Source organism: Struthio camelus, chromosome 13 (assembly GCF_040807025.1).
Source record: "Struthio camelus isolate bStrCam1 chromosome 13, bStrCam1.hap1, whole genome shotgun sequence".
Taxonomy (NCBI): domain Eukaryota; kingdom Metazoa; phylum Chordata; class Aves; order Struthioniformes; family Struthionidae; genus Struthio; species Struthio camelus.
In genome coordinates, this window is record NC_090954.1 from 13,358,703 (window position 1) to 13,482,935 (window position 124,233).

Here is a 124,233-nt window from a genome sequence, read left to right on the forward strand (position 1 = left end):
GCAGAAGAGAACACTGCATCGACTAACCATGTCCTGGGATGTCTAGGCTGCAGGTGGGTGTCAGCCCCCAAAGAAGCTCACCGCTCTTGTCAGGTACCTGTGCCACCACCACCCAAACTAGTGAAACTACAGCAGACCATTTTTCAGGCCTTGCAGTTCATGCTTCATGACTCTACAGTCATGAATGACAAGGGCAAATGCACCTTGTCAGGTACAAAGTTGAGTTTGCTGGCAAGGCACTTGGGAGCTGGAATTGGTCTCTGTAAAACAGAAACACTTAGGTCTTCAATGTTTATTCCAGCATCAGCTGGCTCCAGCCTTGGTACTGACCATCAGACATCTCGGTGGAAGGTCTCCAAGGACTATCTGCAATTCTGCTGTGACATCATCTGTCTGGCTTCACCAGTGGAGCCAGCTCTTCCCTACTCTCCTATTGAGAAGCATCCTCCTGTTCTGGGTCCAGAGACAGCCAAAAATGGCATGTTTGCGATGGAAACGTGGGATGGACAATGACAACATTTCCCCACAAGATGCAACAGGTTCCTTGGGGAGAAGCATGAAGCATTTGTGAACCTGGTTGAGTTGCTCAGAAATCAGGCGACAAAAATGATGTAACCAGCCTTTCTAGTAGTCTATAAGTGAATCACCAGCCTCGATGACGGCCCCCTTCCTCCCAGCCTCCGCTGACTAATAACCTGACACTGTTCAGCTGCCCCCTTTGTGTGGAAAGAATGGCAAAGGAGAGCCCTTTAAATGGTGCCTGGCTCCCTATCAAAACCACGCAGAGGCTGTCTGGGGCCTCCATCATGGGGAATTCCCCTTCTCCATGCCTAAAAGTAAACTCAGCTGGGCCAGCCTTCCTGCATTTGGGGATTGCAGCTGGAGAGTGCCTGGACCAAAGGGCTCTCCCTCCTCGAGCCCCTCCATGCCCCAATCAGGTGAGTAGCACAGTGCTTTTCTTGGTGTGAATGTGTCTGAGATGGAGCTGAGGGGAAGGGAGGCAGCTTTTAGGTTGTCAGTGTGGAACGCTGGAAATAAGAGCTGTATCACCGCCTCTTGTCTCCTTACAGAAATAGAGTGGAGTTTGTCTATTTTTTGCAGGCTGAGACACTGCCTTATAAAGAAGATGCTTTCTGGTTCTGTGGGACTACGTTTAGCTTTGAAGTCAGGTTTTCTGAGCATTTACAAGCCATTTGGGGAACAAAAGCAAAGGTTTTCTCTGTTCACGGGTGCATATGGATTGCAATCAGGGCCCTGCGCTCAGCTCCAGAGCGCAGCCACACTTCCCTCTCTCATCCTCATTTAAGATCTTGGACATGAGAACAGCCAAACAGCCCATCAGGGTCTCAGCACCCACTGAGCTCTACAACCCAGCCAGGCTTCAAGGGCAACGTTCTGGTTGCAGCTAAGAATAGTCAGGGGAAGGATTTTATTTTTTTATTCTTTATTACCCAGATAGTGCCCCAAAACCTCTAATTGCCAAGAAGTAACAGAGCTGTCTGAACACAGCTGAGCAGGAAGCCAGGGTTGGGGCAGCTGGAAACCAGCACAATATCCAGCAAAGGACACCTTTGAGAGAACCCAGTAGCAGCCAGCTAGAGGCAGGAGGAAAAGCCAACGGTATAGGCAGAGCAAGTAGCATGTTTGCTTATAATGGGGTTTCTCTGTTTCTGCTTTTCTGTATATATTGTGTAACACCTTTCTTGTGGGAAAACAAACACAGGAAAGAAAGTCAGGTAGCTAGCGGGCAAGTCCCAAACACCTATGTGAAACCAGAAGGCATTCCTCACGGTCCTTGCTCCTCTAGCTTGTTTGCACGTTCATGAACATGCAATTATCAGAGCAGCAGCACTAAGGAGAAGAATCACTAACAATAAACACTCCAGCTGGAGGGTGGTAATTGTTTTCACATAACTTAAGGCAGACGGACAAACTCCTCTTGCCTCAGAGGGGAATTCTCTCTGCCTCAGCTGCTAATGAGGAAATAGCTGGTAGCCCTGGGATGGCCTGTGAGCAGGAAGGAGAGCACAGGCTGCCTTCGGGGCATGCAGCGCTCCTCTGCCGGGGCAGCACAGCCAAGGAGGGAGCATGGCACCGCTGCAAGCCCCAGTAGCCACCTCTGCAGCATCAGATGCCCACCACTATCCAGCTAGGGCTATGCAGCAGAGCGCTCCAAAGCTTCCTCGGTTGCCTTTTTCTACTATTTTTACCCAACACCCCGGAGGCAGAAGACCCTCCCCTGAGGTGGTGGAGGTGCCACAGCTCAGCTCTCCCCACTGCCTCCCTGGGGAGCTGGGCTCCTCCATGACCCCTGCCCTCACCCTGACCACAGCATAGCTTGGCCTAGCACTCTGGGGCCTCGAGGGCCGAGAGGAAAAAGCCCCCGGGACACCAGGCTGCCTTCGCGGAGCAAGGACCCCGCGCCGCGGTGGAGGGACGGCCGCGAAGGCCTGCACCGAGCACCAACACGCAGCCAAACCCCACCCGCCGCAGCGGCCTCCCGCCCGGCCTCTTTATATACCCGCCGCCCCGCGCTGATTGGCTGCGGGGCTTGTCCGTCAGGCTGGGAATTTCCCGGGGGCGGGTCCTGCCGCCCCTCACCGCTTCCTCCTGTGCAGGCAGGGGCGGCCGTGGGGGCACCGGCACCGGCACCGGGCAGGTGGGTCCGCGCCGGGGGGGGGGGGGGGCTGCGCCCTGGCGGGTCCTGCTTGGGCACTGGGTACTGAGCGCGGGGGGGGGTCCTGCCTCCCCCGTCCCGGGTCAGCGTGTGTTTTGGGGAGGGGGTCCAGCCCCCCCCCGGTTCCCGTCGCGGGGAGGGTGTGCTTTGGGGAGGGGGTCCGGACCCACCCCCCCCCCCAGGTTCCCGTCGCGGGGAAGGTGTGCTTTGGGGAGGGGGTCCGGCCCCCTCCCCCCCCCGGTTCCCGTCGCGGGGAGGGTGTGCTTTGGGGAGGGGGTCCGGCCCCCTCCCCCCCGGTTCCCGTCGCGGGGAGGGTGTGTTTTGGGGAGGGGGTCCGGCCCCCTCCCCCCCGGCTCCCGTCGCGGGGAGGGTGTGTTTTGGGGAGGAGGTCCGGACCTACCCCCCCCCGGTTCCCGTCGCGGGGAGGGTGTGTTTTGGGGAGGGGGTCCGGACCCACCCCCCCCCCCGGTTCCCGTCGCGGGGAGGGTGTGCTTTGGGGAGGGGGTCCGGACCCACCCCCCCCCCCCGGTTCCCGTCGCGGGGAGGGTGTGCTTTGGGGAGGGGGTCCGGACCCACCCCCCCCCCGGTTCCCGTCGTGGGGAGGGTGTGCTTTGGGGAGGGGGTCCGGACCCACCCCCCCCCCGGTTCCCGTCGCGGGCCGGGGAGGGTGTGCTTTGGGGAGGGTTCCGGCCCCCGTCCCGGTACCCTCCGGCCCCTGCCCGCACACGGGGTGCTCGTCGGGGCTGGCGGTGTTTCCCCATGGGGGCCCTGCTGCCTGGCGAGCCGAGGTCCCGCGGGGGTCCCCGGCCCGGGGGGCGCTGGTGTCCCTGGGGAGGCTCCCCATGCACAGGGAGGTCCCGCTCACCAGGGGAGCCAGCGACCAAAATGGCATCTCCCTGCCGGCAGTAACTCGGGCGTCCCCGAGTCGTGCGTGCCGGCGGGTCCAGGGGCCCGGGGAGCCCTCGGCAGCCCCCCGCCACCACGGCTGCCGCCAAAGCGCTCGTTCTTGCCCTGTTGTGCTGCGTGTTTATCTGGCTCTGAGGTGCCCGGACAGCCAGCCCCGAGGGCCTGCCCGTGGTGGAGCCGGCTGGCGCCTGCCTCACGCGCCCTATAAAAAAGGGCTAAAAATATCCCCGGATTTCCCCACGGTTTGTGGAAGCAGGTGCTGCAGCCTTGGGGAGGCCACCTGCTCCCGGAGAGGTGGCCAGGGCGCTGGGAGATGCCCTTGCCCGCGGGACGTGCCGGTCCCTGGCGCACCCTCGCCCTCCGGCGCTGCGCCCGTCCCTGTGGCAGAGCTGGGCGCTCTTCGTGGGGGCACCGCCAGCTTTTATACCTGTTGGGATGTATTTAACCACTTTCCCCTCCCTGGGCAGAGGGTGAGTCTCCATCTACGTGAGCTAACTCACAGTGAAATCCCAGTGAGGACCAGGAAATTGCTGGCTGCGCTGAGGTTTGCCTTGGGACGAGCCCTGACGTCTTGGGCTCGTTGCGTGCTTCGGTTTCCCATCCCCAAAACGGGGAGTAATAGCTGCTGGGGCCGAGTGGCTCACGTTTCCAGGTTCCTGGAGTGTTGGTAGCTCTCACTCATTTACTGTCAGCCCTGCGGAGCTCGGTGGTGTCCGCTAATGCTCCAACTCCTTGTGTGCAGTAGCATGAGAATTTGTCTTTTCTTTCAAGTCTCTAGCGCTTGCGGTTGCAGAGGAAAGCTTGAAATCGCTAAGTGTGGCAATACTAGATGGGGGGGGGAATGCCTCTAAAACATATTCATTGAGAATTTCTCTGTTTTTACAGTTTTAGGGACTTGACTCATGGGTTTTTGGCCCCTTGGGCTTGACAGCCCTGTTCTACACCACTTTATTACTCCATCACGGAGAAATTCAGGGTTCGCTCCACCCCTTGCTTTTGGTTATGCAATCCCAGTGTTTCTCAAGACCCATCAATTTACTTTCAGACTATTTCTGGGCTTAAGATTTCCACTTGGGGAGGGAATATGCATAGATGTCAGACTGATCTTCCAGGCTTACCAGCTGGGAGTCGTACAAGATTATTTACTCGCATTGTCCCTGTGCCTGGAAACGCCCCTCACAAGCCAGCGCCCCAAGGTGCTGGAGCCTTAGCTCAATGGACAAGACTCTCGCGTGCCTCCAGTCAGTGCTGTTTTCCTCTGTCTGTGAGTTTTGCCTGGTGAGTCCCAGCTTGGCATTCCAGGTGTTGTGAACTTATCTGGTCTGGCTGCGTGTCTCCATCTGTGCAGCGTGGTGCAAATTCACGTTTTGGAGTAATAGAGGTGAGGATGGGAGCGCCTGTGTTGCCTGTGCTTTCCCGCTGCCCTTGGAGGGCTTTTTGGTTGCAAGCTGGGCATACGGTTTCCTACAGCCTACAGAGCAGTGTTCTATATATAGGTGCTGACAATGTCTTTGGGGAAATTACTCGCTTTACTCATCTGGCTGGGATCGCACCAGAAGAGCGGGTGCTGGTGCAGCAGTAGCATACGGTGCTGTAAGGCAGGATTACTCAGCAGACGTGTGGAGCAGGTGATGCTTGGCGGTGCGGCCCTACCGATGCAAAGGCATATGGATCTGCTGGGAGGTTTTGTGCTGGCATAAGCAGGGCTGATCTGGGGAGGGAGGGAAGGGTGTTGCTTCTGTGTTTCCAGCAGATATGGAAGGCAGAGTGTGCTATAGTCAGAGGTCAGCAGCATTGCAAAGGTGGGGTGTGACTTGCATTCCCATCTCCCCTCCCTTAATTTAAAGTTAAGGCCACTGGTAAGGGCGGGAGAGAAAAGATGCTGCTTGTCAGCTCCTCTTTGTGGGAGAATAAAACTGCGGGTGGGATTGAGAGTTTGGTGGGAATCAGCACCTGGGAGTTGTTGCCTCTCGCAGGCTTTGCTGTCCTGTTCCTCTGTGCCCTGGTTGCCATCCTGTATTGTAAGTGGTGTGGGAGGAAATGCAGCCTTTCCCTTTAGCTTATTATTTCTGTGTATTTAAGCAAGTAAGAGGTGTTCTGCTGCCACAAGCTCTTCTGAAGAGCAAATTTCACTTGCAGCCTCTGGCAAAGACAGAACGTGCTAGAACGGGGACAATGGACTTTGAGCACTGGAGCGAATGCTGGAGACAAGAACGCTCCAGCAAGGTATGTCCTTGAGAACTGTCTATGTGGCAAGGCAAAGAAAGCAATAAGAAAGATTTTTAAGCCTTTGGCATCATTTCTGGCTCTGCAAGAAGTCTTACAATGCCCTTTCAGCCTGACCTACATGAAACAGAAGACCTATTTAGCATGGGGCTGTGGATCATTGCTTGCCAGCAGCTGATACAAAACACTCATGGGTGGAGGAAGCTACACCATCTCCTCTTGTAAGAGTGCAGATTTCATTTCAAAATAACAGTTCTCACACTTTGGGTCTCAAAGATAACCTCGATGCCAGTGTCTTTTGCTGCTCAGGTCCTTCTGTGGCTGAAGCACTCCAAATTGAATAGGAGCAGCTTGGCTTGTCCTGGTGCTCTATAGAGCTACAAGAGCCACAAGGAAAATAGTATCTGTGTCTTGCTCTGTTCTTGAATGTGGTGACTAGTAGCAGTGGTAGCTACTGGAGCTCTGCAGGGAAAAGAAATAGAGTGGATATCAGTCGAGGCGTCCAGCAGAAAACGGGGTCGCAGCACCATGGGGTAAGACAGCATCATGCTGTGGGGGCTGGACGTCCCATGGGAGCACCACCGCTGAATCTTGGTGGCTCTCGTTCGTGTTGCTGCCTAATTAGAAGGCCGTGTCCTGTGGCAAGTAACTCTGCAGTTACATATCATTGTATACGTTCATAAACCCGAGCCTGAATGCTGGATTTATAAAGAGATGCAACTGAAGCAAATAGTCTTCCTTGCAAGAAACGTCATTGTGGAGCCTTTGCAGGAGGAAAATTTCTCAGGTCAGGATGGGATTTCTGAACTGAGTGCTGTCGCTGTGGCTGAGAGGGAGCAGGCAGGACCTGCCCAGCTGAGCGAGAAGAGCTACCCAGCCCTGCCCGCTGCGGAGCAGAGCTTGACCTTTCTGCCTAGGCCTCCTGTCTGGCGTCTTCCTGGCAGCGGGAATTTCTTGCAGCACTCCGAAAGGCCTTACTTTTGTACCCTGGGAAGTAGAAACACATTTGCAAACTTTGGAAACTTTCCCACGTGGAAGAGCTGGTTTGCAGCCAGGCTGGCCAGAGCAGTGTCTGCGGGCCGGTCGGCAGGCTTGCCTGGGCTACGGCCTGAGCGCAGCAGCGCTGTGGGAGTTGTGTTCGCTCCATCGGCTCCCTCGTTCCTGGGGATTCCCCTTTTCCCTGACCTCTCCCAACACATCTGTAACTTCTGTTGTGTTTTGGATATGGCTCTTGCCTTTCCCACATGCTCTCTGCAGCCAGCCCTTGATCTGGGCTGGGAAGAAAAGATGCTCCAGGCAAAGGTTCAGACCTTTCCCTTTTAAAACATGAATGTTGGAGTCACGTAAGGTCTACTTTAATGCTTTTTTTTCATCCCCATCGCAGTGGCTTGCAGTGCCCAGAAACCCTCCTTACTGCTTGTTCCTAAATCGAGCTTTGCCTTTGTATCCCTGCAAATGAGGCCCGCGTGGTAGTCCAGGAATTTTTGTCCCTGCTCTGGGATAGAGCTGCAGGAGCTCTATGGAGGAAAAGAGGGCTGTGACGTTTTACTGTTTTCCAGTAAAACGAACAAAAACCAAACTCTGACCGGCTTTTGCTTTCCATCTTCGGGAGACTGGCCGCCTCGTCATGGGAGAACAATGCTGTCGGCGTGCAGAGGATCACTTTCGCCCTGCGCATTCCTGGCAGGGAGGAGACTTCCCCGGAACGGGCGCTCCTCGGGATAAGGAAAACCCCATTCTGCGTAAGGGCCGGGCCGCCCACCCCAGACGGCGCCTCATGCTCGCGGGACGGGGGAGCGCCGGGCTGCTCAGCCTGCCGAGCCCACGGCTTGCCCTGGGCCCGGCGGCAGGACTGCCGTGCGCGGTCCGAGGGCCGGGCCGTCCCTCGGGAGAGGGGCTGCGCAGGGGACGGCGCGATCGATCGCGAGCAGCGAGCTCTGGCTGTGGCTGGGACCTCCCTCCTGCTCGGGCTCTTCAGGGCTTCCTTTACAACCCCAAAGCACCGATGTGTGCGGGGAGGGAGGAAGGTGTTTCTTCCTCCTCACTTGGCTCTAATCCAAGTCTAAGGAAGAACACAAAGGGCTTCAGGAAGTCCCCTCAACAAGCTCCCTTTACTTGACCCGTCCCTGCCCGATGGTGATTTCTCCTTTCGTACTGCACCTTGCTACCTTCAACCTCAGATGCCTGAAGGAAAGCTCCCACGACTGTGTCAGTCACCCCCGGGCGCCAGCCCGCCTGCTGCGCGGGGTTGGCATCCTCTGCCTGTGTGTCTGTGGCGGTTTGGTGTTTTAGAGCAGGGGCTATTCTCGTTGCTGCTCCTGCCTTGCTGGCCGCGGAGTGGCTGGGGCTGCAGCACTAATCCTCGCTGCTCTGGCAGTGATGCAGGTATTTCCTAATGACCGGGGAGACAAGTCTGAAAATGGCTATATCTAAGGCGAAGCGCACACTAAATGCGGTGAATTCTGGAGGAAAGTGGAAAAACTCCTGGCCTGCGTTGGCCTTAGAGCTGCTGAAACTGGGAGAGCAGCTCGCCTCTGAGCATTGGGGTCCCTGAGAGGCAAGTGAAGTATGTTTGCCGCTGATGCGCAAATACCCCACAATTTCCCAGAGCGGGATTTAGAGGGGGACAGAAGAGAAAGCCAGTGCCTGGCTGGATGCAGAGAGCTTTGTGCACTCGGGCCCTGCAGAGAGCGCCTTGCTGTTTTCTGCATGGGCCTTTGGCCAAGGAGCCATCCCTGCCCATGGGTCTCGGGGCTGTGCATCTTTAGCTGGCTTTTAGTGGCATGTCCACGCTGGTTCAGACCCACGTGGCTCCCCCCGGCAGCCTCACTGGGAGTCGGAGGCTCTTCCTGCAGCCTGGGCAGGGCAGCCCTCAGTCCCCATATCTGTCGGCCTTCTCTGGAGGAGGGAGATGAGCCTCCCTTCTGCCCTACGTGAGCCCCTGCCTTGTTTTCCCTGTAGGCAGTGACAGAGCCACAATGCAGCTATTTAAATACTAACCACTTTCATCTTTGCCCTGGAGTGTCCCCTGCCCACTCACTTTGTCATTCTCTCCTTTTGCTGAGTTATCATAAAAATTTACTATCTAAAGGTCTCGGTGCCACACTTGCAACCTGGTGCCCACCCACGGGCAGCTGAAACTCAAACCGCTGGTGAGCAACCGCGGCGTCTCGCAGCCTCTCCCTTTGGGTCTGCTGCAGGGTTTTCTGCCTCCATCCTCAGAGAGAGTCCTGTGACCGGAGGGGAGTTGCTAGGAGGACCTGGGTGGTTGTTTAAAAAAAAAAAAAAAAAAAACCCCGACCAACCCACCCGAAAGCCAGCATGCTTTGCTTCGCTTTGCCGTAGGGCTGAGGAGCTCCGGTGCTCGTGGGCTCCTCTGCTGCTAGCTAGAAAGAGCAGGAGGGCAGCATTGCTGCACCAAGGCTATGCTCCTGGCAACGCTGTAACTGCAATTAGTCTGATGCTGCATCTGGGTTAATTAGCCCTGGCTCTGAGCTGATTAGTGCCTGGGCACAGAGCCACGGTGATACGCCTGCACGGCTTCTGGACGGCCAGCGGTCCCTGGCTGGCCCACTCACAGGGCAATCTGGGCTAGTCTGTGTTCGTCATTGTGCATGAGCACCCACGACTCTGAGATCAGCTTAAAAATTATAGATTCACCAAGAGAGAAGTGTTTTATGGTGGTGGTAGTTGTTTGGGTTTTTGGAGCCTGTGCGTGATCATGCTTTCTTTACGTTTCTAACTATAGTTGGAAACTTGTCTATCTTCTTCTCTTTCATCCCCCCCCGTTGTTTTCAATGAAACATGAAATTTTCATTTCAAATCTTGAATTTCAACAGTCAGGACTTTAAAAAGAAAACGTAGACAACCAGGGCTGGAAGGGACCTCACAGTGACCTGGCCCGTGCTCCTGCCCCAAGTGTGGCAGCTCTGTCCTAGCAATCCCTTACAGAAATTGAGCTGTTTCTCAACCCCACCAGTAGTGAGGGCTCCACCGTCTCCCTGGGCAAACCCTCGCAGTGCCCAGCTGGCTCTGCTGCCAGGCTCAGAGAATTGCGGAAACCCTTCCTTCTTGCCATATCGTGTTGGCTGGTTATTTCATGTCTTATCTGGCCTTGTGTCAGCTGGGGATAATTCAGTTCCTCTTTGCAGCTGCTGTTTATGTATTTGAAAACTGCTCCCGTGTCCCCATCCCTGTCATCTCTCCTTCAGGCTAAGCCACCGCTCAGTGAGCCTTCCTGTCATCTTACTCTGACTGTCCCCCCTGTTCTCCCTCCCGCCGATGCACACCCTTCTGCAGGGTTGGTGCCTAAAACTGGATGTGTCATCTTGGCAGAGACCATACCACACTTTGGGATGGCCCTTGGGTAGAGAGATCCATGATAAAACCATGCGAACTGAGACTACTCCAGGCCAGAGGCTTTTGGTGGCTTCCTCCAGCTGAAAAAAACATCAGGCCTTAGTAAGTGAGCTCTGCAGACAGGTAACGCAGTTAGTGCAGATCATTCTGGTTCAGGTTGAGCTGTTTCATGCTGCCGTCGCCTTGCAGGCTCTGATGTGCCGGGGACTGATGTGCTGGGGGGGCAGGAGGGCAGCGCGGCTGGCAGGAGACGGACACTGTCCCCGCTCTCCAGCAGGCTCGACAGGTAGCATGTTTGGTCCTCTCCTTCCCTGCAGTGGGTGTGCTGTAGAGTCCCCAGGCGCTGTGCACCGTCACACCGGCGCCCCGTGGTGTCCTCGTTCCTGCCCGCAGGCTGGCCTCCTGCTTAGTGAGTTTTCTTCACCTGCATGCATCTCCCTGGCGGGGAGAGAAGGGGGATTTCACGACACCCGTGGCAATACTTCCCACTGCCGTGTGATGCCTCGCTCACTGCGAGAGGTCAGCGGCACAGAAACCGCCTCGGTTCTTCTTCAGCTTCCTGTCAGCTGCTTGTACGCTCCAGAAATAGCCTTTACTCAGCCCACCCCTGGCACCAGCTGAGAGCCAGCAGCTCTCAGTGCTTTCACCACCTTCATCGCTTCAAACAAGGTTTCAGTCTCCCTGTATGGGGCTGTGGCGGCTTCTCCGCTGCAGATGATGGTGTGAGAGGTCTCCATGCAGAGATGGTGTTTGGCAGCATCCAAAGAGCAGCAGGAAGGTGAGACCTGACACACGGTGCAGATAGGTGGGATCGAGCTTGTTAGCAGAGGAATAGAGGGATCGCGCTGCGGCATCTGGTCCTTGCATCTCCCAAAGTGCCGCCTTTCAGCCCTCCGCCTCTGGCGAGCCGCTCCGCAAGCGGCAGTCGGACGTGCTTGGTGCCCAGCGCAGCCTGCCCGCCGTGCTGCGGGGCGAAGCGTGCCCACGAGGCGCCTCGTCCCCAAAGGGACGCGGTGGTGAGTGGCACGCCTCCCGAGCCGCTCCCGGCGAGCAGGCTGGCTGCGGCTCCCGAGGACGTGTCCCCGGTGAGCTCATGTGTAATTATCTGGTTGCGGATCCTGCCAGGTGGCGGTTGTCATCTGGAAAGTCCCCGGTTCTCCCTGGCAGACAGGTTATGTAACCTGGTCTCGGGGATCAGCCCCGTGTCTCGGGCCGGGCCGGCCCGAATCGCTCGTGATGTGAACATTGGTGTGAGGTCGAGATGGTTTCGGGTATGAGCGTCCCACCTTCCCCTTTCAGAATGACCCCGCTCAACCCCCTCCCGTTCGCGAGTTCACAACATCCGGAGGCAGCAACAGCCTTATACGGGGAGGAAAAGCAGTTGAGGAAGCGCCCACGGGAGTTTTGGCCCCGCTCTGCGGCTGTGCTCCCCGGCAGCCGGCATCGCAGGGAGAGCCGCGTCCTGCCCTGCCCCGGCTCCAGCTGCCCCAGACCCCGCATCGCCCCCGCGGGGACACCTCAGCTGCAGAGCGGCCACGGTTTATAGGCTCTGGTATTGACACAAATGGCATCAGAGTTGTGTTTTGTTTTGGTTTTTCAATAAGTCAGGCTGTAATTCACAGCAGCTACTTTATCACCCCCAAGAAAAGGGCAGGACAGACAGCTGGGGCAGAAAACCTGCTCAGCAGGAGGGAGGACTTGGAGACCCACAAGTGCAAGGAGTTTGAAAAAAGCACATATTCTGCACCATATGTGGGTATTTCCTTCCTCGTTCCTTGCTCCCTGACAAGCATTCACCTAGATATTTCTAGGAGTCTCATTTCAATAAGCTCTTGGAAGCCATTCTGCAGGCAAATGGTTTCTCTGATTAATTCGGCCTGGCCTGGCCTGGCCACTGGTGGGCTCGTCCCATGGACCTGCTGGTGAAGCTGCTCCTGCGCTGGGCCAGTGCAAGGAGCTCCTGGTGGGATGCAGTGCTCTCATCAGCTCACCTGGCCTTTTTGTTCCCCACACACTGCAGTCCCAGTTTCTCACTTCAAGTCCAACATAGCTCTGTCTTGTGGCACGTGCTGGACACTCGAGAACAGAGTAAAAGGATTTGGTTTATTTTAATTTTCACCCTCTGACTCTTTTTTTCCTCTGGTGACAAGTACTTGTGGAAATCTATTTTTAATGGAGGAGCTTTTTGGTAAGATTTGGGCAGGTTGGATATGTTGGTCTGATTTGGAGTTTGTTTGCCCTGACATATGGCAAGAAATTATAAAACATGGAAGTAATGTTCTTTCATTTCAATTGCTTTCAGCTTTATAAGGAAAAAAGCCTATGTGAGAAAACAAAAGCCCAAACACCCCAGATCTGTTTCCCAGAACCTCTTGCTATAACTCCCAAAACTTAAAAGGAACCAGTTGCCTTTTGATCATCCTGCCAAACGTAGAAGAAACCCATGGTTCATAGGGGTCTAAGCTGAGCAACCAGTCGCCCGTAGCAAAATATCCTGCCCAAATCGCCCTGCAGATACCGCTGCTGCTATGGTTTCCCAGGCTGCTCTTTGCCCATGCGGGTTAAGGCTTTTGCAGCTGTAGAAAGTGTCTTTCTCGTTACAGCCCTTCACAAATGTTTGTGCCCCCTCAAGATGTCTTGCAGTGGGTAGAGCTGCCCCCAGTGATGGTGTATGGATATGCATTAACACAGGCAGACACCCCTGGGTCAGTGGGCCCTGTCCCCATGGGGATGTGGGAGCAGAGCAGCTGCTGGGGCAGCTCCTTTTTGGGGATTCCTGTGCCTCGTGGAGGCGGGAGTCATCCCTGATCGGGGTTTGCTGGTGATGCTGCCTCGCGTGACATTTCTCATGGGTGTGAGTCACTCTGGCACGTTCACCCAAAGCGAGGCAGGCTTGAGTGGAGACCAGAGGGAAGTGCCTTCACCTGACGCAGCTCTCTGCTCCAGCCAGTGAGCAGCGCTACCTCTGCCAGCACAGGAGCTGCAGCATTAGTACCCGTGGGAGTCACAGTGTCAGCACCTGCGAGACCCGGGCCCCGCGACGCCCTGCGTGGTCGTACTGAGGGGACTGCGACGTTGGCCGGGACCAGGAAAGGTGATGTTATGTTTTGTTGCCTTGCAGGGATGTCTGGTTGGGAGGTAGGCAATTAAACAGCAGACATGGAAGGGAGAGGACCCTACCGCATCTACGATCCTGGTGGGGGGATGGAGGAAAAAGGATCCGTGACCTTTGAGCAGCTGGTGGAAGAGAACACCCGGCTGAAGGAGAAGATGCAGGGGATAAAGTCCATAGGTAATTGCTGCTGGGTGGAGGATGAGGTTTGCCTTCTGGGGAGCCTGTTGCCTTCTTCCAACAGCCTCTGCCTGGCAGCCTAGCCTGCGTCCAAGGAGCACAACGGTTTTCTTGCTCCATCCACTAAGAAGGGCACTAAGAAGCCAGGGATCTTAGTAGTATGGCAGTAGCAAAGCAAAGCCCTCACCCTCTCAGTGAGTCAAGCAGGATTTCTGGGCTTTTTCATGGTGGGGTGCAGAGAGACATTGCACGTTCGTAGATGGGCCCAAAGTCTTTGCTAAACTCCTGGGCTGCATTGCAGTGTGACAAACGGCTGAGAAAAGGGGGAAGCGGTGGAAGTAAGGTTAGCTCCCCTGGAGCCCTGAAGTGGCAGATCATAGAAAACCAGCATATGTCCAGCTTTCAACTAAAGCCCTTGCTTCCTGCAACCCCCATCTGATCAGGCGCTTTTCCTGGGTGCTGCTCAGAGACTGAATTGTGCTTGCAGGACCCTGATGCTGGGAGATCCCTGCACAACATAGACACGAGTATTGCTGTCTGCAAGCATCGGCAGCAGAAATCCGCAGCAGCAGGGATGTGCCAGTGCTGAGATGCCCTAGACGAATAGTGCCATCCCCTTTCTCCTTCCTGGCCGCCTTCCTCCACCCGCCTCTGTTTTTGCTTTTGGTCTGGTGACCCAGCTTCCGGTTTCAAGTCCTACTTCTGCAATTGAATTTCCATTTGCTTTGTGATTCCCGTTGTGTGTTCCATGCCCCTACCTGTGACTGAAACCTGCTAGCTTGGGCGTAGCTGCCTGGGATGGGGAGAGGGTTGGATTGTTTGTGCCGGATCCCACAGCTTGAGGGCTGGACCCCATATCATCCAGGCTTAAAACAGGCTCTCCTGGAAAGAGGAGAAGACTTTTGAGAGAAGCAGTGCCGCAGTTCCGTCTCCTGTGACCTGTCCTCCTTGTGTCAGCTTGGGGCACTCTGCAGCCCGTGAGCCATAGATGTAGCTCTGCTGTAAGAATTGACCAGGAAGAGCTGGTTTTAGATGAAAAAAGACTGTGCTGGGCTTTTCCTCTCCTCCTGTCCCTGAGCAGAGAGGATTGGTGCTGACTGATGCAGCTGCTCCAGGGCAGGCACTTGGAAGGGAGGGTGCGCACAGGGGAACATGAGACTCTTTTTGTTGCCCGCAACAGGAGAGCTGCTGGAAGAGTCCCAGATGGAGGCATCCAAGCTGCGGCAGAAGGTGGAGGACCTCGTGAAGGACAAAGAAATGCTGATGGCGTCATCTTCCTTGGAGAAACTGGTTGCAGAAACAGGAGGTAGGAGGTGGGAGGCCCACCGAGGAGGGATAACCCGATGGCTGAGGATCCTGAGCTCAGGGGAAGGGAGAGGATGCAGCGCAGGGTCTGGAAGATGTCCATGAGGGTCTCTTCAGGGGTGCTCGCCTCTCTGTTAAGTGGCCAGACTTGGCTTCCTTTGCACTTACTGCATCAACGTTGCTCTCTCGCTTGCTTTGCCCGTGCACGAGTCTCCCTCGTTGCCAGAAACGCACATAAGAGGTAGGCTGACTGCTTTCCCACAGGTGGGACGTGTTCCTGGGAAAGTCACGGAGGAGGGGCACGGAGGGGGGGTGTGAGCAGTGTGTGACAAGTGCCCTCCCATCTGGCTGCCGACTGCCCAGGATTTCCTGCCACCTCTGGAGCAGCTGCGTAGATGTCCATGCTCCTCTGGCCATGTGTCCCCATGCTCCCCTGGCCTGGGAAAGGCCAGATACAGCTTTACTGGCAGGCGGTGGTTCCTAAACCACCAGTTCATGGCTGGTGGAAACAGGAAGGCAAAGCCACGCTGGTGTAATGGGAAGAAGAGATCATCCTACCATAACACAGAGTTTCCTTGAATCTTCTCCAGCTGCTTAGCAATGAGCTCAGTCTCACAGGGGCATGGGCCAGGGCAGTAGTTGTCTTTAGTAAGGAAAGCAGAGGTGGCTCCAAGTTGAGTGTTTCTCTCCACCAAGGTCAGTGTTGCGTGTTTGGGTGTGTTTCAAGGCAGCCTGCAGCCTTCTCTGCTCTCAGGAGTGTGTTTAGTAAGGCCGAGTTTAACAAGGCCAGCTTAAGGGCTGGCCAGGGATGTCGTCTTCTGGAGCTGATGGGAGCCCTGACATAAGCAGGGCTCCTGCAGCCAAATCAGTTTCTGTCAACGTTTATTTAAGGCTGCCTAAGGCAAAGCAGTTTTGCAGAGTGGTAATGGTGACAGAGCCTTACCTTCCCATGGGTTTAATTTGCTGGGGGTGAAAACCACTGGGAAAGTCTCTGCATCTCTGCAGCTTTGTTTGACATCAGCAGAGCCGCATGAGTGAGGAATTGCCTGTGGGGCGTGAGCTGGTGCCCTCAGGGACAGAGGGCTGCCCCTTTGAAGGGGAAGTTGTGCTGCCTTGCCCGTTGCGCTGCCAGCTGTTGGCTGGGTTTAAGCTGGGGCAAGCGCGGAGCGGGGCTAGTTGGTCTGGCAGGCAGGGCTCTGCCAAGGCACCTACTCCTGGCACCCGTTGGCCTGGGCGGAGAGGAGCAAGGTACAGCCCCGTGCTCTCTTCTTTGTCCTTGAACCACTTTGCTCCGAGCATGCTAGTCTGCAGGTGGTTAGATGAAGAAGAATCCAGCCTTCACTGTGTCCACTGCTGCCAGTGGAGCTGTGTTTAGTTGTACCCATGATAAGCTTAGAGAGGGCAGGCACAAGCCATCAGCTGCAGCCAGTGAAAGATACTGCTGCCGCAGTCGCGCTCAGTCAAATCAGCACTGTCATCCCTTCTCCTGGAGGGAGGCAGGCTGGGAGGTTTCTGTCCCATCGCCATAGCCGGAGAGGAAACAGTGTGTGTGTCCTCCCTCACAGCGTGTGTGTCCTGGTCTCTGCATCCCTGTGCAGGAGAGGAGAGACCCTGCTCTGCAAAACGCTTATGGCTCCATGTTCTCTCCCTTCCACAGCTGGTGGCCCTGATCCCAGCTCCTCCCTAGCCACTCCGGGCAATACCCAGAAGCAGCCGAATGCAGAAGCACGGAAGTCTCCTCTGAGTGTGAGTCTGGAGAAAGCAAGAGCTTGCTCTGAGATGTCCCAGAGGGAGAGACTGGCGGGCTGGTTAGAAGAAGAGGCGGCAGTCTTTGTTCCCTAGGAACAGGAACAAATCTGCAGGAGTCGGCTTCTCTGCTGTTCCCCCCTCCTGTGCTCCCAGGACAGCAGGGGCCAATACTGCTGCAGAGCTGGTGACCAAAGGCAGGACCTGCTGCAGTTACTGAGGGCCCTGGGCACCCCTGGGCCACCCATGCAGCTGGCCAACCCCAGGGATAGCAGCCTGGGAAACCTCTTTCCTAGGAGCCTCTGGGTTTTCACTGCCCATATATGTGGCATTATCTTTGTAATAAGTCAGAGATGCTCAAAGCCATGTTGACTTATAGGAGTGCAGAGGGGTGAGGTAGCTTGGGACTGGGCCATGCTCCTGTCCTGGCTGTCCCTAGGTCTCTCCCTCCATGCAGGTTTGCCTTTCCCTCGCTGGGGGGGACCTGACCTTGTGCCTCCTGTTGCAGGGTTCCTCGTCAGAGTTTGAGATTGTTCCTGCTGAAGTACAGGGGTTTTTGCAGGCGAGCGGGAGAACGGTGAGTGGCCCTGGTGCCTTGGGGAAGCTTGCTCAGGCTGCAGGTGGAGAATCGGCTCCGGGTGCGTCGGAGGGCGTGTGTGGGAGCGAAGGGGCTGGGTCGAGCCCCAGGAGCGTAGCTGTTGGCAGGCTGCGTGGCGCGTGCACGCAGGGCTGGGAGGCCTGGGTCGAAGTGGGCGCTCGGGCTGTTCTCTGCGCTGGCCTTCACCAGGGGCGAGTTGCCGTGGTCGTGCGGGCAAGGGAGCAGTGATGCACGGTCACAGCTCCAGCATTCCCGATGCTGAGAGCAGGTGCTGTTGCGTTCAACACTGCTCTCAAGCCAACTGACATTGAGCTTGGAGAAACTCCTACCAGTGCCCTCACCAAGAAGGGAAGGAGAAGAAATAAAGGCAGGGACATGGCTGATGATGCTGCAGGCTCTTCTACTAAGTAATGGTGGGGCAGGAAGTGTTGGCAGCCTCCTTCCTCCTAACAGACCTCCTCTAGGCATCTGCAGAGGAACTGCGCACGCAGAGCCAGGCATGCCTGCAGCTCCTGGGACTGCGCGGCACCATGGTAGCCACATGGTGTCCAGCAGAGCCTCCCTCGCTGATGACAGTGAAGGGGGCTTGGCCAGTCCACAGGCAGGAGGGGAAGTGTACAGCCCCGTGGCTGATCCTCCCCACATCTCTCTCTGTCTCGCTGTGGTGCAGAGGGCTCGCAAAGACTGGCACGTGCACCCCTGCGTACAACTTCTCTCGCCTGGCCCAGGCAGGGAGATGAGAGAAGGGGGAAGTCATGAAGCTGCTTTCGAAGGGCTTCTCGCTCCTGTATGCGAATAGCCTGGCTGCCGGTTGCCCTGGCACCGTGAGCACCAGCAAGCGACACCAGCCAGCCGGGGACACTGGTGCCTCCAAGCACCATGGGACAGGGATGGGAAGGGCTGCGATGAGCTGAGGAGCTGTTGGTGATGCTCGGATGCTCGCCTCCCCATTCCCACACGGGATGGGGAGACTGGGTTTATTCTCTCTGCCTCCACTGTTGCTGACAGGGTCTGCCCCAGCCCAGGTGTGTTTGCCAGCTCTGTTTGCTGCAATCTGAATGTCCTCTCAGCTGGGGTACCATGTCCTGTCCCCTCCCTGGGTCCCAGGTTGCTTCATGAAGGCCCTTGTGTGTGCTGCAAGCGGTGTGAGCAGGGGCAGGGGAGTCCAGCCCCGCAGCCCCTAGCTGGCCTAGCCACTCCAGCGCTCGAATGGGATGAAAATCAACACGTGCCACACCGCGGCGGTGCGTGGGGCAGGAAGAGGAAGCGCTCTCGTTACACATGCCAGTTTGCGTTTGCCACCACTGTCACCTCTGAAAAGCGAGGCAGTGTCGGGGTCTGTGCTGGGTCACGTCAGATCTGCGGGAAGAGGCACTGGGACGCAGCTGGGGAACACCAGACCCTCTGGGTGGCTCAGCGCTGTGCTCATGTCCCGCTCCAGGCCCCACGTGGGTCTTGCGGCAGCTCTGCCTGCTCGGCTCTCCTGGCCGAGCTTGGGTCCTGGCGGCCTCCTCTCGCCAGCCGGCGTTGGTGGAAGGAGCTGGCTGTCCCGGGCCCCCTAACGCACCCTCTCCACGGGCTCCCCGATGGCAGTATCGGGGCCGTAAACCCCAGGGCCGGGCAGCTGGGGACGCTCTCGGCCTCTCGCCCCACAGGAGTTTCCGAGGACGGTGGGGTGCGTGCAGGGTGACTCAGCGGGGCTGGGAGCGGTGCGGGCGGAGGTGTGCCAGCCCTTCCCCACCTCCTGCCTGGCGCGGGAGGCCACCGGCGCTGTGCCGCAGCGCGGGCTGCCGCACCAGGGCCCGGCCGTGTTGTGCACACAGTGCTGCAGGTCTCCAAGGCAATGCAGGAGTTAATCACCCACAACAATGGAGGGCAGCCGGTTACGGCACGGCGGCCGGGGCGCTGGCGCTGGCGTGTGCTGTGCGTAGGTGGGTGTGCGCGGTGACGCTGGCAGGCGTGCCGTGACCTGGGCTCTCACCGGCCACGGCTTAAATCCAGCACGTTTTTGCTCTTGACTGCTGTGCGCCCAAGAGCCTGGATTGCCCGGCGCCTGCCGTGTCACGGTGGACAGGGGAGCTGCAGAGCGATGCCAGAAGAGGAGAGGAAGGAGGTACAGGCTGGGATAAGACCGTCCCTGAGCTGAGGGCGGAGGGGAAACAGAGACCTTTGCAGACCCAAAGGAGAGGGGAGGGAGCGCGGGGCAGGGAGGAGGGAGCGCAGGGCAGGGAGGAGGCAGCCCAGACCCACTCGGAGTAGGCTGGAGGCGCTCAGGGGCTCCGTTCTTACACAGGGTCAGACGACACCTCATTTCTGCTGGGGAGGGAGAACCGGCATGTCCCGGTGCCCCCGGCGAGGAGTCCCTACGTGTTCGTGCTGGTGGTTTAGCGAGCCTGTGCTGGGCACTGCAGGGTCAGGCCTCTCCTGCTTTAACCTCAGCTCGCTCGGGGCCTGGGGGCAGCAGAGCGGTTTCCCTGCTTTCCTGGTTGCTGTTTGGGTTAGCTGCAGATGGGCCTCGGCGGCGCTGAGCCGTCGGGGGGGAGGTTTGGGAGCAGCGCCGCTGGGTTGCTGTGGGGAGAGGCAGCCTGAGCCTGGGGCTGGCTGCGGCGCCTGCCGAGTGGCCCCCCAGCTCAGAGGGCCCCTCCGTCCCGGGTCGCAGACCTGTCCGCAGCGCACGTGTGCCGTGGCAGTGTAGCGAGCCTGCGGCGAGTGGAGTGCTGTCTGCAGGCAGCCGCCAGCATGCCTTGCGCTGCGCGGTTGGGTGGGTGCAATTAATCAAATCCTTACGGATGTGGCACACGGCTGACATCTGGTACAGCAAGCACGGTGCGCAGGTTGCCGTATGGGGTAAGAAACACAGGGACCCTCTCCTGGAGGGACAGGGAGCCTGCAGACAAACCGCAGCTCCCAGAGCGAGCCAGGGCCCAAAAGGGCCGCGATGACCGGAGCTGTGGGGAAAGGACAGTCTCAAGTCACAGTGGAGAGATTTCTGTCTGATCTAGTATTGCTGCTCCACTGCTCTAGAAGGGTGTTTTAGGGTACTGGTGTGGGCGAGTTCAGGAAAGAGAAGGGGGTAGGAAATGGAGTTACTTTCTTTACTATAAAAGAGTTAGAAACTTGGTCTGCATAGGTTTTCAAGGGGAATGAGGTATGGATGGGCTGGGGAAGCTGTTTTGGTACTGCCACCTGCCACCCAGGCACTTGGCCTATCCAGGTCCAATGGCTGGGAATCAAACCTTTATAAAGCAGATATGGTTTGTATCTGCTTTATACCCAGAGTTACTGTAGAGTCTTCATTGTTGACAGTTTCAAATGTAGCAGATTGGAGAGCAGGAAAGCTGCGTGTTGCTACAGAGGACGTCAGAGCAGGTGATTGTGACGATCCCCTCTGTGTCTTGTTTCCTGCACGGGGCAGATGGGTGGCAAAGAAGCAGGAGGAGGTCAGCAGAGCACGACTTGTGGGTTTTGAGAAGGTGCTTTTGGGGTGCAGTGAGGGCAGAGTAGCCTGCAGGCCCAGATGCCACTAGAGGGAGATGTGCAAGTGAGCTGCAAGGAGAGGGCTGAAATGCAGCTAAGAGCAGGGCGGAAATGCAGCCCGGTGCTCAGTGCTGGGCCGGTTCCCTGCCATGGCCCAGAGAGGGGCAACGCAGACCTGCCACAAGAGGGAACCTGGCAGCGCTCCCTGAACTGAGCTGACCATGCTTCATCCCCTTCCATCCGTAGGACTTAGAGCAGCTGCCAAATGAGGACACCAACCTGCTGCCCCAGCTGCAGCGCCTGGAGAGCACGCTGAGTGTCTGCACCGAGGAGGCCAGCAAGAACCAGGTCTTCATGCGCCTGGGCCACATGGCCTCTGAGTTCAACCGCCTGGCCTCCAAGGTGCACAAGAATGAGCAGAGGACATCACTCCTACAGGTGAGTGAGGGCTCACTGGGGTCTTCCCCGGGTTTTTCCTTTTTTCTACCAAGCCTTCCTTGTCCTTGTGCTGCCCTGCTCCATCCTGCCCCTGTCTGCTGTGGGCCCCTTCCCTGAGCCCCCTTGCTGCTGCCAGCCAAGGAGCTGGTTCCTGGGGATGGTACTCTCCCGGCAGCCACACTCTGGGTCTGGTAGCAGAGCTGGGGCTCGGCGGAAGCTAGGTGGCCAGGGAGGCTCTTGGGGCCATCAGCCTTGTTAAAGGGAGGGCATTCGCCTGTGTTGGTGCCTCAAGGAGCCTCACACTGCCAGCATTTGCCCCGCAGACACTGTGTGAGCAGCTGCGCAATGAGAACGAGGAGCTGCGAGCCAAGCTGGAGAGGGACCTGGAGCAGAGAAACCAGGCCCTGGAGAAGCTCAGGTGAGGGTGGCTGATGGGATAGGGGATGGAGCTGCTCTCCTGGCTGCCCCGGATGTTTCTCCCCACTTGACCGAGGCTGTCTCTGCCCTGCAGATGTGAGAACCAGGAGCTCCGGAGGATGGTGACGCTGAGCAGCAAGGAAAATGCAAAGAGGGAAGGTGCCGAGCAGCAGCAGGTAATGGGACAGCCCCTCTGCTACCCCAGCAGCGCTGCCCTTGGAGAGAGCTGGGAAGGAAGCGGGGAAGCCTACAAATCACACTGGCAAATATCTGCATGGGCTGATTTTAAACAGGAACCCTGTCCTTCAGTTTGTCCCAGCGTGACTGGTGCAACTGTTTAGGAACTTGGGGGTTGGGGTTGGAGGCAGTGGCATGCAAAGTTGTTTATGTTTAGCTGATTTCTCTGCCTGGCCTCTGCAAAAGTCCTGAGGGTGCCTGTGTGTGTGCTTCCACCAGAGTGGGACCATGGTGGAGAAGGTGCCAGGCAGAGGAGGGCTGGAGGCCAAGGAGAAGAAAGTGAAGATCCTGGAGCACCAGCGCAACGAGGTGAGGCTCGATGCCAGGGTGAGCTGCCAGGCTGCCTGAGGGAGGCACCAACAAGGAGGGGGGAGTGGGGTTGGATTGAACTGTGGCGCATGCAGCTGAGGTTGCGCTGGTGAGACTGGTGGTGGTGCGGAGGCCAGAGGAAGGGCTGTGGAGCAGCAGGAAAGTGCTGCCTGGAGCAGGGATCTCCACTCAGCTCATTCCTAAGGTGTTTTTGCAGTGGGTTTGTGGAGAGTAACAGGAGGCTGTTCAGGGCTAATGCAGGGCTGCGCCTTACTTGGGGCTGGGCCTGGGCTCGCGTTCACCCAGCCCTTCCTCCCTGCAGCTGCTGGAGGTCAATAAGCAGTGGGATCAGCACTTCCGATCCATGAAGCAGCAGTACGAGCAGAAGGTGAGTAAGGCCCAGCGCTCAAGGCTGTTTGCACGTCTAGCCACGTGTGGGGTGGGGAGACTCAGAAGAGACTGAGTGTCAGGGAAGATGTTGGGGTGCTGTCCGTGCCCTGCTCTGCTCGTTCTACCTCTAGTACAGGCCCGTCTGCTCCCGCCACTGGAGCTCAAGAGACCAATGTCCCCTTCCCTCCTGGCAGATAACAGATCTGCGCCAGAAGCTGGCTGAGGCGCAGAGAGCGCTGACTGAGCTGGAGTCAGAGCGGGAGCAGAAGCAACGGGATTTTGACCGCAAGCTGCTCCTGGCCAAATCCAGGATTGAAACGGAGGAGGCGAGTCCCTTGGGAAAGGCTGTGGGGAGCTGCCAGCCCTGTCGCCCTCCCCTGGCTGATTTCCCTCCCGGCTCTTCCAGGCGGAGAAGGACAGGCTGGCCACAGAGGTGAGGGACCTGCAGCAGAGGATGCGGTTCCTGCAGGAGCAGCTGGCTCCTGTCACCAAGCAGAGAGAGTACCAGGAGAAAGAGATCCAGAGGCTGAACAAGGTGAGGCCTGTGACACAGCTGGTCCTTGCAAAGTGTCTTTTATGCTCTCCAGCCTCTTCTGCTCTCTCGACTCCCAAACTGACCCTGTTCCACCCTTTCCTGCCTCTGCCCAGCACTGAGCCCAGGAGGTACCAGTGCTGTGGAGCTCAGCCTTCTAAGCCTCCTCAGATGCCCCCACCTGTAGCTCCTTGCCTAGGAGGCCTGGAAGGAGGTGCCTGCACCATGGCAAAGAGCCTCGTCTGGGTGGCAGCCAACTGTGGCTCCTTTGGGACCATGCCTAGTAGCATCTGCTGCTCCACGCTCACCACCTCTCCGGGGGGAGGCAACAGAGGGAGCCTGTGTGGGACAGAGCTGACCGCATCCCTCTAGGCTCTCTGGGAAAGGATGCTCAGCTTCCTGAGCGTCCTTCCTCCCAATGAGGGGATTGCTCAGCTTGTTTATACCCGCTTCCAGCGCTGGGCACTATGGCCCTCTGGAGATGTTGCCTGCACAGCGCTTTGCTCTGACTGCTCTCCCTGCTCCTCCTCTCCCTCCTCAGGCACTAGAGGAGGCCCTGAATGTCCAGGCCTCTCCACCACCCACCTTTGCCACTGCTGCGGAGCCAGTTGGGAAGATGCCACGGCAGGAGCTGCTGACCCAGAATGAGCTCCTCAAGCAGCAGGTAGGGCAGGGCAGAGCAGCCCCTGCTCCCACAGAACTGACAGAGGCTGAGAGGTAGCAAAGAGCCCTGGCTCCCCCCGGCACAGAGCCCGGCATGGCTTGGAGCAGCCCGGGAGCCCTAGCAGATGTCTGTGCTGGGGGTGGGGGTGGGAGTCAGCTGCTGAGCACAGGATCCTCCAGGCCTTAGCTGGAGGCACTGCAGCCGTGGGCTGTAATGCTAATGTACCTGCCTGGAGCTTGGCTTAGCCTGTGGGGACAAGGACAATAACACAGCAATGGTGTGTGCTTGGAGAGAGGAATCTGCCCTCAGCTGGGTGCACCCATATCCCTTCCCTCTGCCAGGTGAAAATCTTTGAGGAGGACTTCCAGCGGGAAAGGAGTGACAGGGAGAGGATGAACGAGGAGAAGGAAGAGCTGAAGCAGCAGCTGGAGAAGCTGCAGAAGCAACTGGCAGTCTCCAACAACCAGGTGAGCAGCGCTGTGCACCACTGGCAGCTCCCAGGAGCCCCAGGGTCCCTTGCAGGGCGAATTAGAGATGCTCATCCCCAGTGTTACAGCCCCCGACAGCACTGGGGTCGCCGTTTCTACCTTGGAGGAGGGAGTGAGGAGGAAGCAGAAAGGCCAGAGCAGTTGTTTCCCTTCCTCTTGTCTCTGCTGGAGCCAGCTGGGGAGGGCCTGGGAGGGCTGAGGTTGGTTTGGACCTGTAGTGTATGAGTGGTGCGAAGCTCCCATCTGGCCTGGCAGAGAAAGGCCTCCTTTTGTGAGGCAGGTGTCACCAGTGAGTGGGAGCTGGCTGTGCCCCCAGGAAGGGATTTGAGGCCATCTCCCTGCACTTTCTTCTTCCTCTTGCTAGTCATCTGTGGGGCTGACTTGGGGAACCTATAAGCACAGGAGAGGGGCAGCCCATGGCTGTCACTGTGCCAAAAAACAGCCTGTCTCCTGTCCTCTCCCTCTCCAGAGGGAAGGCTGGGAGAGCCTTGGCTATAACCACAGCTCCCCACTGTTGGCCTGGGGTTTTATTCCCTGGTGTGGGCAGGTCTGCAGGGCCTTGCAGCATCCCCTGCCCCATGGACATGGGATGGGGCTGGTAGGGTAGGCTCCACGCTAACCTCCCCCCTCACTCCCAGCTGCGTGTCTCCAAGGACGACTGCCAGCGGGAGAAGGAGGAGAAGGAGAAGCTGAAGAAGCTGCTGAAACAGCACAAGCAGGTAGGGAGGATGGAAAGCCTTCCTGGCCCTGACCAGAGGGGCTGGTGTGGGAGAGGGGCTGCGGAGCTGCGGGCTGGCCAGCAAGTCCTGGCAGTAGCCCCTCGTTTGCTGTCGGGCTGCGTGGGTTTGGGGCACGCCTCGGAGAGGTAGATCTGGGTCCTGGTGGTGGTTTGTATCAGTGGCTGCCCCCAGTGCTCTTCAGCATCTCTCCCGGCTCTTCACAGGCTTCTGGTGAGAGACTGCACCCCGAGCCGCTGCCGGGGCCACTGGCCCCTGCTTGCCCCATGTATCAGTACCAGTACAGTCCCCCTGTGGCTCACCCCATGTACCACGGCTTTGACGACTGGCAGCAGATCCGATACCCACCAGCAATGCCAGGCGAGCACGCGCCGGGACAAAACTTCCACCACTTCGCTCCAGTGAGTATCTCCTTTGCCCCTGCATCCCCAGTCTCCTCTTTCTGCAGTTTTGGGAGGTGTTTGGGCAGCCAGTGCCTGCCCTGCTGGGCTGTCCCATGCGAACAGGACTGGGCTCATTGCAGAGTGAGCAGCTCCTCCGAGGTTGCGTGGGGAGAGAGTCACCAAGCAGGGAACTGAGCGTGCATGTCCTGTTGGCATGCAAATGCTCAGCCCTCTTTCCCCCTCATCCTCCTCTTCCTGTGTCGCAGCAATTCAATACAGAAAGAACAGGCTTGTTGATTTACATGTGTGGTAATTCGATGTTTCCCTGTCCCCTGTTCCAGCCAGAGTACCCCTGGCGCCCACCCTGCGCGATGTCTCGGAGCCAGAACGCCCAGGCAGTGGCTGGGATGAAACCGGTCCCCAAGGACTTGGGTAAGGCACGGAGGGTTGGATCGGGAGGGATGGGAGAGGAGAGTGAAGTCGAGTGAAGGCTCAAAGGGGGCACAGAGTTTTTCAGGCAATAGCTCTTTCCCTCCAAACTCCATCTCTGATCAGAGGAGTGAGGCAGTGATTCTGCTGTGCCCAGTGCCCATCCCTTCCACGAGGGTAGTTTCTGCTCTGTTCCCCTTCCCTGTCCCGTCCTCTGGCAGCAGCAGAACAGCCCCATCTTGCGAATGCAAGTTAGCCAAGCCAACGCACCGAGAGGCCAGCAAGGATTCTGCCTCCGCACATGATAATCCAGGCAACGCTTGGAGACAGAAACGGGCCTGAGCCGAAGCAGCCCATAGGTTTACAGCGTGCCTGCTTAGTGCCAGGGCTCGAAGGGGAGGGTGGTAATAGCCAGCTGGGCCCAGAGCTGGCGTACGGCCAGCCCAAAGATGGCATCCTGCCCACAGGGCTCTTGGCAAGGTGCCTCAGCCTCCCGCCCCATTTGTCATGCAGCTTTGAGCAGTTTGAGAGCGAAGACGGTTAAAGTGCAGTATTCACACAATGCCATTGTCTTTTGTATCTCAGAACAGGCGGGTCCCGGATTACCATAACGCGCAGGGCTGTTTTAACTGTGTTGTGATACAGGCTAAAGGCAGAAGAAAAGTAGGATGTGTGTGTGTGCCTGTGTATATATATCTAGGACCTTCCTCCGGCTATTTGCCCCTGTGCATATACACATGGTGTATATGGCACGTGCTCGTGGCCTGGAACGGCTCCAGCAGGAGTTCGCGGGGAGGAATGTGCACGGAGGCAAAGGAGGGACTGGAGATGCTCTTGCAGCAGAGTCTCCTGCAGAGAGCACAGACAGCTCCGCGTGGCCATCTCCTTCCTGGCAACGTATTGGGCTTGAATTTGATGCCCAGCTTTCTATAGCTGAACGAGGAAGACAAGGTTTTCGGGGAAGGAGAGCAGGCGTTTGCCAGGACTGCACGCCAGGAGCTTCTCATGTTCCAGGAGATTCATCGCAGAACATGATACAGTTCTTCCCCTTGATGAACGTTTCTGCAAGCTGATGGCACGGACCTCTCCTGGTCAGCGGGTGATCCCAAGGTTGCAAGTTCATACCCTGTGTGGACACAGACTGGGCTGAGGGTGCTTGGTGTATTTGTGTTTATTTAAGGATTGAAGCTAAGCTGAGTCTGTTTTCATCCTGAAAGCATGCTTTCCCGGGAGAAGTTTTTGTAGGACTCGACGTGGGAGTTGTGCTTAAACTGTTATTTCAGATGTGTTCAGAGGTAGTCTGATGCCCAGAGCAAATGCAAGGGGAACCAAATTGCTCCCCAAGCACTCCAGTATTTATTTACCCAAGCAAATGCTATCCACCTGCTGCAGGGACAGGCACTACACGCCGACTTTGCAAAACGTAGCCGCTAGCCTGACCTGCAGTCCCATCTGTTAGCGTGGAGGCAGGCGTGAGGATGTCAGAACAGGGCTTTGGCTTTAGCCCTGTGTCCTCCACGTCCTCCGGACTCCCCTCCTGCTGCCTGTTTTTTCCAAGGTTCCTAATATGCTCCCCCTACGCTGCCTGCTCTGTCTCCCATCTCCGATTTCCTGCTGCTCTTGGATTGTGGCCAGTTTCTCAAATGCAGAAAGTAAATCGTGCTCCAGCTGAAAACAAGTCTGGAGTAAAACTGTTCCTGTAAGAACTGCTGTCACGTGGAAGACAGCAGGGAGGCATGGAGCTGAGACATACTCGTCTGTAAGAGGCTGGTTGCTGTTGCTCCTAGTGAACCATGCTATTTACAGCAGCAAGCGAGGGTCCTGCTCTGCACAGAGGAAACATGTACTTAGGCTCTTCCACTGCCTGCTTGGCCTACTGCTTTCCACTCTTGTTTGTGCTCTGGACTGAAACCTGTTCCACTCCCCGTTTGTTTTGCAATGACCCTGACATGGCAAATGCACAGAAATAATTCTTGCATTCAGACCAGGACACGCCTGGGGCTTGTGTACAAGTTAAAGGAAGGTTTGGCTTGGTTTGGTCGGTTTCTCTGCAACCAATCATTAGGAACTGTAATGATAAATATGTGTTTGCAGTAATCCTTAATAAACTGGCTGGAGATTTTCCATCTGGGCCCCAGTCTGGTCTGGGTTGGGGTGACTGCAGCTCACCTATCGTGTAATCCCCAGCTCTGGGTGTTGTGGGGGCTGTCATCAGCCCTCAGAGCATCCTGCCACACTCATCCTGTGTGACCCCACGCGCTGGACCTGCCACTCAACGCTGCCCCGCAGCACTGCGTGCAGCAGGTCAGCGCAGGGGGGAGGCCGTGGCCCCACGCTGCGGTCGTAGGAGCAGGAATTGAACAAGCAGATCACGTGTCTAACTTGTTTCAAAAGGCCTGAGAGCCTCTGGGGGCTCCTTTTGGGACTCCTGGCCCAGGGCAGTGCTGGAGTACAAGGCTTACGTGACTACCGCTTACCCAGCTCTTGGCCTGGTGCCTGGAGCCTGGCCCACCTGGTGTGACGTGACCCAGAGCAGAAGCACTCAGCAGCAGCCGGTCACTCGTATGTCTCCGTGCTGGCCTGGGCCCCCTCTGCCCTCCCCTCCCCTCCCTCGCAAGGAACCAGGGCTGCATGTCTGCAGAGCCTTTATTTGGTGTTTCTACAGCAGCAGGTCGATGCTTCCGGAGCATGAGGGGGCTGGCTGCCTCCAGGGGAGGAGAGGAGCACATCTCTGCGTCCAGGACTGCGGGGCAGCTTGAATGCACTAGAAGAGCTGCTCCGTGCCTGGGCAGGCTCGGGCCAGGTCCACCCCATGGCGGGGGCTTTCAGACCTGGCCTTCATGGAGATGTGGTCTTCTGGGTCTGAGGCAGCTGGCCCCCGTGCCCATGTGCACACCAGGAGAGACGTGCACGAAGCCAGGACAGTGAGAGTGCCTGCCACAGGGAGCTGGGGGGCACGGAGGCGGGATTTTGGGGAGCCAAGCTTTTGGCCTGGAGGAGATGTCACCGTTGTGGGTGGAGATGGGACGTGGTGTTATTGGGAAATGTTTCCCTCCCCTTGCTAGGATCTCTGCCACCCCGTAACCCACCCCAGTGTGAGCGTCTGACCCCAGGTGATGCCAGAGACTGGAGTGGTGATGGGGCAATGGGCAGGGACTGGTGTTTGCCTTGCTGCAATGGGCGTCTCCCACGTGGTTTCACTACGAAACTGGTCCAGAACGGAGCCAGGGTGCCGGCTTTCACCATGCAGGGTGGGGGGAGCAGCCCTTGCAGCAGCCGATCAGGAGCCGGTTCTCAGAGGGTGTGGGTGGGAGGGAGCAGCCTACCCCCACCCTGCGCCGGTGGCCGCCTCCTCTACTGGGCCTGTTGCTGCCTCATGTAGTTGATGATGTCGTTCTTCACGACGGCGATGTTGGCCCGGTGGTACCAGCGCATCACGGGCACCCCGTTGGGGCCGACCAGGAACTTCTCGAAGTTCCACTTGATGTCGTGGTTCCGCAGGGGCTCCCAGAAGAGGTTCTTGGGGTTCCCGAACTCCTCCGCCACCGGCGGACAGGCGTTCTGCAACGAGCGCGAGCATCAGTACCCCCCTGCGCCCAAAAACCAGTGCCTGCCCACCGAGCGCTGGGGCGCAGCTCCCCTGGGGCACAGCTGTGGGCACGAACCTTCAGGTACGTGTAGATCTTCTGCTCCTTGGCACCGTTCACGTCCCCTTTCTGGAAGAGCTGGAAATTTGGGACAAAGCCACCCCCGGGCCGGACGTATCTGCAAGAAGAGAGGCCACCGCGTTGCATCGCGGGCTGCGTCGCGCAGAGGACAAGTCTTGCCTCCGCGCTGCGCGGAGGCGGTGGCAGAAGGAAACGGCTGCACCAGGCTGCCCGTGGACCTGGGGAGCTGCGTGCCATCAGGCGCCGCCCTGAGCTGCGGCCCCGGCCTGCCAGGGGGCTTTCGCGGTGCCCGCGGCCAGGTGGGCCGTGGGGACTGGCTCCCTCGGCCTCCCTGCTGGGCCCGCGCCGCTCTGCGCAGGGACCAGCCAGCCTCGCCGCGGGCTCGCAGCCAGCACCAGGGGCTCTCCTGGTTTTCTGCGCTGGCCGCAGCCGTTCGGCCCTGTCCCAGCCGGCCGCGGTACTCACTTCAGCGCCGGGAGGATCTCCGAGTTCTGGCCGGGTTCCTGCTTTCCGAACTGGTTGGAGGGGAAGCCCAGGACGACGAGCCCGTACGGCCCCAGTTCATTTTGTAGTGCATTCAGTTCTGCGCGCAAGCACAGCCGGGACCACAGTGAGCGGTGCCGTCGGCACGGCCCCGCCAGCCCCCTCGAAGGGACCCCCCGGCCGGGCCCGCGCGCCCCCGCGTGCCCCCTGCCCGCAGAGCCCCGGAGCGGGCCGCCGCGGGCCGCGGCCGTCCCCTTACCCAGGTACTGCAGGGTGAGCCCTCAGTAGGTGGCCACGTTGACGAAGAGCACCATCTTGCCCGCGTACTTCCTGAAGGGGATGTACTCGTCCCCGTCGATGGTGAGGGCCCCGTAGTCGTAGATGGTGCCTTGCACCGAGTTGTAGCATTTCACCTGCCGAGGGCCCGAGGAGCGTCCCGTGGGGCAGGCGCAGGGGGAACCGGGGCCGCCCGCTCCCGCGGTCGCTCTCCGTGGCCCAGGGGCGGCAGGGCTCCGGCGGGCCGAGCGCGGGCCGCGGGCTCGGGGCCACGCGCAGGCGGGTGCGCCCCGCCGAGGGGGCTGCCCGCCCCGGGGCCACGGCGCGGCGGTGTTTACGCCGGGGCCGAGCAAGGATCGCGCGACGGCAGGAAGGCCGGGAAGGAGCCTGAGCCTGCAAACGCGGCCAGCAGAACGGCCCCGGGGCTGCCTGCGGCGCGCGGGCGCCGGCCCTCGGCGCGCGGCGCCTGCAAAGGGGCTGCCGCGGGGCCGGGGTTTGCCGCCGGGCAGCGCGCTCGGGAGCGGTACCCGCCGCCCCGGCGGGCGCTCGACAGCAGCTCGGGGTGTCGCGGCCGCGCCAGGCCCGGGCGACGGCAGCAGCAGGGCCGGATGCGAGCCGCGCGGGGAGAGAGCGGGGCGAAGCAGCCCCCCGCCGGCAGCGGCGCGGGGGTTAACCGAGGGGAGCCGTCTCCTGTTCCCCTCGGAGGACCTGGGTGTCGCTCAAGCGCCACCACGGAGGGTCTATTTTGGGAGCTGGCAGGAGATAAGAGCGTGGGGGCTCTGCCGGGGAGCTCCGGCTGTGCCAGGGCCGGCCGGGCCGGGTGCAGGGCTCTGCCTCGGGCAAGCCAGGAGGGTGTCCGGGGACGCCCCGACCCTGGCCGGCAAGCTGAGGTTGGGGGCAGCAGGGTGTGCGAGGGGGGCCGGAGGAACAGGGCGGCCCCAGCACCCTCAACCCCCCCCCCCCCCACCCAGATGCTGCGTGTCGAACGAGAGCCCAACGGGGACGATCGGTCAGCTGCGGGGGACGAGGTTCTCCCTCCTTCTGTCCCCTTCCCTGGGGAAGCAATTCCCCCTTTGCACAAACAGGCTCAGAAACCACCACCCCTCCACCCCCCCCCCCAGGGTCCAGGCGAGCAGGACAGAGGTGGCACCAAGCCCTGCGGCAGCACCGGGGCGCCCGGCCGCCGGCGCGAGGGCTGCGCTGCCGCGTCCCGGGCAGAGGCTGGTGCCCGGCGTGGGGCGCCCCCGGCAGCACCCTGCCGCGCAGGCTGGCCCTGCCCGGACCCCGCACGGGAGACGCTCCTCTCCTCTTACCTTCTCCCTCTCCTGGCTCTGACCCGGCTGGACGAGCCCAGCCAAGACCAAGGGCAAAACCCAGGCGCCGTGGGGCCAGCCCCCCATGGCCGGGCCGGGCGTGGGGCGCGAGCACCCTCCGCGAGCGGCTCAGGCGAGCTCTGCCTCACCCAGCGCCTTCTGCCACCTCCGAGCCGACCGCGGAGAGAAATAGCGGCTGGGCTGAGCGCGCCGAACCAATCGCCGGGAGGCAGGGATTAGGGCTGCGCTGTTAACCGTGTGGGCCCTGGGACGGACACGGCGCGGTCCGGCCACGGGCTTGGCGGGGGCAGGCGGGGGTGCCCCCGGGCTGGCACCTGCAGCCGGGCGAGCCGGGTGACACCCGGGGAGCACAAGGCTCCGGGGAAGCGGCACGTGCCTCCGTTTTATGCAACGCGCTACAGGAGCTGCGTCCCCGGTCTTGGAGGTTACAAGCGCACCGAAGGAGAGGTGCCAAGCTGTTATCCCTGCCTTGCCGGATCGCCCCAGCCATGTCGGCATCCGCCTGCCTCCCCAGCGAGGCACGGGTTGCTTTCGGGGTGCTGCAGGCTGCCGGCGGGGATAAACCCCGCAGAGGGCTGGCAGATGGGACGGGAAGGGGAAGAGCGACTTTCCCAGCTGGAAGAAGTCAGCAGGTCAAAGGCTGGAGCCCCAAAGGGGGAGGCAGGGTGGGAAGTAGCAGGCAGTGGCGCTGCTTGGCGGGTATACTAGCTACTTATGAACTCAAATACATTTTTTGTATATATAGATACACATGCCGTGCAGGCTATGGAGGAACCGGGCAGGGCAGAGGGTGACACTGTCCCCGCTCCTGCCCTCTGTCCGCACGTCCGCCCCGCTTGGCTCCGGGAGGGCTCTGGTTGGCGGCCAAGGGCCTGTGCTGGCTCGCGCTGGTCCCCAGGCTCCCGCTGGGCTCCGGCCACGGACAGCAGGAATGCAGGAAGCAGCCGCCTTAGGAACAAAACAGCCTCATCAGCATCCCCGGGGAGGCCAGGCCGGGGTCCGCCGAGCTCGCAGCGCTGGGCTCGGGTTTCCTCAGCTTTGAGGGACTCTGAGGGCAGCACCGGCTGTGGTTCGGGGCTCTTTGCAAATGCGGGCAGGCAGCTGAGGAGGGGGCGACACCGTCTCCGCGTCCTCTCCGGGGGGCGCGCTGCCTCGCCGGGGCGGCTGCGTGGCCGGGACCGGCAGCAGCTCAGTGGAGCGTCGCCCCGACCCTCTGCCCGTGCCGACGGCTCCGCAAGCCGGCTCGCAGACCGAGGAGCGCCCTGGGGCCCTGCAGACGCCGCTGCGCGCCCGGCTCCGCCGCGCTCCGGCGCTGCGCTGCGGCTGCCGCCGGAGGAGCTGCCGGGGCGGCGGGGGGCGGCGGGGGGCGGCAGGGGGCTGCAGGGCTGGGGCCTGGCTGGGCACCCAGGGCAGCACCGGGCCAGCCGCCCAGGGTGGGGGCCGCCGTGTAGGCGCCCTGGGAGCTCCTCCCGTGGGGCGGCTGCTTCCAAGGCCCCCGCACGCATACCCGGGGAACCACGATGTTTACGCTGGGCCGGCTCCAAGGGAAACATCTCTGGCGAGGTGCAAATCCGCTGAAATCCCTCAAGATGACCTGACAGCAGGATTAAGCAGCGGGGGGAGCGGGGGGCTGCCTGGGGCGCGGGGCAGCGAGGGAGCAGGAGGGGAAGAGCGGGTGAGCGCAGCAGGGAGCCGCCAGCGCACGCCGGGGCAGGGCGCGCTCGGCCGGGCCGGCTCCGCGGGGCGCTTCCAGGCCGGACCGCTCGTGCCAGCACGGGAGCTGGCTTTGCTAGAAAGCAGTCAGCTGCGCCAAGGCGCAGCGCTGCCCCGGCCGCTGCCCCCGCGCAAGACGAGCCCCCAGGGAAGGGGAGCGCGGCCGAGCTCCTGGGAGGCGCCGCTGGCGGCTCCGAGCAACCTTCCTCCCCGTGTGCCGGGTGCCGAGCGCCGGGCCAGCGGCATGCTGCTGGTGCGCAGGGAGCACGCCGTCCTGGGAAAGGCTCGAGCTGCTGCGCTTTGATTTTGAGCTCGGCTCGGGCGGGGAGTGCTGCGGGTCGCCAACGTCCCCCGCGCGCACAGGGAGCCGGCTGCTGCAGCATCCCACAAGCTGCCAAGCGGGCAGAGCCGGCCACGGCGCCAGCTCGTGCCGGTCCGCCCCCTCGTCCCTCGAGGTTGCCCGGGGCTCGCTGTGCCCCTCTGCAAGCGAGGGATCGCCCTCCGACCCCGGGACGAGCACCGCATCCTGCTTCCTGGGCACAGGAGGGGGCTGTTTGCCCCCCTCCGGCAGGACCGGAAAGGCCTGAGCGGAGCGGGGGCGGCGCAGCGTCCAGCCCTGCCCAGCGTCCCCTGCCCCAAACGACGGGAGGGCTGGACGGACTGACCGCCGGAGAAAGCTCCCTCCTCGGTTGTTTTTCAGTCGGGGCTCGAGCTGGCTGCTGCCCGCCGCAGATGTTTGGCAGCCGTTCGGCGTGGGAGGCGAGCGGCGCCTGCTCCCGCAGCCCATCGCTCCCGCGCTGCCTGCGCCACCGCGCTGCCGGCAGCAGCCTCCTCGGCGAGGGCCGGGGCACAGCCGGGCTCAGCGCCGTGACGGCACCAGCGCGGTCATCTCAGGGCCGCGCTGGCCCGTGCAGAAGGGGCACCGGGGCGGCTGCAACGCAGGATCCGCTCCAGAGCTGGTCCCTGGCGGGGGAGGAAGCCGAGCCGGGAGCAGCCTGCCGGGCGCAGAGCCCCGGCGAGCACCGGGAAGGTCGTGGCGGCGAGCGGCGAGGTGCGCGCGCCGGCGGTGGCTTGGGGTGACTCACCGCCGGGGCAAGCCTGGCGCTGCAAGCAAGGGGTGTGTGCGGGGCGTACAGCCGGCAGCGCACACGCCTGCACCCACACCCCCCGCCCCGGCGCACGTGCTTGGGGCTGCCTGTCCGAGGGGGCTTGGGGCCCCCTTGCCCCAGTGTCCCTGCTGCGCTCGCCCACCCCGGCGACACAGCCGAGACCCGGCAGGGAGCAGAAGTTGAGAGCTTCGTTCGGCAGCATGCACGCCAGCTTCGCCACAGCCCGCCGGTGCGGAGCAGGGAGCCGACGCGGGTGCTCGGGGTGCCGGAGGCTCAGCCCCCGCCGCGGCACCCGGTGCCGCCAGGTCGCAGCACGGGAGCACCTGCAGTGGGAAACAGCCGCAGGGAGGACATCCTTGCCTTGGTGGCTGGAGAGCTGGGGCCGAGGTTTGGGGAGGCTGGAGCCACCTCCCCCCCCCCGGCTGGCTCCTTTAGCGCTGAGGCTGCCTGCTTCCAAGGCCAAACACCGAGGATAAACTGGGATGCTGATGGCCGCGGAGCCGGGCGGGGGAGACACGGCGGCTTGCCGGGCAGCACGGCGAGGCGGGAGGGCCGGAAGGGCGCCCTCCGCGAGGCTGGCTGGCCGGGCGCAGGGCGCCGTGCCACTCACCCCAGCCTGCGGTGCCTGCAGCTCCCCGGGCGCCGGGCACGCGGCGCTGGCGCGGCGTCAGTCCCGGGGCAACCTCTGAACTTTTGTTCTCGCTGCGTGACGGGAGGCGAAAGCAAAACAAGCTGAGAGAGAGGCCCCAGCGCCCTTGGCGCCGCGTGCCGCCGCGGGAGCCTTTCGCAGCAAACGCCGGGGCTGCCGGGCACCGCAGCCGGGGCAGGGACGGGAACGTCCCCAGGGGCAGCGGGTCACCTGGCTGACGTGGCCGGGCCAAGCGCTGCGTGGCCGCCTGCCGAGGCCGGAGCGCCCCGGGGCGTGCGGGGGCCTCTGCGGGTGGGCTGTTGCCGGCAGCAGGCAGGGCGCGCGGCTGAGGCGCCGGGGCGGCTTCAGCGCGCTGGGCTGTGCGACGCGCTCACGTGGAGCCGGCTCGCTGCAGGCGGCCTCCGGTGCCGCCGGTGCGACGAGCGGTGCCCGGGGAAGGAGAGCTGCCGCCAGCGCTTCTGCCCAGCGGCCCCACGGGGGCCCCGGCAGGGCCCGAGACCCCCCCGGGCGCAGCGGCAGCCCTCGGCGCCGCCCCGCGCCCGGGGGCTCCCCTGCAGCAGGGACCGGCTCCCCGCTGCCCCGTGCCGCTGGGGCGGAGGGGACGCGCAGCGGTTAGCCAGGCGATGTGCAACGACGGCCCCCCATCGTGCCTCAGTTTCCCCAGCTCCTCCTTTGCCCCCGGCCCCTCCAGCGACACGAGCCGGGGTTGTCACCCACCTGCCCTGGGACGGGCTCTAGCCAGTGCCAGCGCTGGAGAAATCTTCCCGGCAGCGCGGCGGTGCCAGTCCCTGACGACTTCCAGACGCTTCCCGGCCCCGGTGGCCTGCCAGGAGCGAGCTGAGGCTGGCGGCGAGCAGACCCTGACGTCAGGGCACCGCCAGGGCCCCGGGCAGCCGCCAAATCGCCTCTCTGCCAGACCCAGCTGCCAGATCCTCCCGGCCTCATCTCGCAGAGGCTTAATGGGGCCCTGGCGCTGCCCGCGGAGCTGCGCAGCCCTCGCCTCCGTCCCCAAGGGAGCCCCTGCGCTCCCGCAGGTCCTGCGCCGGCTTCGTCGCCCCATCAGCTCCTCCGTCCCCTGGGGGGGATTTGCTCTTCCCCGAGGCCGGGGAAGGCTGAGGCTGTCGGAGATGAGGACTTTCCTGTTTGCAGCACGGCCTCGGAGGCCGCATGGCAGCCGGGGTTGCGGAGGGCGGTTTGGGAGCCCGTCGCCTCTGCTCTGGGCCGCCGGGCATTTGTTTGGGCCCCGTGCTCGCCGCTGCTCCAGCAAAGCTTCCTCTGCAGCCGCTTCCACTGCCGAGATGTCCGGGGTCGGCTCCTGGCTCCCTGTGCGGCACCCCGGCCGCCGGCCTCTGTCGCCCCCTCCGCGCCCCGGGGCCCGGGCAGGCGAGCGAGGGCCCCCGTGGGGGCCCGAGCATCCTCAGCAGCTGCCGTGCCCAGGCGTGGGGGAAAGCCATTGCCGGCACAATAAAGGCGGCTCTGATTCATGAAAAAGAGGGCTCTGACCCACGGGAGATTTTTCTCTGCCTTTCTAAAACACGAAGCGAATTGCTCCCGGTCTCAGCTGCCAGAGACGCGGGTGCCTGGGGTGCGTGGCCGTTTGCCTCCCGGAGCCAAACCACGCTCATGCTGTCTGCGAGCTTTGGGGCTGGGGAGCGCGCGGTTCGCGTCGCAGGACGCCTGGGCGCCTCGGGGTGCGCTGGGGCACCGCCGGGGAGCCCGGCGACAGGCTGCCGAGGTTACCGTTAGCAGGGCGGGATGGGGGGATTGCTTCTGAGGCTTCCTGCAGCCTTCCCGAGCAGCCGCAGCATCTGCGGCCCCGGCGCTTGGCAGCGATACCGCGCACGAGCCAGGCGCTTTCAGCCCAAGCGAGGCTCGCATCGCTGCTCAGAAACGAGCTGAAAAACAGCATCCTGCGTCAGCACCTTCACCGCCTCGGATGTGATCATCTGCCTCCCCGGAGGAGCAGATGTGTTGCTCGAGCAGCTTTGCGCCAGGAGCCTCTTCCTGACGCGCTCGGGCACCTGCGAGCGCTGGCGGAGGCAGATGCTGAATCACCTTGTCTCCCGCAGCCAGCCGCCGCTCGCCGCCGTGCCCGCCCGTCGCAGCTCCCCTCCCCACTGCAGCCGGCGTTTTTCTTCTGCAAAATGGCACATGCAGATGCTGCCTTTGACCTCTGGTGCTACTCTGGTGACCACAGCAAAGGCCGTGGGAGGATTTGCTTATCTTATTCAGTCTTGGAAGGGGGATGGAGGAGGAACTGCCAACTCTGCCATGTAAATCAGTGTACATTTAATCCCCCATTGTCATGCTTTAAAAATGTCCCGATTTTCCTTGCTGTCCCCTCTACTGCCACTTTGTTCTGTTTTTTGTTAACAAGCTCTTCGTTTCAGTGCTTTGCAATGCCTTTCCTGGAAATATTTGCAACAGGATTGAAACTTCCCAGAAAACTCCTACCACAGAAGGAAATCTTAGACACCCCCCCCCATCATTGGCCACGATAAACGGGCGCAGGGAGGCGGGAGCAGCAAAAACGGGAGGTCTGCAGGGACGAGGGGTGGTTTGCACCCCCGAGCTGCTTTTCCTCAGCAATGCCTTACCCCAAACCGAGCTTCCTTCTCAAACCACTCGCGTTTTTGTGGCTTCCTCCCTATCTCTCCCGTAGCTAAGCCGCTCGGCTCCAGTCCTGGCAAACAGCCGCCCACCATCCCTGGGAATTTCATGCCTTTGCGTAAGGAAAGGCCGCGGCTGTCGGCATCCCCGGGATGGGAACGGACGCCGGGGTGCTGCGGACGCGGGGGAGAGCAGAGGGAAGGCAGAAGCGAGGCCGTTTTCACCTCGCCGAGCCGTAATCGACTGCAGCTGCGGTGACGCACCAGGGAGGAGGAACACAGGAAAAAGTATTCCGGTTATTTGCCTCAAGTCCTGCAACTGCAGGGGAGAGAAATACGACAGCTCGAAACAGAAGCGTGTGTCCACGCTGGGCGAGGAATACGGGTCCGCTCCCTTCTGCGGGGAGCCGCGTCCCTCGCCCAGCCCAGCACGGAGACCCGCTCCCGGGGGCGGCAGCTTTCCGGGCAGCCCGGGGCTGGCAGCGGCGCGGGGTCCGCGCCGCCACGGCCCTGGGCTCTGCGGGCAGGAAACAAGCGTTTCCTGGGCACTGGAAATTTTGGGCGGCCGCATGCTCCCCGGGGAGGGAGCCGTTTCCGGAACAGCACGTTCCTGCTTCCCTGGGAATCGCTGCCCCCTCCCGCCCCTCCTGACCCCGCCGCCAAAAGCGAACCCGATGCGTGCTTTCCTTAATCAAGCTGCGCGTGGACGGATTTAGCTGTTTCTGGGGCACGGGGCTTTCTCCAAAGCAGGGCTGATGACCGCTCTCAGCAGAGGAAACGGACTTTACACGGCAACAGCTTCCCACCAGCGTCACCGTAGCGTCTCCCGCATCCCAGCCTGATTCAGCTCATTACTCACCGCCCTTCTCGGGCTGACTCACAAGGACGCTGCTTCGCCCGCTAGTCTCCTGCCGCACGCCGCTAGTCTCCTGCTCCCGCGGGCAGAGCGGCGCCGGCGCCCGACGGCGAGAGCAGCCCCGCGCCCGACGCGCGCCGCCTGCCTCCGCGCGAGAGCCGCGGGGGACCGGCAGCCTTCCCGCTTGCTCCCTCGGTGCCGCTGCCGCTCTCACACCTACAGTGGGGGTTGTTTCTCCCGCGGGCGGGCGGGCGGGCGGGCGGGGGAAGAGGCCGCGGACCACGGGAGCCGGCTCCTGGCCGAAGGCTCAAAGGCAGGGCAGGACCGCAGGGGCCCTCGAGCCAAGGCGGTGGAGGAGGTCAGCGCACGGGCCACCTCCGGAAGAGGGTGCGAGGTCTCCTACGTCCCGTGCGCGGGGTTCCAGGCACCATCCGCAGCATGGACACGACCGCACGACACGCTCATGAGAATAAAATCCATTTATTTCATAGCATGGGACAGTCTTAGAGCCTACCGGGTCCCTGCCAGCGCCGGGGCTAGAAGGCCCCTCGCCCCACTTGCCTGCGCAGCAGCTCCCCTCCTCCGGCGCCGGGCAGCGGGAAGGGGAGGCGAGGGGGCACAGCCCCACGGCCCCCGCGCAAAACAGCACTGGAGCCTGCCCCACGGGGTGATTTCAGCTGAAGGGCGGGAGCGTCCCAGGGCCAGGGTGCCGGGCAAGCGGCGTGGGCCCTCGCGGGCTGCGGGAGCACCGAAGGCAGCCGACGCGCTGGCAGGCTCGGAGGAGGTCTGGGAGCTGCCCGCGCTCCTCTCCCTCACGAGGCCGAAGGAACCAGGTGCCTTGCAAGGCTTCCCGATAACTTCAGCAGGTATCTGCTATGTAGGAAAGCTGGAACCAGCTGTGTTTCTGAGCCAGGGCAGGCTCTTTCACCCATACTTTTGGCACAGTCTCTAAATGCACAACCAGAAGCCCTAGCTGTCTTGGCTTGACCCTTCTTTCCCCACCACCCCAGCAGCTGGGATTCCTACAAAGAAATTACTTTGCCAGGCATTTACGCTCCTTGTTCTCATCTGCCGAAGCCAGGCAGGGACACAGAGCGGGGACAACCCAGCTACAGGGGGACGGGTCGCCAGCGAAGGAGAGAGCGGCCCACCTGCTCGCGGGAGCGAGCCGTTCCCCTTGGAAGTCCCCTGCGGGGCCCTCGCTCCGCGGAGCCGCACGGTTCCCGCCCGGCGCGCAGCCTCCCCGCCAGCTCACGGGACAAATCCGAGGCGGCGGTTCGCCTGGCGCGGGGCAGGCATCCCGGGCGCTGGACCGCTCCTGCCCCGCTCTCTCCGCAGGCGGGCTCTGCGGGGTCAGGCTGGCGCGGGGCGTCCCAGCCGCGGTCCCTCGCTGCCTCTCGCGCTCAGACGATCCCGTTGCGTGTGGGGTGAGTCCGCACCCGGTAGATGATGACCGCCGTGGCCGGGCAGAGCACCAAGGCCGTCATGACGAGGATGGTGGCCAGGATGATGAGGACGATGACCCAGATGTCCAGAATGTGCGTGGGGAGGGTGGCGGCGGGGCCCGCGGGGCCGGGGAGGTCCATCCTGCAGGGGAGATGTGGAGCGGGTGATACGGTGGCCCCCTCCTCGCCCGCCTGCCCGCACACCCCCTGCATGCCGCACGCAGCCGCGGGGCCACAAACCGCCCCGTCACCCTCCGTGCTTCTCGCCCTTTCTGCCAAAAGCACAGCTGCTCTCTCCCGGCTGCCCGCTTCAGCCCCCTCCTCCTCCTCACCTTCATCCACCCGCTACCCCAGTCCGCTGGACGGACCACCTCGGCCATCCCTTTCCCTCTTGCTGTTCAGGACGGCTCAGCGCTGTCCCACGACCCAGTCTTAAACCTGCTTGGTTTAAACCCACTGTCGGGGAGGAGAAATTTCCCTGGAGAGGGACGAAGCAGCCTCCCAGCGCCCCGTCCCTGCCACGGGGCTTCTCCCCCGTCGCTGGGAAGGTGTCCCGTTGCCGCAGACCTCCTGCCAGGAAACGCTGCGGCTGCACCCAGCCTCAGCTCCTTCGAGAGCAAAGGGCCTCAGCTAAAAGCTCGGGTGAGAAGACCTGAGATTTATAACGTGCTTTGAGGCGGCTGGATAAAAGCCAAGGGAAAAACGTTCCCTGCTAACTGCTGCTGCTAGTAAGGGAGGTGATGAAGGGAAGCCAGGACCAGGCTTCGTGCTGGTCAGTGGCTCGCGAGCGGGTCATTCGGCAGGGAAACCGCCACGGCTCGCCAGCAGCATGGTGCCTTCGATCCCGGCACGCAGCCAGGCCTCCGGGGTGTCCGGGGAGCCGAGGGATGTTCAGGGTTCAAATCACCCAGAAGAGCCGCTTCGGGCAGCTCTTTGGAGAACCACAGCTTCCCTGCACAGCCCATGGCACGAGCTTTCTCGGGTCTCAGATTCAGGTGGGATGGATGGCACAGCCAGACCCTCCCTCGGCCCGGGCGCTCTCACTCCCCCCCAGCGGCCCTCGCTGAGTCACGGCATCAGCGGCGCAATTACCAGCAGCGCTTGGGGACAACATGCTGGGGAGAGGGGCATCGCTGGCTCTGCCTTCCCTCCAGCCCTCCCTCGGGCCCCTCCAGCACGGCCGGGCCGCCCTCCCCGCCTGGGCTGGGGCTCCTCGTCCAGGGGCTGTGGGGTCCCGCAGGGCTCGGAGTGAGGCAGGAGCACCCATGGGCTGTGATCCCACCATCTGTGTCTTGCAGACAAGCTGAGGGAGACCGCTGGGGGCTTCACCCATTAGCAAAGGGAAAAGCGAGGCCAGCACCTTCCCCACGAGCTGCCCCAGGCCAGGCTGGGTGCTCGTCGTCGGTGAAGGGCTGCCCGCCGCGGGAGCCTGGGCTGATGGCTGGGGGGTGTCTGCAAGAGGGAGCAGCCCCGTGCTGCCGGCAGGGCCAGGCCTGCTCAGGAAGGAGCTCACAGGCAGGTTTCAGCAGTGGTTGCAGCCGTCCCTGCAGCACCAGGATGGCTGGGCTGGGCTGGGCTGGGCTGGGGGAGGAGGGTACAGTCCCTGCCCAGAGCCGCACTGGGCCCAGCTGCAAAGTGCTGCCCTGGCAGCACCTGAAAAACCCGTGTGAAGAAAGACTGCCTGGCCGAGCTGCAGATTTTCTGGGCAGCGGATACAGCTGAGCAATTTGGCCGGAGAAGCAAAGTGACATGACCAAGGGCATGCAGCGGCGGCGGGGAGCGCTAGGCCGTGCTGTTCCTGCTCCCACAGGGATGCCCTTGGCTCCACTGTCCCAGGTGGGCAGTGACCACAGGCCCTGGGGACACCCCAGCTGAGCCAGGCAACAGAGCAGAGATGCTCTGGTGCTTCTGGAGTCAAGCCTGGGTCAGTGCCGAAGTCTCAGCTGCGGATGAGACAGAGCAGCCTCTCCCTTCCCTGCCACGGATGCACCTTCAGTTCATTGAAAGCTGCTCCCCAAAGCCCTAGGCGATTTCTGCCCGTGCCTTAACAGACCACACTGTTTCAGCCGTGTTGAAGCTTGCACAAGCCAGCGTTTGCGGTAGCCGGGCTGCGAGCGAGCTTTCCTGCCCCGGGGCCTGCGGGACACAGCATGCAGCAGCGGCATCCGGCAGCTGAGCCCCAGCCCAGGGGACGCCAGGAGCCGTCGCAGGGGAACCTGCCCTCCTGCTGAAGCCTGACCGACGCGCCAGGTGAAGGCAGCAGGAGCCGGAGCCCAGCTCTCTCTCGCGTGCCTGCGGACGCTGGGAGAGACGGGAGGGCCACGGCAGGGAGCGACGCTACGTGGAGCTGAGTGCAGCCCGAGCGGGTGCCGTGTCCTGCACAAGTCCCTCAGCCCCCTGGCCTGTGTCAGCGTTAGGGCTGGTCCCCGGCTGGAAAACCAGGGCAGGACTTAGTTTTTGCAGTGCCGTTAGCAAGGTTGGTCCGCTCCCTCGGTCTCCGAAACGCGGCGGGCGAGGGAGGAAGCCCTCGGCTGCTGGCTCCTCCGTCTCTCCCCACCTCCTGCCCACCCAGGCAGCAATCCAGGAACTTAACGAACTGGCTGCTCCCCGCCGGCGCCGCGAAGTGCTCTTTTCCCCTCATCCTCCCTCCCTTTCACCCTGTCCCTCTCCTCCGGCGAGGGGAACAAGCATCCTTGCTACAGCAGGGCGGCCCCGACGTGCCCAGCAGCCCGAAAGGGGAGGCAGGAGCTGCCGATCTCCCCGGGGACGGGGACTCGGAGCGTTTTCTGGCTCGGGGCGGCAGGAGGCGGCCGGGGCGGTGCGGGCACGCGGAAGCGCGGAACCGAGCCCCCGGCGGGGGAGCGGAGAGAAACCTCTGCCCGGACGCGCCGCTGGTCCTGGGGGCTGCGGAGGGGCGGAGCGGGGCCGCGGGGAGCCGCCGCGGCGCGACGACACCGGGAGGCGGCGGAGCTCGGCGGGACGGACGGAGGCGGACCTGGAAACGGGCGAGAGCGGGCAGCGGGGCGGCGGCCCCGGGCCGAGCGGAGCCGAGCGGAGCCGAGCCGGGCCGAGCCGGGCCGAGCCGGGCCGAGCCGGAGCGGCGCAGCCCCCTCTCCCGCACCAGCGCGGCGCTCGCCCGAGCCGCGGGGTTTCGGCGCCGCCGGAGGGAGGCGGGTCGGAGGCGGAGGGAGGCCGCCCCCGGTGCCCAGCTCCGCCCCGGCGCCCGCCGTCCCCTCCTCGGCCCCGGCCGCGCTCCGCCGCGGGGCCCCGGGCCGGGGGGGCGCTCCCCGTGGTGCGCTTTGGGGAAAGAAAAGCGGTGGGGAAGAAAGGAAGGGGGAAAAGGGGGAAAAGAAAAAGCGTAAGGGAAAGGGGGAGAGGGAAAGGAGAGAAAAAGAGGGAAAGGATAAAGGAGGAAGAGAGAGGTGGAAAGAAGCGGGAAGGGAAAAGGGGGGAAGGGAAAGGGGGGAAGGGAGAAGGGAAGGGAGAAGGAAGGGAGGAAAGGAGGAAGACAAGAAAAAAGAGAGGGAGGAAGGGAAGGAAGGAAAGGAAAGAAGGAAAGGGAGCAAGGAAAGAAGGGAGAGGAAAAAAGAAGGAATGAAGCAAGGAAAGGAAGGAGGCCAGGCTTCGTGCCAGGATGAAGCCAGGGCAGGCTCTGCTCCAGCCTGTTGAGCCCTGTCCGCTGGGGCAGCCCAGGGGCAGGCTGAGCTGGCCACGGGGGCCACGCCACTGCCGGGGACGGGGACCGGGAACCTGGCAGGGGAGGCTGCGCTGTGGCCGCGAATGGGGACCACGAACTCGGGCAGGAGGCCACCCGTGCTGGGCTAAGCTGGAGGGGCTCAGGTGTTGTAGCCGGCTCCATGGGGCGGAAGGACACGCCAAGGGACATTTCAGGGTTTAACAGTTTAATAAAGGGCTTTTTTCCCCCTGCCGTCTGCTCTGCGGCTCCCCTGGGCTCTGTTTCCAGGCTCCTCTTCATCGCCACTCTCCCTCTTTCCTAACAGACAAAAGAGGAGGCTCACGTGCATCCACTTGCCTCAGAGGCCTGGGGCAAGAGAATACCAAAACCACTGAGAACCTCTACAAAATCCCAGCGTTGGCAGCAGCGAGGCACCACCCAGCACTTCCAGAGCTTCGGGGCAGGTTTCTTCTACAGAGGAATCGGCAGGGAGCATCCCTGGGGAGGCTGCAGCCTCGGCCGCTCATGCGGGAAAGGCTGTTTCCGCTCCCGGTGGAATATTCCACTCCGCCGGGCAACGCTAAAGGGCAAAGAAAGTAGCATCTATTCCGGACGAGCCCCAGACCCCGGCACGCAGCATCAACAACAAGTTGTGATGCTCTGAATGTTTATTTTCCTGTTGTGTTTGTGTCCCTAAGGAGCGAGGATGGGGGCCTGGGGGGCTGAAGCAAAACTGCAGCCTCCTGACCCTGGCCCGGAAAGTGTTTTTCCCTGACCCAGATCTTGGGATTCAAGCGGGGAAGTCTGCTAAGGTGGCACATAGCAGAGCGCCGTGCTCTGCCGCAGGGCCTGGAGGGCGCCCAGGGGCGCAAGTGTTGGCAAGACACGGCGTTGGCACGTGTCTGACGGATGTGCAGCGCCGAGCACCCGCGGAGCCCGCGCTTCGCGGCACGGGCCCCCTGGCCGATGGCAGGGATAAGGGGCCCGCGGCGGAGTTGAGGAGTTTCGCGCCCTGGACGACAGCAGATCTGCGTGTTCGGCTGCTCCGCTCCCCTCCACCGTCACGCTGCGGGGCTGAGTACCAGCACCCACCTGGATCGGTGCCCGCCGGGAGAGGCTCTGCAGGGGACGCGGCCCCTGCTCCGGTCCGGCTGCGGCTAACGCTCGGACGGCTGCGGCAAGCAACAGCAGCCGCCAAGGTTAGACGGGGCACGGCGAGGGCCAAAAGCAGGAGAGCCGCGCCGGGGCTCTCCCGCCCTGGCACGGGGCCCCTGGCGGCTCCAGCACCGCGGTCTGTGCGGCCACAGCTCTCGCCCCGCGGCACGGGCCTGGCTGATCCTGAGCTCGAGGCTGCCAGCTCCGAGACAGCACCGGGACTGGGAGAGGAGCGAGCAACCCGAAATACTTGGCAGGGCCTTGGGTGCCCTCCGGAGCCGCGGGCTCAGCTCGGAGCAGGAGCGCGGCTGCCCCCGCCGCAGCAGGCGCGTGCCCAGCGGTGCCGCCGGGCCGAGGGGCCTCGCGCTGCCGGAGGCCACGTCGAGCGACTTGCTTTGCCTCCGGCTTTTTCTGAACAGCAACAAGTCATGCCGCTGCTGCTGCCGCCGGCCCCGGGGCCGCTCGGGGCTGCTGACCCGGCGCGGTGGCTCGGGCAGGGTGCGGCACAGCCCCCGCGTGCCCCCCGCGCCTGCTGCCGTCGGATAAAAGCACGCGGGGCTGTTTATCGTGCGCAGTTAAGGAAGCTCCTGGCCGGCGGTTTCCTCTGCAGCTGCTGGGTAGGCGACTGGCGCCGGGACGGGCGTACTGAGGCGAGCGGGGCCAGAGCGGAGAAGGGCACCGCGGGCCGGGCAGCGCAGGAGCTCGGCAGAGTTTCTGAGAGCAAAAATGGGAGGCTCTACTGCTGCCAACTCTGCCCCGTGGCCACGGGGCGCAGCTCGGCACCTGGAGACACTACGTTTTTTCTGCACATCTCCTGCCGTGGAGGCGTTGCTTTGCCACGCGCCTGGCTGCAGTGGTGATGAGACAGAAGTGAAATCGCCCTTGGGGTATAAAGAAAAGTTTCTCACCTTGCGGGGCCAGAGGGGAACGTGGGCACCAGCCCAGCGGATCTGAACGGAGGCTCGGGAAGGCTCTGGGCCCGGGCACCAGGCGGGCGCTTGCGCACCGGCTGCGCCGCAGCGGGCTCAAACCGGGGACGGGAAAGCAGCGCGGGGGGCGTCAGGCAAAAGGCAGAGACGCAGCCTCTCTTTGGGAGGGGAAGGAAAGAAAGCGAAAAGGCGGGAGCAGAAGGATGCCGGCCTTCGGCCCGGCGCGCGGGGCAGCGCTGCCCCCGGCCGCGCGGCGTGGGAGGCAGAGCGCCGGCCGCCTGCACCGCGCCGGGAAGCGGCCTGCGATGGACGCTCTGCTGCGGGGCCGTGGCAGGGAAAACTCTTCCCTCCTGGTCGCCGCCATGGGAACAGCACACCATTTGTAGGAGGAAAGCAAGACTACCCCAGAGCGAGCACATCGGTCTCTCTGGGCCCTGCCACCTCCTCGCTGGGAGCAGGGCTGTCTCGGGATCATGCAGTTAGGAGCACTCACAAATCCGAGCATGTTAAGTTCAATCTTCTCGGAAGCGACTGAACGTTTTGGCAAACGGAGCCAAGGTTTGGACTTCAGGGTTGGTACTGTCAAAAAACGCAGGTTACTGATTACTGCCGGGGCGTCCTATGCCTTCCTCTTGGCTCCAGTGCAGCCCCTTTGGCAGAGGCTTAGCTGCGGATGGGGTCAAGCCCAGCGGCTGCAGGGAGGGCACGCACACGTGGACCCCGCAGGGAGCCCCACAAAGCAAGCAGCTGCAAGTATCTCTAGCACCCTGCAACCACTGCTGGAGGATGGGCGTGCAACGAACAGCACCAGAGGATGCAAGCAGTAGACACCGCCAGCCCTTACAACGCCCAGGCTGCTAAGAGCCTACTGGTGACGCACAGCCATTGCACACGCTGCGAAGACCATGCAAGGGAGAGAGTCATTGCAATTGCTACAGCCAGTCTGCAGGCCACGCTCAGCCAGCGCAGCTCCTTCAGGTAGCCTGCAGGCCATGCAAACACTGCAAGGGCCACGCAAGTGAGGCAAAGTTATTGCGGAGGCTGTAGGCAGCCTGTGGGCGAGGTGGAGCTGCTGCAATCGCTGCAAAGGGCATGCAGGCCGGGCAGAGCCCTTGCACAGCCATTGCTCGGGCCGCAGGCCACGCACGGCCGCGGCGCCGCAGGGGTTAATCGCTCTCTTTCCCCCCCCGTCACGTGGCCGCGCGAACCACGTGGGCCCGGGGGCGGAGCCGCGGCTCGCCGGTCACGTGGGGGCGCGGGCGGCGCTGCCGCCGTCCCCTCCCAAGATGGCGTCGCTGCTGCAGTCGGAGCGCGTGCTGTACCTGGTGCGCGGCGAGAAGGAGATCCGCGCGCCGCTGTCGCAGCTCTACTTCTGCCGCTACTGCAGCGAGCTCCGCTCCCTGGAGTGCGTCTCCCACGAGGTAACGGCGGCCGCCGCCCGGCCGGCCGCGCCTCGCCCCGAGCCCGGGGGAGGGTCTTGGCCGTCTCCCCGCGCGCCGATTGGGCGGCTCGCCTGCCGCTTAAGGGCCGTCCGCCTCGCCGTTGGTCGGCGGCTCGGCGAGGGGTGGGCGTGCGGCGCCGGCAGAGAGCGGGGTGACTGGCCGCGGCCGGGGGAGGGGGCGTTGCCTCGTCCTGGATTGGCTCCGCGCTCTTGTCTGTCTGTAGAGCTCGGCCTGTGATTGGCTGAGGCCCGCGTGGTGGTGGGGGGGCTGCCTGAGGAGGTGCCATGGCCTGGGGGTGAAGCGCCCCCCCCCCCCCCCTCGGGGGCCTGGCCAGGGCCCCGGGTCCGTGCGGGACGGGGTCCACTGCCCCCCCCCCCCCCGCCGCCACTCCCGTGGGGTCTCTGGGGCTGGGGCAGAGCAGGGCCTGGCTGGCTCCCGGGGCGGCGGGGGGGCAGCAGGGAAGGGCCCTTTCTCTGGAGAGCGCTGCGCTCGCGTGTGCCCTGGCCTTGGGTGCGCCATGTGTCTCCTTCAGCCTGGCCAGGGGCGAAGGGCTGCGTGGGTGGCTCCTGTGCCCCCCCCGCTGCCCGGTCGCGGCTTTCCTCGTTGCGGTGTGGGCGCGTGGGTGTCCCTGGTAGGACACGCAGGCTCGCCAGGCCCGGCGCTGGAGCAGGTGCAGGCCTGGGGGCTTCTGGCTGCACAGGTCTTGCGTCTTCCCCTGCCTCATAGCTGGTGGTGTTTTGCGAGGGAGGGGAGGAAAATTCCCGTTTTTAGAAGGCAGTAGACCGGAGTCTGAGAACGTTGTACTTGTTTTGAGAATGAATTCAGGGTTGAGAATATTTCATGGTGATTTATTTTCACCTCGGTAAGCTTTTTTTACCGTGTTTGTGGAGTCACTCTGGTTCAGTAGATCCCATGTTGGTAGGGGGGGGATTTGTTCTTTGGCCATGAACAGTTTGATGCAAGAGCAGATTTGACCTCTTCATCCTTAAGCTTTAGATTATCATCAGGCTGAGGTGATAGTCTGCTGATACTTGGGAGCCGGCCAGGAGCACTGCTTTTGTGCAAAAACAGGACATAGGTGAGCCTGGGGCCACTTATGTGGCTTTTGTGAAAGTCAGGTTGAGTTAAGAAGTAATCATAAATTCAAAAAGCATTAAAAGCAATGACAGAGCAACCCAAAACTCAGAGTTTTTAGGGTTTGCTAACAGATATCTCATCTGAATAGTAGGAAATAGAGTTATGACCAGACTGAATATTTCATAAATTTCTCTGTAGCGTGACAAATGTAGCCATTGTGCGTCTCCAGGTTTAATAATAATAACCTTACTTTCCTCTTCAAGAATGGGACAGATGTTGTTTTAACTGACAAAATTAGTTTGTGATATCAGACGGCTACAAAAAACTTTTTGAAGTGTATTGTTTTCTGACCAGTGTAAGTGGTACAAGTGCAAAATAAAGTTAGTTATAAATGATCAAATAGGAAATAGCATGTTAAAATCTGTTGTTCAGTCTGGAAAAAATAATAGGTTTTGGTAACTGCGAAAGGTCAGTACCCGGTCGTCCTTTTCATATTTACTGGGCAAAGCAGTTTAATCTTTCTTGACTTAAGGAGCCTTCTGATTTAAGATATTAAACAGCATTTTTTGGCTGAGGCTGGCTAAGATTTCAGATATCAAGAAATGTCTCAAAACTTCAGTGACTTCACGTTGCTGTTACCAGGCACAAAGGCTTGTTAAACTGTGCAGTAGACTTTCAGGCTATTGTCGAAATACTGTCTAGACAAATTCATGGCGAGAAGTTTAATGTGACTATGTTATTCATCAGGTGGACTCTCACTACTGCCCCAGTTGTCTGGAAAATATGCCATCAGCTGAAGCCAAGCTGAAAAAGAATAGGTAAGGTTGTTGTAGCTTATTTTAATCAAAACCAACTATTTTAAATAGCTCCTTCCCTACTTTATGAACACTTGTTCATCTATATGTTCCAGAGGATATGGAAACTCTCTTCAAAAATTTTGTCACTCTGTCTTTGTTACTTTTCAGTTTGTTTTGGGGAAGGAGTGTGTCTTTCTGTGATGTATCATGTGGTCTTGACCTTCTAGATTTGTGCTGACCTGCTTTCCTATCACAAACAACAAGCTTTTTTATCACCCAGTGTTTCTTCCCATTAACATCCTCATGCGCAGTCTGAACTCCTGTTGTTCCCGTTGAGGGCTCTGTTGCCCTTCTTCCCTAGTGTTGTTGCCTAAGATGAAAAGGTCTGTTGGTTTAGTCTTGATTTGCTTGTTGAGAGTGTTTTCTTAGGCCTGTGGGCTGCATTAGGCCTGGGATTCTTGTCAGAGCTTTGTCTCGGGCCTTTCTCTTTGCAGATGTGCCAACTGCTTTGACTGCCCCTGCTGCATGCACACTCTTTCCACCCGGGCCACTAGCATTCCTGCTCCACTCCCCGATGACCCAGCTAAAACTACCATGAAGAAAGCGTATTACTTGGCCTGTGGATTTTGTCGTTGGACTTCCCGAGATGTGGGCATGGCAGACAAGTCTGTTGGTAAGTGACAGTCAAAGCCAGAAGACTGAGTAATGGCAGGAGCTGAATATGTGTTTCAAAGGTAACAGATAACCAAACTAGTTTCCGGGCATGTGATGTATGTAATATCTGCCTAGGTTTTGAGTCAGAGTTGGAAATTCACAACAAAATGGATTGTCACTGGGGTTTCATCTGAAGAGCTGGGCTGAGTACAGATGAGCGGTACATCTGACCCAGTTCCGTGTTCGCGTTACCTGACTAATGAGAAAGCTGTCAGACGATTGGTTTTTTTAGTTGGTGTGCTGTCTTCACAGTCAGTGAGAGCCTCTTTGTGTACTTTCATACTCTTTGAAGCTGCTGAGTCTGACAGCATAAAAATACAATTTATTTTCTGTCACTTTTGTTCACTTATAGTGGAAAAGGCTTATTTCAAAGTTGTTAGTCGTTGTTTGTACTTTGTTTCTCTTTTCATGCTAGCAGTGGAACAAAGCTTGGTGTCCAAGACATGCAGAAAATATCTGTTGGGCTCCAGTAGTGGAGCTGAGTAGGCCCAAGCAGGTCCCTTTTGACTTCTAGTGTTCACATGACAGAGACTTGCAGCTGAAGATGCAGGGACGTGGGTACCTAGTAATAGGAGAGTATTCCTGTAAACTCATGCATGTGCTGCTAAAATCACTCCTAGATGCTGTTCTGAGTCTCTCTCAGGCAGAAGTTCTTTTTTTTTTTTTTTTTTTTTAAATAAATAAAAGCTGGTGAAGCTACTTCTGCCAAACCTGCCTGTGAAAAGCTTCAAAGATGCATTTTTGTGCAGGCGTGAGCTTCAAGAGTTGTTATGGTTAAGTGTAGCAAAAATAGGGAATGTCGTATTTCGTGCCTATCACCAAGACAGCCGAGTGTTAGATGCAATTTCTGCCTAGAATCTGGAAGTTGTCTCCTGAAGACTTTGTTCTTTCTTTCTTTTACAGCTAGTGGTGGCTGGCAGGAGCCAGAGAATCCTCACACACAGAGGGTAAGTGAAGCAGAAGGCCTTGCTTAGGCCCAGGTGGCATCAGCTAGAAAGAGCTCTGGAAGTGCCGTTCTCTCTGGATAAGTTCTTATGCATCTGTGTAATCCTTCAGATACCAGTTCCAGAATGTAGTTTCTTTCTTACCTGAATTCAATGGAAGGAAAGCCTCTTAGAGGATCTCTTATGGATGTCACAGTATAAGTAGTATCCCCTCTTCGGAAGACACTCGGTTCCAAACATCGTATGTAATAATGTTCTTAAAATGACACTGATGGGCATGCTATGTGTGTATTTTTTAGGGAAACTTGGGGAAGGCTGCTAATGGAAAGTGCTGTTAGATTTGACAGAGCAGACCTGATTTTGCTTTATCGGTCTGTCTTTGAAATTTTGCACACAGAAATCAAGTTCTGAGGCACGTAGCCTGCACTGGAAGAATCAAAGGCTGAATCTAAAAGGCGCTTGTGTCAAGTTATTAATATGCAGTCCACCTGACATGTTTCCTTCATATGGGCAAAAGTTGTTTTCTTGTCAAGAATGTCTGTAGGATCTGGAAAACAGAAAGTCATTACTCCCCTCCCCTGTCACCAGGTAGGGCTCTGTAGTAAATAGGATCAGTTGCAGGGGAAAAAGATGCCGTTTGGTCCAGCAATCCAAATTGCTCTTTTTTGGCCGCACCACGTTACCTTGTGGGGTCAGGGCAAATGTGTGAACAAAGTCTCAATTACGTAGTTGCAGGTTGAGAACTCTGATAAGCCTCATTCCCAAAAAAGAGTCAGTTTGTTATCCATACTGTGGTAAAGTGTTGAGACCTGCAGGCTTCTGTGATGCGTGTTCTTCAAAATACAGCTAGTTATAGATGCAAACAAGTAGCAGGAACATGAGCTTGTTAACAAATGAATATCATTAGCTGGCTGGCATTTGTTCTTCTTTCACTGGGTACCTGCTCCTGTTCTCCCCTCCAGATTAACAAACTGGTTGAGTACTACCAGCAGTTGGCTCAGAAAGAGAAGATCGAGCGGGATCGGAAGAAGCTGGTGCGACGCCGAAACTACATGCCACTGGCCTTTTCGGTGAGCTGGGAGCGCAGTCAGAGGAGGAAGTGCGAAGCGCAGCAGCCTCAGCGAGAAAGATCAGATAGATGGAAGCGTGTTAGGGCCGTTCAGCCTTTTTGTTGAGAACAGCGTCAAGGAAATAAGCTAGGGCCCTTGGATTTTCCGGGGACAAACAGTTTTACACCTGTTACTGAGCATTATATTGCTTCTCTCTCTGACAGTCCCCTCTGGAAAAGCCAGAGGGGTTACACTTGCCTTACAAGGCAATATGCCAATATGTTGTCAGCAGTGAAAAGCACTGCAACTGTGTCATTCTGGTGATCTAAGACTTATTTTGCATATTGCATCTGTGTGAGGGAGGTAAGGTAGCTCCTGCCTGCAACAAGAGGGCGTTCAGGATACCAGTGCTGGCGCTTTCTCTGGACAGTTGCATACCATTGTTCAGTAACAGTTAGGTCAGGATTGTCCTGCACTTGCTTTCTGTGAAATATTAACTGAAATTAATCTTAAGAATTGATTGTGGCCCGAACGACGTGTTTATTCTAACTGTCAGTTAAATGCTTACTTCATTTAGCTGGGTGACTCTGCATATGCTTGCTACCTCTCAATTAACTGTGCCTGCTCTGTGCCCTTGCTCATGTCTTATGGCTGCATTTTTTGTCTCCGTTGCTACCTGCTGCTATTTTGGGGGCTGTCCACAGCAACACACTATACACGTAGTGGTAAGTCTTTTCACGGTTTCTGCTGGTGTTAAAGCTCTCGTAGTACCAATTGAAGCTGCAGGGGCTTTGGCTTGGATGTGCCTAGAAGGAATGCATCTGAAGTCTAACTAGTCAGAGGGTAACATTTGTAACAACAATTGTGTTTTATTACTTCACAAACAGTGCATTGCCTTTGGGCAGGTAAGGTACACTTGAAAAGCAGTCCTCACAAAACTTGGCCAACACATAGCTATCTACCTACCTAAGGTAAATGACACTAATATTAGTCTTCTGATCTTTGGAAAACTGCCAGGTTAGGCTGATTCTTAGGTTTCTTATTTGGTGAGAATTCAGGTTCTTCAGAGGGGCTCAGAAGGAAGATTTCCACCTCAAAACATCCTGCGTTCAGTTCAGCTGTGGAAAGCGCAGGAGTAGCTAAGCTATTCTTTCCAGTCGGTGGTGCCTGGAGAGAGAGAGAGTTAGGCCTTTCAGTAACAAGACCTATAGGAAGCTGAACCTGAAGCTGCACTCTACCTTCTCCAGCTGTTTCTAGTGGTACTGCAGAGCAGTTCAGATGGGAGCACACCCACTTCAACCCAGTTCTTTAGTCAGTTGAACTCCTGTTCTGCGCTACTTGACACGCAGTTGCTTGGAAGAGAAGATCAAGTGAGAACATTAGTTGTGCAGGTTGGTGGTTTAAGGAAAGAACAAAAACTCTGAGCAGTAGCCACATACACCTCTCTCTCCCAGTCTGCAGTGTGGTGGTGATTGTTTTCTCCTTACTAACAGTTTGACCAGAAAAAAAATCTGAGAAGCACTGAATACCTTTCCCTTTTTGCTTTCCTTTGCTTTTCTCCCTATGCTTGTTGTGCAGTCCAGAAGATGAGTTTGCGGTGAGTCGTCTTGGCCTGACAGAAAGCAGATCTGAAGCTGACAGTACCTTTTTCCCTGTAGGACAAATATGGCCTGGGAACCCGGCTTCAGCGCCAGAGGTCTGGAGCTCCTATCAGCGCGCTTGCTGGACTCTCGTGAGTTTCAGGGTCGGGATCATCTTTGTGGGAGGGATAGGAGGTGTTGGCAAAAGAACAGTAAAGCAACTCCAAAACAGTGATGAACCATGTCCAGGTAGCACCGAAAGGTGCTTTCGTTTTTGGAGAGCTGCAGAGGTGTCAAATGCACGGGCAGCTCCAAATAGGTAGCCTCCTCAAAGAAACAGTTAACTGCTCCTCTCTTTGCACGCTCACTGTTGTCTTGCTGTCCCAGTTTTGGCTGTTCTCTGTGGTATAAAACAATTACTAATGTTGCTGTATGCCTTATTTAATGACTGAGTTGTGCCGCCTTTCACTTCAGACTGAAAGAAGGAGAGGACCAAAAGGAGATCAAGATTGAGCCAGCTGATGCAGTAGAAGAAGTAGAACCCCTTCCTGAGGATTACTACACCAGACCAATCAATCTGACAGAAGGTGATACCTTAATATTCTATCCCTTTTTGCACTTGCGTTCTATAACGTGAGCAGTTGAGGTTCGTAATGTTCCCTGGTTTTAGTAAACTTTCTGCTGGGATTGAAATGTTGACGTTAATAAAGTGATGTGAAATTTCTGACTGTTTAGATGGTAACTCTGCAGCTCAGCTTCATGTTATACAGGGAGAGCTGAAAGCCAGAGAAGTCAGATCTATTTACTGTTGTTTCATTTTATTGCTGACCTGAATTTCTCTGCGTGTGAAGTGCCGACTTTAGGCTGGAGAAAAGGTCTGACATCCTTTTCCAAATAATAGCAGGAAACAAAGAACTGGCTGTACTGCTGGGGGATTGGCACGTTAACTGAGCTGTTAAGTAACAATAGTGTGTTATTTGGACATCAGTTTGAAACAGCTTGTGTACACCTGAGTTATTTAGCTGGCTCCTGATCTAATCAAATATTGTAAATTGACAAGGGGACTTTCGGGAGTGAATGGTGTAAAACCGTGGGTGCAGGCAGCAATGTGCACTTCCTGTTGAGGTGGCCCTGAGTAAGGGCGGATGTCCTCTGCAGGACTACAAAGCCCACCAGTATTAAAGGTTTTGGGGAGGGGGTGGATCTTTAGTCACCTTCCCTTATGAGACTCTGTCAGCGTGAAAATAGGAGGCTGGTAAAGAAGACAAACTTAATGGTCCTCTGCAGTTAGGGAAAGGCTGTCAAGTGGCTCACTGCCAGCTGGACAGTAGGGAGTCCATGGGGAGCCTGTTTTTTGGGAGAAGTCCTTGAAGTTTGGATTTGGGAGTTCCCTGCCTCTGTGTTGTGTAGCCACTAATTCTTTGCACCAGTCTGAGCTATACAAACTCCTTGCTGAGAAGTGATATATTCTACTTGTGCAGTGCCCCACTGTGAGGGTAACAAAGTTACAAAAACTGCTTTGCTCTTAGGGAAAAATATTCTAGAGGGAAACAAAACACTGTTTCCTTTCCAGCTGAGCTTTGCCTAGAGATCAGGGTACTTAATGTTTCTTTTGGGCTGACTCTGATGTGGCATTGCTGTTACCATGCCCTCCAGGGCAGCCTTTTGTAGGCCCCTATCCTTGCATTCAGGTGTTTCTAGAAACACCCATACCTATCGGTGATTTTGGCGTTACTGGATGCAAATGAAATTAAGTTTCTTAGAGCATGTAACGTGCTTGCGCTGAGTGCACTGCGCTTAGTGCGGTGCATATATATGCAATCTGGCTTGAGTTTCAATGCTGCAGTAAGACATGAATTTAGTCTTGCTTTCTGTGTACCAAGTGACGACTCTGCGTCAGCGTCTGCTGCAGCCTGACTTCCAGCCAATCTGTGCTTCCCAGCTCTACCCACGCCATAAGCACCTCCTGATCAAACGTTCGCTGCGCTGTCGGGTAGGTAATTAAATACAAAAATAGAAGTTTTTTCCGGGCTCTGAGATCCTGGATTGTAGGAAACAGGCTGTGTGTTCCTTTTTGAAAGGAACTGCTCAAACACTGTTAAAAGTTCTCGACCAGAGTACTGGTAACAGCAGCAGCAGATGAAGGAGGCTGTAGCATCTTTGACGTGTGATAGAGAATGTGAAATGGGCCACATTCTCAAAGATACATAAAGATACAAAAGTGGATTTGCAGAAGGGTCTACGTGGTCTGTCTAGGTGAAGAATCATACTGCAAAAATCACTGGGATGTTACCAGTACAGTTGTCATTATAAAATTTCTGCTGTTACTGAAGACAAAAATTATGTCAGCAAACACAGACAAAATAGAGTGCAGAATACAGGTAATGTCCTTAGAACACAGACAGAAGGAGAGCATCTCGGAGATGAAAAGCGGAGAGCTGAGGAATGAAGACAGGCAAATATCACGTCCAAGTTCTCCCGTTGGCTTACTAGATCTTCAACAAACCGCTTTCTCTGTGAAACAGGGATAGTTTTCATCTAGTTCCCAGAGCAATACAGTAATGTTCTTGCTAGGTATTCAAGATGGAGAATGCTTTGCAAATGCACAAGTGCAGAGTATTTTCTCAGAAATAATGAATCACAGGCTGAGCCTGTATTTGAAGAGTAGCTTTTTGTTGTTGTTGTTCTGGAGTGTCAAAGAGCTGTAGGGTTTTTCTTGTTTTTGTTTTTTTGCCTTCCTCCTGCTGCGGTCAGTGAACGTCTCAAGTATTTTTAAGCCTGGTTCCAAATCTTGTGTTTCTGCAATTGCACTGATAGTGCTAGATATGACACTTTCAAAGTATCAATAACTTGACCCAGCCACATCTAGGCTGCTTTTATGTGCTGCGCTAGAAGCTGGTAAATACTGTGGCTATCAGCATTGTGCTTGCAGCTCTGATTCTTCGGTGTGTGACTGCACCCTGTCTTTCAGTGCTAATTAAAATATCTTTGCCTCTAGAAATGTGAACATAACCTGAGCAAGCCAGAATTCAATCCAACATCTATCAAATTCAAGATCCAGCTGGTTGCTGTGTAAGTAAGATATGGGGATGGGGGAGAACAGCTGTCTGCCAATTCTTAGTTAAAGCCTTATTTGCATTCCTTCTGTGCTCTTGATTTGACCTCTCGGGCACAATCACTTTTTAAATTTTGCTGAACTGTAGTAAGTTTTGCTTTCTGACCTAACAAAAGGTTTGCTGAGGGTTTGAGCAGTTTGAAAGAGACGCTACGTGCTAGTCCAGCCTCACCCAATAGCAGGAGTTGATAGGTTTATCAACCTGTCAACCAAAGGACGCTTCATCTGGCTGTTTAATGTAAGCTAAGCTCTAATAGTGTTAAACAAGTTAGCTGGATGTCTGTGAATGTATACTTCTGCTTTAAAGAAGTAAGTTACAGCAATGCAGTTCATTTTGGTCATTTTGATTTGTTCTTCTTGCAGTAACTATATCCCTGAAGTGAGAATCATGTCTATTCCCAACCTGCGCTACATGAAGGTCAGTACTGTCTTCCAGAAACATCTTAGGATGAGACACAGCTGAGATGTGTGGATGTAGACCTTTTAAAAAAGTTTATACGGTGTAATGCTTGTTTCTTGAGGCTTTGCTCACTTCATGCATCAAGGAGGGCACCGGAGTTAAGGGAGTGATAAGAATAACGCTAAATGTACTTGTCGCTTTGCATGAATAGACTACACTGCAACGTGACATGGGGTATCAGGCTAGCATGTCGGGAAGAAAAGGTACTGAGTGGGGATCTGGGCTAGATTCCTAAGGTGTGCATTTCTAATCTTAAGGAAGAGTGCTGCATGGCTTTACCATCGTTCTTAGGGGTTGGGGGTGGTCATCGGTATCTGTGGTACCAGTTTTGAAGGCATTGATCAGTCGCCTACAGAAGGCGGAAGTAACAGTAAAACAGATTTTTAGAATAACTGCTTCTTGAACTGTTTCCTGAATCTCCTCAGGAGAGCCAAGTCCTTCTGACTCTGACCAATCCAGTGGAGAACATCACACATGTCACGCTGCTGGAGTGCGAGGAGGGAGACCCTGACAATATCAACAGTACTGCCAAGGTATTGTGCCCTCCCTGTTGCACTAACCCAGGCCCTTTCCAAGGCTCTCCACTTCCACCTATCTATCCCTAGGTTGCACCTTTGACATGTGCTTCGGTCCCTGTTGACTGCATTACGTTTGCCTCCTTGGAGGCTTAAATAACTGTCACCAACATAAACGTCATTCTTAGGTAGTAAAATATTTTGCATGTGTGCCTGTTCATTGAGATCCGCAACTCAAGGGAGAAATATACAGTGGCCACTTTGCTGGAGGGGTGGGAACCAGAATGAAAGAGTGGTGGAAAAGCAGAGAATGATTCCCTTTTCTGTTGAGCTTTAGTTAAGCAGCCTTCAGAAGGGAAGGGCTCTCCCCTGCTTGCAGTATGGGTGATGGGCCTCCTCTCTCTCTGCTGTTTCAGGTGGCAGTTCCTCCCAAGGAGCTTATTCTGGCTGGCAAAGATGCTGCAGCAGAATATGATGAGCTGGCAGAGCCTCAAGACTTTCAGGATGACCCTGAGTAAGTGCTGTCTTCCCTGTGTCCATCCTGTACTTAAAACAATTGGCACTTCAGCCAAGTAACGTACTGCTTTTCTGTCTATCTTAAGCATGTCTGTCTCGTTCTGTGTTTTTTGTTGTTGTTTTGGGTTTTTTTGGCAGAGATTAGAAATGCAAATCTTATCTTTTCTGCTTGTGGTTTGGACTATTCAAGAAATATTACCTTACCTGGAGGCAGGGTGTGCTGTTGTAGCAACTGGGTTATAGGTGGCAATACTGATTCTCTCTGTGAAGAGAGAATCTCTCATTTCACAAGAATGCTCTGTGAAATCTTTCCCTTTGCAAGCAAAAGGGTCATAGCAGTGGTGTGAACTACGCAGTAGTACTGTGTGCTACGCAGAGGTCCCTTCAGTCTTCAAAATGGGAAAAGTTCTGTAGCCTCTTACAGAGCTACTTCAATCATGTGTCGTGGCCCTTCTGTATTGCACAACTGGATACGTTAACTCCCGTGACCAAAGCAGAGATGTTCTGTGTGACAGGCGTGCAAACAGTTGCCAGCAGAAAGGGAGGTACACACGTTTCGATCGTGAGGTGGGAGGAGGGACTTGGGGCCCTCTAGGAAGAGAGCAGCAGGGAGTAAGCTACAGGCTGGAGGAATTGTTCTAGTAGGGCAGATTCAGCCCCCAGGCTGTAAACTGAGCATCCCGCTCGTGGTATCGGAATAAATCTTTGCAAAACAAACGTTTGAGAGCTTGGCTGACGCAGTATCCTCTTGTTTTCTGTCCTGCAGCATTATTGCCTTCAGAAAAGCCAATAAGGTAGGAGTTTTCATCAAGGTCACTCCACAGAAAGAGGAGGGCGACGTGACCGTGAGTTTTAAGATGAAGCATGAGTTTAAAAACCTTGCTGCTCCAATCCGGCCCAGTGAGGAAAGCGATCAGAGCTCTGAGGTCATCTGGCTCACCCATCACGTGGAGCTCAGCCTTGGTCCAGTGCTCCCATAAACGCTCCCAACACCTGCATCCCGAGGGCTGGCCACAGGATAGACTGTCACAGTAGAAGAATGCACCCTGATGAGAAGTTCTGTGAGAGATCCTCTATGATGTGTGGATGTGTGCCAGGGACTCCAGCCAAGCCACGAGGAGGAAGCTGCATGGGTGTGGGCAAGGGTACCGTGTTTTTGGATGATTTGTTCTTTTCTCTCCTCTTATTGTAGTGCCCACTAACTACCACTCCGTTTCCCCGCACCACCATGTGCTAGTTTAACTTACAGCACATTTTTCAGCACAGAGAAAGATGTATGTAGCTTTCTCCAGATCTGCACTACACCTAGCTGAATTTTTCTTTATCAACAGAAAAGAACCTATATTGGTCTGTCTTCATCATGTCCTCCCACAAAGCTAATGTTACGTGCTCAGCTATGGAATTCTTCTTTTCCACACAGAGCTATGCCCTTCCTGAGGAAACATTTTAGGAGGTGGCCACGTCTGCTTCATTATAGTCAAGTCTCTCTTGCAGCCGGATGTTGTTTTTTTTTTCTTTTGTTTTCTTCTTCCTAATAGGATCCCTCAAATGTGGGAGACTCGGAGGTACAATTGTTTCTCTTGTTATGAAAAAACACTTTGGCGTGCGTAGCTTGTTTGGCCAAGGTGATAAATCTGTCTTCACAAAGGAAATGATCAGTTTGCCTTTAAACTCAAAACATAGTATACTGTAGTGTTCATGGATTTGACTGGCAACCAGTCCGACTGTAAGCCTGCTGTGTTGCAAGATGGATTGGGTAGCATGATGCTTTACAAATTGGGAATCGGATTCTGATACAGCTCTTTACTGAGGCAAGGATGTCTCTGAGAGGTTGCCTGGCAGTCTTCATATCAATAAAATTGTGTTAATGGGGATAGCAACCAGAGAGTATGAAATTTGGAGAGTTAAGATTAGGACCGGTATACATAAAACTCCACGGGGTGTTCAAGTTCATACTTAGTCTTTTTCCTGCTATAGGAGGGTGAGGAAAAATGCAAAGGAGGAAATACTGTTATACTTTAACTAGCCTATACTACACCATTATAAAAAGATAACTTATCCATGGTGTAACCAGGGTGTAGTTTGGCTGCAGTCCAAGCTAAAAACGGTAACCAAGAGCAGTGTACCCCTGATACCAGATACCAGTAGCTACAATAGCATAGTGCAGGCCGGCAAGATTCCTCTTCCTGCTGGGACTTCAGTTGCGTTCCCAATTCAGGCGTTAACCTTTGTTAAACACTTCTGGTGGTCTTTAACATGATGGTGATATTGGGAAAGGCTGAAATACCAGTCAGTTACGGTTTTATTGCTTGAGACTTAAGACACGGTTCTGCCAGTCTAAAGTTGCAATGCCTCTGTATGAGAGGGAGGGATCGTGCTGCCCCCCTCTCCTAGGGAAGTAACGATGCAGCAAATAGGGCTTGGTGCGCCTAAAAATGCGTCTTGCTTAAAGGAAGAAACCTGCCTGTGGGTGGCCAGAGGGTTGGACTTGACAGCTCTGCAGGGGAAGCACGCCTTATCCCCATTGTGCAATGGGTCTCAAAGCAGCGAGGCTTCATGTTTACAGGTTTGCGTAGGCCCTACACAGACATACAGCATGAGTTTAAGAAGTGTAGTTTGTATTTATTCTTCATGTATAGTGTTAGTGTCTGCTGCTGTTTTACCTTTCAAGATAACAAAACACTTAAGCTTTGGCCATGAGTTCTCTTCTTTAGCCAAATAGCTGGCACCCCTTGCAACACTAACGAGGACGAGCAGGCTTTGGGACGAGCGTTGGCTGACGAGGCCTGTTGACCTGCAGCTCGTGGTCCCTCTGGTGAAAGAGGAATTTGAAACTGGGATTTTGCTGTATTTGGTGGGTTCTTTGGCTGTTATTTATGTTATAGGAAAATAAGATGTACTTGTGGGCTCTCAGTCGCTAGTTTGAAAGCTAAAGGGTGTGTTGACTTTTTTCTCTCTAACTAGTCCGGTGCATTTTCTTCTCCCTTTAGACGCTTATAGGAGCTAGGAGTAGCGTTCGCTGTGTCTTTACGTCTGTCTGTGCGGAAGCGCCTGGCCGCGCTCTGCCTCTGTCGGTGTCTGCCCCTTACAGACGGGCGCCTGCGTTGCCTTACTGCTTAATTTCATGTAGTGAACTTCAATAAAGCAAAGTTGCCTCTCTGCTGCTTTTGCCCTGGTGCTGCTTACTCTGCCCTCAGAAAAAAAGGTTCCTCTTGGCGTGTCCGACCCGGCTTCCCCCCCCCCCCCCCGCCCTCCGCAAGGGGTCCGGCCGGCCCCAAAAACCCCCCCGCAAGGGGTCCGGCCGGCCCCACAACCCCTCCCCCGCCCTCCGCAAGGGGTCCGGCCGGCCCCACAACCCTCCCCCGCCCTCCGCAAGGGGTCCGGCCGGCCCCACAACCCTCCCCCGCCCTCCGCAAGGGGTCCGGCCGGCCCCACAACCCCCTCTGCCTTCTCCGCCACGCTCCCACGGCTGTGAGCTGGGCTCTATAGTTTGCAGTGCCTAGAGCGTCCCTACGGTGCGACACTCTGGCGCCCTCCCGCCCTCACCTCCTTCCTCACTCTTTGCTTCCCCCGCCCTCAGAGGAGCGTCGCTGGTGCAGGTGGCGAACGCTTCCGGCCCCGCTGCCTGCCGGGACGGAGGCGGAGCGGCGCGAGGGCTTCCGGCGGCGGCGGGTTGCGGAACGGGGGCGTCCGCCATGTCGACGTCGCTGGGCTCCAACACCTACAACCGGCAGAACTGGGAGGACGCGGTGAGCGGGGGCGCGGCCGGGGGGCGCGGGGAGCCGCTGCCGCCGGGCGAGGGGCTCCGCGGTGGCCCTGGCCCCCGCGGCCGGGCAGCTCGGCGCTGCGGCGCTGGCGCGGCCGGGAGCCGGGGAGGTCTGCGGGCGCTGGCGGGCTCGGCCGGGCCTCCCCGGCGGCCGCGGCCCTGCTCGCTCCAGCCGCGGCCCTTTCGGGGCGGGCGCCGAGGGGCTCTGCTGGGGCCCGGCCCCGGGAGCTGAGCCCTCCGAAACGGGCGCTTCGGGCAGGAAGAGCCGGCGGGTCGCGGCTGTCGCGCGTTGCGGGGCTCCCGTGGGGCCGCTCTCGTGTCCTTCGGTCTGACGGGTTGGACTTGGCTGCGCTGAGTACAGGAGCTGACCTGAACGCTGTTGTGATGAGAGAGAGAATCTGCGGCTAATTCTTGATTTATTTATTTATCTTTTGTATACCCCCTTCCTGATCGTTTCAGGACTTCCCTATCCTGTGCCAAACATGTCTTGGAGAAAACCCGTATATTCGAATGGTATGTGCCTGTTTGACACTGCGGTCCTTCGCTTTTTTTTTTTTTTGTGTTGGTGGCTGTAGAGCTGTTGGGTTTTGAGGGCTAGAATAAACTAGAATAATAAAAGAGGAGATGTTGAGATGCACTTGAACTCTGAATTCGTTAATTCGGCACCACAAAACTTGATTCCTGCTATTTTTGTATGCCCTGCCATGACTTAGGGTGCATGATTTAAGAGTCAACCAGTCAATAACACGAGCAGAGAATAAGACAACGTTGTCTTAATGCCTAAAGCACAGGCAATACTAGAAATTAAACCTTTGGTGCTGTTAAATTTTGTGATGATGAGTGAGATGCGGAAACGTTAAATAAATGCATACAATTTCTAGAATGGGCAGGATACCCACCTGTAAAAACTAGTTTAAAATTGTCTTATGAGGGTTGCTTGACAGTAATTCAAATCCTTGTTCTTTTACCTTGGCTTCTTCAGTAGAAGATGAATCAATCCATTTTATATCACCTTTCTGTGGACTTAGTCTAGTTGTGTATGATGTAAACTTAGATCAAGTGTCTTCCCTTAACTGTTTCCTTTCTACCAAGATTACTGGAAGTCTTTTGTGAATTTTTTTGTAAATTATTGACTCCCGGTATAGATTATACTTCAAAAATGGCTTATTTTTTGTTTTTTTGTCTTGTTCTGTTCATCTGCCAAGGACTATCCTGACTGAGTTGAAACCATGGCGGTGAACAAGTCTAAATGCAGAATAAGAGGAGAAAAAACACTGGGTTGTAATTTTGATGATATTATATATGGGGGAGAGTTTGACGTTGAACAAAATAACGTCTTACATTTTATTTTACTGTTTCTGATTACATTTCAGACCAAAGAGAAATATGGAAAAGAATGCAAGGTATGTTTGTTGTCTTTTGAAAAACTGACTTCTAAACTGCTGCACATCTATGAGTAGTAAATATTTATGTTAAAAAAATTGTGAGCTTCAGAAAAGTGTTTATCTGGGTTAACAAGTTAATGTGTTTGTTTAACTGCATAAGTTTTTGCATCAATCTACCATATGTTTTATTAGACAAAATCAGTTAACAAGACTAAAACTCCTGAAGTCTGTGTTTTTAGGATTTGCCCTCAGTGTTTTTAAGATATATTTTCAATATGTTTTCCTCATATTGGTTGTGCTATATTCAAAGGTATTTCACAGCATTTCAAATGATCTCATGTTTTCTGTTTTAGGTTCATATTTGCTCTAACTGAGGTTTAGTTTTTGGTGTGAATAAGTTATTCCTGCCCATGTAGTGATTTGTGTTAGCTATTTAAGAAGTAAGCTCGATTTATTTCTAACAGAGAGCAAAAAGCATTTAGTGCTGTCTTTTGGAAATGTAAAATAGAATGCTTTGTCTTGACTTGGAGAACTTTTTTTTTCTTTTTCCTTTTTTTTTTCTTTTACCAATTGTCAGCTGAGTTAGGAAGAAGGCGTGTGTTGAAATCTTCCTCAAATTGTGCATACACTGAAAGCAGATGCATCTTTCCAACAGATATCATAGAGGGCAGTATTTTTTTTTTCTGGATCAAAAATTCTTTCATCTTTCACTGGCCTTGCTCTTTGCCAGTGGGTGTTCAATTTAGGAACCGTTGGTAATTTGCCTCTTACAGCTCTGTGGTGACATCTCCCGGAATAAAGAAGAATTTCTTTTCCTTTGTATAGGTTTGCTTTCAGTATTCAAATATTGTACCAAACCAAAAAAATCCTTCCAAAAACTTTCTCCTGTCAAAAAAAGATACCAAAGACAAACAATTATTTCATGAGCTCATAAGTTGGTTTATCTGGATCTTTTCATTAAGATGATGAAGAAAGACTCATGGTTGAAAGAGATTTGTTGTGTTTGGCCTTTCCTTGTAAGAACTTGAATGGTAATTTCATTGCGCTGTAACAATGATCCGAGTCTCTGCTTTCTGTCTTTCAGATCTGTGCTAGGCCTTTCACAGTATTTCGCTGGTGCCCTGGTGTTCGTATGCGTTTTAAGAAAACAGAAGTATGTCAAACGTGCAGCAAGCTCAAGAATGTCTGTCAAACTTGTCTGCTTGACCTGGAATATGGTGTGTACCAAAAAAAAAAAAAAAACTGAAATAAGAAGCAGTTCTGCTTGCCTGTCCTAGTTGGTGAAATGTCTTTAAACATATGCTTGTAACTGCGTGGTTGTCTCTGTCTCTTGACAGACTTTGAGGAGAGCAAGTCTCAGAGATCAAATCCATTCTGAGGTTCAGGGATGCATTTGGTGTATAGTACACCTGAGCAGTAAATAAGTCATCTCTGGCTAATGCAGGTTGTGATAACTATTTTTACACTTTTGGCTTGTGCTTACTATGGGCTTGGTTTTTAATTTAATTTTAGGTTTGCCTATTCAAGTCCGGGATGCAGGGCTCTCCCTTAAGGATGAAATGCCTAAATCGGATGTCAATAAAGAGTACTACACCCAGAACATGGAAAGAGAGGTAACAAAGTCTATTTATAATCATGCTCTGTGTTTGTGGGTGTGTGCAGGGGAGGCAAGGGGCCGAATTCACTTGTTCTGCAATGAAATGACCCAGGTCGTCTTAAAATCTCACGCTTGCTCCGATTCTGTGGGTTAGTTTTCTGTAATGACTTATATCTAATTATTTGTCTTTTAACTACTATTTAGATATCCAACTCTGATGGCACTAGACCAGTTGGTGCACTAGGAAAAGCTACTTCCACAAGCGACATGCTGCTTAAGCTGGCTCGGACCACTCCTTACTATAAACGTAATCGTCCTCACATCTGTTCCTTCTGGGTAAAAGGAGAATGCAAGAGAGGAGAGGAGTGCCCCTATAGGTATGGATACAGCTTGAACAGTCTGTTCACCATGGTCATATATGGGTCCCTCAGGGTCTGAAGAACAGGAGGTGCCGCAGTGGAGAGATGTAGTACCATGATCAGTGTCGGTGTGAAACTTGCTGTAAGTTGGCACGTAGGACCGGTGAACGAGTCTTTGTTGTGGCAAGTTCGCTCATTAAGAATTTGCAGCGCGGTCGTGTAGTGTTTTGCTGAAGCCGTGAATGCAGCTCTTCTCTTGCGCAGTTCATTTCTTCCCTTTGTGGCGTCAGCCCCCTCAATCAGTGATCTTTGTATTTGAACAAGAGGCCAATTGAAATCCAGCTCTTCCATTTTGTAGTACTGATTGTTGTGCTCTCAGGAGTGCTATTCATTCGAAGTCGAAGCAGCCCAAGCTATAATACGATGATAGCTGCAATTTAAATTCTCGGCGCTCTTTGTTCCAGTTTAGTATGTTTGTGTGAATAGGTTTAAGGACATAAGTGATCTTTAGAAGGGATTGTAGCAGCCATTTTAATCTGATGCAGCTGTGATTGTGCTCTTATGAAATGCTTTGTTTACTGAACCTTAGGCATGAGAAGCCTACAGATCCAGATGATCCCCTGGCTGATCAGAATATCAAAGATCGTTACTATGGAATTAATGACCCTGTGGCTGATAAGCTTCTGAAACGAGCATCAACCATGCCTCGTCTAGACCCCCCTGATGACAAGACTATTACTACGCTGTATGTTGGAGGGCTTGGAGATACTATCACTGAGTCAGATCTCAGGTGTGTTGGGGCATTTGTATTGCCTTTATTTTTTAACTTGATGCCTTGATTATGGAATCTTAGGTGCCTTCCCTGCCAGAATTATTCCTGCAATATGGAGGTATCATCTGTGTTTTCGTGCCTGAAGGATCTTCTCTCTCGCAAGAAAAGAAAAATTCTGTTCAGTTTTTTGTAATGGGGAACTGGTTGGTGGGTGAGTGCAGAGGAGTTCCAGCTTCTTGGAGAACAGATTAACAGGGACATTTATGTGCTTTGATTAAAATTTCTCTCTTAAATATGAGTCATCCTTCTGAGCTCTTGACGATACCATGTTAGGCTTTTTACAGAAAGATCCCATAGCTACTCTCTAGTTAGCCTCTGGGAAAAGCTGCACCACAGTTTTTACTGCTCCGTGGTTACAGAGGGGCAAGGGACGTCATTTCTGATGGCAGGTCTGAACTGGCAATGGAGAAAGGAAAGGATCTGAGCACTTTTATTCAAGCACATGAGTTCCTACTGTGCTGTGTGCCTTGTAGGAGGAGTGGGCTTTAATATGCATCTTTTCCATGCAGAAATCACTTCTACCAGTTTGGGGAGATTCGGACAATAACTGTAGTACAGAGGCAACAGTGTGCTTTCATCCAGTTTGCCACCCGGCAAGCTGCAGAAGTGGCTGCAGAGAAATCCTTCAACAAACTCATTGTCAACGGTCGCAGGCTCAATGTCAAATGGGGAAGGTGAGTGTGGAGTGGCGAGAAGCGTTATTTCTTCTTTGGATGCCTGGTGGATACTGTCCTCTGGAGACTTGATGCTTAAATAGGCAGAGGGGTTCAAATCCAGGTATGGTTCTTCATTCTTTTCATGCAGTCTTCATGGGTTGGGATAGATACTGGGTCGATAAATAGCAGGCGTCCTCTTACGGTCTTGTTGGTTTTTTTTTTTTTTTGGCAGTGAGATTTGGGTTGGATATCGGGGGTTTTCTGGTTGAGTCGCTATAGATTGACTTCTCATCTGGCTCCTGTAAACGCCGTTTGCTCACTATGTACTGGCTGTTGTTCACATTCTGTGAATTTTTATCTTTGGTCTGAAGTAATGGATCTAGGTTAGATAATGTGAAATTGTTGTGATGTGAACATCTGCTCGTTCTACCTTTTTTTTTTTTTTTGGGGGGGAGGATGTGTGTGTTCTCAAACTTTTGTCTGAATTTTAGGTCCCAGGCAGCAAGAGGAAAAGAAAAGGACAAGGAAGGAACTACAGAATCTGGGATAAAGCTGGAGCCAGTTCCAGGACTCCCCGGAGGTAAGGGAGATGTTTTCATTTCTGAAGCACTTAATGATGACCTGCTGCCATGAGAGACTGGAGTTAAACTCTGCTATTTTGGTCTTGGAGGTTTGGGACGGTAGAGTCACTGATGAGCCCAGAGCAGTTATTGCCAGCATGTTTGGAGCAGACCCTGCTGGGATCAGAGGAGAGCTTTGACTAAAAGCAAGTTCTTGGGGAAAAGAGGCCTCCTTTATGCGATGAATGAAAAGCTAATGCTAAAGTAAAGTAATTCAGGTCAGAGATACTGGCGACTCACACTGTTCAGTGCCCAGCTAATGTATTCCTAATTCACTGAGTGTTCTGTGATGGAAAAAGCGACACTGGTTTCAGGTGGAAAAAATGATGACTGTTCTGGAGGTTCAGTGCAATCCTGCTTGTCGCTTCTGTTTAGATGTGCACTAGTAGCAGCAGTGTGCCTTGTGGGAGAATTGATTAAGCCTCCTCTCTGAAGGCAGGTACCTCTGCATTTCTTGATTAAGAGAGATTTCCAGTAACCATGGTGTGTTCTTCTGCAGCTCTCCCCCCGCCTCCAGCAGCAGAAGAAGAGGCTTCTGCAAATTATTTCAACCTACCTCCGAGTGGCCCTCCTGCCGTGGTTAACATTGCCTTGCCACCTCCTCCTGGCATTGCCCCACCACCACCTCCAGGTACTTGTTTTTCCTATTTGGGTGGGGGCGTCTAACTTGGTGCAGCAGCACAGAGGGCTGAAGATTTAGTCCTTCTTGCTCAGCTGGCTGTAGCTTGTACATGCCCTGTGTTCATTTTCCTCACCCCTAATCACGCAGTCTAAACTGATGATATAAGATGAGCTGTCAGCACAACTTGATTAAACTGAGCTGCTTCTGGTGTTGTGTATTCACTTGCAAACTCTTGGGTGAGTCAGAGGTTCCTGTTACTGGTACTGAGACTTACTCGGTGCTTTTGCTGGCTGTATAAGTGCCACATTGACCTGAACTTTGAAGAATAATTCTACAGATAGTTGAACACAAGCCTGGTTTTAGCTAAGTGTATGTATGTAGCTGGAGACCTTTCTGTGCGACTGAAGGAAGCTGTGGCTGTATTTAACTGTTGTGGATGTGTTTGGTTTGCTCCATAGTTGAGTAGAAAGCATTTAGATTGGGATTATAGACCACTGTGTCAGTCCCCCCCACCAGGTTATATTTCTGAGCAAGAATGTGTGTTGGGTAAGGATTACCCCCAGTTACACTGGAAGGAGGGGAGGGAATTGGGGGATTTGAAAAATTCAGGGGGGATAGGCCCTCTTTCTAAGGCGGGGCTGTTAGGAGCTTTGTGTAGGTGGTTTTGAATGGTAAAATATCTGCATTGCCTGCTCTGTTGCTTTGTTTGAACCTGGCATCTTTGTTTTGTGTCTGCAGGTTTTGGACCACACATGTTCCATGCCATGGGGCCCCCACCGCCCTTCATGAGAGCACCAGGCCCTATTCACTACCCGTCTCAAGATCCCCAGAGGATGGGTGCCCATGCAGGAAAGCACAGCAGCCCCTAGCACATCATGCCACTTTCATCATTTGAGTAAATGTTATTTTCTAGTTACCATAGTAGCGCCATATGTTGAACTGTGGGCGAACTAGAGAAGCCTTCCTTCCCTGCTTGCAGATACCGGGCAAGCTGAGCTCTGTGTTGCCGCTAGCTAATCAAATCATTGATACGTCCCAAATCTTTCACTTAGTGTTCGGAGGGTGGGGGTAGAGAGGAGAAGGGGAGCAGACAGAAAGGCTGTCAAGCAGGCCGTGGATCAGTTGTTCTAGAATTACAGTACTGTCAGTGTATCCCGTTTTGCACACTTTTGAAATAAACTTTTGGAAAAACCAAACCAAACCCTCTTCTAGCCCATTTGATATCCTCAGACTGAACGCTATGGAGTAGTTAAGGATAACCAGAGACGTTTCTCTGTGTTTAGTAACTAATGACTTATTATTCTGATGAGGTACTACATCTTGTAGTGTTAAACTAGGACTGAATGAGAGGTGAAAAACAAGCTGATCAGATGTGCCAAACTCCTGGCTTTACCTTACTGTTGCTATAGAACTTTACTCCCTGCTTTTTCCTGACTTTTTGCTAAAATAAACTTTTTGGTGCTTCTTTTCTAATCCTGCATTTCCTGAGCAAGATACTAGGTCATGCAAATAGTCCCTTGCTAGTTGCTGGCATGACCTGGAGCGACAGGTTAACAGTTGCTTATTTTAGCCTCATGAAGGCCCCCCTCTACGGCCCACAGAGAATTGGGTGTGTGGCTGACAGCTGCAGGGGCAGGCCACAGTGGAGCTGTAAGTTTGTCCTGTTTGTGTTTGGAGAATGATTAGGGCTTTCAAGGCCTTTGGATAAGTCCCCTTTTAAACTGTGAAGTGGATCTGACTTTTTTTCTGCTTTGATTACCCTTGAAACTCTTCTTTCTGTGGCTCCAACTGTAGTGTTTGCTTGGGAGCGCCCGTGTCCTGCATGGAGTCTGCAGTTGACTAGGATGTATGGGCATATGGCTGGAGGATTTTAAGATTATCTGTATGTTTGTTGCTTTCATGTAACCGATCTGTGAGTATCTTTCTGTAAAGCAAAACATGATGGGACCTGTTCTGAAGCCTCATTTACTTGTTTTTAAGAAGTACATTAAAATTTGTGAAATTTTGAACACTGCTTAGTCCGTGTTTCCTGAAGCAGGGTATCTGAGGACTTTTGTCTGACTGTATTGGCCTGCTGTCAAAGCGAAGGTGCAGAGGGGGGAAGGCAGCAGGTCTGCTTCTAGGTCAGTGCGCTGAACTGTACAATGCCACTGGGTCCCACTGAGGCCACCACCGAAGGCTTGTTCGGCCTGCAAGGCTGTCGTTTGTGTTATAGGAACACATATGGCTCCAGGGACATAGCTGGCACATGGGCCTTCCTTCTCTGGAGAAGTTGGGCTTTGGGCACGGGTAACTAGCTTTTGGTCCGGTAAGAGACCATCCCAGGGCAGTGTTACAGGGCAGGCTGAGGCCCCGCTGATGGATCGGGAAGGGAAAGCTCCGTTGTTTGCCCCTGCCCTGGACTTGACTCTCTTCAGACAGTGCCCGTGAGCACCAGTCAGACAGATCTCAAACTCAAGCAAGCTAAACGTTATGGCTAGTTTATTTTTTTTCCAACCGTGTCCCCAGAGGTATACACATTCTTCGCCTGATGGATACGGGAGAGAGATGGAACTGGACAGTATTTGAGCAGCATAAATTTTTAATACTAAGGAGCAGACCTTTTTGTTCTTCTGTTAGCTTGTCCTGTTGTGTTTCTGGCGGAAGAACAGAGGAATGAAAACTTTCTTCTGAATGATGTTAGAGCAGAATTCCTGTGTGACGTTTCCTCTGCACATCTGTCTTCACTGTACTAGAAATATATTTTACAATTAAGGCTGCTGTTAACTGCATTTTTACCAGCTAGCATACAAAACTTACTTGTCTAGTTTATCCATAGTGGTAGAAAACAACAATATTTTTATCTTGATTAAAGTAAATGTGCCCCTGGTTTTGCAAAATTAAGTAAAGGTAACATTAAAAGGAGTTGAACAAATGTAGATACCGCGTATTAACTTGGAGCTTTCTGTTAGCTGTAAGTAGGGTTTTCCAGACGTTTCTGGCAACTGTCCTACTATGCTGTGGTTGGACATCCCCTTGTATGTCACTGGTGAAAACGTTTGTGCAGTCAAAGCCTCCCTGCTGACTTTCGCATTCATGGAGAAGCCTGTGCTTGCTGTAGAGACGTGGCTGGGCTGTTCTTCCTTCCCACTGATGTTTAAGTTACTGGTATATCCTGACACCTGCAATATCTTGCAGACTCCCGAGACTGGTGTGGTTGTGCTGTGGATCTGCTCCAGACAGGGCCTGATCCTTATTGACCCACTGTGTAAAGCAAATCTGGCATAACTTAACCAAGAGCTTAGACATTCAAGCAAGGCATGCAGACAGGAAAGGGAGAATGACAACTGTAAAGTGCTAGCCAGCAGCTTGTGGAGAAAGCTTGTGTCACAAGTTTCCAACTCACGATGTTGTTCCCGTCCCATATACCCAGGTTGTGCTGTACGTATGTTGGTAAACAGGCAAATGCCCAGTTCAGCATTTCGTTTTCAATCAAGTGCAAGGTAACAGCTTTTTACACACCAGTGCTGCTAGTAACTTGTTTTGTGAATGTTCTTCAATTATTGCCTCCTCTCACCAGAATAACAGATGCAGAGTTGTCCTTAAGCTGGAATTTCTCTGCAGAGGCACCACCTGTTGAAGCTGGTGTTGTGTGTCAGTGAAGAAGCGGCGAGACAACTGGATGTTACAGCTGGTGGTTCTGCCATTTTCCACGACGTAGGGGAGAGGACAGGCAGTACAGGATGTTTTGTACGGTGATGGTTACCGGAGCTTACAGGGATCCTGCATTAGAGATGAGAACTTGGCTGGGTAGGTTAGTGCTAAATGCCCTTGTGACAGTGGTTGGTAAGAGAGGCATTCAAGATGGTCCCGAACTTGACCTTGTTCAAATCCCATGGAAAAGGATGACAACCTGAGACCGCTAGCTTAGCTTTCACAAAGTGCATAGGCAAGAATATTTACTCCTTTCTGCCCCACTGCGCGGCGTATGTTAGAGTCTAGCAAGAAAAGCGTCTGCAGCAATGAGGAAGGGCATGTATTACAGGTCGTCGCTCTCTGGTAGAATCCGTACCCAACCTTGTGGTGCTCTGTTGAAGTTGGGTCTGTGGGAAATCAGCTCCAGAGCGCTCAGGTTATCTAGCTCCATTGCAGGCATAGAGAACGTGTCGCTGACTTGTGCTCTGCCAAACGGGATGGGAGTCCTGCATCACAAGAAAAGGTAGACTTAGCTCGCCACAGAGGAGAGACGTTGTGCATGTTTGTAATGGTGAAGGACAGGAAAAGCAGATCTGGACTTTTTCGTTCCTCGTGAGCCCCGTTGCAACATAACAAGACCTGCAGAAAATAACAGCCCTTTTCTTCCTGCCTAAGATGCCATTATAATCTCTGCTAGCCCAGCAAGATGCTTGTGTTGTACAGCGTGAACCTCAATTCAAGCTTTGGCAGATTTTGCATAGTGTTTTGTGGCGCGTGAGTTTTAGCGGCCGTGCTGGGGAGAGAAGAAGCTGTAGTCTCCCTTTTTACGGGCTCCGCCAACAGCCATGGAGATGTGCTGTATGTGAAAAGGATCAGATTAGGAGAGCAGGTGACCGGGAGGAGCCCATTGATCTTTAAAAAGGGACTCATCTGCAGTTAATGTGTTCTGCTAAGGACCGAGGCCATGTTAGTGCTGCCTCCTGATTGCTCCAGCACATGTTCAGGCAAATGTCTTTCTCTTGGCCCTCACTCCAGTCTGCGTTTTGGGACAGCTTCTTTTGAACTATGACTAACAGGAGGAGCAGTGTGGGGGCAAGAACTGTCATCCCTTTCTAGAGAAATGTGAAAAGGGGCTGAGGAACTGAGCACCAGGTCCCTGAAGAGCCAGGGTTTGGAGCAGTGCATGTAGGCTGATCTAACAATGAGGCATAGCTGGGAATGTTTGCTTTGGGAAGTGTTGTTCTAACATGAATAACGTGGCGCTGTTTTGCAACTGTGTCTTAGGGAGAAATAAGGGGGGAAAGGTAAATGAGAGAGATTTGTTCCAGATATTCTCTCCCTCTCTGGGAAAAGGCAGTCATTTTCAAAGCCGTGTTCTCGCTCACTCTCAAGGTAGCACACCTTAGCAAGCTAGCTGGAGATCTTTGCATCACAACCTGAATTTTTAAGGTTGGGAATAAATCAGTCTGCCTTAATGCAGCTGCTATTGAGATGGTGAACTTTCCCTTGGCCTGTGACAAATGTGAGCTGAGTGGGAGCTGAGTGGCAAGACTGCTGGCTTCTCACTAGCTGATTTGATCCAAAAAGCATGTTTTTCTGCAATTTGGTGTTTGATGAACTGAGAAGTGATTTAAAAGCCAACAGCTTGGAGGAGCATAAAAACCCAGTTAAAAGTGAATTGGCTCTCTGCTTCTTTATGCCTCAGTGAAGAATTAGAGGAGGTGGCAAGAGGCTTGGTGTTAAATTAGCATCCGTCTGTATTAAATAACAGTTCAAGACTTTAAATAGAAAGACAGCATGTGAGAGGGGAGAAATGGTACTGGGTAAAGCGTTATTCAGAAGCATGCCCTTGCTTCAGTCCCCGTCCATAAATAAATGCTGAGGCAGGAACATGGCTAAATGTTGGAAGAAAAGAGCCAAGCGTCTGCAGCAGCTTCTTGTTCTCCCTCTACAGCACCTCCTCTGATGCTACTGCACCAGGAAAGCGTGAGATGATTGAATAACCTGGAAGGAGACACTAAGGAAACTGCTAATACAGCCCCTTTGCTTCTCCGCTCTTTCCCTCAAACAGCTGACCGGGCTTCAGCCTGCTTTCTCTTGGCTGCCCTCTGGGTTCTTGTCCCTTCTGTTAACCCTGTTGTCTCTTCCCTTCCCTCTCTCATTTCTCTCCCCCTGCTCCAGTACTGACTAGAGCACTGTCACGCATTCAGTACAGAGATGTGTGGGGAAGAACGTCTCCGTAGAGACAGGTTGGAAGAGAGGGAGCACATAGGTCACGAGTGTGCAACTTGCCAGGCACGAGGGCAAAGCTCCAGCACTGAGGCTGAGAAGAGCAGAGAGCAGCAAAGGGACAGCGGCAGCACTGTCTCCGCTCTGCCCGGGCGTAGGTTGATCTCTGCCCTTTGAGGTGAACGAGGAGTCTGTCTAGGCACAGAGCCGTGTTTTCAGTGCGGAAGGGTTGCTAGTCCCCCTGCAATGCCCTTCTGTCAAGTTTTCAAAGCAGAGCGGTGATGCCCCCTGTGATATAAATCCAAGCACAGTGAGGCTTCAGTAAAGTTGCTGTCTGCAGAGGTCCACCTCCGCCACAGACGGTCTGAAGTGCGAACAGTGCTATATCACAGTAGGGAAAGCCAGTGGGAGTCCAGGCACTCACAGCTTGCCTATTGGAAGGTGACTTTGGCAGGCCACCAGGACTATCTTTTCATCTTCATGAAAGAGGCTTTCAGTGACCAGAAGAGCCAGGGCCTCAGTTTTCAGATTCATTGAGAAGATGCTCATTTTAAAAGTTCAGTTCTCATTACTCTACCTTGGGTTGCAGGTACTTTGCTCTCACCAGAACTCCCCCTTCTGAATCCTCACCAAACATCTTTCCAGAGAGGAGACTTGAGGTTTCTGTGCCAGGATCCTAACCTCAACTCCAGCGTAGTTTGGAGGCTCTAAGGAGATGCACCAGCAGTGCTCTGTTGGAAGCAGCCACAGGTGTGGAGCTTGCCAGGCTGAGCCACCGGTAACAGGTCTGGAGACTTCAGTCTCAGGGGTATGTTTGGAAGGAATCTGGTAACCTCTTAGCACCTCGCGGAAAGATTAATCTTGTATCTGCCACTGCTTCCAGCAGCTGTTGAATACCTTAAGAAAACTATGAGACTTGGCACTGTCTGTGCCATTCTTCTACCCAGCCCAGACCTGAGTCTGGCTGGGAACTGCAGTGATTCCTTCTCCTGGAGCACGTGAATGAGTCCTGGGGAAGTCCTCCCAGATTTCAGCAGTCATCCCTCAGCTTGAGGCTACACAATGAGATCAAGTGCTCAGGGCTGCACAAGGCAGTGGCGGAGCTGAGATCAGGGCTGGGGAACTACTGGAAGCAGGGACCTTTGTGGCGGGGCCAGATCGGAGCTTCTAATATTTTCTCTGCCTTTTCTCAACAGGAAAAGATTGACCTGAGCCCTTCTTGTTTACGCTGCTCCCCTTTGGTGTATAGAGAGGGCAAGGACTATTTATTGTGTTTTTCCCTTGCAGGCTAGCGTGTGCTGTTCCTCCTTGAGGCTTCACTGTCTCAGAGGAGTCCCAAGGAGGAAGGTAGAGCAGGGTTAGTGCAGCTCTCACTTTGCGAGTGGGGATCCACGTGCCTTGTCCCGTTCCAGTGCTGCGCCACAGCCCTCCACCCCCTTGCTCCAGGGCTGTGGAGGCTAGAGGCTAGAATGGCTTAGCAGAGAGACAGACAGCCGGAGGCCCTGCAGGCTGGTGTCTGAGCCCCAGCCAGACCCTTGGCCAGCGTTACCTGTTGAAGCTTCTGAAGTCCCCGTGAGCGTGTTTCATGGGCAGCTGGTTCTCGCTGTCCGCAGCGTAGTCCTTCTCGCTGAGGAACTCCTGCCACGGGGAACGGTAGCCCTTGGGGATGGCAGTGACGTTAAACTTCTCGGGGGGGACTTCTCTGAGGGGGCCAGAGTAGCCTGCATTTGGGAGAGAGACAGCATTTGCTGCTGCAGCGGTAGTTGGGCTGTGGCAATGTGCTCCAGGGCTAACGGTCCCTCCTGTGCAGGGGCAGGTGAGCTTGAGAATAGCCTTGCCCTTGCACAGCCACAGAGGACCTTCTGCTGGGGGGGGGGGGGAGGATATACATCTATATGTAAAAATAATACATTTATGTATCTATAAATACATCTCTATATATATGTTTATAGATAGATGTATTTTTTTTAGATGTCAATCCCCATTTTGATGTTTTTTAATGGTAACTTGGAAGACCTGAGGGGTAAAATGCCTGAATTTTGCTCATGGAAATGAACCCTTTAAAAACAATTTTTAAGGGTTATTTTCCTTCTGACAAAGACTCTTTTTTCACAGGCAGTTTGATGTGCTTTTTCAAATAGGCCATACCAGCACTGTCTATTTTCCCCAAAGTTCATGGGATGGTCTTACAGAGGATCGTTAGCACGAGGCAGTAGCTCCCTCCAGGCCCAGCTCGCTGTCTCGGTGGCTGGGGCTGCTGTGCTATACTGCAGTACTCCTTGCAAAACGGTAAGAAATAGGGCTGTCCTGCAGGAGTGCTGGAGAAGAGCAGTGCCTGGGGGCACATCGGGGCCTGGGCAAAACACCCCGGAGAATGGGAATCAGACCAGTCTGCTGCGAGAGCAGCGAGTTGCAGGGTGCTCTGTACAGCTTATATTCTGCCTGTCCATGTCCTAGAAGGCAGATACCTCCCGTCCCTGAGGCCGCACTGCAGGACTGTTCCCTTCTGCCATTTCTGCAGCTCCTGCAGTGCGCGCAGTGCTTTATGGATGGGTCTAAAAAAGAGAAAGCTGCTTCAGGCCTGGAGGGATGGCTCTCATCAGCACAGGCTCCAGCAGGGAGGCTGGTCAGACACTGTGTGATGGAGTAAGGTGAAGAGCACAGGCCTCAAACTCATGCCTTAGAGGGACAGACTATAGTGCCTTGGCCATCTCCCACCTGGTGTCCCCCAACGCTGTGTTCCTTCTGGGGATTTCTGTAGCTCTGTACTAAGATCACAGTGAAGTTGGCTTTGTGGTGTAGACAGCATTTACCTGGGGCCAGAGCATCTGGGTTGAGGGCTTTGCTCATCTGCAAGACTTTCTCTGTCTTCTTGGGCACTTTGGGAGGGCCCCCCTGCACTGATGCCGCCACGTGGAGCTCGGAGCGGTAGCTCTGTTGGCCCTCAGCGTTGTCATGTGCCTGCAGACGAGAGAGTAAGTGAGGTGCTGGGGAAGACCCCAGGGCAGCTCACCTCTGCTGCCTGAGCCAGGGCTCGCTGGAGAAGGTGGGATGGTAGCAGAGAAGGTCTCCTATTGAGCAAGGGAGTGCAAAGCAATCAGAGAGCCTGGCATCCTCCACAGAGCACACTGTTAAAAGCACCTCTGAGCAGCTGTGCATGCTGCTATCAGACCCTGCAAGCAGCAGGTGTCAGCATCCGTCCAGAGAGGCCTCGTTCAAGCCCAGCGCCCTGTGCAGAAGCTGGAGATCAGCAGCCCCAGAGGCGCTGTCAGTCACCCGTGAGTGGCCACGCTCGAGCGTGGGGCAGCAACTGCTCCTCCACCTACTCACCGTCCACTCGTTTGCCGTTCCCTCCAGGTAGCCTTTCTCCACACCGTGTGATTCACCTGCCCCCATCCCCAAGAGCTGCAAGAGGCAAGGAGAGGGGTTAGCAGGGGGCGGAGGGCACTAGGAGCCATTCCCTTGCTCTTCTGTGGATGCTAAATGTGACGTTTGGCCATCCTTCATGTCATGCCCAGCCTCACTGGGCAATTGCTTCCCTCTCCCCTTCCTTAGTTTCAGGCTAACCCGGGGTAGCCCTTATGCCTGGCTATGAGCCCTTGAACCCAGCAGTGGGCTCCTGGGCTTCACAAGCCATCTTCGTAAATCATATTGCCATTAACTGAGCATGGCTGTCCTGGTGAGAGAGAGCCAGAGCCCTGCGGATAATCACTTTCCTGCGAAGGCTGTGAGAGCTGGGGAAACGCCGTCCTGCTCGGAGCTGGGGCGCCAGGAGCGGACAAGGAGACCCACCTTCCTGTGGCTGCTGGGATACTCAAAGATGAAGCGCTGCATCCGCCTCTGCCTCTGCTGGAAGAGCTGGGAGCCCCGGTTTGTCCGCAGTGACAGCTCCTCTATCATCACGTCCTGTGGCGTGCTGACCTTCTTGCCCAGGTCCAGCCGAGGGGCTGAGGACACAAGAGCGGAGCACAGCCGGAGCTGAAGCCATTGTAGCACAGAGGATGCCCAAGCTCGAGGTGAGGAGAGGACAGCAGTATCCCCTCGCTCTGGCTGGGCACAGCCTGTACCAACCCTCAGAGGGGTCCACATCTCACAGAGCTTCGCCCTGCACCCCCACCCACACAGGAACTGTGCCGGTGACTGGTGTTTCCTTGCCGTGAGGATTTGTCAGGGTGTTATCTCAACCCCAGAGGCTCAAAACAACCTCTCCCAGGCCAGCACATGGACCCCTTCTGCCTTCAACAAGAACTTACTGTCCCTTGGGGCTGCAATGCGAGAGGGGGACCAAGAATGCAGACACTGAGGTCCCAGGGAGCTGGGCCAATGGCTCTAGCCAGAGCTGGCCTCTTGGCACGGGGAATGACACCCCATGCTGCCCTGGGAACTGCAGGACCGCCCGGTGTCCCTTACCATCTCCTGGTCCTGGTCTCATGATGGTCATCGCCTGCTGTCACGCTCCTGGGGTGGGTCCGTGGAAGGGGGCTGGTTCCTGCCCAGCTGGAAGAGAGAGGCAGCCCCACGAGGACAGCGACGGTGACGGCTGCAGCGCCGGGATGAGTCAGTCCCCGAGTGCGCTGGGGGGGAGAGGCCAGGCTTTGGCTTTGTGTCCCGGGGCCCCCAAGTTTTCCCTTGGGTTTGGGGGGAACACCCAAGTATTGCCAGGCCTAGGAGTCCCCTCAGGGGAATAGCTGAAGAAAGGGCTCGTGCTGTGCTGGCACTTTGCTCTGTGAGGCCCCAGCAGCCAGCCCCTAGCACTGCAAAGACGTGCAAAGTGGCTGCCCACCCTCCGCTGAGTGGCAGCTGAGCTTCAGACAGTCCTTTCTGCTGGTGCAAGAGCCTCCTCCTCTGCACCTCCTGCCCCCTGGCCCTCCACACACCTCAGCCTGCGGTTTCCCTGCTCCTGCCTCTTGGTCTCTCTCTGTGCTGTTTGCCGCATTTAGCATCTCCGCAGCCAGCAGCGTGCCTGCATTACGCTCCATGAGGTGTCCGGGAGGAGCTCAAGCACTGCTCTTGATGGCAGTCTGTCCCAAGCGTGCTAGGCCAGGCTGCCCGGTGCTGCCCCCAGCCTGGCCGCCCTCAGCTGCTCCTCGGTTCACGCTGGGAAGCGGGAGGCAGCGCGGCCCCATCCTGTGGGGCAGTGCAAAGCTCACCGCGCGCTCCCGGCACCCTGCAGCGGGGAGCCCCCCGGCTTAACGCGAAGGGCTGTGAGCAGAGACCCGGGTGCTCTGCTGTGCCTAGCACCTCTGGGTGCTGTCACGCAGTGTGTGCCCGCCAGACTTTGGATTTGTCACCTGTTCATCTCCCCCCTCCCCCTTGGGAAGCCTGGAGCCACCACCTGGCCTCTGTGCTTGTCATCACTCCCCTTCGCCTTTCCTTAGAGCAGAAAATGTCCCCAGGGCTGTCCCTGCCTGCAGGGAGCCCGTGTCCTCTGGTCCGCGCTCGCAGCCTGCCAGAGCGCCGCCCGCGGCCCCGCGGCCCCCCTGGGCGAGCGGGGTCCCTGGCTGCCGCCTGCGCCAGCAGCTCCAAGTTAGCAGGAGCTATTTAAAGCCGCTGCCCTGGCTGGAGCGGGAGCGGTGGCTGTGACCCGGCAGGGCACACGAGCCGCGGCTGCCCGGGCCGGTGCGCCCGGCGTGGGGCCGAGCCGTGCCCGGGGCTCGCGGGGCGCTGGGCTCCAGGCGCCGCAACGAGGGGCAGCGGCTGGGTTGCTCCTTAGCTTCCAGCTGTCCTCGTCTCCCTCAGGCCGGGGACGAGGCTGGTCCCGCTGCAGAAGGGGGGGGTCACAGCCACGCCGTGTCCTGGATGCAGTCTCCTTCCCCAGCACGGCTCAGAAATCCCCCCTGCCTTGCGCGAGGGGTCCCGCTGCCGGGACCAGGCTGGCCTTGCCTCCCTCTCGGCCGCCGCGGAGGGGGCGAGCGCTGGTACCCGCGCTGCACCGTGGCCCCGGCCTAAGGAGGTGCCCCGTCGTCCAGCCTGCGGGCCAAGGGCTCGAGCCAGGGCTGGCGATGGGGGCCGGGCGCCCTGCTGCGGGGAGCAAGCAGCCCTGCCTCGCCAGAGCGAGGACTGCAGCAAGGCAACCGAGCCCCGGGTTACCCAGAGGGTAACGGCGGCGAGCGCACGGAGAGGGGCCGCGCACGGCCCCCTTCGCTGGCGCGTCACGTCTGTCAGCTCTGGCCGACGCTGATGCATCGTTGCATAAAAGCCCCCCCGCGCCCCCCGCCCCGGACAGAGGGGTCCCCCAGGGGCTGCAGCTACGCTGCGCCTGGCACGAGGACCCCACATCCTTCTGGGTTAAATATTAACCAGCCCCCAGCGGCGATAGCGCAGCCGCCCCTCTGCCAGCATGAGACCCTGGGACCAGTCGGTCCCATCCCTCACCTCCCCCCCAGCGCCCTCGCCCCCCAGGAACCTGCCATGTCCCATGGGAGAGGTGGCAGTGGTGTCCCCACGTCCCCACCGCCACGGCAGGGCTGTCCCCAGGCCCTGCGCACCCACGCGTGGCCCCCTCTACCTGGCCTGGCGACACCTCGGGCTCCTGCTGCGCCGGGACCGAAGACGCCCTCCCGCAGCGCTGCCGAGGAGCCTGCAGCTTGGCCTGGGCCAGCAGCACTCGGTGGCCCCGGCGAGCCCCTGCGGCAGCCCGCGGGCTCCTCGCCTCTCGCCCCGACCCGCGCTGGGCTCTAGCCTGGACGCCAAGGTCCGGCCACGGGACGGCAGTTATTTCTGGCTGAGAAAGGGGGCGGAGCAGGGCCAGCCCTTGGGGACAGGGATGCCGGCCTGCCCGCGCGGAGCAGGGCCAGCCCTTGGGGACAGGGATGCCGTCCCTCCTGCACGGAGCAGGGCCAGCCCTTGGTGACGGGGATGCCATCCCTCCCGCGCGGAGCAGGGCCAGCCCTTGGGGACAGGGATGCCGTCACCCCCACTCAGAGCAGGGCCAGCCCTTGGGGACGGGGATGCTGTCCTGCCCGCGCGGAGCAGGGCCAGCCCTTGGGGACAGGGATGCTGTCATGCTGGCCAAGCCCGACAGCTGCTGAGGGCAGCCCCTGACCCCCCCCCCCGGTGCACGCACTTTGCTCTGTGAGGCCCCAGCAGCCAGCCCCTAGCACTGCAAAGACGTGCAAAGTGGCTGCCCACCCTCCGCTGAGTGGCAGCTGAGCTTCAGACAGTCCTTTCTGCTGGTGCAAGAGCCTCCTCCTCTGCACCTCCTGCCCCCTGGCCCTCCACACACCTCAGCCTGCGGTTTCCCTGCTCCTGCCTCCCCGCACCCATCCCAGCCCCACGGCCCTGTGCCGCCAGGTGCACGGCCCTGGGGGAGCTCGGACGCATTCGCACACCCTCCGACCCGCTCGGGGACGTCACAGCGTCACCTCTGCAGGGATGGAGCTGCTCTGCTGGTACCAGGCCCTGCCCATACCCGGGCACCTTGCCGGCGGCTGGTGACACCTTTCCCTGCATCCTGCTGGCAGGGTGGGCCGGGGGGGCTCAGCCGGGCCAGGTGGGCCGTGCGGAGCAGGCACGAGGCACGCTGAGCCCCGGCAGGCTCGGTGCCGCGCGTCGGCGGCACGCTGGGGGAGCGCAGCTCAGCCCTGGCTGGGGCAGGCTCGAGGGAGGGGGCCAGCAGAGCCGGGGCTCCCCCAGCCCCCCGCCTGCGCGCACGGGTGGGTTTGCCTTGCCGCCACCTCTGCCGCGGCGCTGGACGTTAGCTGCCGCCCGGCATCGCCCCGAGCCGGGCTTTGGCAGGCCTCCGGCGGCGGGGGCCGAAGCAGCCGGGGCTGGGAGCGGGTCGGGGCCCAGCCAGGCCGGCGGCGGCCGAAGGGAGGCGGCGGGCCAGGCCGGGTGCAACAACGGCAGTTTATTTCTGAGCTGGGGATGCGGCGGCGCGGCGGAGGGCAGGCGGAGACGCGGGGAGACGCGGGCCCCCCGCGGCGGGGTGGCCCCCGGGCGCCATCTCGCTCCGCTCAGGGTGTCCCAGGGAAGGGACGGGACGGGGTGACCCCCCTGCTCCCTGCGGCTCACTGGGTCTCCGGGGCAGGGGGCTGCTACGCGCGGCGCTGGGCCGCCTCCTCGCCTCTCTCTGGCACCCTGGGGCCGCTGAGGGCACCTGGAGCCCCTCGCCACGCGGCCAAACGCCCCAGGCACCCACCGCGCTCTGCCGCCCGACTGTGTCCGCCCTGACAGCCGCCTCTGCCCACCCGGGCCTCCCAGCCAGGGGCCCCGTCCCACCCCCGAGACCCTCTCCACCCCGCCTGCTGCACTGAGACCTCCCGCCACCCCTGCGCCGCCTCCTCCCGGCACGGCGGGTGCCGTGGCTGGGCCGGGCCACCAGCCCCGCTGGGCTCCCCTGCCCCACGGGGGCCGGGCTGGGGCTGGGGGGGAGCTGGGGGGGGGGGCCATGGGGCAGGGGATGGGAATGGCTCTCCCTTTGCCTGGGCTGAGCTGGGGGTAACCAGCAAATGGTCCCCTCGCCGTGGCAATAAATAACTTTGGCTTGCTCTTCGGTCACCAGGGGAAGAAGATCTGGGGAAGCTGCTTGGAGAAAGGGTCAAAAGTTTGTTTTTTTTTTTTTAAAAAAAAAGGGCAGTGAAGATTTGGGTGTTTGGGGAACGGACTAGAAAAGCAACTTTTCCTCTTCCAAAAATCTGAACAGAAATGACACCAGCACGAGCCGGAGGCCGGGCCGCTCGCCCCTGCCGGGGACGGCTCCCGGAGGGCCGGTGGGCTCGGCCGGGCAGGGAGAGGCGAGGCCGCGGGGCGCCGCGGGGCCACGGACCGCCCAGCCCGCTCCGCCGCGCGCAGCCTCGCCGGCGGCTCCCCGCAGGCCGCCAGCCTGGCTCCCTCCGCTCCCTGCTGACCACGCAGTCCTGCCCGTAAAGGTTAGGGCGGTAAAAATAGAGCGGGGCCACGGGATGCCGGGCAGGCGAGAGGCACCTGACCGCGCCGGCACGCCGCAGGAGCCGGAGACCGGCCGGAGGGGGCGGCTGCTCTGCCGGGGGCCGCGGGACAGGCTTCCTTTGCACCTCCCGGCCTTGCTTCCCCCTCCCCAGGGCCTCTTTTTCTCTCGCACCCGCTTCGGACAGCCGGGAAGGCGCTGCCGGGGCAGAGCGCTGCCCGCGTCCTCGTCTCGGCTGTGCAACGGCCCCTGGGGGGACGGGGCCCTCCGTCCCCTCCGCCCGCAGCCTTGCCAGCGCCCGCTGCCCTCGCCCTCCGCCCGCGCCACGAGCCAGCGCCTTGCTTGCCGCCGCTTTTCGGCAGCCGCGGCCCCGAGGTCCCTGGGAGGCGAGCTGTCCTCCGCCAGCGCGGGGCTTTCAGCGCCGAGGTCCTCGCGGGCCAGCTGAGCGGCTTGGAGGCAGCGGACGTGGCGGGGCCCCTTCGCGCGCCGGCCGTGGGGCAGGGCTGCGCCGCTCTGGGTGGGGGGGCACGCCGGTCCTGAGCTCCCCGGGGCATGGCTCTTCGGGAAGGCGAGGGCGCTCACAGCTCCGGCAGGCTCGTGGCCGCCAGTCCCGCGGGCGGGAGCGCTGGGCGAGGAACGGCCTCCGCGCCGCCCTCGGCCGGGGCTGCTGCGGGGATGCTGCTGCCCGAAGGGCGCTGGCGGGGCCGTCGGCCTCGCGCTGCTCCTTCCGCTCCGGCGCGTTGCCAGGCGGCCGCAAAAGCAACACGGCGTCCTGCGGGGCGGGAAAGCAAACCCCGCGCGGGGATGCAGCGCCGACGAGCGGCGCCTTCACCCGCTCGGGGCAGGGAGCCGGCAAAGCTGCCGGGATCTGCTGCGGGGCTGGCCGCCACCGCTGCGTCCTCGCTGGTGGCCGAGCCCAGCGCTGCCGGCGCCTGGGGGGCGGCCGGCCTCGGCGGGCGCTGCGGGGCTGGCGGGTCTAGGAGGTGCAGGGGGCCCCCGGCGGGAGCCCGCCCTGCTTGAGCCGCAGGCTCCCGCTCCAGCCCCGCGGGCAGACGTTGAAGCTGTGGATCCCGGGGCTCTTGGCCCCCGAGTCTTCGGAGTCGAGGGAGACGTCCGAGTCCGTCGGGGACCGGGAGGTGTAGCGCTTGGCGGGGGACCGCGCGCCCACCGTGGGTGACGGCAGGGGGCTCTTGAAGGTTGGCGAGCTGGCGCCCAGGGTCTGGGGGCCGGCGAGCAGCGCCCGGGGCTGGAGCCGGTGGCCGTCCGCCCAGCCGGCTCTGGCAACGGCGGGGCTGGCGCTGGTGGTCGTGCCCAGCCCCGGCACGCCGGTGCCAGCGGAGGAGCGGTGCCGGTTGGCCCGGGGCGATTGCAGGGGGCTTTTGCAGGTCGGGGGGAGGCCGCCCAGGGTGCTGGGGGTGCCGCAGGCCGGCGGCGGCCGCGGGGACCGCGGCAGGCTGGGGGTGCCCGAGCCGGCCGGCGGGCTGAAGGGCCGGGAGCCCTCCGGCCCCGCGGCTTTGGGAGAGGAGCTCTTCCTGCGGGCGGCGTTGATGATGTTCCTGGCGAGCCGGGCTTGCATCTGGCGGCTGGCCTTGGGGTCGGCCTCCTGCCGCAGCGGGGACGGGGACCGCTCGCTCCACGGCGGGGACGCGGGGGGCCCCTCGTCGAGCTCGGGCACCGAGGCCGGGCTCGCCCAGCCGTCGGGCCGCCGCGTCCACGTCGGGGAGGCGGGCAGGGACGGCCGCCTTTCCTGGAGGGGGACAGAGAGCAGGTTAGCACGTTAGCCCGGCGGCGCGCCCCGGGGCACGTCCTCTCCCCATCGCCCGGCAGCGGGCGGCGGGCCGGGCCGGGGGCCGCTGGCTGCCAGCCCCGCAGCCCCCTCCGCCGAACCACCGCTGCCCGCGGCCGCCCGGCAGCTCCTCGCGAGCCGGCAGGAAAGAGAGGAGACAGATTCGACAGTGCACTTGAGTGTATTAAGAAAAAGGAAAAATATATGCAGGAGAAATTAAAGCAGAGTCAAAAGGCAGCTTGTTAATAGAGAAAGGGAGGCAGGAGCGAGGGAGCGGCAGAGGCTCTGTGCAGCCGCCCGCAGCACCCCGTCCCCCGCGCCGGGCACGGCGGGGCCGGGAGACGCTCCCCCCGGCCCGTGCGCCTCCTGCAGCCGCGGGCGCTGGAGCGGGCCCCCGCCGGCCGTGCCCTTCGCCCGGGCGCCGCGGCTCTCCGGGGAGCCTCCTCGGCTCAGCGTCCGGGCAAGGGGCAATCCGAGCCGTTCCCACGGGCCTCCCCGGGTGTCAGCGCGCGCCCCCGCTGTCTCCCCAGCTCCGACAAGCAGCCCGGCTCATTGCCAGCTGCAGCACCGCGAGCCGTTCCACCCCGCGTTGCAGCTGCCCAGCCCTGCGCGCGCCCGGCGGTGCCTTGCAGCCGCGCACCGCTCCCCGGCCTCTCTGCCCAGGAGAGCTGGCACCGCAGTTGTTACTCAGTAAAAGCCAGGCCTGGCCCAGCAAGGCTCAGCCAGACCCGCAGGATCTGGGGCAGACAAAACAGATTAGATCCTGGCAGCTGGGACGGCAGATCGGTCCCGAGCCCGCCGCCGGGTTTCACCAGCAAGTCACCTCCCTGGACTTAGCTGAAATCGGGGCTGGCAAGAGGCGGGCGGGCTAACGGGGGCTCCCTGGGAACCATGCCGCTCCGCAGGCCCCCAGGCCCTGCTCGCCGACGGCGGAGGGCTGGCGCCGGCCGGCCACGGGCAGGCACGTCCCAGGCGAGGGTGGCCGAGCCCAGCGTGACCGGGACCTTCCCAGGCAGGGGCAGACGGGAACCCCGAGGAGTCCCCACATCCCTGGTCCAGCACCGCGTGGCTCTGCCTGTCCCCGGGGAGGCGCTTGTTAAACTCCTCCACGGCGTGGAAGTAAACAAGGAAAAAAACCCTCAAGAGCAGCAGAAGAGACAGGAGCAGGCACAGTGGGGTGGAAAGGCGGTGTGTCCCCTCTGGGTACGCTTTGGTAAGAGGCCGTTAACAGTCAGCAGGACAGAGAGGCTGCAGAGGAGCAGGCAGAGACGGGAACCGCTTTGCAGCGAGCTGGAAACGCAGCTGAGGAAAGGACCGAGCCGGAGACTTGATGCTCCATAAAGTTTCCAGGCAAGAGAAGAGAGAAAGCAGCAGAGACCCTGCCGGTTCGGTGGGGCTCCCGTCACCGCTCCGCGGGAGCCGGTGCGCTGTGGCCGGCCGGCCGCCCCGGCCCCGCGCCGCCCCCCGGGCTGGCTGCGCCCCGGAGCCCGCGCGGTGCAAACGCCCGGCTGCGGTGACACGGGCTGGCCGGTGCTTCGCCCCACGCCGCCCCAGGCTCCGGCCGCACCGCCGGGGCAGGGTCTGCCGGCCCCCGCCGCCGGCGCAGAGCCCCTGCCGGGGCTGGGGGCCTGCCTGCGCACGGTGCCGTCCTGAAGGCCCCCGAGCTACTTTTTTTTTTTTTTTCCTTTTCTTTTTTCTCTTTTTTTTGGTTGGTTTGGCTTTTTGCACACCCGCGAGCAACCAGAGAGGACGTGGCCAGCGGAGGGAAGCCTGCGCCGCTGTGTTTCCGCTCTGACACCGCTACTTGTAGTAAAAAGAAGGTTTCCACACCTGCGGCTCGATCCCCGCGTTCCTGGTGGAGTAGGACGGTCTGGGCGCCTGGAAGCCTCCCTTCGCTCTGGGCGACAGCACGCGGCACGGGGCGGCGAGCAGCGCGTCAGTCTGGGCCCCGGGGCCGGGCCGGCCGTCGGGGGTCAGGGGCGCAGCCCCGGCAGCTGCGGGGAACGGGCCGGAGGGGGGCCTGCCGGCACCGGGCCCCACGGGGCGATGCCAAACGGGGGATGGAGGCAGAGGAGACGTGGGGCAGGAGGTCTGCTGCGGGTACGGATAGGTGTCAGGAAGCGCCGGTCTGGGCGGAGGCATCCCGCGGGGTGCAGACCTCAGGGGCCCTTTGGATGGGGAGAGGGCAAAGAGCGAAGACTGGAGCTGGTAGGGCTGGTGCTTGGAGATCTCCAGCTCCTTCTGGGAGACCGCGTTCTCCACCAGGCTGCCCCCGTACAGAGATGCCGGAGGGGTTTTGGAGGGCCTGGAAGGACTCTTGATGGGGTGCCTGGACACCATGGGAGACACGCAAGCGTTGGCGTCGTACTTCCAGGAGGGAGGCAGAGACATGGTGGGCGATGGGGACCGCAGGAGGTCAGGCTGGGACGGAGCCTCGATGATGAATTTCTCCATCCTTGACTGCCTCCTGGCGAAGAGCTCGGCTCCTTTCCCTCGCGCCTCGGTGAGGTTGTGGCTGGGCTTGATCTGGGGCTTCGGCTGGATGGTGGGGGACTTGAGGCAGGAGGACCACGCCGGAGCCTCGTCGGCCGGCGGGAGGTGCTGCCCGCCCCTGGCCACGCTGCCGGCGAGGAAGTTGGCGGCTTCCGCCCCGAGCGCGAAGGGCTCTTCCTCGGCACCGGCCTCCCCCTGCTCCTTCTGCTTCTTTTTGATGTCTGCGTTCTGGACCAAATCCAGCAGATCGGGGTTCGGGCCCAACTTCGGCTTCTCAACAAAAGTGAACATGGACTTTTTATTGGCTCTCCGGGCAACGGACTCCTGCAGGATCCCTGTTTTGGGCAGGGGGGCCAGGCTGCCACCTCCGCAGCCGGGGCCCTGCGGCAGGAGAGGTTTCTGCTCGCCGGCGGGGTACAGCGCCGAATAGGCGGGCGGTGACCGGACCCGAGTGAGCGGCGGGGGGCTGGTCAGGGTCTCCGCGTAGGTGGGCGGCGGGGGCAGCTCGGCCGCGGGGCCCTGCTCCGCCACGGGGCCCTGGCTTTTCACCGCCGACGCCTGGATCCCGAACGGCCTGGCCGTCCTGTTCTTCACGGGCTTGGGTTTGGCCAAGGTGAGGTGGACCTCGTAGTACTGCTTGCCGTGCGTCCCGTTCGGCTTCTTGCTGGCTGCGTCGGCCGCGGGCAGGCTCTGCTCGCCGCCCGTGCCCTCGCCGTGCTTCTGCGGCTCGGGGACGGGGGCGCTCGGCGGGTGGGCGGTCTGCGTCTCGCCGGACCTGGCCGCCTCGCTCCGCGTCCCGCCGGCCCCCGGCTCGTGCACGCCGTTGGCCGATGCCATGTTCTCCTTCAGGTAGACGCTCAGCGGGACCTGCTGCGGCTCAGCCGGCGGCTCCTCCGCCTGCACCCCGTTGCGCTGCATCCCCAGACCGCCGTCTCCCTCCATGCTGCCTTGCCGGGGGGCTCCGGCGGGGGCCCCGCAGCCCGTGGGCGCTGGGCTCAGCGGCTGCCCCGCGCCATGGCCAGCGCCGGCTCCCGCGGCGGCCGCCCAGGCGAGCTCGTCGAGGCGCTGCTTGCGCCGGTGGAAGAGCAACGCGCCCTTGGAGCTGGCGCCCGGCGCCGTGGTGAGCTGGGCCACGATCCTCCGGCTCCGCGCCTTGGCCTCCTTCAGCTCCTTCTCGGAGAGGCTGGCGCTCCGGCAGAGACCTGGGGAGAGGGGAGAGGCTGCGTTAGCGCGGGAGCGCCGCCGGCCCCGCTCGGGCCCCTGCGGCCCTTCTGCGGATCTCCAGCCCGCCTCGGCCCCGAGCCTGGCCGCCCGGCTGCAGCCTCTCCCGGCCCCTCGCGCCCTCCCTCCCCGCAGGACAGCGGCCGGGAACAACCGGCAGGCGCCCCAGCCGGCCACGGGGCGGCTTGTTTTGCAGGGCTCAGCGCCGCGCACGCAGTGACCGTATGGGAAAGGAATTTCTTGAAAGGCTTCAAAAGGTCTCAGGTTGCAGTTCGCACGGTTTCGGCCCCTGGCGCAAACACGTCCCTCCTCCTGGTCCCCCTCCCCAAATCGCGGCCCACTCCGCCACCGCGCGGGCAGGGCAGCAGCCGGAGCTGGAGGTGGCGGACGTGGCCGCGGCGGCGGCGCCGGGACGGGGCCGCGCGGCGAGGCTGGGGGCCAGCGCCGGGCCAGCCCGGGACTTCTTTGCGAAGCGACACAAGGTGGCAGCCGCCGCTGGAGGAGCCGCGCACGTCAGCCCGCCCGAGCGACGAGCCAAGCTCATTCCTCAGCAGCCTACAAATGTGCTAAAAACGGCCAGCCAAGGGCCTGCTAAACCCCGCGTAAGCCCCTCGGGGTGCCGCTGGGCTTTGCAAACGCTGGCCACAAGGTCAGAGCAAAAGCCGGTCCCCGCGTCTACAAGGACGCGGAGTTGCAGGGAACGTTTTTTCTCCAGCTGAGCAATTTCCTGCAAGTGTGTCCTGAAACTCCCGTGACTCAGCCCCTGCGGGAAGCCTGCCCACCCCCACGGGTGACAGTGCCCGCGGGCACAGGACAAGAGGCGACGCTGCTCGGCCCTCCCAGTGCCCCCTGAAACGTGGACGGCCCCAGCCGCAGCTCAGCCCAGCAGCTCCCGTCCTGCTCCTGGCAGCTTTTTAGCCAAAGCTGGGTTTGCAGAGCGGCCCCGCTCCCCGCATGGTCCACCAGCCCCAGAGCTCGTGCAGATCAGAGCTTAGAGAGGGGACGGAGAGAAAGATGGGTGGTAGGACGAGAGGGAGTGATGCGAACAGGGCAGGTTCTGGCTTGTCCCTTGCCCTTTTTGTTCCTGCCCCGGCTGTTTGAGCTGCCCTTGCAGAAACAGTCGGCGCTCAGATTAGCTTGCACCCATCGTTAGGCTGAAGGTCGTCAGCTTCTTCCCTGGGTGCCCCCCGGGTGGTCCCTCCCGCCTGGGCCGGGGTCTGCAGTCGCCCGCGGTGGGGCTCCCGCGGCCCCAGGCTGGGCTGCGGCGGAGGAGACGGAGGTGGGTGGCCAGGGCCGCCTGCCCCGAGCCCCGCTCCTCCGAGCGCAGCCAGCGTCCACTCCCCTTCAGTTCATATGTTTTTCATTTTCTTGCCTTCTGTGCCGCTTGGGAGCCTTCCAGGATATTTTAAGCAGTGGTTCAGCCTACCAGCGAAAGGAAGGGACGAATGACTAAGCCAAATCCTTCCAGCGAGCTCATGGTGAAGCAGGAAGGCTGCTCTGAGCTGGGCATCTCCTCGTCCCCAGCACCCTCAGCCTCCTGCCTTCCCCACCACCCTCAGCCTCCTGCCTTCCCCTGCACCCACAGCCTCCTGCCTTCCCCTGCACCCACAGCCTCCTGCCTTCCCCACCACCCTCAGCCTCCTGCCTTCCCCTGCACCCTCAGCCTCCTGCCTTCCCCACCACCCTCAGCCTCCTGCCTTCCCCTGCACCCACAGCCTCCTGCCTTCCCCACCACCCTCAGCCTCCTGCCTTCCCCACCACCCTCAGCCTCCTGCCTTCCCCAGCACCCTCAGCCTCCTGCCTTCCCCACCACCCTCAGCCTCCAGCCCTCCCCTGTACCCTCAGCCTCCTGCCTTCCCCTGCACCCACAGCCTCCTGCCTTCCCCACCACCCTCAGCCTCCTGCCTTCCCCTGCACCCACAGCCTCCTGCCTTCCCCACCACCCTCAGCCTCCTGCCTTCCCCTGCACCCACAGCCTCCTGCCTTCCCCACCACCCTCAGCCTCCTGCCTTCCCCTGCACCCTCAGCCTCCTGCCTTCCCCACCACCCTCAGCCTCCTGCCTTCCCCTGCACCCTCAGCCTCCTGCCTTCCCCACCACCCTCAGCCTCCTGCCTTCCCCTGCACCCACAGCCTCCTGCCTTCCCCACCACCCTCAGCCTCCTGCCTTCCCCACCACCCTCAGCCTCCTGCCTTCCCCACCACCCTCAGCCTCCTGCCTTCCCCACCACCCTCAGCCTCCTGCCTTCCCCACCACCCTCAGCCTCCTGCCTTCCCCTGCACCCACAGCCTCCTGCCTTCCCCAGCACCCTCAGCCTCCTGCCTTCCCCACCACCCTCAGCCTCCTGCCTTCCCCAGCACCCTCAGCCTCCTGCCTTCCCCACCACCCTCAGCCTCCTGCCTTCCCCACCACCCTCAGCCTCCTGCCTTCCCCAGCACCCTCAGCCTCCTGCCTTCCCCACCACCCTCAGCCTCCTGCCTTCCCCAGCACCCTCAGCCTCCTGCCTTCCCCACCACCCTCAGCCTCCTGCCTTCCCCAGCACCCTCAGCCTCCTGCCTTCCCCACCACCCTCAGCCTCCAGCCCTCCCCTGCACCCTTAGCCTCCTGCCTTCCCCTGCACCCACAGCCAGCTGCCGGCAGCGAGTCCCAGCCTACAGACACATTTCCTTGCCTCGGTTTCTTGACTCAGGTATGGCCCAGTACACCCGGGCTGCTCCTGGTGCACCCTGCTAGGCGGGAGCCTCCTGCGTGCCGCACGGCACCCAGGCACCTGCCCCAGCGGCGCCGGGGCGAGTGGGCGACCCTGCCTCCGCGGAGAGCTGCGGCCCCAGCCGGAGCGTTTCCCATCCGCCGTGGAAATACGCCTGCACCCTGCCTTTGCTTGGGGCGTTCCCACCAGCGCCCCGTCCTCCTGCCCAGCCCAGGTGGAAAGGAAAAGACGGGGAAGGAAAGCCCAGCCCGGGTGGCTGCGGCGAAGGTGGGCGCTGCCCTCCCTCCCGCGCTGATTCACCGGGCGCTGCCGGCTCCCGCGGCCGAGCCACCCCACGGCCGGCAAGCCGCGACACGCGGCGCCCGGCCACCGTCCCCTCCCCGGGCAGCTCCGCGCCCACCGGCGCGATGCAAAGCCCTCCGTCTCGGAGCAGAGCTCGCCGCTCTCCAGAAAGAGCTCCTCCGCCGCCTGGCCCCCTCCTCGCCTGGGGCCTGCCGCCCTCCGCCCCGGCCGCTCGGAGGAAGGCCGCCGGCGAGGAGGAGGAGGAGGGTGGACCGAGCCTTCGGCGAAGGAGCTGGGCTGCCGGTGGCGGGAGGATTTTGGCCGGGGAGAAGGCAGAAATGCCAAGGGTAAACTCTGCTGGAAACGATGAGCCCGCCTGAAGCAGCGGCGGCACCGTCCAAACTCTCTGCCCCCCCTCGCCCCCCTCTCGCCCGCCGTCTGAAACCAGCCTCGTTGAACGCGACTTTTCTATTTGCTTTGGCTGCGGCGCTGAGCGGGGAAGCGGCTCCTCCGGCCCCCGCGCCGCCTCTCTCGCCGAGGCGAGGGAGGAAGACGGCCGAGGAGCTGCGGAGAAAGGAGCCGCCGGCTCCAGAGGTCTGCGGGCCGGGGCCGCGGGCCCCCGCTCCCGCCTCAGCCGCCCTCCCGGCCCGACCGTTCGGCCAGGGGACGCCGGCAGGGTAGGACCCCCAGCCTGAACCCCCCGGCCTTGCCGTCCGCTCCCGACGTCCCCTTACGGACCCGCGTCCCCGCACCCCGCGCGACGCTGTCCCTACAGCCGCTCCGGCCCCTTTGTGCCTCTTGTGCCAGTCGCTTCACAGCTCCTGCCTCCGAGCTCGGTGGAGAGGTAACAGTGATGGTGGTGGTAATAATCGTTCTTGGCGTCTGATTTTTATTGCCCAGACGGAGAGCGCTGGGCCCTCTGGCAGCCCAGAGGACATTACAGCGAATAAGACTACTCTGTGTTGTCGCACACACTCCATGCGCGCATGGTTACAGCGCCCGGGGCTGCCTGCCTCCCCCTTGCCTCGCTGTGCCTCCCATTTCAGCCGCGGGATGAGGCTACTCAACCTGGCACAAGAGTATTTAGCCATGCGGAGGGACACCGTCCCCGGGCATCAGGAGCCGGTCGCCAGCCTGCCCGGGGCGGCAGGGCCTCGGTGCCGGCAGAGGGGGCCGCTGGCTGCACCCCTCGCTCCCCTGCCGGCTGCAGGAGCCGCGGGAAACGAGCCCTTAATCCCTCCCCTGCCACCTCCGACAGCCGGCGAGCTTCAGCCGGGTTTTGTAGCTGCGCGGTTTCCCCCCAGGCCCCAGGCAGACGGAGGGAGCGCAACGCGGTGAAAATGTCCAGGTGTTGGAGAGGAGGGAGGAGGGGTGCGCGCGGGGCTGAAGGGAGCCCGACCGGTGCGGAGAAAGGGCTAAAGCAGAACTATATATGGCCAGGGCGTCCAGGGCTAGCGCGACACTGGAAACCGGCTTCCGGCCATTAAGAGGCGGCTAGGAAAAAATCCAAGTCCAACGAATGACTTGCTCTTCTTGCGTTCTTCCAGTCTTCCTTCCTTCCTTCCTTCCCACGGCCGCTCACCAGCTCGCCACCGCGCTGCAGTTTGGGGAGGAAACGGCGCCCATTTCCAAATGTCCTGGCTTCTTCCAAGAACAATGAATTCAGCCCGGCCAGCGCTCTCTGCAGCCCGCGCCCTGCTTCGGGGGCTCCCCGGCGGGGTCCCCCAGCAAGCCCCGATCCTGCGGCACCCGCGAGCTCCCCGACCCGCTCCCGCTCCGGCGATCCGGGCAGCAGGGAGCCGGTGGGGAAGGAGATGCTCTCTCCCACCCTGCAGGGCCGGTGAACTCCCGGCTCTCGAAACACCACGACCTGCTGGCCTCCAGCCGCGCAAGCTGAGTGCTGTTTTGGGGGCCCTTCTCACCCCTCAGGGTGCGGAGCAGGGCTTCCCCATGGCAGGCGGTGGCGTCGCCGTTCTGCTACGCCCCCTGAAAAAGCAGAGATTTACTGGGAAGGCCTCCAAAACCCAAACCTCTCTCCAGCTCGCTGCTCAGCCTGCCTTTGCACTTCATCTTGGGAAAAAGGAGCCTACAGCTCTCTATCTATATCTTCGTATAGGCACTTGCTCCTTGGGTTTCCAGTTGCCCTGGGACTGACTTCCAGCAACATCCCCAAATTGCCGGGCTTAACAGCTTCTTACGGAGCTGTCAGTTAACCTTCCCGCAACAAGTACAGCGCCCCCTCCTCCAGGGTGAGGACGATGAGGGTGATGAAAGGCGTGTTTGCTGCTCTGCCCTCACAGCCAACCGGCAAACAAAATTCCTTCCAGCTCAGGTTTCCATGCAGAGGACAGGTCCCCTTGCACAGGGCTGCTGGAGAGCAGCTAAAATACATGCACCAAGGCTGGACTCACCGTGAGACCCCAAACAACAGTAACAGTGAAGGATGTACCAGACTCTGCCTGCAGCCTGTCCTACCCTGACACCGACCTCCAGAGCCTTGATCTCAGCTGGGCCAGATCAGGATCTGGCCCTAAATTGCAGGGAGGGGAGATACCCCAGGCCTCTCTGAGCTGACCAGCTCCACAGATCCAGTCAAAGCTGCTGGTTTTGATATAGCCAGGATGTCACAGCACGTTCATTCAGGCCAGTTAATGGCTTGCAATGGGAAACCCCAGCAAAAAACAGCTCCCAGGCCAAAACTCAGCTCAGCTGTGTTGTGGATACGCTCAAAATCAGAGAATTCTGCAGCAATCTTGGGAAGAAAAATAGTGACTTGGAAGCTGTCACCTTGCAGTCTGGGTGGCTGCTAGCACTGGGCATGATGTCCAGTGCAGAGTCCAAAAAGTCCCCGTGCAGAGAACGTCAATGCTAATGGTAAGTGGAGTCTCCCAAAGGGGCTGATGGGCTGGGACCGGACACGTGAAATCTCAGACTCCAGAGCTGACACATGACTCCAAATGCTCTGATTTAGGATCTCCATCCGCAGCCTGCTACTGGTTTGGAAGCAAGGCCATCTAAAGGCTGCAATCCCCCTTGCAGGCAGCCTGCCCGAGGCTCAGGAGGCTGAACGGCCCGACCGGCCCTGCAGAGCCGAGGGCCGGCACAGCACGGATGAGAGCCTGGGGGAAACTCCCAATCCACCTTCACAACAGAAAAGCGACCGCCATCCGCAACACACAGATGCTTTTCCAGTTTTTGAACGCTGATCGGACTGCTGTCCCAGGTCAGCCCGAAAGGCATCTCTCGCCCTCTCCGCGGGGCAGAGCGCAGCTGAACGGATGCCCCCTCCCTTGCTATGCAATCCTCCAGCAAAAAACAGAATTAAGAGAAAACCCGCCCCTACTGAGGGGCACGCACAAGCGTTTCCGAGTCTCTGTGCTGAGCCTCCTCGCAGCTCTCCCCGGACAGGCTCCCGCGGGGCTCTGTCCAGATGTGCCCAGATGCTCCGGGGGAGGGCGGCAGGGCTCGCCCCCGCGGCAGGCTCGCCTCCGCTCACCACCCTCGCTCGCCTTCCGGTCGGGGATCCGGGATGAGGTGAGGGGGAGAGAAGTGCAGCTGGCAGGATCACCTGCGCCGTGCCCCAGCAACGTGACGTCCGCTCCCGAACACCACGAGCGGACGGGGTGCGAGCTCCCGCTCTGCGCTTTGCATCCGCGATGTTACCTAAAGTGCCTGCACGATCCTGCAACTGCATTTGCAACCTGTGGCGGGGAGACCCTGAACCAGCTCTCCACAGGTCGGCTGGGTAAAAAGCACCTTGCTCAGAGTCAGAGCCAGCCCTAAATCACATCTACACCCAGGGTGGTGATGGGGGCGGGGTGGGGGGGGAATTCAGTGTTTTCACCCAAATGTTGAGAGCTTTGGACGCTGAGGAAATGTAAGCAGGTTTTTTGGCAGGGAGGCCAACTGGCCTTTTGCCTCAGCTACAGCTGTGCGAGATTTTTTGCAATGCGCACAAACTCGCACACATTGAAGTTCACTCTTCCCTCCAGCTCCCAGAGTTATCCTAAATAATCTGCTGCTAGGAAAACATGAAGGGAAGTACAGACAGACAGTCTAGCTAGCTCAAAACAGATGCAATTAAAATGCATGGATATAAATAGGACAATTTTCTGCCTCATTCCCAGCTCCCAACCCTCCTTTACCCCAGATATAAGTTTTTACCCATGCTGGCCCTTCGGCCCCCACAAACCCCCACTCGAGTGGCAAGTGCTGCTCTATGGGAACCGATCTCCTCTTCCTGGCAGGACTCACTGCGCCGGGCCTCTCCTCACTGGTGCCTTTGCCAGTGCAAATCTGGCACAGCAATAAAATTCGATTCGCTTGCAAGTTTTTCCTGCGCTCAGTTTGCAAGGGCTTTGCTGGATTTGGAGCTGTTTGCCTCCCCGCGCCTGCTGCCCAGGCAGCCCCGCGCTCCTCCCAGCTCACAGCCTTGCCCCAGCCCTCAGCACCCCGACAAACTTGCCCCGATCCTGTCACCGAGCTGCAAGCCTTGCAGCACCCATCTCCCACGGGAGAGAAAAAAGCAAAAAAGGCAATAAAGCAGTGGGGTGAGAAGGGACTGGGGATTTTTGCTCTTTTACAGGAGCTGACTGTCCCTGTCTCGGCCAGCGCCTGCTTCCCCCAGGCAAGCCGAGCAGCTTCTCCCCGCAGAGGGTGCCGAGGGCACGCAGCAGAGAGCCCAAGCCCTGCTTATCTCCACTTGGGGGAAGAAAAGGCTGCTGCCACCACAAAAGCAGAGCCAGCTCCTTCCCTCAGCCTGCCAAAATTAACCTTTTACCTCCGTTAAAGGAGGCTGGAGCAGAGCAAACCTCCTCCAGGCTGCCCCGACCGCAGCCCTCGATGGAGCAGAACGGGCGGCAGCCCCAGCCCAACATGACGGGCGTAGCCTGTCCCAACGGCAAGGCCAGGTACTGGGGTGCTCGGCCACCCTCTGCAGGCACTTGGCAGGGGAATGGCAGCCCTCCGCGCTCCCACTGGAGCGCAGAGACTCCCCGGGACAGATTCCAGGCTCCAGAGCCCAGGCAACAGCCCCGTCTGGCTGGTCCTGTGGGCAGGAAGGACGTGGCCTTGTGCAAGAAGGTCATCTGGCTCTTTTTGTCCCTGACGGATGGACAGAACAGGAGGGGATGGGGACGAAACAGTGCCTTTGAATGTCCCTTGCACAACCCGTAACAGATCCTGCTGGCTGCCAATCCAGAGGGACAGACCTTATGTCTCCAGCGCAAGATGTCATGGCCACAAGGAGCCCTGCTGGGAGGAGATCGCCTCCCCAGAGAGGGACGTGCAGGGGAACAGGGGACACCGCCTGGAAAGAAGCTCTGCAGGGCTGGGAGATGCAACGCTGCCGAAGCGCTGCTGTGGATCCCCACCTCGCCCCGCTGCCTCCCACGGCTCAGCACCGCGCCAGGCCCACGGGGTGGGCAGAGGGAGCGTAGACACGGGCGCAGCTCACTTAAACACGCGTAAAAGCAACTCAGCCCTCTTCTCCTGCCGTGGTCGGTGCGCAGACCAGCTCACCCTGCCCTTTGCCCGGGGGTGCCCCCGGTGCCCACCCCCATACGCCCCCAGCCCCTGCACCCACCGCGCACCCCCCGTCTCCTGCACCCTCCTGCACCCCCAGCCCTTCCGGGCGTCCAGCCCCTGCTCCCCCAGCCCCCTGCAGCCCCCGCTGCCTCTGCACCCCCTGGTCCCGGCACCGGCACCCCCTGCCCCCAGCTCCCTCCAGCCCCCTCGGCCCCCTGCACCCCCGCCCCGGGATCAGCCGCTGCCTCCCGGGCCCGAGCGCCGGCCCTACCCGCGGTGCCGGTGCCGGTGCCGGTGCCGGTGCGGCCGCCGCCCCTCGCAGCCCGACTGCACCGGGGGAGGAGGCGGCGGGCAGGAAAGTTGCGGCAGCTCCGCCCTCGGAGCGGGCCGGGGGGGGCGGCGGGCGGGGGCCGGGCCGGGGGGGCCGCGGCCGCGGGGATGCGGTGCCGGGCGGCCCGGGGGGGCCGTCCGTGCCCGTGTCCGGCCCGGCCCGGGGTCATGGCACGGCCCGGGGGCACGGCACGGCACGGCCCGGAACAGCACGGCCCGGGACCGGACGGGACAGGACGGGACGGGACGGACCCCCAGGGGCACGGGCAGCCCTACCGCCACCGCGGGTCCCCGCACCGCATCTGCCCCACCGTTCCCTGTCCCCAGCTGGGTCTGCCCCGAGCCCTCTACAGACGTGACAGCAACCCTGCACATCCTCTGTAGCCCAGCCCTGTGCATCCCCCTTATCCCCTCCCTGTGCATCCCCCTTACCCCAGTCCTGCGCATCCCCCTTATCCCTTCCCTGCACATCCCCCTTACCCCAGCCCTGCACATCCCCCTTACCCCAGTCCTGCGCATCCCCCTTATCCCCTCCCTGTGCATCCCCCTTACCCCAGCCCTGCACATCCCCCTTATCCCCTCCCTGCGTGTCCTCCTTTCCCCAGCCCTTCTGTGGACCTGCAGTATGTCACATTTCAGACATGAGGAGGGTTCAGGCCCTCCCATTGCAGCTGATTTTCCCAGGGCCTGAAAAGTTGTGACACTAAGAGCTGGGAAAAAATCCAGCATTGATGTCACCCCGCTGTGCACCCCCCTGGGAAGAGCACTGAAACCCCTCTGGCAAGGGAGTTCCTGCTCCTGGTGAAGCGAGGACCACAGCTCTCGGGCCCTGCGCAAGAAGGGATGGCAAGTTACTCCCCAGGGAGCTAATGCTACCCTCCACCTCCACGAGGATGCTCTGGCTTTTAGGCCAGGAGCGTAGCAGGGAGAGACAGAGATTCATGGTTCCTGTGAGCGCTCCAACACGATGGCCACAGGGCAGGGAGACGGCTCCAGCCAGCGTGGTCGGCCGAACCCTACGCAAAGGCTCTGCGGCTCCTCACTTCCCACTGATGTACCTCTCGCAGGTGGGGTCAGCCTTGCCTCACCACTCTGCTCTTCCTGAGCCTGTCCGCACCACAGGATGAGCTCCTGGCTTTATTTTTTGAGTTCCTAATTTCCTTTCTTCCTACCAGTTTTTGCTTTTTTGTGCTTTTCTGGTTTTTAAGGGAGACTGGTGCTGCCTTGGCAGCCCCCAGGGAGCAAAACCTTCTGTTTATTTGCAGACCAGACAGAGAAACCAGTCCTGCCTCCTGCATCACCCAGCCGGTGCCTCTACCCTGGGCTCTCCATGCTCCCGAACCTGCCCCGAGAGGTGCCAAACAGTCCAGGATGCTGTGGCAGATATTTGTAGGGAGACAGCCTGGCCCCGAGCTGCCGGATGGGGCCCAAAGTGGCACCTGGGAACCACTCGTGTTGCAGACCCTGCCTGGCGGGTCTGTGTTGCTGTGGGGATGCTCCAGCCTGGCTCCCTGCCTTCGGGCCACCCCTGCGTGATGCCAGGTGGGCAGCAAGGCCCGAGTCCTGCTCCCAGCACTCAGGACCCTCTGCAACATCCTGCACAGCAGCTCTGGAAAGTCTGACAGTCACGCAGGCAGCGGCTGGTGGTGATCTCACTTGGAGGAGGAGGAAACAGGACAGACAAACTCTTTCCAACAAACCTGTTGAGTTACTTTAAAATTCCAGGCTGGCAGCAGAACTGCTGGATCGTGGCGCAGGCTAGGAAAATGCTGAGCCTGGATACAGACAGCCCTGACCTTTCCTGCTGCAACTCTACCATCCTCAACGGAGAACGGTGAGAAATGGGAAGAGTATTTGGATCTGTCTGGTTTGCTTGCCGAGCCCTAAAGCACAATGACTGTATAGGCAGAGAAGCTGCTAAAGCAGCATTTATCCAAAAAGCGTGTCTGAGATTTCCATCAGCCAGCCCTCGTCTGAGGGGCTGCTGGTTTTGAGGATGTTTGACATGTGAGACATCCCAAAAGGACAGATTTGCAGAGGGCAGATTCTGGAAACTAGGTTCATTCCTAGCACCTCCAGCTGAAGACAGCACTGCCCAGCTCGCCTGCCCATCCCACCCTTCCTGGCCTCAGCGCTCGCTCTGGGAAACCCGTGTTCAAAGTAAAGCAATAATAGCTGATAACTCATTCCCATCGGGAGGCAGTGACATACCTGCTTTGGCGGTATTTGGTGCCAGAGATAACAGCTGAGCAGGAACAAAATAGAAAGAGCAGTGAAAGAGGGGTTTAAAAATGGCTCCAGTGGCTGGAAGAGGGTGGGTCTAACTCTGCGGGAGCATCTCCCATGGGTGCCTGAGCGGGGCTGGGGCTGCAGGAGGGAGCTGGGGCTGAGCGGGTGTCGGAGCAGCTGCTGTCATGAGTCTCAGGGGGGTCCAAAGGACAGTCACAGCCAGAAAAGAAAGGCCTTTCTAGCTGCAAAACAGGGCTCCGAAACAAGGCAGTGTCAACGAGCATTGTAGGAAGTAGCAGCCTGAAATAAAGCACTTAATTTTTATACAAGGGCTCGAAATAGAGGTGGCTCGAAGCCAAATAACAAAAGCATCCATGCGAGCTCAAGCCTTCACCCAGCAGGACATCTCGGCCAGCCCCTCCCCTGACAGGTGCCGGTGTCCCAAAAAGTGCGCCGCAAGCGGGCCCTGCTCCCCCCTGCTTGGCAGCCCCGGCAAGGGTCCCGCGGGGCCGCAAGGCCATGGAGAGCGGGTGCTGCTGCCACCGCCAGGGCCGGGAAGTCCTTGCCTGGGCTGTGCCCGCTCGCGGTTCAGGAGAGGTCCCGGAGAGCGCGGGAACCCGCTCGCTGGCCTCCCACCTCCCTCCCAAGAAAAGCCACACATTCTTCCTTATTTTTAAGGCCACAGAGATCATCTCAAACTGAAAAAGTCCCAGCGGCTTGGCCGGGAGGCCAGGCCCTCCGAGCGGGTGGACAGGGTGCAGGGCTGTCCCAGCAGCCCTGCCTGCTCCTGCCCCGCGAAGAGCTGGGCTTTGCCACAGCCAGCAGGGCTGAGCGAGGGCAAAGCCCGGGCACAGGACGCTGCGGAGCACAGAAGGGTTTCGGAGCATAGGGGCAGGGAGGCACCAACGTTTGCTTACTTGCTTTCCTCGGCTGGCTGACGGGAGAGACAAGGACTCGTTTGATCTTCACCACTTTCCACTCTTGGCTTGGGTCAGCCACGGGGCCGGCTGCCGCGGGGGGCAGCTCTGAGCCGGGGCAGTTCCTCGGAGAGGCGAGCTCAGCCGCTGATGCCGGACCGCCGCTGTCGAGCCTGAGACCCAGCACGTCTCCATTGAGTCCGCCCGGCTCCCGCTGGGAGTGCTCGCTCCCTTTTCCACTCAACGGCTCAACCTTTTCTTCCTGCTCTCTTGGGTGGAAAGGGGAAACGTCCCTGAGCTGCTGGCACCTTTGCTCTCCGCTCTTCCCTTCCTCCTGCAAGTGTCCTTCTCCTGCATCTGCCACGGCGGCCCCATAGGCACGTGAGTTTTGACTGGCTTTGCCGGGCGCGGGGCCGCCAGGCTGAGTTTGGAGACCCGGCTGCCGCAGCGTTGCCTTAAGCATCTCGCCCCTTTTCCTCAGTCTCTTTGGGGATGCTGCTCGGCGGCTCCCAAGAGCCAACCCGCTCCTCGCACCCCGAGGGCTGGTCCTCTCTGGAGTGGTCCCTAGGAGCGCATCCGCCGTCCCACAGGCAAAACGTGCAGGAGCCGGTCTTCATGAGTGGCTCCCGCCCGCCGGCAGGAGGACCGGGCGTGCTGCCGCGGGGCGGCCGGCAGAGAGGCACCGCGGGAGGCGGCGGCGGCGGCGGCGTGCTCAGGGGCTTCCTCGCCGCCCTGGCTATGGGAGAGCTGACCGGGGCTCCGTCACCAAGGAGCGTTTTCCAGGGATTTCTCTTTTGCACAAGCACAGGGGCAGATGGAGCAGCTGCCAGGAACCTGAGCAAAAGGAAGGGAGACCGTGAGCGTTGGGGCGCTTTGGGCACGCACTGATTTACGCCGGCCCAAGCCGGCAACAGACCGCTGGGTCCCAGCCTGATGCGAGCAAGTCCAGCCCCCGCCGCTCACCAAACCGCAAGGCAGGGCCCCGCGAGAAGCGCACGCTCTCTGGCAGCTCCTCTGGAAACCCCCCGCCTCGGCCCGGCAGCTCCCACGCCGCGGCGGCCACCACGAGCCCCCCGCTGGCGGCCACCGCGCGGGGGATCGGGGCGGGGTGCTGCGGGGGACCCCCCGGCCGCCGGTGCCGCGCGGCCCCGGGGCTCGCTCCTCTCCCTCGCCGGGGCTTGCGCTGGCGCAGCTGCTCCCCGCATCCACCTCGGGCGGGTTTCGGCGGGGAGCCGGCGCAGCCCCGAGCAGGGCTCGCCGCGTGACGCCAGCCAGCGGGAAATTCCTCGCATTCTGGCGTGGCGGCGCTGCCCTCCCTGCGCGGCAAAGCGCCCCGGGCCGGCCAGCGGGGGGTGCGGCCGGCCGGGATTCAGGGGCGAAGGGTGGCCAGCGAGGGGCCAGCGGGGCCAGCGGGGCCCGGGGCTGCGCCGTCGGCCCGGGGCCGGCGCACGGTCCCCGGCTCGGTTCGCGGTAGCGGCGCGGACGTGGCCGCGGAGGCGCAGCCCGCTTCGGAGGCCGGCGCTGGCACGCTGCGGGATGCTGTTCAAAAGGCGGGAGCGCTCGGGTGGCAAGGCTTGTTCGCCGCGCTGGGAAGGTCTCCAGAGGAGCTCCACCAGGCAGCAGGCTGGTTTTGCAGAGCAGCCCCTGCCTGAGCTGGGGTCTGCTCAAGGTTAGCAGGAGCTCTGGCTCCCACCTCCATCCTGCTGGAGAGCAAAACTCGGGGCATCCAGCTAACAAAGCCGGGCTGTGTTTAACCATTGAGTGACTCACGCGGCTCCAGGACAAGCGCAGGCAGAGTCACTTCCCTCGCCTTCTGCCGAGCACAAATGCTGTCGAATGATGAATGTGCACAACAACCCAGCCAAGAGGGACGGTATCAGATAGGAGAGGGATAGATCATCGCTCGCGGGGCAGGATACGGGTTACAGTGCATGTGGCAGGGAAATTCCTGTGCAATGAGTCCACTGGAGCCGCTCAGCACAGCAAAGCCGAGTCCCGCTTGTCTGCTGTGTCATTGCGAGGCCTGTTCTCAGCGAAGCGGCACCCAGCCTGCAGGGTTGCTGCTATTTTCGCTGCTGCGGCCGCGCGGCCCTGCCGCCCGCCCCGGCTCTCGCTGGCGGCTGGCAGACCCCCGACTCCCTGCCCCGCAGAGCCCGCGGGCTGAGCCGCTCGTCGCAAACGGCCCGCGATGGGCTTGCCAGCTGCCGCACAGATGGCGAGAAAAGCGGTTTGGCTTGACCCCCAAAAACACCCTACATTTTTGCAAGATTTTTCAGTGAAATGAGAGAACATTGCTTCAGGTTAATGCAGCATGTTTAATTCAGCCTGGCACATCCTCTGCAGTTTCGTCTGAGGCCCGCTCGGCTCAGCCACGTAAACTTGCCTGTTCTTAGTTAGAAATTTCTCATTAGAAATAAAGGCAGGCTGAAAGCCGACTTTGCAAGCTCCGCTGCGAGGACGTCAAACAGACACCTGGGCATCTCCCAAACGAAACACTGCGTTTTTCAAAGTGCCTGAAGGAAATCTTCTGCCATTTCTGAAAGCCTTCCTCCTGCTTCACTCTGCCTGCAATTATTCAACACAGATTTGCAAGGAGATTTTGGGGGACACATTTCAGTGTTTCTCGGTAAAAAGAGACTCTCGCTCTGCTCTTTACGTAATTCAGAGCCCTGGTAGTTGCGAGGAGCCACCTACATCTTTCCTTAGAAACCTGGCAAGTTGTCGGAGCTGGCTTATCTCAAACGAGGACAAAGAGAAAGTTTCCTAAAATAACCACATGCGCCGCCTCGGTCAGAAGATTTCCTCTCCGAGCCACTCTGCCGGCGCAGCCCCGTCCCCCCGCTGCCAGCCTGCGCCCACATCCTTCAGGAGAAGGTGTCCCAGGCGCATGGCTCCGACAGGCGGTACGGGGATGATCCGTGCCCTCCCGTCCTACACTTTGACAGTTTGCTGGGAGAGCCCACAGCGCTTTGAAAAAAAATCTTCCTTCCAGGCCTCCCGCTTCCTTTTTCGGAGCACTTTTCTGCAGCTTGGCCCCTCCGGGGGATGGAGCTCCCACATCCCCGGGGATCCCCGGGCAAACCTCTCGCGCGGCGAGATCCGGGGAGGAGCAGGGCTTGGCGGAGCCTGCGGAGACAGGTCTGCCCACGCTGCCCCATCGCGCAGTCACGCGCCCCCGGGGCAAACCTGCCTCGCTTTGGGCAAAGCACCACACTAGGGAGCAAGGGATGCGCCGAGCAGCCGGCTCGAGTCGGACGCTCACACCAAGCTCACGCCCAAAGTCAGCAGGAGGTTTTGAGAAGCGCTGGGTGGCTGCGGTCCCCTGGCAGGACAGGACCTGCCCCGGGGCGCTGTGCCCGGCCCTGGCCCTGGCACCCGGCTGGCTGCGGGGAGACACCTTGCGCTCCCCGGCAGCAGCGCGCCGCAGCGAGTCCCTGCAAGAAGAGCCCGTAGCATTTCTAAGAAATGTGCACGCTGCGAAATGGTGCCAAGGGAGGGAAGAGTGGAAAAAAAAAAAAAGGGAAAGAAAGAAAAACACAACCCTACATTCACCAAGTGCTGAAATCTGGTGGCAGGAAGACCTTTTGCTCTCTGCTCTCTTTCCCTGCCTGCTCGCCTCTGTCTGATGTACAGCAAATCTCCCCCCTCCACCTCTCGCCTGCCTTTTTCACAACCTGCCATTCCCCCCCCCCCGAAAAAGGAAAACTAAAGTTAACTTTCCACCTCCCACACAAATATTTTTGGCAGGCGTTGCAGGCACGCAGGCTGCCAATCCTGGGGATCCAGAGCCTGCAGAAAACCTTCCTCCCCTCTCCATCTGCCCGCGGCTGCCCCCAGCGCCGCAGCCCCGGCCGGGACGGGCCCGCCGGAAGGGTCCCCGGGGACGGCGGCGGGGACCTGGCCCGGCCCTCTCGGAGCCAAAGAGGACAGCGAGGCACGGTGGGGCGCCCCCGGCCAGCGTTTGGGAGCGCGGCTGAAACCCAAAGCAGGGCCACTCGCACGGAGCCCAGGCTCTGTCCGTGGCGCCCGGTGTCCGGACGGACGGACGGACGCGTTGCTGCCCTCCGCTCGGTTTCCAGCGCGTGTAAGCGCGCGCGCGTGGGCAGGGCGGCGGGGAGCGAAGGGGCACGAAAGCTCGGCGCGGGCGCTGCGGGCCGGCGAGGCCGGGGGCTCTCGGGTTTCCCCCCAGGTCACGCAGCGGGTCGCTGTCACTCACAAAGGACCCTGCTGCCCAGACTTCCAGTCCCCAGCTCCAGTCACAAGATCGGCTCCTTCCCTTTCCAAAATAGACCAGCCGCAACATATACACGGGCGGGGGGGGGGATTTTTACACCTTTGCTGTGCCAGCAACTGAATGTCCCCGGCAGGGGACTTGGCAGAGCCTCCCGGCAGCCTGTCCCGCGCTCTTGCCAAAACCGTGAATCCCCCAGGTCCGGCCCGGGCAGAGGCACCGGGAGCTGCTCCTGCCACTGCTCCCGCAGCCGGCAGCCCCCTCGCGCCGCGGGGCCGTGCAGGTGAGCGGCCCCCTCGGCCCCGTCCCGCCGGGGCGCCGGCGGCACCCCCCGAGGGCGCCCGCGGCACCCCCCGAGGGCGCCCGCGCTCCTGTAAGGCAGCTGCTTCTGCAGCTGATACGGGAGACGCCACCGCGGTGTAGCTGTCACCGAGCGGCGTTTGGAGCCTGGCCTGGGCCACCCTGTGCCCGGCCGCTCTCACCTCCGTTGCGATCCAGTATCAGGCGCCCGGCTGCCCGGGGACCTCGCCGGCGCTTGCTGGTGAGCCGCCGGCTGCGGGGAGGCGCTGCACACCCCGCCTGCGCGCCCGACCGGGGCCCGGGCCCCTTTCTAGATGGAGGACCCCGTGGCCAAGCCCTCGGCCCCCCGGTCACACCAGCTCACACCCGGAGAGCCTCCGCAGGACGGCGGGACGGCGTCGAGGGGAGGCCAGGGTGCCCCCGCAGCGTGGCAAGCCCCCACCGCCCTCCGCGCCGCCCCGGCTCCTCCCGGCAAGGCAGAGGCCGAAGGGTGCCAGCGCTGCCCCGCTCTCCCCGGCATCGCCCTCGCTCCCTGCAGCCACGGGGCCGCGGCAGGGCCGGCCTCGGCGGGCTGCTGCGCCCTCGGGAGAACAAAGGCCTTTTGCAGCCTGGATTTACTACCTTGAAGGAAACCGGGGGTGGAAAAAAACGACGCTGGTGCCGGAGGGGGCTTTCTGGTTAAGCGGAGGAACCGATGCAAGGAAACGGGAGGGCAGGGGCGTCCTGCACACACACCTGAGCCGTGCTTTCCCCTCCCTCCTCCACCCCACGCCAAAAGCAGGGGCTGGTTTGCAGCCCTTCGCGCCGCTGCCCGTTTCTCCATCTGTCCCCCAGGCGCTTGGCTTGTCCCTGCGCCTCGCGGATGCCGCTCAGGAAAGAGCAAAGGCGATGCCCTGCGCGACCCACCTTTCTGCTGGCAAGCGCCGAGGGGGCTGAGGAGCAGCTGGGGTGGAGGACGGGCCTGGGGGAAGGAGGCTGGGCCCCGCACGCGGGCTCCCGGGCGGGCAGCCGCTGCTGCCGGGGCTGGGCTGCGGCCGCCCGCCTGGCCGGGCTGAACCGCGTTGGCTAGCCCGACACAGACGCCTTTTCATGGAGCCGCTCCGCTTCAGCGGGGCTGCGCTGAGCCCGGCCAGGCCTTCGGGCTGGGTCTAGAGGTCCGTCCACCCTCACGTCCTCCCTCTCGGGGCCGCCTGCACCGGCGGCCGCAGCCGGACCATCGCCTTGGCGCCACGCGCGGGGCAGCGGCTTGCCCGAGCCCGGGCTGCGCGCTGCTGCTGCAAGGAGCAGCCACACGTGGCAGGTCCCAGCCTGTCCCTTCCTTTGCTTATCTTGGACCCAGCAAGGACAGAGCTAACTGTTGGCTTTATCTCCAGTGTTTCCCGGATGTGAGGACAGCCGGAGCCCCACGCCAGCTGTGGAAATTACCCTGGGGCTTCGCAGTGCACATTTGGGGTGTGAAGCACCAGGTTTGCTCAGCCTCGGAGACCTCAGGTCTCAGGTGCTGCCGGGGTGGGGTGCCCTAGGGACCCAGGGCCACCGCCACTGCTTGTGGGGACAGGGACCATCAGCTGGAGCTGAGGAGGAAATTGCAGCTCAGCCTTTCGAGGCTGGAGTGAAGCAGAAGAGGTGAAACAGCTGCGGACCAAGAAGGTCTTAAACTCCCAAGATCCAGGTTCTTGGAGCGAGGTGTCCACATTCCTGGAGCAACCCGGCGCTGCCAAAGCGGGATGCGAGGAGGAAACCCGAGGTGGCCTCTGCCTCGTAGCTGGGGACTGCGTGAGCACGGGGAGCCCCGAGAGCTCGAACCCGAGCAGGACGGGCTTCGCCACCAGCTCGTCGGGGCGAGTCCACTGGCTACGGCGCTGCCTCGCTTGCCCGCATGGGGAGGTGTCACCTGCAGCCCCGCTCTCCCGCCGGCTGGCGGGGGGGGGGGACGGGGCTGAGCAGTGACTCACCGGCGCACGGGTACAGCCCGTGGCAAACGAGGCGGGGAGAGCCAGCCTTGCTGCTATAAAACCGCCACGTGGCTTGGTGCTGATTTACCGACAGCCGGGCAGGGCTCGATCTCGCTCTCCCAGCCCTTGGGATGCTCAGGTCCAAGCTGAAGAGCAGCGCCGCAGGTCCCAGCCCCGCTCGGGGGAGGCGGCGCGGGGATGCTCGGGCCGGGGGGTGCTCCAGCGACCTGGCCGTCCCAGCACGGCTGCCCGCTCGCCTGGGACTGCCGCGCCGCGCTCCCTTTCCCTGCGAAGCAGAGCCGAGCCACGCCGGAGCGAGCTGGCTTTGAACGGCACGGGAAGAGCCAGCGTCCGGCCACGCCGCTTCGCCCGCCCCGGGCTGCGGGGTGCCAGGCAGCCCCCGCACCGAAGCGGCACCCGCCGTCGAGCCACCGGCTCGCAGGCGCATCCGATCCCACACCCAGATTTCTCAGCAGAGATCTGACAGCAGATGCCGGAGGGAGGCCTGGCACGACTGAGCCTTCACGACTTTCCCAAGCGAAGCTGCCGAACATTTGCTGGGGGGGGGGGGGGGATGACGAATGCTAGCTAATTAAACAAAATCCCACTCGCCGCAGCAACGAGCAGAGCACAGTTGGGGCTGGGCTACGCTGGGCCGTTGGGGATCTTGTTGCTGGTTTTGCCGCTCGGTGCGTTGCCTGCTCGCAGCGCTCTCCAGGCAGGGACAGAAAGCCGTCTGGGCGAGGAGCGCAGAGCATCCTCCCCGCGGCGGGAGTTAAGGCTCCTCTTGCAGCCGCCTTGGCCCCGGGGAGCGCAGCCGCCCATGGCAGACACAAATCACGACCCATTAGCTAAGGCAGAGAAACCCACAGGCGCCTGAAAAGCCAGTTTAAACAGCCCCAGCGAATCCAGAGCTGCTGGAACGGGGATCTGGCTGACGCCCCCAGACGGGCCCCTCTCTGCTGCAGCCCCCACGCCCCGCGGGGCGACCCGGGGGTCCAGGAGAGCTTTCCCAGGCGCCTCCCTCCTCTCCGTCCCCCAGAGGCTGCTGCTCCCGGCTGGCGGAGGAGGGCGGCCACCAACCAAAGGCAGCAGCCGCGCCGGGAGCAGGTGTCCCCAAGCCCCTCCGCACGCTCCCTCGCCCCCCGTGCAGGGAGGAGGTGGGAGATGCCATGGTTCTGGGAGAGCTAAAGCCGCTTCCCCCCAACCAGCTCCGGCTGGGGAGCTCCGGCGCTGAGGCTCGGCGGAGAGACCCCCGGGACCTGCCGCCCCGGCCGGGGCTCACCGCGTGGCAGACGGGACGGACGCCAGCGGACGCGCGGAGGCACGCGCAGCCAAGCCCGAGATGGCCAGGTCCAGGCAAAAGTGGCCCAGGAGAAGGCAGGGATTTGCAGCACCCGGGTGGAGGACGTGGCCCCTCCGAGCCCCGCGGGCAGCGCTGGGGACGGTCTGGGAGAAACAAGAAGCGTCACAGGGGGATGTTTGCTTTCCAGCCCAGGGAAGCAGCCAACCCCCAGCGCGTGCCCCGTCTCGGGCCTCGGCCCTGGCGCCGCGGCGGGCTGGTGGCCTTGGGACAAGGGTTCGCTCCCGTCGCGCTCCCGCGGCTGCGAGCCCGCCGGGGAAGGGCTGGGGCCAGGCGAGCCGGGGAGAGCCGGCGCAGCGCAGGAGAGCAGCCCTGCCGCTCGCCCGGGCGCCCCTGCTCCGGCGCGGCTCGGCTGGCCTCCAGCGGGGCACAGCCGGCAGCCGTCGCGCCGCCGAGGCGTCCGCACGCGGTGGGAGACGGCCAGGAGGTGCGTGGGCTGGGGGCTGCAGCAGTGCAGGCAGAGCGCAACTGGGAGGCGTTTTAGGATGGTGCCGTGCGTGTGAGAAGGAAAGCAGTGTGTGTGTCTGTGTGTGTGCGTGTGTGCGTGTGCGTGTGCGTGTGCACGCGCACGTCTGTGTGTGTGCACACGCATGAGAGAGCAATGTGTGTGCATGTGCGTGTTCAGCAGTCTGGCTCTGGGTCTGGCAAAACCGCTTGTGCAGTAGGAATAAACACTCCGAGGACACATCCAAGCCAGTGCAAACAGTCCCTGACCGCGCCGCTCTCTCCCAACGCTCGGTTTTCTTTCTCCGCTTCTCCTCTTCTCTCTTAACCCCTTCAGGAGCCCTAGAGATCGGCACGGCTCTGGGGGGGGGCAGCAGCCCTTCTCCGTGCCGGGGCTCTCAGCATCTCCCTGCCCAGCCCCAGGGGCTCCCCAACACCCTGCCCTCCCCTGCCTCGGCAGCCCGACACCCCCGGCGCCTCTCCTGGCCCCGGCGCTGCACCCCGCGGCCGCCTCGCAGGGTGCCGGAGCGGGGCTCCCTGCCGCCTCCGGACACCCACAGCATAGCCGGGCAGCAGGGCAGCCCCTTCCTCGCCCGCTGCCAGCAGCCCGCTCGCGCTTGCCCCTGCATTTCGGCAGGGAGCTGCACCCCGCGCTCCTCGTCCAGCAAAGCTGCTGCGGGAGCCCAGGCCGTCGCGCTGTGTCCCGTCCCGCGGACGGCCCTGGCGTCCCGCCGGCCAAAGCCAGGGCTCTCGCCGGCCAGGGGAAGCGGGACCCCGTAGCCCCGGGTGTCTGCGGGCCGCCGCGGCTGAGGCGGGAGGACGGGCGTGCAGGGCAGAGCCGTGCCGCCAGGGCCGCCCCAGCCCTCCCGCACCGCGGTGCTCTCCCTCTTTCCTCCCTTCCCGGTGCCCGCACTGACACCCGGAGCGGGCACGGCTCGCCCCTCTCCGGTGGCCCCCAGCAGGCACGGTGGCGCAGGGGTCCGGGGGGAAAGGGCTACTCCCGCCTCGAAATCCCCGCTGCACCCCTGCCGGAGGCCAGGCTGGAGGCACGCAGGCAGGAGGCAGAGCCCGCCAGGACGGAGGCGCGAGCCGAGCCCCTGCCATCGGCTGGCCATCCCCGGGGCGTCAGTGACAGCGGCGGAAAGCTGACATCCGGCCGCCGGCGTCCTCAGCCGCCAGGAGCGCGGCGCCCGCGGGGACCCGTGCCCTGGGGCTGCGCGTCCTGCCCCTCCTGCGCCCGCGGCGCTGCTCCCGGCCACGCCGACCCTGCGGCCGCTAAAGCCAGCCCCGGCCAGCATCGCCCTGCCCGGCTGCCGTGGCTCCCGGCTCCGGCCACCCCCGGCGCCCTGGGGTGCTCCCCGGGCTGCCACGCTCCCCGCTCTGCTGCTGCCCGGCGGCCAGGGGAATGCCCCCATCTGCTCGCCGCGTGCTCCAACCAGCCACCAAACCCCCCGGGGCCGGGCACCCTCCTGCCCCCGGCCGGGCCCCGTACCTGGTGCGGGCGGCGCGCTGCCCGGCTGCCCGCCGTCCTTCCCGGCAGGCGCCCGGGTCTCCTGGTCCTGCCGCGGCTCGCAGCCCGCCGCCGCCGCCGCGGGAAGGGGGAAAAGGGGGGAGAGGGGCGGGAGGAGGGGAGTGGGGAAATGAAACTTTAATAGCACAGAGCCCCTTTTGTTTCCCAGCATATGGTCTACTTCGTACATGCTGAAGGCATTAACCACCTATATTCGCCAGCGCTCGGCGGCGGGGAGCGCGGCTCCCGCGGGCGGCTCGGGGGGACGGCGGCTGTGCCGGGGGGCGGGAGGCGGCAGCGAATGCCCCCTCTCCCCGGCATCCCGCCCTTCGTGGCTTTTAACCTTTAACGGCAGCCTTGCAAACTGCTCGCCCTCGCCGACACTGCTGTTAGTCCCTCCGAAGGAGGAGGAGAGGGAGAAAGTCCCCGCTGCCCACGGATAGCTGCTCCAGAGAGGTGCCCCCCCCCGAGTCGAAGCAAGGAGAAGGGCCCCCCCCCTTTTAGGGTCGTGCTGTGGGACCCCGCCATGAAGGAAGGTCACTGGCCCCTGATCCGGGGGTGTCCGAGGGCCCCATCAGCCCTCGCGTCTTGCCCTCCCGCCTCCTTTCCCGTGGGCACGGAGCCGGGGGACGCGGCAGGGCCGCGCCGCTGCTGCTGAGCCGCGCGACGAGGGCGGCACAGAGGGGCTGGGGAGGCTGCGGGGCGCCCCGGCCCTCGCCGCCCCGCGGTGCCCCGGCGAGCGCAGGAGCATCGCCGGGAGCGGCGGGGCAGCGAGGCGCCGACGCGGGGCAGAGCTCGCTGCGGGACGCAGGCGCGCGGGGGAAGGCTGGAAACTTTCCGTGTGGGGCATGCCTGTGCTGTTCACACGTTTCCCCGCCTGTGCCACCCCGGGCAGCCTGGGGACGGGCGGGCCGGTCCGCACCAAGGTGCCGGTACCACGGGTGACACCTCTTTCGCAAGCGGGCCAGGGGCACGTCCTGCTCCCGACCACAGAGGGCGGCTGGCAGCTCTGCCTGCAGGTCCTGCCCGGCACCTCAAGAGCCACCGTGGGACGGGGACATGCGGGGTCCCTGGCACTGCTTCCCATCGGAGACCTTGGCTTTGACCCTACAAACAGGAGAGGACACCACTTCGTGGCAAGCCTCAAGCAGCACACTGGGGTCCCAGCCCACCCCGTCTTGAGACAGAGGGGAGCTGCATTTTACCCAAATTCAGTCCTGGCGCCCTTCGGCTGAGCTTGGGGTGGCTCCGTCCTTGGCCTCGGGGCTGCCAGCCTCCCCCCTGGCGAAAGGGGCAAATCCTGCCCCTCCCCAACCCAGCTCCCGCAACGGTGCCCGAGACGGCGTCCCCTTCCCCAGCCCCCAGCAGCGGGGGAAGGAGTCGAAAGGAGCCCAGCTTGGCCGGGCTGAAAGGACGCGTTGTGCATCCCCGCTCCGGCTGCGGCCCCGAGCAGCCCGCGCGGTGCGGGGCGCGCGGAAAATTGGTACTTTGTCCAGTGTTTATCCAGTCACACTCTAATTTGAAATAAAAAACGCAGCCAGTAAAAGGCCTTTATAGCTCTTCAGAGCTCGTAAACCTGCAGCGCCGGCGTAAGGGGGCCAGCTGATTGGGGGCAGCTAGGAAAATTTATTGCAGATACTGGTAAGTTAAACATTGCAGCCCTGTGAGCCCCGAGGGCTGCTTCGCCGAGCAGACTCCCAGCGGCAGAAATTAAACAAGGGAAGCTTTATTGGAAGGGGAGGGAAGGGGGGTTTCTCCGTCCTCCCGCGCAGGGCTCTCCTCGCTGCTCTGCGCCCAGGTTTGGGGCGCCCGGGCCCCGCAGCCCGGCCGTGCCGGGGGAGCTGCAGCTATCCGGCAGCCCGGGCTGCAGCTCCGGTGCCCTCAGCCCCAAGACTTGGTGCTGAGCACCAGGACCTGCCGGGGCTCCTCCTTTCAGACGCCGGGTGGACGAAAGCTGGTTTCCCTGGGCAGACGCTGAGAGAGTCCACAACATGCCATGGGCACTTTGGTTTCCGCAGAGAACGCCAGGTTTGCCCGTTTCAGCGCAAGCCCCCGCTTTCCGACGACCCTTCCAGCTGCAAGCAGGGCCACGGTCCTCCAGGCCCGTGTCAAGACATTGACACGTCATTTAACCTGGACCCAGCGGGATCCACATCGCCGCGGGCAGCAGGATCAGTGCCGCCAGCCTCAGCCTGCGCGCCGGGCTCTGCCTGCTGCCCCTCGTGCGCACCCCCAGGCTCTGCGGCGAGAGCCAGCGGGAACGTGCCGGCACCTCATCCGTGAACTCTCCTGACCCGCCGCCGCGACATGGCCCGCGCCGGCGGCTTCGCGGGCAGCCTGGCCTGGGGGCAGGAAGAGCCGGGACGGCCCCGCTTGTCGCTTGTCGTGGGAGTCGGGAGCGTTCGCTGGGAGAGAATGAGAGGAAGCGGCTGGGGTGGGGACCTCGCGCGGGAAGGCGGGTAGCGGGAGGGACGGCATTTTTTCCTTGCCAGTGTCTTGGCTGCTTTGGTGTGAACTGCTATAAATTTACTCCTTATCTCGCAGACCATTTAATGTTTTCATGAAAAGAAAATAGTCTGCAGGAAAAAAAAAACGCTGATAAAATATCCCTTTGGCGGAGGGAGGAATGTGAACCGTCTCTAATCAGCAGGGTCTCCGCAGCGCTCCGGGGTCGGAGCGCTCCTGCAGGGCGGGGAGCTGGAAGTGGCTGAGACGGGGCAACGTCCGACCGGGCTGGCCGAGCGCTTTCCTGGGGCCGGGCGCGTGACTCGGGCTGCGTCTACCCCAGCCTGGCCACGCTCGACCCCCAGCTCCTCGTGGGTGAGGAAAATAACAGGAGCGTGACTCTGCTGGCACACAGAGACCCGGGCCGAGAGCATCGCTCCTCTCGTCACCCGGCCGGGGACCAGCAGCGGGGCTGCACCCGGCTTTGCTGCCCGCCAGCCTTGCAGCTCCCCCGGCCGTGGGCACTGCTGGTGCTCAGACCCCCATCAGAGGGGACAAAAGGACTGTAACGCCCACCGCGAGGGCAGCGCTGCCGAGAGGGGGTGTCCGATGGGGGATGATAGCAACAGCACGCCCGGGGACGTGTCCGACATGGGATAGCAATAGCAAGCTCTGGGGACACGTCCGATATGGGACAGCAAGAGCACGCCCCGGGGGCAGCTCGAGCCATATCGTGCCGGAGACTTGGACTTGGACTTGGACTCGCTGGGGACAAATTAAAACAAATACTCTCAGAAAGAATAAAAGTAGGAAGCTGGGGATAAATTAACCTCCTCATGGGAATACGAATATGAATCCAAATCCTTCTTGGCTCTTATCCAGAGACAACAGGAGGGATTGTCCAGGTAGGAGCACTATTCCAGACACCCGCACGTGGCTTAACACCTCGGACACCCGGTAGTCATCGCCTTCGTCTGCACCAGCAAAGGGGCCACGTTGCTGATGACAGTCTGGGCTAGAGTCCTATAAACCACTGCATGGTTAGGAAATATTATTTCCCTGGAGAACTGGCCCGCTTACAAGTCGCTCATTTGATTTACAGCTGCAACAGCAAAACCTGCAGGAACTTCCCACAGCACAAAACCAATGCTCTGCCAGGTCGGGCGGCACGGCGCGCTCGCCCGGGGAACAGCCGCGGCGTCGCCCCCGCCAGCGGGCCACGGCGCGGGCACCCCTCGGGCGCTGCTGCGGGCCAGGGAGCGCAGACCGAGGCGAAGCTCGGCCACGAGCCGCGCCACGAGGGAGCCGGCATGCTCTCGGGGCGCCGCGCCGTGGCGGCTCGTCACCTCCCCGTGGGAGGGGCGCGCTTCGCTTGTGCTCGTACGCCGCTCCCGTGAGGTCTCTTTCCTCCTCCGACGCTGGGCGCTGTGCCTGCGGCCAGCCCCACGCGCTCGCCCGTCCCTCAGCAGGGAGCCAGCGCGCGCCACGGACGACCCCCCCCGGCGCGGCAGCCTGGCGACGGCAGAGCCGCGTCGCGGAGGCGTTAGGGACTCGCAGGCACAGCTTCACGCCAAGGCAGGAAAACAAGCAAGCAAGAAAAAATGCGACTGGGAAGGGGATTTTTTGGGGTGGGGAAGGAACAGTTTGCTCTGATTTAGAAATTTATTTTTTCTTGTAATGCTTCGCTCTATATTCCAAGAGAGCAGAAAGGCCGTTTGAAATGAAAAATCAAACCCTTCTGTTTCAACACACTGCCCGGTCCAGCGTCCTCACGCACAAACACACCCACGTACCAGCTTTCTTCCAGAAGACGATTCTGGTCCAGCTCATCCCATTTCCAGGCAGCGCTTCTCTTTGGCCAGCATCCCGTTCCCGGGAACCGCAGCACCACGGCGCGTCCCCCTGCCAGGCCTGCTCCGACCCCAGCCGGGGATACACACAGCCCCTGTCTGCAGGGAAAACACATTTCTCGCGTATCCGTCCTGTGGAAATAGGATGTGCATTTTGTGCCAAAACATGCACATAAGCACATGGCAAAAATGTCTATGCAGCTATACAGAGCAGCTTGTGTTTTGGTGGGTTGTACAATTTACTTTTGTTGGGAAGTTTTGGCACTACCTGCTAATTCATGCTGGTGCGGAGTCACAAGCCACCCCAGCTTTCTGCTGAGCGCGAAAGCCCTGCTCTGGCGCTTGTCGTAGACACCGTCCTGCAGGAACCGGTTTCCTTCTGAGCCTCTCGCCCTTCGTTTTCACATCTGCCCATGGGCCAGCTCTCACCTCTCCGTGGGGCATCTCCGCACCTCTCAGAGCCAGAAAAAAAAAACAAAAAACAAAGTGAGGTGCAGGTTGGCTGGTGGCGCGGTCTGGAGCCTGGCTGGCGTCACGGCACGCTAACGGCGGAGGCAGCAGCTTCCCGGGGGCTCCCGCGCCGCCCTACCGCCGCCGCCGCCGCCGCCGTCCTCGCCCTCCGGAGGAAACCCCCGTCTTGCCTCCGGCTGCCTCTGACGCAGGCGGCCGCATTTGCAGAGGAGCCGCTTCCCCCCCAGAGCCAGAGCAGAGAGAAAGCCCCTTTGTTCGGCTGGGCAAACAGGGCCCACGCCGCAGCCTGCCCCCCGCCTGCCCTCGCCCCGCCGCCCCGCCGGCCCCGAGCACGCAGCCCCCTCGGCCCCGCCGCGGCCAGGGCCCTGGCGCTCGGGCCGGGCCAGGCTGGGGGATGCCCGCAGGGACGGCCGCGGTGCCAAGCTGAAGGGAGCCCAGCAGCAGCTGGTGTTACAGTTTGGATGGAGGGGGGAGAGGAGGGCGAGAGGCCACCCAAGACCTGGAGAGAGCAGCTGACCGGCGAAGCCTCCGGGCCTGCCCGGGAAGCCGATGGGGATGCGGGATGCGGATGCGGCGAGGCACCCTGTGGGTGCCCCGGTCCGGGATGGGGGGGAGGACACACCCGGGCCGTGATATCTGCTGCCTGCGGCAAAGCAGGACGCCGCTGCGCCTCCCCGAAACGCCGGCGCGCCCACCCCTGCCGGGACGCAGCGCGCGCGGGGAGCCGGCGGCGCCGAGCCCCAGGCAGGCCCGGTGCGGTTACCGCCACGGCCCGGCCAGCGCCTCCCGCTCGCTCACCAGTCTCGGGAGGAAGGAGAAGAATCGGGAATTGAGGGCAAACGCCTCCAAAAATGACCGGCTGCTTTTGCTGCGTCGTGAGGGCATCGGGTCCCCCTGCAGCGCGAGGGACAGCGGCTCCGCCTGCCCTGCTGGCGCCCCGAGACCTCCGCCGCCGCCGCCCGGGCCCGGGGCGCCTCCTCCTGAATCCCCGGCCAAGGCGGCCCGACAGCAAGCAACGAGCGCTGTTGTTTTACTGCCGGGGACGGAGGGCAGAGGCAGGGAGCCGAGTTTTGGTTAAACCCAGCTTCGCTTCGCCGGCGGGCAGGTGGCGAGGGGAGGGCCGCGCTGGGCGGCCGGCGACGACTGACCCCCCCCGGCTGCCGAGCGGCGGGGAGGAAGCGAGAGCACAAAAATGTCCTAAACAGATGTAAACGCCGGCCGGGGCTCCGGGCTGCTCCCGCCGCGGCTGCTCGGCCCCCTCAGACTGTTTATTGGAAAGCCCAGTTTACCGAGAAATCCAGCTCCCGTTTCCTGTTGATCGCTGCAAGCCAAGGCCCGCGCGCAGCCAAGGGCCGCGGCTCCGGCGCCCTCGTGGCTCTGCCGAGCGAGGAGGAAGGGCCGAGCTGCGCCCCGGCGGGCGGGCGGGCCGAGGGCCGGCGGGACCCCCGCTCCCCTCACCGCGACGCCGAGGGAGCACCCCGGGGCAGGACCGAAGGCCTGCCGCGGCGTCGGGCTGCCCCGAGAGCTGCTCCGGGGCGCGGGCAGGCCGCTCGCGGACATCCCGCGCCTTACTCCCGGCTGCAGCCTCGGGGCGCGTTGCGGCGCCTCGCTTCCTTGCTCTCCGCAGCAGGCGACGAACGCCCTCCGGCCCCGGCGAGCTCAGGGCTGGGTTGCCCTGCGGGCTGGCGAGCAGGCCGAGCTCTGATGTTTGCAGAGCACTTTTGAGCCCCGCCGCTCAGGACGGCCTTTGCTCCCTCTTCCCCGCGCCTCTGCCCAAATTCCCTCGCTCCCTCCTTCTCCGTCTCCGTTTTTACCCGGCTCGCTGTCTAAATCAAAACCGCTGCAGCGGATGTCTTGCATTTAGAGGAGGCTGTAACTGTGTGAGTAAGCCGCGCTCAAGGCCAACACTATTGTTGCTGAAGTTGTCCAAGGCAGGAGCAGAGCCAAGCGGGGCCGGAGCTGTGGATATCGCCGCTGTTTACTGTCTGAGTCATCGGCCATCACGAACCCGGAGGAGCAGAGCGAGGGAGAGCTCGGTGGTGACCTGAGGCCATCCTATTTTTTTCAGAATCGGTGCAAGGAGGAAAGGAAAAAATGCTTGGCTTTTTTTGGTTTGTTTTTTTGAGAGCAAGCCCTGGCCTGTGGTGCTGGTGCAGGGAGGGAAGAGCTCCCCGCAGCAACCTTGCTTCTCTGCTCCCGGCTTCCTGCCCGCTGGGTGCTGCAGGAACGCGGCCCGGACAGAGGAGCCCAATGCTGCTGCGAATGCAGCTACAAATCTGGACCCTGCGAGATGAGCGCGAGCCATGGGCAAAACTGCATTTTGCTGCGAATGGAGATTTATTTCCTTCCCGGCAGGCTCCAGGGAGACTCACTCCTGCTGCCATCCCAGCCCTCCTGCAGCGCAGCCCCGCGGAGCCCAGGCTGCAGCGAGGGGGTGCCGGGGGAGCCCGCAGCCCTGCTTGGCAGAGGGGCTGACGGCCCGGGGCAAGGAGAAGCACCAAATGGGCTCTGGCTGCTCAAATCCCCCTTTCTTCTAACCACCCCTGCAGAGACAGGGCCAAGCCAGCAGCCATGGGGTGGCCAGGGGCTATATAATGCCGTGACGAGGACGGTCACGCCGAGGCCTGCAAGGAGATGGAAAGGGGCTGAGGGCTGCCACAGGGGCTTGTTCCAGCATTGCCCATCACACTGTCGCTGCGATCATCCCAACTGGTGCTTTGAGGAGGAGAGACGAGGAGAAGAAACTGCAAGAGCTTCCTGCACCTCGGCCTTTGCCAGGTGCCTTCTGCGGGCTGCAGTCCCCGGCCGAGGGGTCTGTGCAGTGCTGGGGCAGGGTTTCTCTCCCTGCATGCACTTCATGCAGCTCCAAGCACGCAGCCAGACCTGAAACATCCCTCCCCGGGATGATACCAGCTCAGCAGCCCAGAGGATGGGCAGATGGTGCAACCTGCCTCGACCCAAAAGGGAAGGAGTGAGAACGGCAGCTCCCCAGCCTGCCGGGGCCAGCCCCCCGCACCCTGCAGTGTCCCACCAGCAACGCTGTGCCGGGAGCCGGCAGCGCGAGTCTGCCAGCCTTGCCGCGGGTGGGCTCCTCCTGGGGCCGCCAGCCCTGCTCCAGCGACACGGCGTGCATCAAAAGGCAGGAGAAAACCCAGCAAGGCACGTTGAGGGCGTGCAGGAGCCTCCCAGGCATCCGTGGGCTTCTGCTGCGGGTCTGCTACACTGCCACATGTCCCCCCTGCACCCCTCCCCACGTCCCCCACGACCAGACAGGCCAGAGCAGCGTGGGAGATGAAATGGTTTCTGCCAGCCAAGGGGTCGCCGAGTAGCTGCGGTGGGAAGGCACCGCTGGCGATCACCTGGTCCAAGCAGGGCCAGCTGAAGCAGGGACCTGAAGGGTGGCTGCACCCCAAAAGCCACCTCTGAGCAGTCAAATGGGTAAAATGACCCCGCTCCGTCGTCTGTCAGGGCCTTCTCTCGTCCTCCTTTCTCCTTTGCCCTCCTCTCAGCCTCTCCTCCCAGTGCAATGTTTCCTTCCCCGAGTCCTTCAGCCCTAAGATAATCCCAGGTGCTCTGAGACTCAGGTCCCTTGCTCAGAAACCGCAACATCTGCCCAGCCCAGACCTCCAACGTTCCCAGGGGACGCTGGAAACCACCGCAGCCCGGGCCTCCAGCCACAGCGATGCCCGCGGGACACCCAGCCCCAGCCCTCAAACAGCCCGGCCCCAGCCCGCTCCCTGCAAGGGCTGCGAGCGGGGAGGGGGCCGGCAGCCCGGCCGGGGGGCGCTGGGTACCGCCACCGCTCATGTGGTCGCCAGCTGCCTCCAAATCCTTCTCTGGCTTTGGGTCATAAGTACAGATTTTTATAACTATTAGCTAGGGTAATTTACCATAAAATATTTATTCTGGCTCATTCCGAGGCTTTTGATTCGTGTTAGGTCTGTGTGCGTGCGCGCATGCGGAGGCCTGCGGCTGTGTGAGGCTGGATGCTCTGCTCACATCGTCTATAAACATACATGTGGCTGTGGGTGGTCCAGGGAAGGGACCCCCGGTAGCCGCCCGGCGCGGGGCCCCGGCTCGCCACGCCGCTCCGCAGCCCCGTCCCGCGCTGCGATGCGCCCGGCAGGCCGGCGTGCACGCTCGGGGTGCACCTCCGGCACGAGCACCGCGCGCTCCGCGTCCCAGCCGTCCCCACGGCCGGGGACGTGCCCCAGGACGCCGACTCACCGGCGGCGAGGAGCGCCCGTCGTCCCGCGACGCCCAGCCCCAAACTGCACCCGCGGCGCCCGAGGGTTTCTGCTGCAGAAGCTTCGCCTGGGAGGCCGGCAAGACGGGCAGCGGCGAGCAGGGGAGAAGAGGCTGGCAAGCGAGGCCCGGCCGCCCATCTCGGCGTGAACCGGGGCAGGGAGACGCCGCAGGCCTCCCCCCGCAGCAGGGCTGCAGCGTTCCCAGCCGTCCGCGCGGAGAGCCGGGGCAGCACCTTGGCTCCGGCAGGGTCTGTGCTTCCCCCTCCTCCGTGACCGACCGCGCCGGCAAATTCATGTCCAGGAGGAGCACAGCAACTGCTCACTCGATGCGGCCAAAATAAGGGGGCAGCTGCTGTCACCCCCAGCAGGGTACAGCACCGCAGCGAGGGGGACACCCCGGCACCTGCACCGAGCCTCGCCGGCCGGAGCTGGCTGCAGACAGCGGCATCCCTGCTCTTGCGCTCCTCCTTTTTCCTAGGCTTGAGGGTGATTTGGGGGAGCTGCCAGCAGCTGCCAGCTGGATGCCCGGGCCTCTCCCCGGCAGAACATCTGGCGGGTGGCGGGGAGCCAGCCGGGGCCGCGGCGGCTCGCGGCAGCGTCGCCCTTCCCTTGGGCTCCCGCCCGCCAGCGCGGCGCTCGCAGCGACGGGGGCAGGACAGGCGTCCCCCGCGCCGCCGCCCCGGGGATGGGCGTTGCAGGGGTGAAGTGCGCTGCGCCCCCAGGACACCACCGGCCCGTCCTCGCCACTGGGGGCACGGTGCCACGCTACCCTCGTGTGCCGCGTAGGGGACAACGAGACGATGGCCCGCATGGAAGGGACAGTGAGGAGAAACCATCCGGGCAAGCGCACCAGCCCACCTCCAGGGCGAACATGGGTGATGGGACACGATGGCAAGAGCACGGGCAGGCGGGGAGGGACAAGGAGCCGGCGGGCCGGTCCGCCCCCGCCGAGGACAAAGCGTGTGTTGCTCGGTCTGCGGAGGATGCCCGTCGCAGGGAGCCGAGCGCGTGGGCCGGGAGGGTGGGAGCAGGGGCTGAGCCGGTCCCCTGGCAGCGCTGAGCCTGCTGCGTCCCCAGCCCTGCTCCCCGCAGCCCCGGCACCCACAGTGCGCAGGGAGGGACCAGCACGGAAACTCGGCCCCGTGCAACGTCGCCCTCCTCTGCACCCAGAGCTGGAAATCCTGCCTGGGGGGCAGAGCCGCCGAACTGCAACAGCCCCGGCTCCCGTTGGCGTTTCTCCTCCTGGCTCCCAAAGCGCCTTGCGAAGGGGACGTGAGCATCGTCCAGGGAGGGAGGGGAGGAGCGGGATGCTCCGGGCAGGGCCGCGCAGAGCCACGTGTGCCACTAGACGCTGGGTTTGCTCAAGAAATTGCCAGGCGAGCCAGAGCCACCCACGTTTCTTTGGCCTGTGCAAGCTGGTTTCTTAGCACCTTAAGCCTCCCTTGTTTAACAGCTGCCTTTGCTTTTATCGGGTGCTTATTGCCTCGCAGTCCTTCCTAATCCTAAAACTGCTCCGCGTGTTTTGACCCTGGCTTCAGTACTGGCGTTTCCCAGGTGTCTCCCCGCGTTATTAAAACAGAGTCACCTTATCAGCCGCTCTCTTTTCCCAGTGGCGCTGGAAAGGCCGAGAGGCTCCGGCTGCAGCTTCTCAAGGCAGCAGGAGCGCCTGGCTCCTCGGCAGGGGCCCCGGCGGCGGCGGCGCGCGGAGGCAGCGACACCGCTTCTGCCGCAGCCCACCGGGCCGCGCGCCGCCCCGGCCCGACGCCGGAGGGCACCTCTCGGAGCCGGCTCTGGCACGCAAACCCTCGGAGACCGGGGCCACCCTCCTGCGGCGTCCCCGGCGTCACGGAGGCGAGCCGCGCGCCCCACTGGCCGGGGCGCGGGGGGAGCCCGGCTGCCCCCGGGGCGCAGGGGCGCGCGGGCAGGCTGGCAGAGGCGAACCGAAAGGGGTAAGGGGGGGGGGTTGCAGAGGCGGCGGGCTGCCGCGCGGCCGAGCCGTGTGCGCGCAGTCCGGGCGGCCTGGGAAAGGCCCTGCGCCCGCTCCATCTGCGAGCGAGCTGCCGAGCGAGAGCTCTCCGGGGAGGCCCCTTCCCGTCCAAGGCTGCCTTGGCTTCCTTAACGTCTCACCGAGAGAGGGCAGGGGAGAGGCAAGACCCCCCCCCCCGCCCCCTCCGACTTGTTCCTGCAAAAGTGAGACAAGCCTTTCTCCCTCCTCAGCTGCGCAAAATAAATAAAGAAAGAAAATAAAGCTCCGGGACCCCCAGTTTGGCGGTCGCCTCACGGCAAGCCCCTTCCTGCAGCGCCGCCCACCCGCCCCAGCGCCCGCGGCCCGGCGGCCGGCAGGCCTCGCCGGCGGCCCGAACAATGCCCGCTCTGTGCCGCGCGGCCAGACGGCCCGGGTTATTCCAGACGGGGCGGGAACGCGGCCGTGCCCGGCGCGCAGCCCGGCGCGGGACCCCGCACGGCACGCCGCCGCCGGGGCAGCTCCCCGGCGCTCCCCTGCAGCCGCCTCCTCCCGCTCGGCCTCCTTTACGCGCGGGTTCACCCCGTTTCACCCCCGCGTTCGCTGCTGCGCTGCCTCGCTGCGGCTGCCCGGCACGGCTCCCCCGGGCAGCAGGGCGGGCGGAAACGGCACCGGCTTCCTCCCGGGCTCGCCGAGAGCTCGCGGCCAGGCGGGACGTCGGCTCCGGAGCCCCCTCCGACACGTGGTTTTAATAACCGGCGCTGGAAGGACAAAGGCTCCTTGTGGGCGAGCGGCGCAACGCGGCGCGGCGCGCCTGGCCGGCGGGGCAGGGCCGGCGGCAGAGCCAGCCCAGGGGTTACACCGAGCCACGGAGGCTTTTGCCTTCCTAATTCCTGCTGAAGCCCTGCGGGGCTGCGGCGAGGACGCTGCTTCCAGCTGCCCCCGGCAGCCAGGCCGCTCCTCGCAGCCTTTGCCCTTGGGGCCGTCGGGCCGCGGCGGGCCTCGAGGACGCCGGCCCCGCCGGCGCCCTGCACTGCTGCGAGGCCGGGGCGCGCCGGCGAGCTGATCCCCGGGCGAGAGCGGCACCGCGGGAGCCCGCGGGTGCAGAGCAGCCCGGCCCGGAGGAGCTAAAATCTGCCCTTGCAACGCAAAGCCGGGCAGACGCGCCGCCGGGGACCGGCCGTGCTTTCTGCAAAGCCGCTTTTCCCTGGCGCTGCAGGAAAGCAGAGGAGGGCGAGCGCCGGCGGGGAGGCAGCGACCCCCGTCTCCGCGCAGCTGGATGGCTGACCGGCTCGGCCAGGCACATGTGCAAGCCATCACGAGCACCCACCCCGGCGGTTTCACATTTCTCTTCTCCGTGTGTCTTCTTTAAAAGGAAACCGCTCGCAGAACTTGGTTGACTTCAGCCACTGGAAAGCTGGGATTAATGTAATTTTGTTATAAGGCAATTTTCCTGCATGGAAGAAACATATTTTTGTAATCTATGCTTTGACATTTAAAATCTATTTTACATCTGCAGCATTTTTTTGAATTAAAGTGTGACATTTAAATGTGTGATTCATATTTACAATCTTAGACATTGTAAATATATTCTTCATGTATAAATGTCTTCTAATGTGTAGTGCATCACATATCTTCAAAACAAGATGTATACATGTTTAGAAGAAAATACACAACTTACAAAAGATTTCTATAATCTTTGTAATCTAGGGGTATGGGAATATATAATAAAAATATCATGTTGAAAATTTTTCAGATACCAAAATTTAGCATTATTTTTTCACAAAATATAAATGCATCACTTCCAAATCATGAGGGGAATTAGAAGAACTATTTTGCATGGCTCTTATTCAAGGGGAGGATCTTTTTTAATTATCCTTTCAAAATAAATACAAATCTAGTACACCTCCCCTGGAAAGTTCTCAGGGTACAGCCCATCTCGTGTTGGCTAGCTGCCTCCCTGAAAGCATGGCGCGTTCATGCACACGCACAAAATACAGTGCCTCGACTTTGTGCTCGGGCTCCGGCTTTCCGGACAGCAAGGCCAGAGCCTAAAGATCTTCTGATGTTTCTCTATCCAACTGGGAGGACGGGGGGGACTATTTCTGTACCCCAGATCTGCTGTATCCTCACGTCTCAAACGCTCAGCTTGACGTGGGGTCGAGGATATGATCCCACATGGTGGTGGATCAGAAATTCCCCATCGTTCCTTGCTGTGGTTCTGCCGAAGCAGCTCAGCAATGCCAGTCTGCTTCTCCTTCTTGCTGGCTTTCATTGCCTCCCCGCCATTGCCTAGACATTGTCTCCCCTCAGTTGGCAAGATCCTGGCATCCCACGACAAAAATGTAATAAATACAAATGCTGGAGAGCCGAGTCACGTCTCAAAAGCAGTGGTGAGAGCCGAGTCAGGGGAAGCATCCCCACGCAAAGGGGCTGCAGCCCGTGTGCTGGGACAGCCGGGAAGCTCTCCTGAACTCCCCAGCCCAGGAGCGTCAGGTGCCACCGCAGCTCGCTGGCACTGCGGCTGAGGAGGCGTCTGGCTGAGAGCTGAGGCCAAAGCTGGCCAAATCCACCCCTCCACGAGGATCCCCGCATTGCAGCAGGATCCTCCCAGGAGAAGGGGTCTCACCTTGATAAAAGGGCTTTGGAAGAAGGAGCCTCCACGGCTGTTTTACCGTTTTGCCCTGGTGTGAAATATTTGCATCATCTGGTTCTCGTGTCCAGCCAACTGGTCCTGACGATACCTTTCCCCAGGGAGTGAAGGGGCTCTTTAGGCCTTGGTGATGTGGCTGTTATTTATAGGGTGCAAACACACTGACTCGCAGCCTCTGCCTTGGGACGCTGAAGGGACCAACAATTTCAAGACCCTCCCTTATGAGAGAATAATTGCCATGGCACTTCCTGGCCCCCACTCCAGATTCTCAAAGCCAAGGTCTCAGAAACAGTAGCCCTTGCCTGATCGGACACCTTTCAGGTGCTCCTTTGGAGGACTGGAAGTCACCTCTGCAAACCAGTGATTCTTAGAGTGATAGTGACAATCACAGAGAGATTTCTCCAACACCAAAACTTTGTAAAGACAAATTTCAATTAAAATAATACTGATTTCCACAGAAGGCCAATCAGTAAGGCTCAATTTAAATATCAAGTTTCATCAAGCAATAAAGCTCGCGCAATGCACAGAACATTTGAAGAACAGTTCCCTCCCGCCACCAAAAAAAAAACTTGCAGGGCACCATGGCCTCTATCTATTTTGAAAAATAAATAAAGGAGATGGTTTTCAAGATGTCCAAGAGGTTTCTTTTCTTGTCCTGCCACTGGCTCTACTCACCAGGAGATGAAAGGCCTGAAGCCACCCGCTGCGCAAGATGTTCTCGTCACTGGGCACGGCACACACCCAGCTCTCGCGTCTCGGAGGGACACCCCGCAGCCTCGTCTCTCCATACTGGCAGGGCAGGAGGAGCTGGACAGGGTACGTGTACGTACCCATAGCCTATATTTCCACCCCTTCCCTCCTGGACTCCCATCCTCACTCGGCCCACTGTGAAACCCATCTCCAGCCCCCTCCCTCCTCCTCACCCCCCCCAGCAAGCCTCGGCAAGAAAAGTTTATGGG

At 59.9% G+C, this 124,233-nt stretch overlaps 6 protein-coding genes across 31 annotated transcripts; 3 read left to right on the top strand and 3 right to left on the bottom strand.

Annotated features, from left to right (window-relative positions):
• Nucleotides 1-709: 709 nt before the first annotated feature.
• Nucleotides 710-27,734, top strand: TNIP1 (TNFAIP3 interacting protein 1). 23 transcript variants are annotated; one of them, XM_068959470.1, is made up of 18 exons: nt 710-938; nt 13,115-13,262; nt 14,641-14,766; nt 16,423-16,511; nt 17,020-17,088; nt 20,833-21,024; nt 21,348-21,442; nt 21,536-21,617; nt 21,898-21,987; nt 22,310-22,375; nt 22,572-22,703; nt 22,784-22,912; nt 23,451-23,573; nt 23,915-24,040; nt 24,715-24,780; nt 25,005-25,199; nt 25,523-25,613; nt 26,311-27,734. In XM_068959470.1, the coding sequence occupies exons 1-18, from the start codon at nt 732-734 to the stop codon at nt 26,541-26,543; spliced, it is 2,259 nt and encodes a 752-aa protein (XP_068815571.1). In that variant the 5' UTR covers nt 710-731; the 3' UTR covers nt 26,544-27,734. The 23 variants fall into 23 exon arrangements, with proteins under 23 accessions (XP_068815571.1, XP_068815580.1, XP_068815574.1 ...); XM_068959479.1 differs by having other exon boundaries at nt 711-938; nt 26,196-27,734; XM_068959473.1 differs by having other exon boundaries at nt 712-938; nt 24,700-24,780; nt 26,201-27,734.
• Nucleotides 27,735-28,242: 508 nt separating this feature from the next.
• Nucleotides 28,243-31,557, bottom strand: GPX3 (glutathione peroxidase 3). Its single transcript, XM_068959492.1, has 5 exons — nt 31,351-31,557; nt 30,021-30,174; nt 29,744-29,861; nt 29,276-29,375; nt 28,243-29,171 (listed from the first exon to the last, which is right to left on the bottom strand). The coding sequence occupies exons 1-5, from the start codon at nt 31,435-31,437 to the stop codon at nt 28,965-28,967; spliced, it is 666 nt and encodes a 221-aa protein (XP_068815593.1). The 5' UTR covers nt 31,438-31,557; the 3' UTR covers nt 28,243-28,964.
• A 15,162-nt stretch (nt 31,558-46,719) lies between these two features.
• On the top strand, nt 46,720-60,883 carry DCTN4 (dynactin subunit 4). Of its 4 annotated transcripts, none has more exons than XM_068959493.1 (14): nt 46,737-46,933; nt 48,779-48,849; nt 49,323-49,501; nt 50,446-50,489; nt 51,449-51,556; nt 52,240-52,260; nt 53,194-53,267; nt 53,590-53,702; nt 54,999-55,108; nt 56,114-56,187; nt 56,594-56,648; nt 57,116-57,223; nt 57,622-57,719; nt 58,488-60,883. In XM_068959493.1, the coding sequence occupies exons 1-14, from the start codon at nt 46,799-46,801 to the stop codon at nt 58,699-58,701; spliced, it is 1,404 nt and encodes a 467-aa protein (XP_068815594.1). In that variant the 5' UTR covers nt 46,737-46,798; the 3' UTR covers nt 58,702-60,883. The 4 variants fall into 4 exon arrangements, with proteins under 4 accessions (XP_068815595.1, XP_068815594.1, XP_068815596.1 ...); XM_068959495.1 differs by lacking the exon at nt 46,737-46,933 and adding an exon at nt 47,420-48,032; XM_068959494.1 differs by lacking the exon at nt 52,240-52,260 and having other exon boundaries at nt 46,720-46,933.
• Nucleotides 60,884-61,298: 415 nt separating this feature from the next.
• RBM22 (RNA binding motif protein 22) lies at nt 61,299-69,567 on the top strand. The gene is made up of 11 exons (XM_068959497.1): nt 61,299-61,470; nt 61,947-62,000; nt 62,861-62,890; nt 63,957-64,089; nt 64,385-64,485; nt 64,674-64,846; nt 65,418-65,618; nt 66,170-66,334; nt 66,808-66,896; nt 67,436-67,567; nt 68,297-69,567. The coding sequence occupies exons 1-11, from the start codon at nt 61,417-61,419 to the stop codon at nt 68,425-68,427; spliced, it is 1,263 nt and encodes a 420-aa protein (XP_068815598.1). The 5' UTR covers nt 61,299-61,416; the 3' UTR covers nt 68,428-69,567.
• A 456-nt stretch (nt 69,568-70,023) lies between these two features.
• MYOZ3 (myozenin 3) lies at nt 70,024-78,033 on the bottom strand. The gene is made up of 6 exons (XM_009685633.2): nt 77,873-78,033; nt 77,255-77,409; nt 76,793-76,867; nt 76,276-76,423; nt 75,012-75,183; nt 70,024-71,739 (listed from the first exon to the last, which is right to left on the bottom strand). Exons 1-6 carry the CDS (start codon nt 77,901-77,903, stop codon nt 71,577-71,579), a joined length of 744 nt encoding a protein of 247 aa, XP_009683928.2. The 5' UTR covers nt 77,904-78,033; the 3' UTR covers nt 70,024-71,576.
• A 5,136-nt stretch (nt 78,034-83,169) lies between these two features.
• SYNPO (synaptopodin) lies at nt 83,170-100,657 on the bottom strand. Its single transcript, XM_068959811.1, has 3 exons — nt 99,843-100,657; nt 85,966-87,830; nt 83,170-84,096 (listed from the first exon to the last, which is right to left on the bottom strand). Exons 1-3 carry the CDS (start codon nt 100,303-100,305, stop codon nt 83,326-83,328), a joined length of 3,099 nt encoding a protein of 1,032 aa, XP_068815912.1. The 5' UTR covers nt 100,306-100,657; the 3' UTR covers nt 83,170-83,325.
• Between the last annotated feature and the right edge of the window lie 23,576 nt (nt 100,658-124,233).

Bases quoted from the DNA above. Each gene is read 5' to 3' on its own strand.
- MYOZ3 (XM_009685633.2), bottom strand. From the start codon at position 77,903: ATGACCATCATGAGACCAGGACCAGGAGATG. The intron at 76,424-76,792 runs GTGAGTAGGTGG...TCTCGTCTGCAG, and splicing joins GAACGGCAAACGAGTGGACG to GCACATGACAACGCTGAGGG. The intron at 75,184-76,275 runs GTAAATGCTGTC...TCCCAAATGCAG, and splicing joins CCCAGATGCTCTGGCCCCAG to GCTACTCTGGCCCCCTCAGA.
- SYNPO (XM_068959811.1), bottom strand. From the start codon at position 100,305: ATGCTTAAGGCAACGCTGCGGCAGCCGGGTCTCCAAACTCAGCCTGGC. The intron at 87,831-99,842 runs GTAAGCAAACGT...CCCTCTCCCCAG, and splicing joins CAGCCAGCCGAGGAAAGCAA to GTCTCTGCCGGAGCGCCAGC. The intron at 84,097-85,965 runs GTGTGGAAACCT...GTCCCCCTCCAG, and splicing joins ACGCGGGGATCGAGCCGCAG to GAAAGGCGGCCGTCCCTGCC.
- DCTN4 (XM_068959493.1), top strand. From the start codon at position 46,799: ATGGCGTCGCTGCTGCAGTCGGAGCGCGTGCTGTACCTGGTGCGCGGC. The intron at 55,109-56,113 runs GTAGGTAATTAA...CTTTGCCTCTAG, and splicing joins AACGTTCGCTGCGCTGTCGG to AAATGTGAACATAACCTGAG. The intron at 57,720-58,487 runs GTAAGTGCTGTC...TCTGTCCTGCAG, and splicing joins GACTTTCAGGATGACCCTGA to CATTATTGCCTTCAGAAAAG.
- RBM22 (XM_068959497.1), top strand. From the start codon at position 61,417: ATGTCGACGTCGCTGGGCTCCAACACCTACAACCGGCAGAACTGGGAG. The intron at 62,001-62,860 runs GTATGTGCCTGT...ATTACATTTCAG, and splicing joins AAAACCCGTATATTCGAATG to ACCAAAGAGAAATATGGAAA. The intron at 64,486-64,673 runs GTAACAAAGTCT...ACTACTATTTAG, and splicing joins CCCAGAACATGGAAAGAGAG to ATATCCAACTCTGATGGCAC.
- TNIP1 (XM_068959469.1), top strand. From the start codon at position 732: ATGGCAAAGGAGAGCCCTTTAAATGGTGCCTGGCTCCCTATCAAAACC. The intron at 13,263-14,640 runs GTGATGTTATGT...TGCCCGCAACAG, and splicing joins GTTGGCCGGGACCAGGAAAG to GAGAGCTGCTGGAAGAGTCC. The intron at 24,781-25,004 runs GTAGGGAGGATG...GGCTCTTCACAG, and splicing joins TGCTGAAACAGCACAAGCAG to GCTTCTGGTGAGAGACTGCA.